Source organism: Peromyscus eremicus, chromosome 1 (genome assembly GCF_949786415.1).
Source record: "Peromyscus eremicus chromosome 1, PerEre_H2_v1, whole genome shotgun sequence".
In the NCBI taxonomy this organism is placed as follows: Eukaryota; Metazoa; Chordata; class Mammalia; order Rodentia; family Cricetidae; genus Peromyscus; species Peromyscus eremicus.
Genome location: NC_081416.1, coordinates 162,843,463 through 162,984,534, shown reverse-complemented (window position 1 = coordinate 162,984,534; position 141,072 = coordinate 162,843,463). Strand labels below are relative to the sequence as shown.

The 141,072-nt window shown below is 51.3% G+C and overlaps 4 protein-coding genes across 5 annotated transcripts; 2 read left to right on the top strand and 2 right to left on the bottom strand.

The window, feature by feature from the left end:
* Positions 1-15,424: 15,424 nt before the first annotated feature.
* Syt3 (synaptotagmin 3) lies at positions 15,425-29,709 on the bottom strand. The gene is made up of 10 exons (XM_059253424.1): positions 29,568-29,709; positions 28,397-28,562; positions 24,152-24,680; positions 22,149-22,524; positions 21,677-21,895; positions 19,705-19,825; positions 19,415-19,586; positions 19,190-19,322; positions 16,564-16,651; positions 15,425-15,889 (listed from the first exon to the last, which is right to left on the bottom strand). The coding sequence occupies exons 2-9, from the start codon at positions 28,545-28,547 to the stop codon at positions 16,586-16,588; spliced, it is 1,767 nt and encodes a 588-aa protein (XP_059109407.1). The 5' UTR covers positions 28,548-28,562; positions 29,568-29,709; the 3' UTR covers positions 15,425-15,889; positions 16,564-16,585.
* An 8,255-nt stretch (positions 29,710-37,964) lies between these two features.
* C1H19orf81 (chromosome 1 C19orf81 homolog) lies at positions 37,965-61,015 on the top strand. 2 transcript variants are annotated; one of them, XM_059278051.1, is made up of 6 exons: positions 37,965-38,015; positions 38,533-38,734; positions 58,718-58,790; positions 58,899-59,019; positions 60,075-60,208; positions 60,677-61,015. In XM_059278051.1, the coding sequence occupies exons 2-6, from the start codon at positions 38,668-38,670 to the stop codon at positions 60,870-60,872; spliced, it is 591 nt and encodes a 196-aa protein (XP_059134034.1). In that variant the 5' UTR covers positions 37,965-38,015; positions 38,533-38,667; the 3' UTR covers positions 60,873-61,015. The 2 variants fall into 2 exon arrangements, with proteins under 2 accessions (XP_059134034.1, XP_059134025.1); XM_059278042.1 differs by lacking the exon at positions 37,965-38,015 and having other exon boundaries at positions 38,254-38,734.
* Positions 61,016-62,542: 1,527 nt separating this feature from the next.
* Positions 62,543-109,212, bottom strand: Shank1 (SH3 and multiple ankyrin repeat domains 1). The gene is made up of 22 exons (XM_059278033.1): positions 108,921-109,212; positions 108,560-108,763; positions 108,057-108,128; positions 105,667-105,775; positions 105,321-105,472; positions 102,331-102,498; positions 101,820-101,936; positions 96,397-96,474; positions 96,088-96,154; positions 95,481-95,811; positions 94,529-94,722; positions 88,819-88,932; positions 88,606-88,681; positions 79,238-79,320; positions 78,867-78,991; positions 78,223-78,358; positions 77,694-77,774; positions 76,905-76,973; positions 76,472-76,590; positions 70,004-70,100; positions 66,399-69,486; positions 62,543-64,203 (listed from the first exon to the last, which is right to left on the bottom strand). The coding sequence occupies exons 1-22, from the start codon at positions 109,173-109,175 to the stop codon at positions 63,486-63,488; spliced, it is 6,453 nt and encodes a 2,150-aa protein (XP_059134016.1). The 5' UTR covers positions 109,176-109,212; the 3' UTR covers positions 62,543-63,485.
* A 6,023-nt stretch (positions 109,213-115,235) lies between these two features.
* On the top strand, positions 115,236-118,708 carry Clec11a (C-type lectin domain containing 11A). The gene is made up of 4 exons (XM_059253423.1): positions 115,236-115,587; positions 115,736-115,937; positions 116,176-116,367; positions 117,196-118,708. Exons 1-4 carry the CDS (start codon positions 115,441-115,443, stop codon positions 117,642-117,644), a joined length of 990 nt encoding a protein of 329 aa, XP_059109406.1. The 5' UTR covers positions 115,236-115,440; the 3' UTR covers positions 117,645-118,708.
* Positions 118,709-141,072: the final 22,364 nt, after the last annotated feature.

Genomic DNA, 141,072 nt, shown 5'->3' with positions numbered 1-141,072 from the left:
AGAGAGAGAGAGAGAGAGAGAGAGAGAGAGAGAGAGAGAGTGTGTGTGCAGGCAAGAGGACAGATGAGTCAGGAAAGAATATAGAGGGAACTTTTCCCCTAGCAGTTGGGGCTTGTTTGTTTTTCCAGATCTGTGGATTTGGTTTTCTGTGTATTGAAGTAGCAAGAAGTTTCTGCATCCCAAAAACATCCAGCTTTCCTCCAAGGTCCTGGCTGTGGCAGTTGGACCCCTCTTTAACAAAGTGAGCTGTGACAGATCCAAGCACAACTTTCTCATTAATACGCTTAGAAAAGACAACATGGGCCGGGCGGTGGCACACGCCTTTGATCCCAGCACTTGGGAGGCAGAGGCAGGTGGATCTCTGTGAGTTCAAGGCCAGCCTGGTCTACAGAGTGAGTTCCAGGACAGCCAGGGCTATACAGAGAAACCCTGTCTCCAAAAACCAAAAACAAAAAAGCAAAACAAAACAAAACAACAACAACAAAAAGACAATGTGTTACTGGTATATTGGTTTTGGGGGATAGAGTTTTTATAATCTGAAGTTTTCTTTTTGTTTTTCTTCTATTTAAAACAATATCAAATCCTTCTGTTAAGGAGTTATTTAATATTTAAACTGTATTGCCATACGTAAAATAAGGTACTTTTTAAAAATATATTCTTCTTTCATACAATATATCCCAACTGCAGTCTTTTCTTAAAGTATGGTTTTTAAAGTTTTTTTTTTTATTTCTTATGTTTTTGTTTTTAGAGAAAGGGTTTCTCTGTGTAGCCCCGCTGTCCTGGAACTCTCTCTGTAGACCAGGCTGGCCTGGAACTCACAGAGATCTGCCTGCCTCTGCCTCCCAATGCTGGGATTAAAGGCGTGTGCCACTACAGCCTGGCAAAATATTTTTTCTTAAATAAAAAGGTGTATTTTTTTTCTTTTTCTTTTCTTTCTTTCTTTTTTTGGCTAGGGCTGGGATAAGTTCTTGTTTATCATCTGTAAGGCAGAGGCAGGATGATCAGGAATGTGAGAGGTTAGCCTGGGCGACTTGTCTCAAAAAAACAAAATTAAAAAAAAGTTTAGCTTTTAAGAGAGTAGTTGCAGAGACGGCTAAGCCATTAGAAACACTTGTTTTTGCGAGGACTTGGGGTTCAGTTTCCAGCACCCACCCCAGACTGCTCACAACCACCAGGAATTCCAGTTCTGGGGGATCCAGCACCTTCTTCTGGCTTTCATGAGAACTGCACCCAAGTGTGCTCTCACACACATTTTAAAGAACAGGGCTGGGAGTGGTGGTGTACGTCCCAGCACATTCCCTCAGTGGCTCATCACCTTGGTTTTGAGGCAGGGTCTCTCACTGAATCTGGAACTCACTCGATAGGCTGGCTGGGCTCCCCAGCACTAGGTTAAAGATGCATACTGCCACAGCCAATGTTTCCATGGGTGCTGGGGATCCGAATGTGGGTCCTCATGCTGGTGAGGCAAGCATATTGCCCACTGAACCATCTCCTTGGCACCATGGTGCTCACACATGTTATAAAGCACTTCTCTCTACCTGTACCCTTGGGCCTGCCTAACTTGAATATCCATGCTGATACATCCTTCAAAATTTCACTTTAATGCCATGTGACCAGAGCGGCCCAGATAATTACGTTGTCCCCTCTGGGGGTGATGCCAGTCATTTCATTTTGGAAGACCGTTGTAAGCACTGTAATGTTGGCTGTCTTTATATACGGGCTTCTGACTTGCATGTAGACTCCCAGGGATGGAGTTCGGTGCATTTAAGGATGTGAGCATTTTTCCTTTGTGTGACATGGACTGCCATATTGCTCTCTGAAAGGACAGTAACCTCCCAGTGCTGGGATCACAATCTCGTGCACTACATCGGCATGTGTGGCTGTCTTTGCCTCCCAGTGCTGGGATGAAAAGTGCTGCTACTGTGCCTACGTTTTTTAGGCGGGTTCGGGAGTTTGAACTTAGGTCCCATCCTTGCAAGGTGAACACTTTGTAAAGAAGCCATCTCTTTGGCCCCCACTTTAGCTTTCTTAGAAAACTTCTGTTCATACATGAAGGAAATAGTCACAGAAGAGAGGCAGGCAGATCTTGGTGAGTTTTGAGGTCAACCTAGTCTACATGGTGATTTCTAGGCCACCCAGAGCTACCCTATCTCAGAAACAAACAAGCAAAATGAACAAAACAAAACAAAACAAACAAAAACAATGAAATCAAATTTGAGAATCAGAGAAGCCCTTGGGAGCCCAACTGCTGGGCTTCTAGGGAGTGGCAGGTCACTGAGCTCTGGCCGGGCATCTCTGCAGCATCAACAGCTACACCCGCCTTTTGTCCACACACCTGCCCCTGCTCTTGCACAAGGCTTCTCCTCTAGTAGCTGCCCCCTCCCCACCAGTTATGCTTCCCCTCTCCTACTGGGTAATAGCTGAGGAGGGGCATGTGCAGGGCCCAGGTCTGGACTGGTCCTCAGAGCCCTTCCTGGTTACCAGGGAAGGGCTTTGGTCCTGGGGTTGCTATGTGGGAAGGAGGTGACCTGGAGGTGGCAGTGGCCATTTACTGTGCTCATGGCAGGTGCACACACTCCATCAAGTTGTGGGCAAATTCAGCCCATATCCTCTCATCAAATCTCAGTCCTGGGAGCAAGACTAACTAGCAGAATAAGAGGAATGCTCTCTTGAATTTACCCATTTGACTTAGAGGCTTTTGACACTGTAAAACCCAGGTTATGTACATCTTTGTTTATTGTAATTTGTAAGTCAGCTGACATTCTGGCCTGAGAGTGAGGAACACAGCATGTGTGGTGGTGTGAGGGATGGGACCCAGAGCCTCTCCCGGGTTAGACAGGCTCTCTCACACTAAGCCACCTCTAGCCCTTCAGTGGGAAGATCTAGGGGGACTCTACCACTGAGGCAAACCTAAGCTCCTCACTGGAGGAGCATGTGCTCTAAATTGTTGATCCATCTCTCTCAACCCAGACCTTGAACTTTCAATCCTTTCCCTCATCTTTAGTCACTGAGATGACAGACCTGTGCCACCAGACCTGGTGAGGGACATATTCATGATCATAACACTCAGCTGCCTGCCTGATGCTGCCATTCCTGAAGCTGATCATAGTCTAGAGATTTTCAGTTACTTGAGCCGAGAAATATGCACTGTCTCTAACCTACAGCAGTGAGCACTGGGGTTCTGTGGCTCACAGTGTGACAGAAGGGAATGCTGTTATAGGACACACACACACACACTCACCTGTCTACCCATGCTGCACACCACCCTCTTGCTCCCCCTCCCTCTGTGTCAGTTGGCACAGAGTCCCACAGTGAAAGGCCTATGACAGCAGCATTGTGCATTTGAATGGAGACTGCATATACATGAATTTAGAGGATCTTGCTCCATGAAGTGGAGAAGGAAGGAAGGATTTTATTATTTATTTATTTAAAGTCAGTTCGTGACAGCGCATCACCATGTAGTCTAGACTGCCTCTGATTTATGATGTTCTTCCTCCGCCTCCCGAGTGCTGGGATGGCAGCAATGATTGACCCTAGCCGAAGCAGGTGTGGCTGGTGACTACTTCTTCTGACCCTGAGCAGACAGACATGTCCTCAGGGAAATCTGAGCAGTGATGCTCACAGCCGCATTATTCATCATTGGTAGGAAACCTGACGATGTCCAGCAAGAGAAGATGAAGAAAAACAAATCCAAACACACAGGGTTTCTGGGATACCACTGCCACTTCTTACAAGGTAGAGGACAATAATCTTTAATTCATCTGGTTGCGTTTCTTTTCTTCTTTCTCTTCCTCCTCCTCCTCCTCCTCTTCCTCCTCTTCTTCTCTTTTCAAGACAGGGTTTCTCTGTGTAGCTCTGGCTGTCCTGGAACTTGCTCTGTAGCCCAGGCTGGCCTCAAACTCACAGTGATCCGCCTGCCTCTGCCTCCAAAGTGCTGGAATTATAGGCATGTGCCACCACATCCGGCTTCACCTGGATGCATTTCTAAAACAAAATGTAGAGCTAAAAATACAAGCTGCAGAACAATGTGTACAGTGAGACTCTGTTCACATTAAACACTCACAAGCTGGCCCAAACAATAGTAGTCATTTACTCTATGATACTAGGCATTGGAGATATAGGTATATAGATATGGATATATATCACCTAATATACACACACGAGGACAATCCATTATTACTTGAACACATTCTGTATGGAAATATATGTATAAAACATAATGTAGGCTTTTCCCCTGTAGACATTGACCCCTGGCCTCCACGGTTCACCCACCCACCCACACACTCATACGCCACACATACAATTTAGAGACTAATAGTTAGAAAGATATACTTGCAAAGCCACTTACCAAAGTCTAGATCCAGCCAACACCTCTACCAGCCTTTGGAAGAATGGAGGACTTTACTAAGGGAGGGTCTTTCACCCAGAGGTCGGCTGTTCTAGCGAGCCAGCTTGGCCCAGGTATCCCCTCTCCCTGCCTCCTGAGTATGGGGACTACAAGCAGCCATTAAGTCTTCCTAGCTGTTTTGTGGATTCTGGGGCTCCAAACTCTGGTCCTCATACTTGCACAACAAGTACTTGGTCCACTGAGCCATTGCTACATGCCAGGTTTTGAGGCCACAAACAATCACCAACTGAAGGTATAGCCATTGCTCCCCCAGTTGAGTGTGAACTCTGCCTTGGGTGGCAACAGAACCCTTGGCTTTATCCCCCATCCTCTAAGATTCCATTGAAAATGAACATTCAAATTGTTAAGGATTGTATAATGCCCATAGGGTAGACCTACTCTGATTTCTCCTCAGTTACACTGGTAAGTCTTGTGAGAACTTCAGTGCTCTTAAGGTAAAGGAAAAAAATTCCCTGGCATTTTTAATTACTGAATGGCAACTATGGTCTAAATCACCCAGCCAGCCGTTATCAGCAAACATCAGTTCCCCTTCTTTTTTTTTTTTTTTTTCTTTTTTTCAAGACAGGGTTTCTCCGTGTAGCTTTGCGCCTTTCCTGGAACTCACTTGGTAGTCCAGGCTGGCCTCGAACTCACAGAGATCCGCCTGGCTCTGCCTCCCGAGTGCTGGGATTAAAGGCGTGCGCCACCACCGCCCGGCTATCAGTTCCCCTTCTTAACCCTAGTTGACATTATATATGCTCATTTGTCCCCAGCAAGGTTGAAAGTGGCATGGCTACACGGGTTTTATTCCTACTCTCTCCCCAGCTCCTAGAATGTCTGACACATCATTGTATACATGGTCAATATTTGTTGAATGAATCAAACAAGAAAACAACCCCCACGTGCTTCTGACACCCTGTGTGGGCCACAGAAAAAAGACCAGAGGATCAGAAATAGTGTCACAAATCTAGAAGCTGGGGGAGAGCTTTCACATCACAGCAGCACATTAAGGTGACAACCTACCCAAGTGACTCAAAGAAGAGTCTCGGGTTTTCCTGGTTCTCGGTCCTTTTGGGGATCCGCCATCGGGCTGAGTGGGGGGTCTTGTTGGGGACCCAGCCTTTCATTCTCCCGGGGTCTCCACTGTCTTTGCCTGCGTTTGTCACACCCACCTGACTTCTCTGATTGCCCTCCCCTCTGACTTGTCTCTTGGTGTCCGTGTCTTTTCTGGCGAACCTCAGCCACGCTCTCCCTGATGATGTCGTCCACCTCTTTGACCCAGTGCCACCTGTTACTCACTGCCTACACCCTGCTTTCCTCTCCTCCTCTCTTTTTCTCAACGTCTCTTCTTTCTCCAAACTCACCGCCCCATGTACCGCCCCACTCCTTAGCTAGCATCCTGGCTCTCCAGCCTTGTCCCGTCCTTCCCCGCCCTCTCCGCTTGCTCTCTTTGCCTCCAGCACCGTCGCTGTTGCCTCCGTTGTTACCACCGCCACCTTCTCTGTTTTTGCCGCTCTTTTCTGTGTTCTTTCTGCCCCTCATCTCTCTGTTCTCGGTCTCTACGTCGTGGTTGCCTCTGGGACTGTCTTCTCTGTCTCTGGGACTTGCACCTTCCCTCTGTCTGGCCCCCTCTATCCCTGTCCCCTCTATCTGGCCCCCTCTACCCCTGTCCCCTCTATCTGGCCCCCTTTATCCCTGTCCCCTCTATCTGGTCCCCTCTATCCCTGTCCCCTCTATCTGGCCCCCTCTATCCCCGTCCCCTCTATCCCTGTCCCCTCTATCCCTGTCCCCTCTATCTGGTCCCCTCTATCCCTGTCCCCTCTATCTGGTCCCCTCTATCCCTGTCCCCTCTATCCCTGTCCCCTCTATCCCTGTCCCCTCTATCTGGTCCCCTCTATCCCTGTCCCCTCTATCTGGTCCCCTCTATCCCTGTCCCCTCTATCTGGCCCCCTCTATCTGGTCCCCTCTATCCCTGTCCCCTCTATCCCTGTCCCCTCTATCTGGTCCCCTCTATCCCTGTCCCCTCTATCTGGTCCCCTCTATCCCTGTCCCCTCTATCTGGCCCCCTCTATCCCTGTCCCCTCTATCCCTGTCCCCTCTATCTGGTCCCCTCTATCCCTGTCCCCTCTATCTGGTCCCCTCTATCCCTGTCCCCTCTATCTGGCCCCCTCTATCCCTGTCCCCTCTATCTGGTCCCCTCTATCCCCGTCCCCTCTATCCCTGTCCCCTCTATCTGGTCCCCTCTATCCCTGTCCCCTCTATCTGGTCCCCTCTATCCCTGTCCCCTCTATCTGGCCCCCTCTATCCCTGTCCCCTCTATCTGGTCCCCTCTATCCCTGTCCCCTCTATCTGGTCCCCTCTATCTGGTCCCCTCTATCCCTGTCCCCTCTATCTGGTCCCCTCTATCCCTGTCCCCTCTATCTGGTCCCCTCTATCCCTGTCCCCTCTATCTGGTCCCCTCTATCCCTGTCCCCTCTATCCCTGTCCCCTCTGTCTGGTCCCCTCTATCCCTGTCCCCTCTATCTGGTCCCCTCTATCCCTGTCCCCTCTATCTGGTCCCCTCTATCCCTGTCCCCTCTGTCTGGTCCCCTCTATCCCCGTCCCCTCTGTCTGGTCCCCTCTATCCCTGTCCCCTCTATCTGGTCCCCTCTATCTGGCCCCCTCTATCTGGTCCCCTCTGTCTGGTCCCCTCTATCCCTGTCCCCTCTGTCTGGTCCCCTCTATCCCTGTCCCCTCTATCTGGTCCCCTCTATCCCTGTCCCCTCTATCTGGTCCCCTCTATCCCTGTCCCCTCTATCTGGTCCCCTCTATCCCTGTCCCCTCTATCTGGTCCCCTCTATCCCTGTCCCCTCTATCTGGTCCCCTCTATCCCTGTCCCCTCTGTCTGGTCCCCTCTATCCCTGTCCCCTCTATCTGGTCCCCTCTATCCCTGTCCCCTCTATCTGGTCCCCTCTATCCCCGTCCCCTCTGTCTGGTCCCCTCTATCCCTGTCCCCTCTATCTGGTCCCCTCTATCCCCGTCCCCTCTGTCTGGTCCCCTCTATCCCTGTCCCCTCTATCTGGCCCCCTCTATCCCTGTCCCCTCTATCTGGCCCCCTCTATCCCCGTCCCCTCTATCCCTGTCCCCTCTATCCCTGTCCCCTCTATTTGGTCCCCTCTATCTGGTCCCCTCTATCCCTGTCCCCTCTATCTGGTCCCCTCTATCCCTGTCCCCTCTATCCCTGTCCCCTCTGTCTGGTCCCCTCTATCCCTGTCCCCTCTATCTGGGTCCCCTCTATCCCTGTCCCCTCTATCTGGCCCCCTCTATCTGGTCCCCTCTATCCCTGTCCCCTCTATCCCTGTCCCCTCTATCTGGTCCCCTCTATCCCTGTCCCCTCTATCTGGTCCCCTCTATCCCTGTCCCCTCTGTCTGGTCCCCTCTATCCCCGTCCCCTCTGTCTGGTCCCCTCTATCCCTGTCCCCTCTATCTGGTCCCCTCTATCTGGCCCCCTCTATCTGGTCCCCTCTATCTGGTCCCCTCTATCCCTGTCCCCTCTGTCTGGTCCCCTCTATCCCTGTCCCCTCTATCTGGTCCCCTCTATCCCTGTCCCCTCTATCTGGTCCCCTCTATCCCTGTCCCCTCTATCTGGTCCCCTCTATCCCTGTCCCCTCTATCCCTGTCCCCTCTGTCTGGTCCCCTCTATCCCTGTCCCCTCTATCTGGTCCCCTCTATCCCCGTCCCCTCTGTCTGGTCCCCTCTATCCCTGTCCCCTCTATCTGGTCCCCTCTATCCCCGTCCCCTCTGTCTGGCCCCCTCTATCCCCGTCCCCTCTATCCCTGTCCCCTCTATCCCTGTCCCCTCTATCTGGTCCCCTCTATCCCTGTCCCCTCTATCTGGTCCCCTCTATCCCCGTCCCCTCTGTCTGGTCCCCTCTATCCCTGTCCCCTCTATCTGGCCCCCTCTATCCCCGTCCCCTCTATCCCTGTCCCCTCTATCCCTGTCCCCTCTATCTGGTCCCCTCTATCCCTGTCCCCTCTGTCTGGTCCCCTCTACCCCTGTCCCCTCTATCTGGTCCCCTCTATCTGGCCCCCTCTACCCCTGTCCCCTCTATCTGGTCCCCTTTATCTCTGTCCCCTCTATCTGGTCCCCTCTATCTGGTCCCCTCTATCTCTGTCCCCTCTATCTGGTCCCCTCTGTCTGGTCCCCTCTATCCCCGTCCCCTCTGTCTGGTCCCCTCTATCCCCGTCCCCTCTATCTGGCCCCCTCTATCCCTGTCCCCTCTATCTGGCCCCCTCTATCCCTGTCTCTTGTGTCGTTGTCCCCTCTCTCGCCCCATGACACTGGTCTACTTTGTGGTACTTGTGCTCCCCGACACTATTCTTAGACCTCGTCGTCTCTGTCTCGGCCTGGGAACTCTTGTCTCCGCTGCCCCGAGTGTGGTTCCAATGGGTCCACTGTTGTTCCCGTTTCCTCTCCTTGTCAGCACCACGTCGGACTCCATCCTCTCTGTCCTGACCTGTTCTCTGACCCTGCCTCTGTGCCCTCCATCTGTGCCCTCCATCTTCCTAACCACTCCCTCCGTCCTCCCTCCTTACAGCCCTTACCTCCCGGCCTCTGGCGCTTCCCTGTCATTGTCTCCCTATCACCTCCTGCTTCTCCTTGGTTTACTTATGCTTCGAGTTCCTGTGAGCAGCTGCTTCTCTCAGTCTGTCTCGTGGTCTCTCTGTACTTCTGTCCCGCAACGGGACTGTTGAAAGGCCATCTGCTTTCCTGGGCCTTCTCTTGGAGTGCCACCCATCAGTCAGGCAGTTGGTCTGGCTGTCCTTATCTCGCCTCACTCCTCGTCTCACATACTTTCCCGCCTTTTGTCTCCAACAAGCACATGGGAGCATGGGCGCATGCGCGACAGCCCTGTTGTCTGGGGAGAGGGGGGAAAGCTCAGGTGTTTCTGCTGGCGGCCTTGGCAACTACTGACGTCACGGAAGGCGGGCCCCGCTTATTAGCTGTCCTTCACTAGGGAGGTGGCGTGCGTTGCCAAGAGCCAGGCGCTTGCGGAGAACTTTAGACACGTGTGTCGTCATGGCAACTCTCACTAGCCAATCGAAGCCTCGCGCTATTTCCGCTAATCTGATTGGACAACTCTTACCTCCATGCCTGTTTCTGATTGGATGTCGAAGAACTCGGGCGCTTCCTTTCATTTTCCCCTCTCTCCTGCCCGCCCGGGAGTGTGAGGAGCGCCGGCCATGACACCGGAATCGGCCCGAGTCAGCTGACCGGCCGGCTTTCTCACGTTCCCGTGCCTCCCGCCAGAGGACACCACAGAACGCCCGGCTCTGATGGGCTCCCTCTGTCCTGCCCAGCACGGCAGGAAGAAACCCGTGTCGGGGAAGTCTGTTCTCAAGTCCTTAAGCATGCGAAGGAAGTCGTTATCATTGTCTCTTCTAGCCACGTGACCCAGTGTGTTCACTCAGAGTAGACACATCAACTTGGACCTAGGCCTAGGTCTGTCGTTCTGGCCTAACAGCTGTTATCTATGATTTTCTTTTCCATTAACTGATTTTTAAAATTACCCGTTGTAGGCTTTTAGGGGGGAAAAAAATCTAGCGAAAATACAGAAAGTTTAATTCACCCCTCACCACCTCCCTCCCCAGCTATTAATCTGCTGTTAGTAATATCTTCGCAGCAGTATGAGACATTTGTTTCAACTGGTAAGGCCATATTAACAGTGATGTGTTGGGCAGTCTCAGTCAGTTTGACAGGATCTGGAATCACCATGGAAACAAGACCCTAGCCACGCCTGTGAGGGGTTATCCAGGTTAGGTTAGGCCCTGGCCACGCCCTGATTGGGTTATTTGAGGTGAGAAGACCCACCCTAACTGTGGGCAGTACTATCCCGTGAGCTGGGTCCCGGACTGAAGAGAAAGGAATCAGCATAGTCTTTCATCCCTCTGCTGTTTCAAGTTGCCATCACCATGGTTTCCCTGCCGGGATGGCTGTGCCCTCACACTGGGATAAAATGAACCCTTCCTTCCTTAGGCTGCTTTGGTTGGTAATTTTGTCCCAGCGGTGAATAGAGTAGCTAATACATTTTTTGTTGTTGTTGCCTCCAAGCGCTGGTGATCATGAAGAGGGCTGCTACAAACATTCTAACATGTTTTAACTCTTCTGGGTTAATGCCGAGGAGCGCAACTGAGGCTCCAGGTACTGAGTGCACTTTGTTCTTGTGAGAAAAAGGCCAAAGTATCCTCAAAAACAGCTGTGTGACTTGGCATTCCCACCTGCAAAAAGGAGCATTTGTGGTACTTCATATCCTTACAAGCATTTGGTGATATTGATGTTTTGGATTTGGGACTATAGTGGTTTGAAAGAGAATGGCCCCATAGGCTCATGTATTTGCATGCTTAGTCCCAGTTGTTAAAGTGCCTGGGAAATATTAAGAGGTGTGGCCTTGCTGGAGAAGGGTATGGCCTTGCTGGAGGAGGGTGTGGCCTTGTTGGGGGAGGGTGTGGCCTTACTGGAGGAGGGTGTGGCCTTGCTGGAGGAGGGTGTGGCCTTGCTGGAGGAGGGTGTGGCCTTGTTGGGGGAGGCATAGCCTTGTTGAAGAAGGTGTGACCTTGTTGGAGGAGGTGGAGCCTTGTTGGTGGAGGTGTGGCCTTGTTGGAGGAGGTACTGTGACTGGGCTTTGAGGCCAGTCTCTCTCACCCTCGCTTCCTCCCTCCCTCTCTGTCTGCTCTCTGTGGATTAGGATTTAAAGCTCTCAGCTACTGCTTCAGCGCTATGTCTGTCTGCTTGCCTCCATGATGATCATGGACTAGCCCTCAAAAACTGTAAGCAAGCCCCCAATTAAATGCTTTCCTTTACAAGAGTTGCCTTGGGCATTACATTCTCCTGGGTGGCAGGAGGGTTTTATTGTTTTAATTTGCAATTTGCTGATGACATACAGTATTGAACATATTTCTATGTACTTAATATGTTTAATATTGTGTGTGTGTACATGTGTGAGTGTGTTCATGCCACAGCACACATGTGGAGGTCAGAGGACAATTTGCAGGAGTCAGTTCTCTCCTTTCACTATGTAGATTCTGGAGATCAAATTCGGGTCATCAGGCTGACCTTGAACTCACAGATATCTGCCTGCCTCTGCCATCGGAGTGCTGGAATTAAGGTGTGTAGCACCATCACACCTGGATCTCCACCTTGGCTTTTTTTTGGGGGGGGGCAGGGTTTCTTACTGAATCTTGAGCCCCACATTTTAGCTAGACTGGCTGGCAGGTGAGGTTGTGGGGTCCTCCTGTCTCTCCCTCCCCAGCCATGTGAGGCTGCAGGTGCATGTAGGAGTTGGGGATCTGAACTCTGATCCTCACGCTTGCCCAGCATGCGCTTTGTGCACTGAGCTGTTTCCCAGTCACAATGATTTACGATTTTGATTGTCAACTTGATTGGATTCAGACACACCTAGGGAATTCATAAAACACACCTTTGATTGTCTGTGAGGATGTCTTCAGAAAGGATTAATTAAAGGTAAAGATCCATGCCCCTTGGTGTGAGTGGCACTGTCACTATGAGCTGTGGGTTTGGATGGAGCATCGTATGTACATAAGCATGCTCTCTCTGCGTCCTGGCTTCTGTGATAGAGCAGATTTGCCCCACCAAGATGGGCTGAAACCTTTGTAACCATGAGCCCACCCAAACCTTCCTTCCCTTGTCTGATCACGTTTTGTCATAGGCACAAAAAGTGTACCTGACATTTGTTTGACATGTGTGTATCATCTTTAGTGAAGGTTGAGACCTTTTGTTCATTTGTAAATTGAGTTATCTAGGTTTTTATTTTTGTTTGGTTTTTTGAGTCTGGTCTCATGTGGCCGAGGCTGACTTTGGACTTGCTATACAGCTGAAGTTGGCCCTGCCCTCCTGTTCCTCTGCCCTCCAACACCTGACTGCTATGACAACAAGTATGGGCCTGGCTGGGTTGTCAGAGTTCTTGCTTTCTTTGGAGTTTTCAGAGTTTTTTTTTTATATATTTTGGCAGGAATCCTTTACCTGCTGTGTTTTGCAAAGATTTCTTCACAATTTCGATTCTCTTTGTAAAAATTACACTTATTTGCTTGGTATGCATGTGCCATAGCACATGTGGGGAGGTCAGAGGATTTGTTGTTGCGAGGACTGGCTCTCTCCTTCCACCATGTGGGTCCCTGGTCACACTCAGGTCATCAAGCTTGGCAGCAAGTACCTTTATTCACTGAACCATCTCCCTGGCCCTTTTTTAATTCATGATTTTCATATCATCCCTTCTCATCCCAAATCCACATGCTTTGGGTATGCTCTACCAGAGATGCATGTGTCAGGCCTATTCAATCAGAGTTTTTGATCACACTTAGCTTCAGGGCGTAGCCTAGAAATGGATCTCAGTGTTCAGTACAGGGATGCCTTCTGTTAGGTGGCTAAATTTGGGGAGCCAGAGATATTTTTTGAAGATTTATGAATGTGCATATGAATGCAGATGCCCACAGAGTCCAGAAGAGGGCATCAGGTCCCCTGGAGCTGGAGTTGCAGGTGGTTGTGGGCTGCCTGACAGAGATACTGGAAACCAAAGTCAGACCCTCTGTGAGAGCAGCAAGCACTTTTAACCAGTGACCCGTCTCTCCAGCACCATAAGTTTGTTAGTTTTCAGACAACCTTCATGAGGTTAGGCCTAAGTATAATAAAATATATAGGTTGTTTTTTCTGAGACAGCATCTCGTGTACTTCATGCTGGCTTCAACTTATTATGTAGCCCAGGCTCTTCCTGCCTCAGCCTCCCCAAGTACTGGGATACAGTGTGCACCACCATGTCCAACTCTGATTTTTTTCAGAGATACTTCTGCACCCATGTTCCATTATTCACAGAAGCTAAAAGGTGAGAGGAAGTAATTTAAGAGTCTTTCAACTGATGAGTGAGCAGCACTGAGGATATGGAGGGCTTTGCTAGCATGCACAGAGCCCACAGAGCCCTGGGTTCAGTCTCCAGCTGCAAAAGTGCAACACAACAAAGTATTAGATGACTAGATGAACAAAAGGTTGTACATTAGCAGATAATGGAATGCTGGTTCATCTTCAAAAGGTCTCTGGCCTGGATATGGTAGCTCATGGCTACGATGTCAGTACTTGGGAAGCTAAGGCAGGAGAATCACCATGAGTTCAAGGTCAGCCTGGGAGAGAGAGGAGGGGAGGGGAGGAGAGGAGAGGAGAAGAGAAGGGAGGGGAGGGGAGGGGAGGAGAGGAGAGGGGACCCCTGGAGAGAGGAGTGGGAAGGAAGAAAGAAGAGAAAGGGAGAAGAAAGGAGAAGGGAGGGGAGGGCAGGGGAGGATGAAATGAGTTGATGGGTAAAAGCACTTGCTCCCAAGCCTGATGACCTGATGGGTTTGATTCCCTGAGACCCATATGGCGGAAGGAGACAATCAACTGCTGAAGTCTGTCCTCTGGCCCCCTCACACAGGCACCTGCACACATGTACATAAAACAATAAAGTTTTAAAAATAAACTGAGTCTCCAAGGGAGGAGTCGTGTCATGGTAGTACTCAAAAGATGGTCATGTCCTCAGCATTAGAACCAAGACCAGGGCCTTGGCAGATGCAGTTAAGGATCTCCAAGTAAGATCATCCTGGCTTTAGACTGGTCCCCACATCTAATAGCAGGTGTTCTTCTAACAGACAAGCAGAGAGGCTAAGGGTTAATAGTTCAGTAGGAGGGCTAGCTCAGCATGCAGGAGGCTCTGGGTTCCATTCCAGCTTCACAAAAACTGGGCATGGTGATGCATACCTGTCACCCCAGCACTTAGGAGGTAGAGGCTAAAGAATCAGGCACTCAAGGTTGTCCTGAGCTGTGTGAGATCCTGTCTCAAACAAAACAAACCCAGACGGAGGACAAAGGGCAGTGCTGTGAGGAGACAGCTGGACTGGAGTGGTGGATGCTCGCTATGCAAGGTGGGCTTGCCCACCTCCATCAGTTGCCACGGGACAAGCATGGGTTGGACTCTCCCTCAGCATCATGGGAGGAAGCAACCGAACACATCTTGACTTCTGACTTCTGGTCCTGGAAGATAGTTTCCCTGTGTGCTCAGTCCACCATTTTGAAGTCCCGGCTGTCAGACCAAGAGAGCAGCTGCTCCACAGATTCCCACAGTGGGAGAATTCATGGACGAGTGAGAGAAGGCAGTTGTGAATAAGGGGCAAATGGGGGGCCACGTCAGACATACGGAGCCCCCCCCCTCGATGTACAGTTCTTGCAGGAACATCCATCCATGGCCCCTCTGTTCCTGATAAAGAATTATAAATTTGAGATGCACTTGCCATAGGGACAAAAAAGGGCTGAGGTCTCCAGAGTGTCTGGACCAACGGTGGTGAAGGGAGGAGATAGGGAGTGTCCTACAGCACACTTACCAGACTTAAAGTCACATGACTTAAGGTGGCCATCCAGCCTAAGCAGGACCAATCGCAAACTCTTTCCCAAATATGAGGGTGCCTAAGAAGGCATGGTCCTCGTTTCATCTTCTCAGAAGTCATCTTCTCTCAGGTGGTTTGGTGGGTCCTGGGCGAGTCCTGTTAACGCCCCCCCCCCCTTCTTCCCCCCTCATGGAGGAGAACCCACATGACAAGAGGTCACTTTCCCAGAATGCTCTGCAACCCAGAGTTAGTTACAGCTAGATTTGGGCAGTTCTAGAATTCTCTAGAGGGACAAGATGATTGCATGTGGAGGCCCCTGTCCGAGGTACCTGCCTGCATGTCATTGCAGGATATCCGGTAGACAGCCTGCATGCAAGAGAGGAAGGCCACCTATTCAGTGCCTGACATTACCTGGGATGGAAGGTTCGTGAGAAGTGCACAGGAAATCTCTGTCACTTCATCTCTTATAGTTCAAAATTCTGTTTTGGACTTCATCTGAAAATATCATTTAGAGGCTAAGGCTCAAAGAAATCACTTAGTGGCCTAGCCACACACAGTCCCATGCTCCAGCACACCTCCTGGTCCCAGGGAGACAGAAGCCCAGGTGGAAGGACACCCACAGAGTGTGTTTATTTCTGGTGATGATAGCAGCAGCAGAGGGGGATCGGCCAGACGCAGGTGGGGGACACAAGGGGTGGACGCTGGAGGGTGTGTCTGCTCAGGGGACATCAAAGATTGGTCTGTTGACATTCACGGTGAGGTCACAGGCCAGAACAGCAAGACTTAGACAACAGCAAAGGGACAGACAGACAGTCAGACAGAGGGATGCGGGCAGGGGTCCCCAGACATGCACAACCCTTGCCTCTCGGGGGAACTCTGGGGAGAAGAGACAGACAATGGAGGCTGAGAACCTCCCACCCTGAAACAGGGAGGTGGACCTGCGGCCTCCTAGCCTCACACCTCCAGGATAAGGAGGGGCAGGCCCAGGCCGCCCCGCACCAGCAGCTCGGACATTATGGCTTCGAGGAGATGAGTTCACAGTCCGGGCAGGAAGGGATGGGGTCCTGAGGCTACCTGGTCTGATCCCAGGCCTAGACCAGACCTAGAAACAGGAGTGGAAGGGACAGAAGAGGCTGAGAGGTTAGGGAGTAACCACCGCAGCTGTACCAACTCCAAGGAGGGAGAGGTTAGAAGGCCGGCCTCCTCCCTCAGACCCAGAGTCCGGGCCCGGCCTCCTCCCTCAGACCCAGGGTCCAGGCCCAGCCTCCTCCCTCAGACCCAGAGTCCGGGCCGGCCTCCTCCCTCAGACCCAGAGTCCGGGCCCGGCCTCCTCCCTCAGACCCAGGGTCCAGGCCCAGCCTCCTCCCTCAGACCCAGAGTCCGGGCCCGGCCTCCTCCCTCAGACCCAGAGTCCAGGCCCGGCCTCCTCCCTCAGACCCAGGGTCCGGGCCCAGCCTCCTCCCTCAGACCCAGGGTCCAGGCCCAGCCTCCTCCCTCAGACCCAGGGTCCGGGCCCGGCCTCCTCCCTCAGACCCAGGGTCCGGGCCCGGCCTCCTCCCTCAGACCCAGGGTCCAGGCCCAGCCTCCTCCCTCAGACCCAGAGTCCAGGCCCAGCCTCCTCCCTCAGACCCAGGGTCCAGGCCCAGCCCTCCTCCCTCAGACCCAGGGTCCAGGCCCAGCCTCCTCCCTCAGACCCAGAGTCCAGGCCCAGCCCTCCTCCCTTAGACCCAGGGTCCAGGCCCGGCCTCCTCCCTCAGCCAGAGCTCAGAGGCACACCTGCCTTCTCTGGATCTTGCCCTCACTCTGAGTTCTCTTTCTCTGAGAGTCCTTTGCCGCCTTTCGTGAAGCTGGTTAGCGTCTTCTCCTGGAGTTGGGGATGAAAGAGAACAACCACCTTACCCAGCAGGAAGCTTCTGTCCCACTCCTTATCTACATGCTGTCTTCCTTAGTTCCCAGGGGATGTGGGAAGTGATATCACCATCATTCTACCAGTGTGGAAACTCAGGCACAAAAGATAAATCCCTAAAAATACAAGAAAAGCAAGGTTATGCAAAGGGGCTACAAGACAGGTGCGGGGCTCAGAAGGCTGAAACTTTGTCCTGGGGTACTGCGGAGCCACAGAGAGCTGACAAGCAGGCCATGGGCAGGGTAGTCTAGGTGGAGGCCATCAGTTTGTGGCCACACACAGCACTATGGGCTGAGTCTCAGGGGCTGCGCCTGCCACCAGCAAAGGGCACCCTGAGCCTTCTAACACTGGCAGTGTGGCTTCCTGGAAGTTTCCAGAGAAGTGGAGTGAGCAAGACCATTGGAAAAGTGAATACCCAGGAGTTCACAGCCTCTGTCCTCACAGTGGGGCATCTCTCAAGATCTCAGTCAACCCTGAGCTCTGGGCCTGGCTGTTCAACCTACTGGAAAAGGGGCTTGTGTGTGTGTGTTCGGAGAAAGGAACTGACTCAGGGTTAGGGTTAACCTTAGACTCAGCCTCACTCCACAGCCCAATCAGACCTGGAACTGACTCTGTACTCCAGGCTGGCTTGGAACCCAAGACGAACTCTTTGTCTTGTCTTCCCAAGGTGTGTCTTACAGATGTAAGCATGGCACCCAGTTTATACACTGATTCAGGGTAAATCTTTCCTTAGAATACCCAAGTAATGGAAAACTACCAAGAAACAAAATTAAAGCCCTGAAATCTACATCACTCTAAACATAATTTACCGTAGTTTTACTTTCTTGACTTCAATGAAAGCAAATTTGTCAATATTTTCAAATTGGACATCTTTGCAGAGAAAATGGTCACATTTGACAGTTTCTGTGGACCCACAGGTGAGTGTGAATGTGTGTTTGTGTTTGTGTGTGTGTGTGTGTGTGTGTGTGTGTGTGTGTATGTGTGGTGTATACATGTGTTGCTGCTGTGTGGTGGTGTATATGTGCATGACTTGTGTGTGCTGTATGTGTGATGTGTTTATGTGTGTGCATGTGCCCACACCTGTTACATGTCTGTGCACATAAATACAGGGGCCAGAGCAGGACGTGGGTCCTCTATAGGCTCTCTCTCCATCTCGCCTTGAGATGGGGCTCTCCCTGAAGCAGAAGCTCCCCACTTCAGCTAGGCTGGCTGGAAGTGAGCTCCAGGACCCGGCTGCCTCTGCCCTCAGCACTGTGGTTCCAGTCCTCATGCTTACAGAGCAAGGGCTCTTAGCCACTGCACCGTCTCCCCAGCCTCACTTTGTGTTTTGAGACAAAGTCTTTCACTGAGGCCTGGGGCTCATCAACTAGGCTGTGCCGGCTGGCCAGTGAGCCCCAGGCTCCTGTCTCTGCCTCCTCACCGCTGGGGTTTCGGCATGACTCCAGGCCCGACTTTTACCTGCATTCGGGGATTTAAACACAGTCCTCTCACACAGCAAGCGCTTTACTAACTGAACCGCCTCTCCAGCCCAAGAGACTACTTTAATCAGCTTCTGCAAGACTGAGAGGTGGTTGCACAGCTTCTAATACAAAAGCGGCCACTGGTGGGGATTGGAGAGGTGGCCTGAGGGTTAAGAGCGCGGGCTGCTCTTCCAGAGGACCTGAGTTCTGTTCCCAGCACCCACATGGCCGTTCACAACAGTAAGTCCTATTCCAGGGGATCTGATGCCCTCTTCCGGCTCCCACAAGCACCGCGCACACATGGTGTGCAGCTGTACAAGCAGGCAGAGCACTAATACACATAAAATACACTTTTAAAGACGTGGCCACTGCTGCCCAGTCTCCTCAGCCTGTGTCACCTTCCACTTTGCCCACATGAACCTCCTTGTAAGCCCCCCCCCCCCCAGTGCCCTCTATTCCACGAAGTTCTCCCAGGGCCTGTGCAGAAGGCCTCCTACCTCAGAAGACTCAGACCACAGCCCCTGGGCAAGACACGGACACACAGTGCTCTTTACAATAGACACTGCCCTGTGACATTTTGTTGTGTTGTGTTTGGGATTTATTGTTTTTATTGTGTGGTTTGTGTTTCTGCACATGGCAAGAAAGTGCTCTGTTGCCGAGCTACGCCCTCCCGCCTGATATTTTCTTATTCATTAAAAAATTGTTCTCACCCGCTACACCACCATCTACTAATATTCACACCTTGCTCTGAGGGAGAGAAAAAAAAAAGAGGTTTTATCACTCAGTTTCTTCCTCTATTTTGTGTTTGGCGTATGTGGGAAAGAAGAGCAGCTGGCCACTGCACAGCACTCAGAGAACTGAATCCTCACGGCAGCCCTCACCCGTCACTCTTAGTCACAGGCTGGTGTCCCCCGAAGGAAGCAGGAAGGAAGAGGTTGAGCAACTTGCCTCCAGCCCACGGGCAGTCAGACACGGGCAGTGGGGGGCCTCACTGAGCCCCCAGTGCCCATGCATGACAGCGGCAGCCTCAACTCACCTCCACTAGCTGGTGCCAGTGCTCCACAGGCTTGCGAGGGTTAGCCAGCATCTCTGCCCAGTGCTCTCTGCCATGTGGGTCCGCAGCCTCTGGACCCACGCGACACACACCGATCACCTCGTTGTGGCCGATGCTGGGGATTGGGGAAGTGATTACCGCAAAGGTCAGAGGAGGGAGCCGGCCACGTCCCACCCCAGCTTGCCCCGCCTCACTGGTGCCTCTCACCAGTCATAGTCCACCACTGCGATGCTGAGTCCCACACTCTCCACACTCTCAGGAGCCACGTCGAACACCAGGGCCTCATTATATGTGGGGTTCAGCGTGTTCTTCTTAATGGAGGTCTTCCGTTTCTTCAGACGTCGCCCCTCACTGATCAGAGAGGCCTTCACATAGGGGTCTGCGCAGAGAAGCCAGGAGACTGAGCAGAGGCCTCTGCCCTCAGGCCCAGGGGTCCGGGCCTGAGCCCTCTGGTCTCAGACCCTATCCTTCTTCCTCGGGCCTCAACCCGGACACACCTGAGAAACCAGTGAGGTCCATTGCTTTGAGGTTAGAGGCTTTGATGATGGTCACGGTGAGGCGCCCAGCCGTGGGGAGGTAGCAGAGTGAGAAGTTGAGCTCCCCAAGATCTGCCTTTTCCTGCAGTGGGGACAGAGGGCGGCCTGTGACTCTCTCTCCTCGCGGCTCTCTCCATCCTGACTCCTCTTTCACCCACTGTTAGGTTCCCATGCACTGAACAGTCTGACTCTGGGCCAAGGCCCCACAGCTTCCCTGCCACAGCTGTTCACTCCCATCAAAGCCTGTTTTGTTCTGTAGAGAAGAGGGCGGGACACAGAGACCAGGGAAAGGGGGAGAGGGAATTGACAAGAGAGAGACAGAAACTGAGAGACAGAGAGAGAGACAGACAGACAGACACTCAGACCGGCCAACCTGGGGGTGGTGGCAGGAGAGACAAAGACCAAAATAGAGAGGCAGTTGGAGACTGAGATAGAGACCTAGAGAGAAGAGGGGCAATCATGGCAGGTATAAGTCACCAGAGGACCAGGGCCCAGTGTCAGGGGACCACAGGGGCTGGTGAGACAAGATGACAGCGCTAAGGCTTTGAAGGGTCGGGGATGAAACCAAGCGGGGAGGGAAGGGTTTCACGGGCAGAAAGAAGAGCCTGGGCAAAAGCCTTGACAGCAGTGAGAGCCTGAGCAGGGCCTGAGTCAGTGTGGGTCAGAGGCTGGAGGCCCTGGGCACGGGTCCACGGTGCTCCGGCCACCGCTTCATTGCGAAGTGTCCTGAAAGGAGCAACTGGCCTCCCCAGAAGCTTCCTTCTGCTCTTCGGGTGTCTCCTGTGCTCTGCAGGAATCTTCCCGTCCTTGAGCAATACAGGCCAGGAGGCTCTGTGTGGGGCTCTGTCTTTTCTCCTTATGGCCTCCAGCTACCAACCCTGTCCCCTCTGACTGATCATCTGCTCCCAGCTTGGCACTTGGTTCTCTCTAGAGCTCTGTCCCCTTCTCCCTCCCCATTCTGGTGAGTGGAGGAGTGAAGCCCTCGGGTGATGATGGGTAAGAAGCAGGAGGTTGGGCCAGACACGGTGGAGGCAGAGTGAGGCCCTCCCTCATGTGAGGCACCTCAGCTGGCAGCAGGGTGAACGTGAGTTCCCAGGTCCTGGAGACGGGGCCTGAAGACAAGCAAGCTGACCATGGAGAGCTCCCTATGGAAGAGCTGCCAGCACCTGCTTCAACCACATCCCTGACAGCTGAGGACACTGGGTCTCAGAACTGCCCTTTTCCTCATAGGAGGATATTCTTCTCTCACCCCTCAGCCCCTAGCTTCCCCAAACTTGTAGGAATTGTGGCTAGGAATTGGGGTTGGGTGTGAGGTCTGAGGACCCAAGGGCCAGAACACTCAGCCAGGCCTGGGCATGGCATTGGGGCTGCAGAGGAGCGAACGGCCTCACAGCAGAAGTCATAAAATCAGGGGATCAGGGCTGTGGACTCTTGGATCTGATGCTGGGAAAAGTGGAAGGAACCCACTACATAAGATGTCAGAAGACCCAGGTGGCAGGATTCCCAAGGAACCCCAAAAAGACAGAAGGGAAGAATATGAAAGGGTTTGAAGAATTAAGACCCTCAGAGAGGGTCTGAGTACCTGGAAGTCTGGAAATGAACAAGAGGATGTTGGGATGAGTTGACATCTGGGCCAGAGGGCAGAAAGTCACAGGGATGCATTGAGAAGTCCTGAGATATTCAGGTGGGAATCTAGGCCCAGGGCCTGACAATAGTATTTCATAAAGTTGGGGAGGGCAGAGACATCCCCCCCAAGTCCCTCTACCATCTAGCTTCTGTGTCTGCAATATTCCCTGCAAAATAATGCCTATAACACTCAGGTTTGGAAGTGAGGAGGCAGTGAGTCCCAGGGTGAGGAGAGTGACAGCGGGGGGCCTGAGGGTACAGAGGGGAAGAGTCAGTGCAGGGGCCCACTGTGGATGCAGCCACTGACCGAGCCACCCTCCAGGATGTCCCTCCAGAGCGGGCGGTCCGGCGGCTGCTCAGCCAGTTCCAGCAGGTTGTCCAAAACCACCTGGCCAATGAGATCGTGCCGCGAGAAGCGGTCAAAGTCATAGACGCTGAAATGCAGCTTGCGCTGGGCCAGCTCAGCCAGGGGAACCGAGAACTGAAACGTCTCGTTGAAGACAGGGTTCAGCGTCTTCCTGTGCACCTGGGGATGGAGGCAGAGACAGGCAGGATGTACACTGGCCTTGTTCCTAGAATCATGTGCTCCATGTCTACCCCAAGCATCCTGTCCCAGCCTCCTCCCTCAGACCCAGGGGTCCAGGCCCTTACCCTCCTCCTGCAGACCCAGGGATCCTGACCTCAGCCCTCCTCCCTCAGACCCAGGGGTCCTCCCTAGCTCCCTTCCTCAAATCTGGTGGATCCCCCACACACTGTGAACCCTTCCTCCTTGCCCTGACCTTGGTCTGGAATTTCTTTTTGCGATCAGGCAGCAGGTAGATCTTGACATAGGGGTCTGAGAACCCATTGGAGTCCTTCGCTGGGAGGTCCAGGGCCTGCAGGATCCGCACCACAAGCTGGTCAGAACCATAGAGATACCGCAGGGCAAAACTGATGCGGCCACAGGGTGCCCCTGCCTCCCCAGAGCCCCCGCCGCCTCGCCGGCCACCAGGTCCGGTGCCCTGGTACAGCTCTGGCTTGATCTGACCGATGAGCTTGGCTTTCTCTTCACCGCCCGGCAAGGGTAAGGGCAGGGCGGGGGGTCGCTCCTCGCTGCTCGGGTCTGCTTGGGTGGTCAGAGTCTGCTGGGTGAGGGGCCGGGGCAGGGCTGGGTACCTGTGTGCCAGGAGGAGATGAAGGTGAGGTTCAGATCTGATTCCAGCTGATTCCCAGCCAAGGGTAATCCTGTCCTCAACTGGATAAGACACTTGTGCTTCCTGGGGCTCAGTTTCCCCATCTACAGCAGGGGGTTACCACATTTCTAAACTAGCTCCGGCCAGAGCTGAAGGTCATCAGGACTCCAGTTGGTGGCCAGAATGACTTCTTCATTCCGATACCCCACCCAGATCCTCAAAGTCACCTTCCGCTGACCTCCCACCTCCCTAGCCTGGCACTGCTCTCTGTCGCCATGGCTTGTTCTTAGCTGAACCTGTCCTCTGCCTGCCTGGGCTGCTGGCCTGCATTTCTCCCCGCCCCGTAGATGGCTCAAGAGTTGGCACCTTTCCCCCTTGGCTCACATCCCTTCTGTGGCTCTTCAGTGCCCTCAGGACACAGCCTTACACCTGCCACTTCTAGCCTTGAATGGGCTGGTGTCTGCAGCTTCACATCCCAGGCTTTGCCCGCGGAGAACTTGGTCTCTTCTGTTCCCGCTTTCTCCTGCCTGAAATGACTGCGTACACACCCACCTGCACATCTGTCTTAGCTCCCCGACCGTGTGAATGTCTGTCAAGGTACCTCCACCTCCAGGAAACTCTCAGCTTCCTCCAAGCATGGGCTGGGATCTCCTTGGGGCTCTTGGCAGTGCCCAGAGCTGCTTTCCTGTCTTCCTAGCTTGTACCCCTTGGACTGTCAGAGCCCTGAGGGTGGAGGCCTGGGCCACAGCATGCATCTCAGGCCCAGCTCCTACCAGACCCTAAGCTTACATGCACAGAATGAGGAAGAATGAGAATGGTCAGGTGAACACTGGGTCCAGGTTACTAATCACAGCTTACACTGAATGGGATCAATAATTGCCTACACCTCAGAAACGACACCCCCCTGTCCCCCAGAGACTGAACCTAGGGCTTTCTGTAAGCTAGGCCAGAGCTCTTCTGCAGAACCACACCATTGCACCTCACTGAGGGATCACTCAGCCACACCCCAACTCCTTTACTGGGGAATTCTAGGCAGGTGCTCTCCCACTGAGATACATCCTAGCTTTCATTTTTCTTTTTTTAATTTTAAAACTAGGTTTCGCCGGGCAGTGGTGGCGCATGTCTTTAGTCCCAGCACACGGGAGGCAGAGCCAGGTGGATCTCTGTGAGTTTGAGGCCAGCCTGGGCTACAGAGTGAGATCCAGGACAGGCACCAAAACTACACAGAGAAACCTTGTCTCGAAAAAACAAAAACAAAAACAAAACAAAACAAAACAAAACAGGTTTCGCTAAGTGCCCAGGCTAACCTCAAATTTTAGATCCTTCTGTCTCAGCCCATGAAATGGCTGGGATAACACGTAGCTAGCTTCTAAACCTGGATTCTTGTCTCCAGGCTGCTTCTGTATCTGGGCCCAGGAATCCAAGGCCAGGCCTGCTCCTTTCCTCTTAGTCCAGGAGTCTAGACCTCAGTCGCATCCTCCCTAGGACTCAGGAGTCAATACCCCACTACCTGTCCTGACCCTGATCTCAGGAGAGCCAAGGATACGAACAAGACAGAGAAGAGAAGCAAAGTCTCACGCTGAAGGCCCCAGCCCAACACCATTTCTCACCTGGTGGTAGGTGCGAGACTTGTGACCTGCTGATGAGACTGGGCACTGGGCAAGCCCCCACCACTGGGAGGCAGCAGGAGCAGCCCAGAGCCCGTCCCACCCTCAGAAGGCAGCTCTGGGGATGTCTGGCTTGGTTTGACCCCAGCGGCTACCACAGAGGCCACAGCAGCCTCTGGATATGAGTCCATGTCCAGGTAGGAAGGTTCTGGAGGCTCGGCACCCCCGAGACCACCTGGCTCCAGCAGCTCGGCAAAGGGTGGGTGGTGGGCTGTGTGTGCATGATGGTGTGGGCCACCCAGCAGGGGATGGCCACCTAGGCTGGCTCCCAGGTGGTGCCCACCACCTCCTACTAGGCCTGCCAGCCCAACCCCAGGGGCTAGGTCTTTGCGCAGGGGGCCACCACCCACTGCTGAGCCCCCTTTGTCCCTCCAGGGCACCCAGCACAACTTCCAGGACACGAAGAGAGAGACACCCAAGAGGACGATGCCACAGAACGTCACGATGACTGACAGCAGGCTCACAGAAATGTCTGGAAAGAGTGAAGAGAGAGGTCAGGGGTCATGAGGGGTCAGTGCTGTCCCAAGAATATCTGGCATGTACTATCCTGAGTATCTTCCCAGTGTGACTGAGTTTGAACTCTATGCTTCATCTGTGGTCACACAGCTATACAGTGGTTGCTTTACAGAGGCATTCTGTAAAATTCTGTAGGCAGCAGGTGACAGATTGGAGATGAAAATCCCAGAGACTGTCTCCAGGGTTTGTTCTCTCCACCAATAGCTCATGTTGCTTCTCTGCATAGCAAACTTCTGAAGGACAAGACCCCAAAAAGTTTGGAGACCATCTAGGAAAAACTTTGCTGTCTGTCCCTGGAAATGAGTCGACGCTGCCCTTTGCTGCAGTGGACAGTAATGAAGGCAAACGACAGAGTACAACAGCAATATTTGTTGAGATGTGACAATAGAACTGACACCCCAGGGCACCCTGGGAGACCGACGACATAATCAGTCCAGTTTTGACAACAGGAAGTGGAGGTCCAGACAGGATGTGATCCATGGGGACTGGGGAGATACTCAGTGAGTGAAGTCCTTGCTGCACAAGTGTGACAGCTGAGTTTGATTCCCAGTGCCTGCCCAGAAAGGCCGGGCAGGGTGGCATGTGCTTGTGATCCCAGCACGGGGGAGGCAGGGTAAGGTGCATCTTTAGGAGCTTGCTGGCCAGTCAGCCTAGCCTGCTTGGTGAATGAGTGAGTCTGTTTCAAAAGACAAGGTGGACAGTGCCTGAGAAATAACATCTGTGATTGACCTCTGGCCTACTGTGCAAGTGGGCACACACACATACACACACACATACACACACACACACACACACACACACACACACACACACACATGCCATACTTCAAAACCTATGTTCTTACTATCACATCTCAGTACTGCTTGATGAACAGCGGCCCTAGAGAGACTTCCTTATTCAAATAATCAGTCTCATGACTGCTGTCACATGATATACACACTAATTGATACCTTCTGAATGCCCTTAACACGCTGCCATGTTTTGCTGAGAAAGCCCAGCATGGCCCATTTCTTACAGCCAATGTTTTGTGGCACTCTCAGTAATTAGTACTAGGAGTGAGGTTTTGTGGATCCTTTAGTAATTGATACCAGGAGTGGGGTTTCAGGGATGTAACTCTCCAGGCTGTGAGGATTTATTTTGGAGGTGACTCCTGGGGTTGGAGGTAGAATAAGGACGAGACTTTGCTCTATCTATATGGAGAACCATGGTGGGTGGGGGCAGGTAGCTCAGCCATTGCCACCTGGATTAAATTAAATTAAAAACAGTAATTGCTGTGTTTAAGGAACACTCCAGAAAAAGGAAACACCTCCTAGTTCTAGATCACTTGGCGAAGCAAAAGCAGGGTGTAACATTAATCCTCATGCTACTGTGTAACCTACATGTGATATATTCCATCTCCCAGCCGAGAAGACCGAGGCTGTGAGAAAGAGGGGAGTCTCAGGAACATGTGCCAGGCATTGGTGTCCTGCCACCTCCCTTAGGGTGCTCCTGTCCAAGTGGTCACCCCACCCCACTGAGAGTCCTAAATACTACTGGAAACCAGAGTCCAGGATTTTAGCAACTTTTGTACATGGAAGGCATCAGGCCATCAGGGTCATAGAGGAAACTAGCCAGATGCTTCTAACATTGCCAGTACAGGATCCTCATCCCAGAGAACTCTGGATCCTTCAGGCCTCTCCAGCTCCCCATGCCTGTCTGCTCAGCACAGGGAGTGGAAGGCCAAGGCAGCTATGTACCTAGAACAGACAACACACTCTGCCCAAGCCTGATCAGCCCCTAGAGAGCTCTAAACTCTTGAGATGTCCTCCTTGCTGTCTTGAGCCATGCTGGGCAGTTGATGGCAGTGCTAAATTATGTTGGGAGCTATGGGCCGTCAGCTCACACTCTGGAAAGGCTAAAGATGAAGGGTTGCTGGCCACACAGACAGCCCACCACATCTACCTGGGATGGTGGCTCTTCACTGTCAAGTTGGCTAGGTTTAGAATCACCTAGGAGCTAGGTGTGGGTGGCCCATGTCTGTCATCTCAGCACCTAGGGGGCTGAGATAGGAGGATTGCTCTGAGTTTAAGGCCAGCCTGGGCTACATAGTGAGTTCCAGGCCAGTCTGGGTTACAGAGTGAGACGCTCTATCAACATGCAGAACAACAAGGTGCTGGGGAGGTGACTCAGTCAGCGAAGTGTCTGTCCTACAGGCACAAGGGCCTCAGTTCGCTCTCCAGAGCCCATGTAACACCAGCCAGGCATGGTGGTGCACACCTGTCATCCCAGCGCCCACAGACACAGACACGCAGATCTCTGGGGCTCACTGGCCACTCAGCCTAGCCTGCTCGGTGAGTTCAAGGCTGATGAGAGACGCTGTCTCAAAAAATTAAAAGGTATGTTTCAGCAGTTAAGAACACTTGCTAATCTTGCAGAAGACCTGGGTTTAATTCCTAGTACCAACATGGTACTCACGACCATCTGTAACTCCAGTTTCAGGGGATCTGACAGGCTCTTTTGGCCTCTGTGGGCACCAGTAGGTGTGTGGTGCACAGACATACATGCAAGTAAAGTATATAGACACATAAAATAGAAATTAAAAAAGTGGAAGGCTCCTAAAGAGTTCTCTGACTTCCAAATGCACTCGTGTACATGTACGATCACACACACACACACACACACACACACACACACACACACACACACCAGCAGCAAAAGCCTAAGAGCCTGAAGCACACCTCTGCATATGTGAGGGCATTTCCAGAGAGGATTCTTGGAGGGGGAAGACCCACCCTAACGTAGCCAGCACTGGCTTGTGGGCTAGAGGTCCAAATGCAATAAAAGAAAAAACTAGCACCAGCATCCCCGGGATCCTCTGCTTCCTGCCAGCCATGATGCCCGTGCTGTGCCCCACTGCCTTCTCCACTCGGTGGAGTTACACCTCCAAACCCATGAGCTAAGCAAATCTTTCCTTCTTCGTTTCCACCAGGAAGTTGGCCACAGCGACGCAAAAATTAATGAATATATCACATGACCAAACAAACTCAAACAAAACCCCTAAGTACTAAGGTTTTGGGGAGCTTCTCTGGTGGGTAATGTGTCACATACAATGGGAGAATTAAAAGTGACCTGTGACCTCAAAGGGAGGGAACACTGGACAGTCATTCCTGATGTCTCCTGAACTCTGCACCCCTCCCCGCCCCCTCACCAGCCCCCCTGCTTTTGGCTGGTTTAGTCTGTAGCTTTTGGGCATGATTAATTCTCTCAGAGCTGGGTATGGTGGTTCACATCTGGAATCCCAGCACCTGGGAGACTGAGGCAGGAGGACTGTTTGAAGTTTAAGACCAACCTGGACTCCATAAGGCCCTATCTGATATCATCTCAACCCTCTCCTCACCTAAAAAAACAGAGGGAAATAAAAAGATTCATGATTTCTGAAGGAGATATTTGGTGGCCATAGTTAGGAAGGAGGAAGTCTCCAACTCCAAGGTCAGGAGTTAGATGGACCAAACACACAGCTATTTCTCCCAGTTCAGTGGTTTAGACAAAGCAGCATCAGCAGGCAAGACTCTCGGTGGGGCTATCCATAGGCCATGGAAAGTTGAACAGCCCCTGCTCTGACCTTCCCAGAGTCTTTGCTGCTGTGGAGCTCGGTAGAAAGCAGTGGCCGGTTGGGACAGCTGGGGTTCTGACCTGCATCCGGACCCCGGGGATAGCCTCTGATTCGCAGTTCGTTGAACTCCTGGCACCTGTCGTTGGTATCAGCATCTCGGATCCGGGCACAGAGGTCTGAGACCAGGATGAGGGCCCGCCGACAGAGGTCATCTTCATAGTCCCCAGACATAATGGCCACGTGGTCCTACACTTAAGAGTGGGGTGGGAGAGGTGCAGATGGGGGCAGGAACAGTCGCAGGGATAAGGAAAGAAAGCTATTGGGAGAAGGACCGGTAAAGGGCAGAGGTCAGACGGGGGCAGCTCAGGGCCAGGATTAGAGGATGAAAACGACACATAGGTGCTAAGGACACTTCTTGGGATCATCATCCAATGAGAAGCATCAAGGAGCAAACAGATCAACAGAGCCTCAGCAAAAGGTGGGTACTGTCAGACTAAAGGAACATGCCCCCGGGGACCACAAGGAAGGAAGTCAGGGCAGGCACTCTGACCCAAAGTGGAAGGTGGAGGCAGCCATCCACAGTGGACAGCTTGGCTGGGGCAGGTAAAAGCACTGGGGGCAGGTGGAACAGCTTTGGTGGGAGGCTCAGGGTGGGAAGCTGCTGGAGGGTTGGAGGAAAGAGAAAGAGTGAGAGAAACGGGGGGGGGGGGGCAGAAACCTCAACTTGAGGGAAGGGAAGATAAGAGAGAGGGCTAAGTGAATGAAGTCCAGTAGCCAGGGAATGATGCACACAGAACGTGGAGCACGTTCAGGTTGGGAATGGCATGTACTTCATTATATCCAAGACATGGTGCAGAGAGGGAGGGGGGGGGAGAGAGAGAGAGAGAGAGAGAGAGAGAGAGAGAGAGAGAGAGCGAGCAGGAGTGTGGGCAGAAATACCTTCCAAAGAGAGACAGGTAGCTCAGAAGAGAGAGAAGATGCTGGATCCCTGGTCCAACTGCCAGACAATGGCTGGAGACCTCAGACACAAGGCGAGAGAAGAGAGTTGGGCGCATAGACAGACAGACACATGGTCAGAAAAAAGAGAACAGGATCGAGAGATGGAGGTGGGAGAGGAGAGAAGACAACAAGGTTTGGGGCTAGACATCAGACATGGGAAAGGGGGCCCGGAAGGAAAGACCAAGAGCCAGACAGAGTCAGGTGAAGGGGGGCTGCTGAGGAAGACTCCCATTCGGCCAGGGTCAGACTCACCTGTGCTTAACCCTGCCTTGTCCTGGGTGGCAGCCGAGGTGGCGGAGGGCGGTAGCCCATGGGGGTTGCAGGGTGGACGAGTCTAGCCGCTGCGGACCGGTCCCCACGCTTGCCAGGTGGAAAGAAGGGTGTCTAATCTGGGGACCCAAGCCAGGAAGAGAAAAAAATCAGCCCAAGCTTTGCATCTTGCCCTACTTGAAGTAGCTGCGCGACCCCAGGTGACCCCAGAGAGGTCCAGCCGCCCCCTCCCACCTCCTGGCCCCCAGTAGCGTGTTAAACGCCTAGGGACTACAACTCCCATTAGGTCTTGCTGCTAGTGCTACTGCGGCTTCATCGCACCGGAGCTGCATGGGCTGCTGGGAGTTGAAGTCTTTAATGTATCTCTGGGCTGCAGAAGATGAGTTTTTTTTTTTTGTTTTTTGTTTTTTTTTTTTTTTTTTTGAGAGGAGGGTGTTGGAAGGGTTAAAATGTCAGAGTCCCGAGACGCTGCAGGAGAGGTGAACGGGGTCCAGGACCTCGAGGGGTCACGTGGCTCTAATCCTTAGGGGCCATGGGATGGGTCACTGATCCCAAGGCCATGGGGATGGGTGGGCGAGGGGTGGAGTGCACCCAGGTATTTGGGTTCAGGATCACCTTTTTTCCAGGGCCACGTGCCCCTCCCCCGGGGCGTCCAGCTGGCACTGCAGACTCCAACTCCCCAGTCCCAGATGCGCCCCTTTTTGCACCGACCTCTTCGGGGCCGCCCCCTTGGGATGAGGCTAGGGCGGGGGCGGGGGAGGGGGAGGGGCGGACTCACCGGAGCCGCGGTTGCTGCAGCCCAGCGCGCGCGCCCGCCCGCCGCGGTGCCGCCTGGCTCCTCCCCGCCCCTGTCGCAGCTCCTCGGCTCCTCCCCCCGCCGCTCTCCCCCTCCCTGCCAACCCAAAAGCCAAAATCGCTATGCCCGCGGTGTGCACCTCCCTGGACTCTGGCTGCACGGTTCCACCCAATTCGAGGCCACCTGAGGGACCCAGAAGGCTAGGACTCACAAGTCCCAGGCCACAAATACTCCGTCCTCCAGAGAACAGGGCATCAGGGTTTGCAGCTGAGCAGGCAAGAAGGAAAAGCTGGCCACAGGAGGTCTCAGGTCTGAAGTAGAGTCACAGGCACTAGATTCGAATCCTGCCCTAGTTCCCTTGAGACTTGAAGCATCCCAAATCCTGATGTCCAGCAAAATACAATGGAATTACCTCCTCAGGGATGTAGTCTGAGAAACCAGAAAATGTGCATCAAGCCCTGGCACCAGGTAGGTGCTAACAACTACTTATGGGCAGGAAGCATCGGGTTTTGCAATGTTAACAGCAGCTAATGATAATCGCTGCTCACCATTACCAATGTAATGAGTTAAGAGCTTTGAAGACATCTTCTCGTGGAATCCTCACTTTGGCATAGGGATGAGTGCAATCATGTTATTCCCATTTCACAGAACAACTGAGGCCAATGGAGATTCAATCCCTCGGATGGGGTCCTGATCTACAGACGGCTGGCTTGGAGGTCTCACCCATTGCTATTGTCCTCCTTTCCCCCCAACCAGTTACACAAAATAAACACAGCCTCCAACGGAAAGACCGACTGCTGCCAGGCCTGAGGGCAGAGGTCTCTCATCCCAGTCACTCTGGATGGTGAGGGAGGAGAACAAGTTTTAGGCCAGCCTGGGCTATGAATGAGTTCAAGGCCAGTCTCTGTAGATTAGTGAGACCCTGTCTCAAAATAAAAAGAGGGCTGGGTGTGTAGCTCAGCAGTACAGCAACTGCCTAGAATCCTCCAGTGAGGACCTGGGGACGTTGCTCAGAAGTAAAGCCCCTACCTAGAATCCTGTCCTGTGAGCAGCTGGGGGTGTTGCTCAAGAGTAGAGCCCTTGTTTAGTAGAATCTCCCAGTGAGGAGCTTGGACTATAGCCCAGTGGAAGAGTGTTTGCTTAGTATGTCTGAGACCTTGGGTTCAATGTAACCCTTCTAACTAGATTGCCTGCCTCCATTGTAACCTATGCATGCATTCAGCAGTCATCAGAAGCCTCCAAAAACATTCCTGGCTCCATCCAGGGCCCCATGCTTATGTTTCTAGCATCCGCTTACAGTCTGAGCAGGCATGCATGGGTGTCTGCCCACCAAAGGTGTGACTGGCCTTAGTGGCTAGTCTCACAAGCAACCCATCCCAGCCATGCAGCTCAGCCTGACCAGGGTTCAGGAGAAATCCATCCTGTGGGGAGACACAGGCGGTGACATACACACTCTGAAATGTGCACACAGATGGGCTTGCTAGCTTCGCATGACACATTTCCAAAGAAACACTGTGAGTCTTCCGAGGCAGCTGCAGCAAGAACTAGCCTTCTGTGCAACTCGGGAAAACGCATTTGTGTTCAAACGCCAGCTCAGCACAGGACACAACCCTGGGTGGGTTTATTTCTAACTGCCTTAGTTTCCCTCTTTATAAATGAGGAAGATTTTTTAAATTAAAAACACTTTTTGGATACCAGGTTTTACTATGGAGCCCAGACCAGATGAGAACTAGCAATCCTGTTGCCTCAGCTGAGTGCTAGAATTACTAGCCTGTGTTCCTACACCCCCACCCCAAAGATGATAATTGGTTCACGTGTGTGCATGTATGTGTGTGAATGCATGCACATGTATGTGCAGATGTCAGGGTGCCATCAATCTTTTTATATTCTTGGTTGTGAGCTTAACCTTTAATGGAGGAGCCACCTCTCCAGCCCCTATCTTGTTTTCTGGGATAGGGACTCACCAAGTAGGCTAGGCTGGCCGGCCTGTGAGTCCCACGGATCCACCTGCTTCTACCACCCAGAGCTGAGATTAAAGGTGGGCGCAACCACAGCTGGACTTGTTAATGAGGGTTCTGGGGCTCAAATGTAACACATTTGCACAGGAAGCACTTTACTAACAGTTTTATTCCAGCCCTGATGATTACAAAATCAGATACTACATCATTTTGAAGATTAAATTAATTTATCCTGAGTCCTGCCTGCCTAGTTACCCAGTGAGGGCAGGGGATGTAGCTCAGTAGCAGAGTACCTGTCTAGTAACCCTCAGGTAAGGGGCTGAGGGTGTGCTCGGTGGTAGTGCTCCTGCCTAGAACTCCCCGGTGAGGGGCTGGGGCTCAGTGGTAGAGCTGAGATGCTTTCACGGTTAGTATTTAGTGTTGTCTAACTAGTGGTTACACTTGTTGGTTTAATCCTTAGCTGCATTTGACAAGTGAGAAAATGGAGGGTCCTAGAAGGTAAGTACCAGACCCACCCTCACACAGACGGGAAGTGGCTGGGTTAATCTCAAAGTTACTTGGGGTCTCCATCTGGAGCCTTGATTTTATACGCATCTGGGATATTAGAGGACCTTGGGTGTTACTGCCACTGGGTGTGAGGAATGGGAACCAGGAAATAGAGAGTGAGCTGGCCACCTTCATCCTACTCGACTTAGTAGAAAAGTAAGTAATACAGTTCATCAGTTCATCAGTTCTTTCCAGGAAGACAAGCCGGCTTAGTGGGTGACGGTGCTGGCCACCAAGCCTGATGTTCTGAGTTTGATCTGACATCCCCAAGTTATCCTCTGGTCTACACATGCATGCCATGGCATGCACGTGTCCACACGCACAAAAGATACCATGAGTGAACTATTTTTTAAAAATTTGAAAAAGCTAACATTGAGAGCACTGGCCGGGGAGACAGCTGAGAGCCTCCTTGGGACTGTGAAGAGAAGTCCAGGGTGTCGAGTGCTGAGAAAGACATCAAGGAAGGCTTCTGGACACACGAGCTGACCTCAGAGGAGTGGTGGGGTCTGAGCAGGAACAGGTGGAGGGAGGAGGGTGTGCTGGTTGGAATGAGAACGGTCTCCACAGCTCGTATGTTTGAATGCTTCGTTCCCCGTCAGAGAAACTGTTTGAGAAGGATGGGAAGTGGCCTTGCTGGAGTAGGCGTGGCCTCACTGGATGCAGTGTGCCACTGAGGGTGGGCTGTAAGCTTTCAGAAGCCCACAGCAGGCTCAGTCTCCTTCTCTCTGCCTGCGACTTGTGGATAAGATGTGAGTCCGCAGCCACTCCCCCAGCCATGCCCACCTGACTGCTGCCGTGCTCCCACCATGATGGTGCTTCCCCATCACAACAGAACTAAGCACCTAAGACAGAGGGGATGCTTGGGGGAGGGAGAGCCTGAGTGAGGCCTGGGCACGAGGAGGCTGGGCCCAGTGAGGATGCCATCAGGCTGCCCTTTCACTCTCTGATGTCCTCACTGTCTTGGACAGTGCCGGACACATTGCAGACACTCACCAAACTGAATGAATAAATGAATGAATGAAGGTAAATAAAGGAACGAGTGGGCGGATGGATGGATGGTGACTGGTGCCATGGTTTGAGTGAGAATTGTCCTCATTAGTGTCACGTGTCTGAACACTTGGTCCTAGCTGGTGGTGCTCTGCTTAGGGAGGTTGCAGGATCTTTTGGAGGCAGAGCCTTGCTGTAGGAAGTGATTACTCACTCGAGCTGGGCTTTGAGTGTTCAAGGTCTCATCCCACTTCCAGTTCCCTCTTTCTGCTTCCTCTTTGTGGTTGAAGATGTGATCTCTCAGCTTCCTGCTCTGGCTGTCTTCTGTCATGTCTCCTCAGCCGTTATGGACTCCCCCTCCAGAACCAAAAGCTCAAATAAATTTTTCTCTAAGTTGCCTTTGGTCATGGTGTTTTATCACAACATTAGAAAAGTAGCTAATACAGATGGAGGAGTGGAGAGAGGGATGATATTTGGATGGAGGAAGGTCTGATGGATGACTGAAAGGTTGAACACTAGAGTGATGGATGGATGATGGTGTTTATGGTTGGACATTTGAAGAATAAATGATAGGGTAGTGGGTGAACAAATGAACAAGTTTGCACAAATCCCTTCACTTTCCTCCCCCACCCCCCACCGAGGTATCCCCTCCACCCACCCATTCCTACCTACCTGCCGGGAATCCCTCATGGTGCCACCTAACGCCACCTGAAAAACAGTGCTTGAGGTGGGCCAGGCTAGGCCCTGGGATTCAAAGAGAAGCCATACAGATTGGCACACAGCCCTGTCCAGGGATAAATGCCCATGTCTGCATGAACAGTGGTTCCCTCCCGGTGCTCAGTAGCAAGAGCTAACCCCGAGAGAGAGGTCAGCCAAGCTGCCAGGGTTTGTGTAGAGGCAAGTGGGCAAGGAAAGTCTCCAAACAGGGCTGTGGCCAGCGTCGCTGCGGTACTGACATCACTGTGGAGCTAGAGGAAAATGCTGATGTGGGAACATGGGTCCTGGGCTGGTGGCCAAGGGCTGCTGATGGCCTAACAGGGGTGGCAGAGTGGCAGAGGGACCAGCCCGGGAACAGCGACAGAGAAATGAAGAATCGGAGACACAGCAATAGAGACGAAGAGAGGGAGGAGGAGAGAGGGAGATACAGGGAGAGGTGCGTTAGACAGAGGTGTACAGGACACACAGAAAGGTAGGAACACAGAGCATGATGAAGACACAGAAGGCTGGTGGAAGTCTGGTGATTCCAACTCAGAAAGAGATGAATGTGGGGGGCAAGGAAGTGGGAGAGGCTCAGGGGACCTCTCCCCTCACTGAGGGGCTGTTGGCCAATGGTTATTGGTTGAGGGGAAGCCATTTTTCTTCAGTAGTGTAGCTACTGGCAGACTGTTGTGCTCCGGTAAATAACCACACCCATGTTCATACAAGCAATTCTAATTAAATACGGGGTTATTAAAAAACAAAAACAAAACACGAAAGTAGGAGGGGGAGGTGTTGGGGAAAAGACTTCCAGGATTGGGAGGGAAATAAGAGGGTGACAATGTTGGAGAGAGGTTCCAATGTAAGAAGAGACAGCAGACTGGGGCCTGAGGAGGTGCAGAGAGCCTGAGTTTTATCAGAATACATTCTATACATACATGAAATTGCCAAAGAATAAATAAAACACATGTATGCATGTGTGTATCTGATTTTACTTACTTTTTTTTTTTTTTTTAAAGGTTTATTTATCTATTATGTATACAGTGTTCTGCCTGCATGTGCCCTTGCAGGCCAGAAGAGGGCACCAGATCTAATTGCAAGTGGCTGTGAGCCACTATGTGGTTGCTGGGAATTGAACTCAGGACCTCTGGAAGAGCAGTCAGTGCTCTTAACCACTGAGCCATCTCTCCAGCCCCTACTTACTTATTTTTGAGAGAGAGAGAGAGAGAAGTGAGAACAGGATTTGGAGATTGATAGTTGTTCTTGTTAGCGTTCAGACCCGCCCCTGGCCCACCCAGTGCCCTGACGTCGTCATCTTAAAGTCCTCTTTAAGAGAAAACCCTCCCCTTCCTTCTCTCCCTTCCTTCCTCTCTATTGCCATGAGGTAGCACGCATCTCCTCCTTCCTTTTCTTTCTCTTCTTCCTCTCCTCTCCTCAGACCCTGCCTGTTTTCTTCCCCCCCCCCAATAAAACTTTCCACATGGATGCCATGTCTGCATGGTGCGCCTCCCTCACCCACCGTGAGGCTCCCTGGCTCCACCCGCCAAGGCCTGTCTCCTGTTTTACAAAAGCTCTAGTTATTTTTTTTGTTGCTGTGATAAAATGCTCTGACCAAAAGGAACTTAGGGGAGGAAAGGGCTTTTTTCACTCACACTTGCAGGGCACAGTTCATCACAGAGGGAAGCCAAGGCAAGTCCTGAAGGCGGGGACCATGTTGGAAAATTGCTTCCTAGCATGCCTGCCATCCATGCCTCTGCTTGGCTATCTTCCTTATAAATTCCAGGCCCACCGCCTAAGGAATGGTGCCACCCACAGTGGGCTGGGTCCTGCAGCAGCCACTAAAAATCCAGAAAGCCCACAGGCCAATCTGGGCTAGGAAATTCCTCAGATGAGGCTTCTCTCACGCGACTCTAAGCTGTGTGGAGTTGACAGTTAACACTAACCAGGACAGAGGACCTTCAGGGAGCCACTGTCACTTAGCAAGAGATGAGAGAAATGATCCAAGAGAACATCAGGTTTGAATGAGATGGTTTCCCCAAGGCATTTAATTAACTTGATGCCCAGTTGTGGCGTTTGTTTGGGCAGTTTAGGTGTGGCCTTGCTGAAGGAAGTGTGTCTCTCGGGGCAGGCTTTGAGTGTAGCTAGAGAGTTTTCTCTCCGGGTCCTGCCAAGCCCGGCAGTCTGACAGCCCACTTATAAAATAAACACACAGACGCTTATATTATTTAAACTGTTTGGCCTAATGGCTCAGGCTTCTTGCTAAATGTTCTTGTATCTTAAATTAACCCATTTCTATTAATCTGTACTTTGCCAGTTGGCTCTTGGCTTACCGGCATCTTCACATGCTGCTTGTCACGGTGGAGGCTGGCAGTGTCTCTCCGCCTCAGCTTTCCACTTCCCCCAATTCTCTTCTCTTTGTCCCGCCTATACTTCCTGCCTGGCCACTGGCCAATCAGTGTTTTATTTATTACCCAATCAGAACAACACATGTAACATACAGAACATCCCACCACACTCATAGGTGGGCATGGCAGTTACTAGAAGCCTCACTAAGGGTAGTTTCCAGGTCAAAGCTGAAACATCTACCCACTACAATGGCCACAGAAGATTGACTGAGACCATTGAAGTATGGACTTTTTAAATTGCCAATAACAGCCAGTCATAGTGGGGCACGACTTTAATCCCAGCACTCAGCAGGCAGAAGCAGGCCAACAACCGTGAGTTCAAGGCCAGCCTGGTCTACATAGTAAGTTCCAGGGCTACATGGTGAGCCCTGTCTTGAAAAAAAAACAAACCCCCCCCAAGAAAAAAGCCAGTTAAACTGATCGAAGTTTAAGTTTCTCAACTCCTAACAGAATTTTGAACTTCAGGCACAGCTGGACCCAGCCATGACAATCACTGGAAAGCTGGCTGCCTTCCCCACCATTTGTCTTTGCTCTCAAGCAAGTTCTGTATCTGCAGGGTGACACACTGGCCACCACCACCCTTAGAGAAAGAGAACGAGACTCCTTAGCTTTGGTTGCAGAATCTGGATGGATCTGTAAACTCAGGAAGCAGTCAGGAGTGACGGCGGGGGAAGGAGAGTAAGGATTCCAGTCCCGGGCGGGTGTGGTGACACATCACTATCATTTCTTCAGCTGGAAGGCAAGGGCCAGACAGAGGCAGACCGTCTCAAGGTGTGTGGGGGGGGGGTAATTAAGAGGGAGATACCAGACACAAAGAGGGGGCCTGGGGGCACATAGACGAAACTTACATACTCACAAAGGATGGCCTCTCCAGGCACCTGCCTGCATAAAGCCTCCAGTCCTGGCCTCAGTTCCACTTTCCCCACATTCAGGAATAATCGCCCCAGCCCTGCTCCCCACCCGCCTCACGGCACCATGGTAACCAGGCCCAGCCTACCGTCCCCTCCCCCTCCCAGAGAACCCAGTTTCTGTTTGTCTCCAGGTATCTAGTCGGGGATGAGCAGAGGGCAAGTGGACACAGAGCAGGGATGAGAGAGGGGCGGGGTGGGGCGGCGGGGATGGGGGCAGAAGCAGCTATGGAAGGGAGACTGAGGAATCGCCCTGGGAGAAGGGGAAGGGGAAGCAGGGGGGCTCAGAGAGGGTGACAGGGTTGGGGAGAGACTCCAAAGAATGAAGAGGGGGCAATTCGGGGGGCTGGGGAGGTGCTGGGGAGGCTGATGGAGAAGGGTGGGGAGATGGAGGGAGAGACCAGTGAGGGGGGGAATAGGGGTGAGACTTCTGGGAAAAGTTCAGAGGACAACTGGGGCCTGGGGTTGGGAGGGAGGCAGGCAGAGAAGTCGGGGGAGAACCGAGGACAAGGATGGGGCAGGAGGGGTGGAGAAAGAGAGGACAGGAGACAGGGAGAGACGGGGAAGGAAGCAGAGAAGAAGGGGCGCAGGAACTGGGGCGCACACCGAGTCCCCGAGGTTAGGGGAACGCGCGTGTCCTTGTGGTCTCAGCCTTCCAGTTCCGGGTTTATCCCACGTGGTTTCAAAGAGCAAGAAGCAGAAGCCGAGGAAAAGAGCTGGGGTGTGTGGCCCAGTGTGAGCACCTCACCCCTTCTTCCTGGACCTCCTCCGACCCGCCTCTCCAGGATGCAGCCAGAAGTGGAGCCGCTCTGCTCCTCTAACCTGGGCGCCTCCGGCTTGCACAGGGAGGCAGGTGAGCAGGCCTGGGAGCAGGCGAACCGGCTTTCCGGTACAGTTGGCCCTCGAGCCTCGAACTACATTTCCCAGGAGCCCCTGCCCTTCCCTGGTTGAGACTGGGTACAGAACTACATTGCCCTTGGGACTCTGAAAGTCTCTGGCCAGTGTGGAAAACCCCAAACTATGTCTCTCAGAGGACGTTACAGTTCCCCACGGCGCTCATAACTACGTTTCCCAGGAGGCTCCCTTGCTAATATTCTGGAATCAAACTACATTTCCCAGGAGGCCTTGCAGATCCCTAGCCAAGACTCTGGTGTACGAACTACATTTATCATAGGACTCTGCAGGTCCCTGGCCAGTATTCTGGGTCCAGAATTACATTTTCCACCAGCCTCTGCAGTTGTCGGGCTAATTAATAACCCTTTACACGAAGTTCTGCCCCCCCCGCCCCCCCCCTGAACGCACTTCTGGGCCTAAAACTACATTTCCCATGACACACTGCGGTTCCCTAGCTAATGCGCTGCGTTTAGAACCCCATTTCCTATCACCCTCTGCAGTTCCCTGGCAAATACCCTCGGTTTACAAAGAATTTACCATGAAATGCTGCAGTGTCCTAGCTAATATTTCTGGGCCCAGAACTACAGTTCCCATGAGCTTCCCGGACTTCAACAATGCCTCTGAGTCCATTTTGCCCCTGGATACCTTCACTCCTTGGTTTTGCACAATAGTTCAACGTCTTCCCGTTCTCCTAAGTCCCTGGTTCTTATTTTCGGATGGATACTGAACCAGACCCCAGGTGCCTATCTTCCACCTCAGCCCTACCCAGTTCCTCTGTGCCCTCCACAGCCCATCATCCTTGTCTTACCTCTGGCTGTCTCCGGGTCTTTTCTCTGTCCACAGTCTCTGTTCCACCGGGGCCCAGCCTGGTTCCTGGGAGTCTTCCTAACATGCAGCCAGACCACGGCTGCCTCCTGCTCATGTCAGTCCCAGGCTTGCAGCCTTTCAGCACAGTTCACCCACTTCCCAAATGCTGAGTGACATCCCAGTAAGATTCTGCATGGCTATAAATAGTAGAAACTTACTCTGTAAAGAGTAGAAATGACATTGTCCTGCACAAAAAGCAGAGAGAGGTTAAATTTAGTGACACCATTAGGGACCCAGTTTCTTTCATCTCTCAGAGTTTTGATTTGAGATACATTTCATGCCTACCTCATGGTCACAAGGTAGCTGCCATAATTTCAACCATCATTTCCAGAAGTCTTCATTCTCAGAGCTCCCCAGATGTTCTCTCGTCTCAACTGCAAGCACTCAGTTATCCACCTTGTTTTACCTAACAAGAGGAACCTTGTTATGACTTCCAGCTCTAGCTGCACCCACGGCTCACTTAACAAAACTCTCTCCCACTGGGACTCAAGCAGTCCTAGGTTTGTGAATGTTTGTCAGGTGGTGCTGACAAACTGGAGTTGGGATATTTTGGTTTAAGCATAATGAATATTTCTGAGAACCTGGGAGCAGAACTATAAACCTCAAGACCTGCCCCCCATGTGGCCCACTTCCTCCAGCTAACCCCCCACTTCTAAAAGATCCCATTGCCTGCAAAATAGCACCCCCAATTGGGTATCATGTGTTCAAACTGTGAGCCAGTAGGGACACTTCACATCTAAACTATAAAACTTAACATATTCCTACAGTCTTTAAGTCCCACTATGGACCACACCTCCTTAAGGAAGCATTCTGTCTTGCCCTGGGGAAAGATTTTCTCTCCACTTCTGCTAGAGTAGAAATTCTCAGGGAAAGAGTGGGTATCAGTCATTTGGGTAATACTGTTTCAAGTTTTCTGGTGTATGGGTGCTTTCCATTGTTCTCCAGGATACATAGAAAACCATAGAGATGCTGTTAAATGTAGCACGAATTCTAATTGGTCCTAATCAGGTAAATGCTGAAAGATCAGAGAAGAAAATGAGCTAGCCACTAGAAAGACTTCTACTGAATCCTCAGACTTATTACTTCCTCTCCCCAACCAGCCATATCACTTCCTGTGTGCTCCTCCCAAGTGCTGGGATTTAAGGCCTGTGCCTCCCAAGTACTGGGATCAAAGGCATGAGATTTCAAGTGCTGAGATTAAAGGTGTGTGCCACCACTGCCTGGCTCTAGTGGCTAGCTCTGCACTCTGATCTCCAAGTTAGCTTTATTTGTTAGAGCACAAACAAAAATATCACCACACTTCCCCCTTTTTGTCTAAAACAAAACAAAACAAAAACAAAACAAAAAAGTTATAACTAATATAAGAAAAATTACAGGGCTGGAGAGATGGCTCAGAGGTTAAGAGCACTGACTGCTCTTCCAGAGGTCCTGAGTTCAATTCCCAGTAACCACATGGTAGTTCGCAACCATCTATAATGAGATCTGGTGCCCTCTTCTGGCCTGCAGTTATACATGCTGTATACATAAATAAATAAATCTTAAAAAAAAAAAGAAAAGGAAAACTACATACAATAAGTACAATGTATACAGGCAATAAATACATCAATAATGTCTAGTCCATTAGCATTTGAAAAATTCAGAGAAAATACTCCATTATCTATCCTATCTTGGTGAGTCCAAAGTGTTGTACCTAATTCATTTTCTATTCTAATTTGTATTACCAACCAAAACTATCTTTTGATGTCTCTCAACCTTATATAGTTTACACCTCTTTAGTGAATTTCTTTTCTGAATCTGGTAACAAGGAAAACTATAACTGTAAAGTCTTCAACTCCATCAGAGACCAGAGAAGGAAATAATATTATCTGAGTAAGCAGGAAGTGCAAACAAGTGACTTCCAAAAAAAAATGTGAGAAATGACAGAAACAGCTGACTGCTTGGACAGTCACCCAAAGTTCCTCTGTAATGTTGGGACATCCATCTTCGGCCTACAGGCCTAGCATGTCTGACAGACTTTTCTGTGAAGCAGGGTATTCTAAAGGGCTGTCCTGCCTTGTCTTGGCAAAGTTCAGCAGTCACTTTCTTTTTTGTCCTGCTTGTCCAATTTGGACAGCATACTGTCAGCAGTTGAGGCAAGGGCATTTTCTTGCCCAGTGGCTAATTTTTGCCACAAAGAAAGTAAACTCCATATGGAGTTTCTTTGATGCTCATAATCTTCTCTGAAATAGATTGGTGCTACCAGTAGCAGACATGTCTCATTGTCACACACACACAAAAAGAACATATGTTATTAAAACAGCTTAAATGTCATGTTCTGTAGATTTCTGAAGTGTTTGAAGATGACCTATCTAAAATATATCTCTTTTTGACCTTGAAAACATACCTAATATGACTACAAGTTTGATTATAATAGGTGACTAATTACTAACCTACATTTCTTTATTATCCTGAATAGTTTGTAATAATAACTTTCAAGGACTAGCAATTTGCATTACATTACTAAATAAGATGTATAGGTACAATACATTGAACAAGATTAGAAATGTATGTACAGTTTGTTCTAACAAAAATAATTTCAACTTTATATCAATATACAAAGATCCATATCAATATAAAAATATTTAAAATAAATAGTTGCTCTTTAAAAGTAGATTTAATAATCTACCCTTTTATCCTATCTATATCCTCCTTTTTTCTTTTCAGAGTAGATTCAATAAGCAACCCTTTATCCTATCATTTCTGTGTCCCCTTTTTTCCTTAGAACCCTGAATCTCCTTTCTTCAGTTTTTTTAAAACCATTACCAATAACAACTTGTAACCAACCACCCTAAACAATGACAAATATTCATAACCCATTGAGTGACCAAAAAACACCCACCCTACCTCTTGGGAATGTGGGCATCCTGTTCTTAAATTTACTTCCTGCTGTTGAGGGGTGACAGCATCTTTAGGGGATCCTGAAAAGAAAAATTTTGGTTAATTGTCAAGTCCTGGGAGAGGTAGCTGTATTATTTGTTGTCCAGTCTCTGCAAAATGGGAAAGTGCAGGGCTTATCTCAAATCCTGGCTAGAGTAGTCTGTGAGGCTGGATCATCTCAGCTAGCCAGCTTGAAATTGTCATGAGCAATTTGTAATCCAAAGCTGATTTTTAGATGGTGTTTTTCAGCTTAGTGGTGTTATCATAGCCCTGATGGAATCATCATTATGGGGCCACATCATCCTTTTGGAGACTTCAAAGGTCGCTGTTAAGCATGGTCATGGTTCATTGCAGAAAACTTAAACATTTTAAATGTCATGTGTAGGAGATCTCAAAGAGGTTAAAGGATAAATATTTGCTATGTACATCCAAAGTACAAAAACTTAATTCCTAGTTTCCTGATAGAGACTCAAACCTGAAGTCATACACAGGAATATAGATGAAGCCTTTTTGTAGAATTAGTTAGCACTCTCTATGACCATTAAAATCATGACAAAAAGTTTAAAATATATATTAATCTTATAAATTTTGAGATAATATTTATACCTTAAGAAAAGCTTTAAAGCTGGGCGGTGATGGTGAACGCCTTTAATCCCAGCACTTGGGAGGCAGAGGCAGGAGGATCTTTGACATAAGACAGAGATTTGGATTTTCCTTTTAACAAGCATGCTTGGTTTTAGAGAAGGAGAGAGCCACACTCCAACTCCAAAGCCAGCTTTAATTTTTAATTGGACTGGGGCTACAAAAAGACCATATGAATTATGTGTCTGTAGAGAACAGCAGAAACAAACATTTGGAAAAATTTATAAAATTTTATCCTGTTGGAGATATGATATAGCAATAGGCCAATTTACTCTTCTTGGGACCTTTTTTCTGGATGATTTATCCTTTTTCTTCATAAGTCTCATTTGTCAGGTGGTCTTCAGATTCCTTACCTGTTTGCCTTCATTTTCCTGAAAAGACAAAAACAAAACCTGCCCCAACCCTTTTCGCAAGTTATGTCTGATCAAATGAGAAGCATTTGTTAGTTGTACAAGTTAGTTTAGATTGAACGGTCATGCTGTTTGATGAACTATTGTCTCTTCTAATCAAGAGGTCTCTCTTGATCAAATCTCATTTTTATAATATTTGCTTTATGATTTCTTCTGAATTTTTTTGTTCTCTCTTTTATAGCTGTTCTATCATCCAGAGCAGTGTGGTTTCTTACAATAGGCATTAGGTTCTTTGATTGCTCTGGGAAGGAGTTTCCTCCAATGGTGACAGGAAACAATTGAACCAAATTTGACATGGCATTTTCCAATGGCAAAGAGTTACCTTGACTGTCCCTTGTTGATCTACATTCATTAGTCCAATGTCTGCCTTTGCCACACCATCTGCATAATCCAGAAGGGAGGGGTGTTCTGTTGGGATTATTCTTAGAAAAAAACATTGTTTCTAGGAATGCCCTGTTTACAATCCCTTTTTAGGTGACCTTGCTTACCACAGTTGAAACACTTGACATTTCAATTTTTCTTCATATCTCTGGAAATCACCTCTCTTATCCAAGCATCATCATGATTATGAGATTCAATATTGACTGTATCTTTGATCCATCCCTCTAAGGGGGTGGATCTTGCCTTTAAAGGCCTAATTACTCTTTGGCATTGTGCATTAGCATTCAAAAGCCAAAGATTCAATTATTATTTGTCTAGCTTCTGAATTTGGTATCATTCTATTTACTGCTGGAGTCAATCTTTGTAAGAAATCAGCGAAAGTTTGTTTTGGGCCCTGTATAACGTTAGCAAATGACTCAGGTTTCTCTCCTACTTTTTCAATTCTGTCCCAAGCATTCAAGGCTACCATGCAGCATAAAGCCAAGATGTGGTCATCATATAGAGATTGCCTTTATACATTAGCATAATCTCCCTCTCCAAAAAGTTGGTCTTGGGAGATTTCTATGCCTCTAGTCCCACTTTGTTGTTCAGTGGTCTTAGCCTCATCTTTCCACAAGATCCTCCACTGTAACTAAGGACCAGGCTCCAAGACTGCTGTAACCAAGTCTCTCCAGTCTTGAAGGGTAAGTCTATTACAATTTGACCATGAGTTTAACATCTGTTTCACAAAAGGTGAATGCATGCCATATGAGAATATCACTTCCTTGAATTGCTTCAAATCTAACATTTGCCCAGGAGTCCATTCAGCTCTTACACAGCCTCAGGACATCTATCATTTGGCAGTTCCTATAAGGTTACTGGATAGAATAAGGTTGGCTGTTTGAAAACCTTAGGCTGTTCCTCTGTAACCTTATAATGCAATGCTGAGGTTGGTTCTCCTTTAAATTCCTCTGTCTGGGTTTGAATATCTCTATGATCTGTTTTAATAAGTTTTTCTAAAACTTTTATCTTTGCACTCATATTAACTTTCTTTTTTAGTGATATAACAAAAATGATCAAACAGATAATATTTATAATTGACAATACATAAATCCTATCCAAATTAATTATCCTCTCATTTAGTTGCTCCATCTTCAAACTGTCCAGCGTATTATCATACAGAGACCTAACTCCCTCCGTTGTAATAGTGTTTCCCATTTTTTAATGTGGAAAAAAACCTCTGTCTTTTAACTAATTCCTCCCTTTAAGAATTCTCAATTGTCTCACCAAATCTGCTGACAATGATGATAAAGATGTGAGGCTGATTGCTTCTGCATAGAACAGTAGAATCCTGAGCGGGTTTCAAGGTAGCTACCTAGTGTGGCAGCAGGCTGAGGAGGGGGTCCTGGGAAAGCCTACAACCCATCAGAAGAAAAGAAGCCAAAGAGCCAGCCATCTGCCTGGGAGAATGTGAGAAAGCAGCTAACTCCTGCGGTCTTTAGAGCCCAAATGCCTATGGAGTTTGCTGCAGAGAGGCTGCAACAGAAAATCCCAACTCGCTCAGAGGCTTGAGGAGAAGAAAGGAAAACCTTAGTTGGCAGGGTAGAGACTCAGTCTGAGTGCAGTTCCAGTCTGTGCTGGTGGCTGCAAAGCCACAGGCAAGCGACTTTTTTGTGAATTCGTGCCCCATGTTGGGCATCAGATATAGCACAAATTCTAATTGGTCTTAATAAAAATAAGAGTCAGATATCGGGGTAAATGCTGAAAGATCAGAGAAGTATAGAAGCCAGCCACTAGAGAGACTTCTTACCTCTCCCAAATCCTCAGCTCCTGTCTCCACCTCACCTCATCACTTCCTCTCCCCACCCAGCCATATCACTTCCTGTCTCTTCCTCCCAAGTGCTGGGATTAAAGGCCTGTGCCTCCCAAGTACTGGGATTAAAGGCATGAGATCTCATGTGCTGGGATTAAAGGTGTGTGCTACCACCACCTGGCCTCTAGTGGCTTAGCTCTGCACTCTGATCTCCAGGCAAGCTTCATTTGTTAGAGCACAAACAAAATATCACTACTGTTAAGGAGTAAAATTCTTGCATCTAACAAATTAGTAAACACTTTTTTTTTTCAGTGTTTGGAATCAAACCTCAGGATTTGTGAGCGCTAGGCAGGGGCTCCAAAACTGAGCCATGCTCTCATTCCTACACTGGGTGATCGTAGGCAGGTGCTCTACCACTGAGCCATGTCCCCAGCTCCTCACTAGATGAGGTGGTTTGAATAAGAATGGCTCTCATAGGTTCATATATTTGAATGCTTAGTCACCAAGGAGTGGAGCTGTTTGAAGGTATTAGTAGGTGTGGCCTTGTTGGAGAACCTGTGTTTCTGGAGTTGGGATTTGAGGTTTCAAAGGCCCTTGCTAGCCCAGCCCTCTCTCCGCCTATGAATCAGGATGTAGCTCTCAGCTACTGCTCTGGGGCCATGTGTGCTGCCGTGATCCCTGACATGATGGGAATGGACCAAGCCTCTGAAACTTTGAGCAAGACCCCGATTAAAGTCACCTTGGTCATGGTGTCTCTTCGAAGCAATAGAACACTGACTAGGACAGGGGTTGGTGCCAGGGAGCAGGGTGTTTCCGTGACAAGCCTGACCAGGCTGCTGGATGGAGGAATGTGGACTTTTGGAGTTTGGATTAGAAAAGCAGCTGAGTGCTTTAAGTGAGGCTCAATGGGCCATTCTAGTAGGAGCATTACGTTGCGGAATATTACTTTAACTATGTAAAGGTGTGGTACATTTGTTTATGCTGCGTTTGTTTAATTATGTAAAGATGTGTTGCTGTTTTACCTTGCCTGCCTAAGGCACCTGATTGGTCTAATAAAAAATTGGGCCGGGCGGTGGTGGCGCACGCCTTTAATCCCAGCACTCGGGAGGCAGAGCCAGGCGGATCTCTGTGAGTTCGAGGCCAGCCTGGGCTACCAAGTGAGTTCCAGGAAAGGCGCAAAGCTACACAGAGAAACCCTGTCTCGAAAAACCAAAAAATAAAAAATAAAAAAAAATTGGAGGGCTAATAGCTAGGCAGTAGAGGGATAGGCAGGGCTAGTGGGCAGAGAAAATAAGTAGGAGTAGGAATCTAGGCTGCAGAGATAAGGGAGAGAGAAAGGGGGAGATGTCTGGAGCCAGCCAGACATGGATGAAGCAGGAAAGTAGGACATACAGAATGAAAGAAAGGTAAAAGGGGCTGAGGCAAAACGTAGATGAAGAGAAACAGGTTAAAATAAGTTATAAGAGCTAGTGGGACAAGAATAAGATAAGGCCAAGCATTCATAACTAATAAGAAGTCTCCGTGTTATGATTTGGGAGCTGGTTGGTGGCCAAAAGAAAATATGTTACATTTAGCATTCCAACATGGGGCTCAAATTTCTACATAGGGCCTGTGAAAGCTGAAACAAACAAACAAACAAACAAACAAACAAACAACCCAGACACTGTTCCCTTAAGAGGCTCTGCTGTACGGTATGCTAAGTAGAAACAGCAAGCTAAGTAGGAATGCCTGCCACCGTGCAGGCACCAACATCCCAGAGCTGGGGCGGTTGAATGCAGCTCCCAGGTGAACACTTCTGTCAGCCAGGCTTCATGGCCATAAAGCTCAGCTCTCACGGGCTTGAGCGGCGTGGAGTCAGCCACCAGTGCAAAGCTGCTTAGCAGTTTAAGGTTTGGCTCAGGTGGTCAAAAAAGGCTAGAGATACACAGTAAAGATATCCTGAAAATCTTGGTTACAGATATAAAGAATGAAACCAAGAAAAACTATAAGATGGGGCATGTATATACTGATCCCTCTGCATGGGAACAGTTCTGAGCCGGGACAACAAATGTTACAGCTAGTTTTCCCAGAACTTACTTAACCATTATCTCAATTTTCTCAGGGTCTCGTAGAGATATCATCATCCTCAAACAACAGGAAATAATTTTAAGAACATGACACCCACATTCGCAAGAGGTGGGATGGGTGGTTTGGTCATTCAGTGGGTTATGGATGCTTGTCATCATGTGGGGGGCGTTGGTTGCAAATTGTTATTGGTTATGGTAAGGGAAGAAACTAAGCAAAGGAGGCTAGATTCAAGGATCTTTTTCTGAAAAGAAATGGGGGGATATAGGAATGATAGGATAAAAGGGTAGATTGTTGAATCTACTTTATTTTTTTAAAGATACATTTATGGATTATGTATACAGTGTTCTGCCTGCATGCCAGAAGAGGGAACTGGATCTCATTATAGCTGGTTGTGAGCCACCATGTGAGTGATGGGAATTGAACTCAGGACCTCTGGAAGAGCAGCCAGTGCTCTTAACCTCTGCACCATCTCTCTAGCCCCAAGAGAAACTGTTAGTCTCAAATATTTTACATTGGTATGGATTTGTATATTGATGCAAATTTAAGGTTATTTTTTATTATAACATACTGTATATATGTTTCTACTTTTGTTTAAGGCATTGTACCTATGCAGTTCATTTGAAAACATAAGGTAAAGTTCTAGTCCGTGAAAGCTGTTATTATAAACTATTTAGGATAATTAAGAACTGCAGGTTAGTAGTTAGTCACCTATAATGATCAAACTTGTAGTCATGTTAGGTATGTTTTCAAGATCATACGGAGCTGTATTTTAGATAGGTAGTCTTCAAACACTTCAAAAACCTACAGGATATGGCATTTAAAATGTTTTGTTAACACAGGGCTTTTCATGACAGTGAGACACGTCTGCTCCTGGCAGCACCAATCTACTTCAAAAAAGGATATGTGCGTCAAAGAACCTCCATATTGAGTCTGCTTTCATTGTGACAGAGCTAGCCATTTGGACAAGAAACTGCCCTTTCCCCAACTGCTGACCATCCAAACTGGACAAAGGAGAGCAACTGCCGAGCTTTGCCAAAACAAGGCGGCACAGTCCTTCAAAATTTTTGCTTCATAGAAAAGTCTGCCAGGTCTTCTAGGCCTGTAGGATGAAGATGGATACCCCAATGTTGCAGAGGAACCTTGGGTGACTGTCCAGGCAGCCTGATGCTCCCTGTCATTTCTATAGTTTTGGGAGTTGCTTGCTCTGCACTTCCTGTTTAACTAAGGTAATATTATATCCTTCTGGGGTCTTTGATGGAGTTGAAGACTAGATAGTTACAATTTTCCTTAGTTATGATAGAAGGTAAATTAGGTACAGATAATAGAGTGATTACTCTGAATTTGTCAAATGCAAAGGACTGGATATTGTAAATGTAATTCTTACTTGATAATTGTTCTTATTGTATATAGTGTGACTATGTTAAACTTTAACAAAAAGAAGAAATGTTGCAGAATATTACTTTTACTATGTAAATGTTTGTTACATTGTTTATACCGCATTTGTTTAATGGTGTAAAGATGTGTTGCTGTTTCACCTTGCCTGCCTAAGGTATCTGATTGGTCTAATAAAAAGCTGAATGGCCAATAGCCAGGCAGTAGAGGGATAGGTGGGGCTGAGGGGCAGAGAGAAGAAAGGAAGAGGAATCTAGGTTCAGAGGAGAATGAGAAGACAGAACATGGAGAAAGAGAGGGAGATGCCTAGGGCCAGCCAGGCAGGCAGCCACCAGCCAGCTAGACATAGACAAAGCAGGAAAAGCAAGACATACAGAATGAAAGAAAGGTAAAAAGCCCTGAGGCAAAATAAACAGGTTAAAATAAGTTATAAGAGCTGGTGGGACAAGCATAAGATAAGGTCAAACATTCATAACTAATAAGAAGTCTCCATGTCATGATTTGGGAGTTGGTTGGTGGCCAGAAGAAAGTATGTTACACATGGAAGACATTGTTGAGGGTGATTTGAACCATGGGGGCCCAGCTCAAGAAGTTTCAGAGGGAACAAAATGGCCTAGAGAGCATTTGTGGTGGTTTGAATAAGAATTGCCCCCATTGATTCATATATTTGAATGCTTAGTCATCAAGGAGTGGCACTACTTAGAAGGATTAGGAGGTGTGGCCTTGTTGGAGGAAGTGTGCCACTAGGGGTGGGCTTTGAGGTTCCAGAAGCCCAAGCCAGGCCCAGAGGTTTTTTTCTCTGCCTGCTGCCTACAGATCCATACATAGAACTATCTGCTCCTTCTCTAGCACCATGTCTGCCTGCATGCTTCCCTGTCCCCTGCCATGATGACAATGGACTAAACCTCTGAACTGAAAGGCAGCCCCAATTAAATGCTTTCCTTTATAAGAGTTGCTGTGGTCATGGTCATGGTGTCTATTCACAGCATTAGAACACCATTCTTGAGATATTTTGGAAAAGAATGTGGTCTTTTTTTGCCCTTGTTCGAAATACCTGCCTGAGACTAAATTGAAGAGCTTTTGGATTAATAATGGCAGTGGCAGAGGAGATGTCAAGATAGCCTAGTATTGACTGTGTCATGTGGTTATTAGTAATTACTCTCTCTCTGTCTCTGTTTCTGTCTCTCCTTGTCTCTCTCTTTTGGTTTTTTGAGACAGGGTTTCTCTGTGTGGCGCTGGCTGTCCTGGAACTCGTTCTGTAGACCAGGCTGGCCTTGAACTCAGAGATCCGCCTGCCTCTCCTGAGTACTGGGATTAAAGCGTGTGCCACCACTACCTGGGTAGTGATCACTCTTCTGCAGATGTACAATGAAAAGGAAGGAGCTGGACAAAGAAAAATACAAAATGTACAGTTAGAGAAGAAAAGGAGAACCATTGCCTTAGGGTTTCTATTGCTGTAAAGAGACACCATGACCATGGTAATTCTCATAAAGGAAAACACTTAAGTGGGGTGGCTTACAGTTCAGAGGTTCAGGCCATTATCATCATGATGGGACGTGGTGGTGTGCAGGCAGACATGGTGCTGGGGAGGTACCTGAGAATCCTACATCTTGCAGGCAATAAGAAGTGGTCTAAGGCACTGGGTGTTATCTTGAGCATATAGGAGACCTCAAAGTCGGCCTCCACAGTGACACACTTCCTCCAGCAAGACCACACGTACTCTAACAAGGCCACACCTCCTAATAGTGCCACTCCTTTTGGGGAGCATTTTCTTTCAAAACACCACAACAAGGAAGTATAATGGAGCTAAGTCCAATGCCCAAAGAGATAGCTTGATGCTAAATGGAATAAAGGGAGTAGTGACCTCAGGACAAGACCACATCCACTTTGTGAAACAGAATTAAAGGAAATCTTAAGCAGTGAAGGAAAACATCAATAACAGAAAGCCAATGTAAATGTAATTGAACAAGGGAGCCAAGTGCCAATCCCAGGAAGCAGCAGAACTTTGCAGGTTTGGCCATGTGGTTTTGGCTTTAGAGTCAAGGATACAAGAGAGGGGTTGTGAAATCTTCGTCTGCAGCTAAGGAAAACCACTGAGGTCTGGTGTGTGTAGGGGTGGCCCTGCATGGAGGCTCAAAGAGGCCATTGCATGAAGCTGTGAAGGTGAAGCCTGGATTGTGTTAGAGACCCCAAGATGTTGGAGATGCTATAGTTGTGGGGAAATCTGCTCACAGGGAATGGAACCAGCCCAAGAGAAGGAAATGTGTTGCAGTCAATAAAGCTGAAAGGAGTTGGAGATCTGTTTTTTGTTTGTATTTTATTTTATTTATTTTTTGAGACAGGGCTTCTTTTTGTAGCCTTGGCTGTCCTAGAAATAGCTCTCTAGACTGGGCTGGTCTCAAACTCAGAGATCCACCTGCCTCTGTCTCCCAAGTGCTGGGGTTAAAGGCGTGCACCACCACCCCCTGGAAGGAGTTGGAGATCTGAAGAGTGCAAGCTTCATGTCCAATCTTTGACATTTGAATTTGAATTTGGAGTTTGCCCTACTGGTTTTTGGTCTTGCTTTTGTCCAGTATTTCCTTACTATGCTCCTTTTCCTCCCTTTTGGAACAATAATGTATATTCTATATTATGTATGTTAGAAGTATATAGTCTGATTTTTGATTTTGATTTTACAGAGGTTACAGTTTAAGAGATTGCCATGAGTCTCAGAAGAGACTTTGAACGTTGGACTTTTAAACCGTGTTCAGATTGTGGTAGATTATGGGGACTTTTGAAGTTGGACTGAATACATTTCTACATTATGTTACAAGCCTATGGGGCCAGGGAGTGGAATGTGATGGTTTGAGTAGGAATGGCCCCTTAGGCTCATATATTTGAAAGCTTAGTCAATAGGGAGTGGAACCATTTGAAAGGATTAGAAGGATTAGGAGGTGTGACCTTGTTGGAGGAAGAGTGTACTGGGCTAGGCTTTGAGGTTTCAAAAGTCCATGTCAGCTTGTGGATCATGATACAGCTCTCAGCTACTTCTCCAGCACCATGACTGTCTGTCTGCCACCATGCTCCTTGCCATGATGATAATGAACTAAGCTTCTGAAACTGTAAGCCAGCCCCAGTTAAATGCTTTTTCTAATAAGAGTTGCCTTGATCACGGTGTCTCTTCACAGCAATAGAACAGTGACTAAGGCACTGCGGGGTTCTAGGCAGGGCTGTGCCACTGATCCACATGCCCAGACTTTTGTTATTTGAGGCAGGGTCACTTTGTAGCTCAGGCTAGCCTTGAATTTTTGATGTCCTTGTGCAGCCTTCTGAATAACTGGGATGACAGACCCTGGCCACCATGCCTGATTGTGTGTGTGTGTATGTGTGGTGATGGGCAAGCTATGAAAGTGTTCTACCACTGAATAAACATACTTATTTAGTAATCAACTGCATAGTTATGGGCATTAGAAATGCTGTCACAGTTTAGAAAAATCTGGTATGTATTTAACATCACCTTTCCTGAGAAATCATTCTCATTCTTCACAGATGTCTCTGTGGTTGCCATGCCACATCTTCCAAGTGGCCACACATTTCCAGGGCATATCAATTTCCTTCTAAGTTATCAGGATAGAAATGCAGAGTTTTAATATGGAGAGTTTCACCCTATGGCAAAATCAAGACAATAGTTTAGTGAACTCACTGTCCCAGCAACACTTAGCTGCAATGTGAGCAATATTTTCCTAATTGTGTTTCACACAGGCACCCCACTACATTTGTGTGGACATTATACAGACCACAAATTGTAGACACAATATCATTTTTACCAATTTTGGTTTCAGCTGTGTCTTCATATTGGTGTGTGTGTGTGTGTGTGTGTGTGAGTGTGAGTTGGTGTGAGTGTGTGAATGTGAGTGTGTGTGAGTGTATGTGAGTGTGAGTGTGTGAGTCTGTGTGTGTATGTGAGTATGTGTGTGAGTGTTTGTATGTGAGTGTGTGAGTCTGTGTGTGTGTGTGTGTGTGAGTGTGAGTGTGTGTGTGTGTGTGTGTGTGTGTGTGTGTGTGTAGTTTAGAGGTTGACATATTCAATCACAGGCCACTTTTTTTTTTTTTTTTTTTGAGACACGCTCTCTCACTGGCCTGGAGCTCACTGATTCAGTTGGACTGTCTGATGAACGAGCACAGCGTCCTTCTGCATCCACAGCCCCAGCACCGGGATCGACAGGCATATACTGACATGAGTTCTGGGGGCCACACTTAAGTGTTTATGCTTGCTTGGTCTCTTACTTTGTTTCCTGTTGCAGTAACAAAACACCCCGACCCCCAAAAAAATTAAGGGAGAAAAAGATTATTTGGCTCACAGTCCCAGGTCTATGACATCAGGGAAGTCAAGGCATCAGGAACTTGAGGCTGCTCATGTGAGTCAGGTCACATGCAGTGGCAAGAGCAGAGGGCAGTGAGCCCATGCACACATGCATGCTGGTGCTCTCCTTGCTGTCTCCACTCTTGTCCACACAATCTAGGGCCCCATGCCCAGAGAATGACACTGTGCCCAGAGAGCAAATGCTGCCCACAGTGGGTGTGCACTCACTTCTGTTAACACAATCATCCTACAGACACGCCCACAGAACACCCTGATCCGGACAGCCCCTCACTGGGACTCTTCAGAGACGATTCCAGATTGTGTCAAGTAGACAATTAAAAGCAAACCTAACACAAGGCGAGCACATTACTGACTGAGCCATCCCATAGTCCCATTCCAACTGCTAGGAATTTTTAAGGACGCATATCCACCATGTCATAGTGACAGCTGACAAAATCCACAATTCTTCCAGGAGATTCTCTTGTGTAGTACATATTTAGATTCTTATGTCTAAATCTGGACCTAAATCCCCAACCTCCGTCCAGATCTATTTGCTTGTTTTTGTAAGTTTCCAGTTGCTTTGCTGAGTTGGGACTCAAGCAGTTCACACAAGGGCTGCAGCTCATGTCTCCTGGGACGTTCCCAGTCAGCACTCATCTGGGGCCATCTCTGCACTGGCCCTTTGCTGGATGCTAGGGCAAGAACACCGAGTCTGAGGCTGGAAAGATGTGCTGCTCTTGACAAGGACCCAAGTGCAGTTTCCATCACTCATGCTGGGGGCCTCACAACCACCTCCACCTCTAGCTCCAGAGGATCTGACGCCCTCTTCTGGCCTCCATGGGTATATCACACAAAATTAAAAATAAATATTAAAAAACAACAACAATAAAACACATTGAGGCTGTGGACTGACTGGGTATGGTGTTGCACACCTACCATCCTAGCACTCAAGAGGTGGAGGCAGGAGGATTGCCATGAGTTCAAGGCCAGCCGGAGCTACATAATTATCGGGGACTATTGGGGTCCAGCCCCTAATAGTCTCCTTTCCAGGGTCCGGGGAAGAATCTATCAACCAGCTGAGAATCTATTCTTTAAGGTCGGCAAATCAATCTACAAACGCAGAGTTCTTTGGTCCATTCACTTTAATCCTTCCCTCGTCCCTGGCTTTACAGTTATATATCCCCCCAAAATCACAATCCTCCCCTCCACCCAGGACACCCAGCCTGAACTTCCTCAGGCAGTGATTGTCCCTATCAGGATCAAATGGAGGGGTGATAAGAATCGCAAAGAGATGGCTCAGAGGTTAAGAGCACTGACTGCTCTTCCAGAGGTCCTGAGTTCAATTCCCAGCACCCACATGGTGGCTCACAACCATCTGTAATGAGATCAGGCACCCTCTTCTGTACACATAATAAATAAATAAATCTTTAAAAAAAAAAAGAATCACAAAGAGGGGCAATAGTTGTTAATTACCATTTGTGACACAAAGGGGAAGTGACTAATGAATCGACTAAAGGCTAAATTCGGGTAATGTCTAAGAGGGATCTTATAGTCTAAAATGTGTTTGGTAAAGAATGTTAAAAGTCTAAATATTCCTAGAAGTGGTTAGGTAAGGAGTTAGAGGTCTAAAGTTAGTAAGGCTGTAAGAAAGGAGGGCCTGAGCTAAATTGTATAAAGCTATTACTTAATGTCCACCTGACCTAGGCGGTGTCCCCTTGTGGAATTTACTTTAAGTCAGGAAACTTGTACGTGGGCGCCCACCTGGGCGGTGTCTCCTTGTGGAATTTAAGTCAGGAGACTTGCAGGTGGGCTGTTATTGTTATCCTCGGAAGTTGGGCGCCCACCTGGGTGGTGTTTCCTGTAGTCCTGGAAAGTGGCTAAGGGAGATAACTGATTCCAGAGAAAGCCTTTCCTGAGGCTGTTCTCCAAATTCCTGGAATGTGTATGTCCAGAGAGTGATCAGTCCACACTGTTAGCCCTTCTTAGGGAAAAGTCAACTGGGAAAACTATGAAGGCACACATGATTTTCATAACAGAATACAGCTAATCTATAACAAGCCAAGTAACACCAAAAACTCCTTGGGATATGGTTTCCTCTGGAGGAATTCCCTGATTCCTCCAGGTAGTGACTTTGCCATAACCAGCTGAGTTCTTAGGATATATTCCTGCAGCCCGCAGCACATAATGAGTTCAAGACAGCCTGGGCTGTAGATTGAGGCCCTTCCTTTAAACACCATTGAAAGGGCTGTCGATGGCTCAGTCAGCAAAATGCTTGTTGTGCTAGCATAAAGGGCCTGAATCCAATCCCCAGAACCCACGAGACAAAACTGATGGGCAGGAGAGATAGCTTAGCAGTTCTTGCAGAGGACCCGAGTTTGGTTCCCAGGACTCACAGCAGGCAGCTAGCAACCACTTATTATTCCAGCTCCAGAAGATCTGATGCCCTCCTCCAGCCTCTGCAGGCACTCACACACATGTGGGATACACAGAGAGACACAAATAAAAATGAAAATAAATCTTTCGAGGTTGGGGATTTAGCTCAGTGGTAGAGCGCTTCCTAGCAAGTACAAGGCCCTGGGTTTGGTCCTCAGCTCCGGAAAAAAGAGAAAATAACATAACTCTTCCAAAAACAAAGCAGGTGTGTTGGTGCACACTTGTAATCCCAGCACTGCACAGGCAGAGACAGGCAGGTCCCTGGGGCTCGTGGACTGGCCAGCCTAGTCAACTTGGCGAGCTCCTGTCCTGTGAGCGATTCTGTCTCAAAACAAAAGTGGACACAGTGCCTTAGGAATAGTACCTGATGTTCACCTCTGACCTCCACACACACAGTTGACGGGCGGTGGTGGCCCACGCCTTTAATCCCAGCACTCGGGAGGCAGAGGCAGGCGGATCTCTGTGAGTTCGAGGCCAGCCTGGACTACAGAGTGAGTTCCAGGAAAGGCGCAAAGCTACACAGAGAAACCCTGTCTCGAAAAACTAAAAAAAAAAAAAAAACAAAAAAAAAAACCAAAAAAAACAAAAAACACACAGTTGAGTAAATGGCCCTTACACTGTTCAGAAATATGTTGACAACCAATTGTATATGTGGAATTAGTTAAGTAATTGTGCCTTACGGAGAATGAAGCAGAGTGTGTGTACATTGGAGACTTTCTGCAGCATTCTCAGGGAATTCAGTCAGCTCATTGTCACAGGAAGCAACATGTGACAAGGTGGCATGACATGATCAGACATGTACATTACCAGGAAACCGCTGGCCTAGAAACCCCAGTGAGGGTCTGGGGTCTTGTCTTAGTAGTAGAGCATCTGCCTAGCATTTTGAAAGGCCCCAGGTTTGATTCCTAGCACCATCAATGAATCACTTGACACATTACAGTGATACATTCCAGAAAACTTCTGTATTTGAAGTGTGACAGAGCCAGAAGATGGGAAAGAGGCAGTAAGGCAGCTTTCTTCTTAAAAATGCACATTCTAAGCTGGGGTGGTGGTGGAAAGAAAGGAAAGAAAAGATAAAAGTGAACAGAAGTAGCTGGGCGTGCTGGCCCACTCCTTTAATCCCAGCAATCGGGAGGCTGAGGAAGGTGGATCTCTAAGTTCCAGGTCAGCCAGTGAGCGCTATATAGCCCCTGTCTTGAAAAACAATCACAGCAACACAACAACAACAACAACAACAACAACAACAACAAAATGCTGGTTCTAATCTTGGCCTGGGCATTAGAACGCTGCCTTTAAACAAGGTCCTCACACTACATTTGGGAGAGTACATGTGCACAAAGTGTTTTATTTCAAATTTAAGATGGAGCATGTGGGGTCTTCAAGCACAGGGTGCTGAGGTGAGATACAGCCATCAGCTCTGAGCCAGGAGGGGCTGTTCTATCATTTATGTAGTTTCTATGTTTTTTGTTTTGTTTTGTTTTTGAAGATAGGGTTTCTCTAGGTAGTCCTGGCTGTGCTGGAACTCCCTCTGTAGACCAGGGTGGCCATGAACTCAGAGATCTGCCTGCCTCTGCTTCCCAAGTGCTGGGATTAAAGGTGCATGCCACCACCACCTAGCAGTTTCTATGTTTCTATGTGTCTGGTCCCTGCTATGACATAATCTCACAGTGCTCTCATCTCAGTGGGTCTTACCCTAGTGGCCCTGTCTGGAGTTGCTGTCAAGGGTAATTGTTTCTTCCAAGAAGAGCATCCTACAGCCTTGTCAGGGGCAACTCTTCTCTCTTCTGCATTGAAACACAATAACATAAAGGAGGCAGACCTAAATTTGTCTCAGAGTGTGTTGTGGGATGCTTGAACTCTGCAAGACAGCTCATAGGCCCAGGATCCTTCTATATTGTTGCTCAGCATATCCCAGTATGGTTGAAACTGGGTTACTACTCCATTCACATTCCAGCCCATCTGAAGGAAGGAGCCAAACATCAGAAAGTTTCCTTCCTTCCTTCCTTCCTTCTCTCTCTGCCTTCTTCTCTCTTCTTCCTTCTCCTCCTCTCCTTCCTCCATCCCCCCCCCTTTTCCTATGAAGCCCAGGTTGACCCCACAGTCACTGTGTAGACCGAACTGCCTTTAGCTTATGGCAAACCTCTGCCACAGCCTTCCTAGTGCTGCAGTGACAGGTGTGTATGCTACCACACCTGGTAGACAATCTCTTATGTAGATGGCTCACTCCTGCTCACACCGTTGGTGAGAACTTGATTGCCAGGCCACAAAGGTCGGGGAGGCTAGACACCCTTGTGCCTGTACAACCCCTAGGGTTGAAGTAAAGAGGGAAATTGGTCATGTGTGTCAATCACTAGCCAGGGGAAAAGAGAGGCCCATTAGCTAATGATAAGGTTGACAAGAAGTCACATGTGAGGAACTTATCAGTCAAACTCCAACCAGCAGGCTGGATTTGGGTATTAATTCTGGGCAGAGTGGTATTTCCTCTTGCTGGCTCCTTCAGGCTGAGCCTAATGAGGAATCTGGAATCTCAGAGCCAGAGTGGAAGGGTGGATTTTGTAGCTTCCAGATGGTATCTCAGGGACCGGCCTCTGAGATCTAGCTTTCGGAGGCGGTGTGCACACTGCTGGGTGACTCTCTTCTGAAGAGAGTCATGACTGCCAAGGGCCCTTGGCCGGTGACACTGGGTTCTCTTGTCCCTAGGCTCCATCCTTGTGGATCTGGAGGCTATAGAGGAGCCCATGGCTCGGAGCCTGGGCAGACCCATCAAATCCTCGTGAGTACCCCCCAGATCCATGAGCTCTGACTTCACCTCTTGCAGAGGTGACACCAGCAGCCCCTGACCTCAGAGGTCCCTTGCCTTGCCTTGCTCCCCCTCCCCCAGAAAGCAGTACCTTCGGCAGGTCATCTCAGAATACGAGGCACTGGATCGGGAGCTCCCATGCATCCGAAAGTTTTCAGCACCGCCCTCTGCCCAGCCCCTCTGCCTCTGCATGGAGACTTCGGTGAGAGGCCATCAGCTCTTTGCACAGTTTGGTTTGGGTAGTGAGAGGATCAACTGGTCAGAACTGAGGTGGCCAGTGTTAAAGTTCAGGTTAAAGGCCAGGCATGGTCTAGTATCCCAGCACTCTAGAGGCCAAGTTGGGAGGAGCAGGAGTTCGAGGTCAGCCTCAGTTACACAGTGAGTTCAAGGCTAGCCTGGGCTACCTGAGCTCTGTTTCAAACAGAGCAAATGTGCACACACGCGCGCGCACACACACACACACACACACACACACGACCATATCTGTTTGTGTCTGACAGTAAGAGGCACCTACTGTGTCCTAGGCACCTCTTTGGGTGTCTATGTGACTTTACTCTGTTATGGGGGTTGCTGTCCTCATTTCTTGGGGACAGGCCCCCACCCCGTTTCTCCTTTCCTTTGTGCCTTTGAGGGAGGCACCCCAGTGTACCACCATACCACCCTGGGCACAGCAGATCTCTTTTGAGCTCAGAAGCTAAGCAGGCCTGGTTAGTACATGGGTAGGAGGCGGCGGCCATTTGGCCTTTCCTGCAGACACACCTGTCTGACAGGTGGAGGTCAGAGGGCAGTTCTCTCTCCCCACCTTTATGTGGGTTATGGGGACTGAACTCAAGACATCAGGCTTGCACAGCAAGCGCCTTTACCACTGAACTGTACCGCCAGCCCATCCTCATGGGTTTCATATGCTTGGACAACTGTGATCAACACATCTCCTGAAACGACTTCCTCTGATCCTTCTGATAACTGCACCACCTTAACATGAGATCATAGGTCCAAATTCTGGCAAGAATCTTCCAGAACGTTAAGGCATCATCTTAAACCATGGCTGGTTTCTGGGAGAATTTTCCTGTAGGGTGGTGAAATTGTAATCATTCTGGTTTTTGAGAATGACCTTGAGTGGCAGATGCCTTCTCACCCGAGAGACACCTGTGGTGTCCCCTTTGACAAGAGTGACAGAACCTAGTGTTCTGCAGGTGGAGTCTGGGCCAGGCTCCAACCGGGGAGAAAAGAGCTGAAGCTGTATGCACCCACACGCAGGAGGATTTCACGCACCTAGAGGTGCTGGAGGCTCTGGAGGCCGAGCTACCCGGGGCCCTGGAGAGTGGGCGCTTGAGCAGCATCCGGTATGAGAACATGAATGTCATCTGCGGGACCGCGGGCCGCAGGGACAGGTGAGTCCATGCATGGGCGTGCTCGAGGGTGAGCGTATGACGGATAGAATTGGGAGGGGTGAAGTCCGGCAGCGGGTCTTAGCAAATGGAACTGGGAGGCGGAGTCCGCGCGAGTGAGGTGGGGAAGCGAGGGGCGGGGCCTAGAGTAGGAGGCTGGTGGGTAGGGTTAGAGTAAGGAGGAGAGTGAGGGGTGGAGCTGAGAGCAACTGAAAGACTGAAGCCTAGAGAAGGTGAAGTCAAGGTGAGGGGGTCAGTGAAGTATGAGGCCCAGAGCCACCCAGAGGGGCGGGTCCTGGCCTGAGTGGCATCTCTGGCTGAGTCCGATAAGGACAGCAGCGAGGCCGGGTCTGGCGCATCCTTGGTGAGGTGAAAGAGATACAGAGCAGCAGAGACCGCAGCGGCGTCCGCGAGCGAAGGCGGACAGGGCGAAATCCTAGCGACGTCCCTCGGTATTCGCCTCGCCCGCAGGTGGCTCATCACGGTCACAGACTTCCAGACGCGCTCGCGCCTGCTGCGCTCGGGACTCAGCCTCCGCGGAACCGCGCACCCACTCGTGCGCCACGACGATCTGCTGCTGGGCGACTACCGCCTTCACCTGCGCCGATCCCTGGTTCGACGGCGAATGCTCGAGGCTCTGGGGGCGGAGCCGTCCGAGGAAGATTGACGCGGGGCGGGGGCGGGTCCCATCTGCGCCCCGCCCCCAGACCCGGCGAATCCAAGGGGCGTGGCCTCCCTAGGAAGGAGGCGGGGCCGGCTCGAGGGGGTGGATACTGTGAGTTTAATTATAAAGAATGACCTGATACAAAAGCCATTTCTCTCAGCAAAGTCCTGTTGGGCGTGGGGGGCGGGGCGGACCTCCACTGTCTTCTGCCTCCAGGTCACACCCCATCCCTGCGATCCTGCAGGAGGAACCCAACTCCTTTCTCGTCCCCTCCCGCCCCCTTGGAAGACAGTTCTAGGGCTTTTATTTCAGGATTTTTTTTTCCCCGTTAGGATTTGTGTGTGTTCTAGGGTTTTTTATTTTTATTTTGATTTGTATAGTTTTTTTCTTTTGCTATTGTTTCTTTTTGCTTCGTCTCTCCTCTCCACCCCGCTCCCCCATTCAGGCCCTCCCCCTTCCCTCTCCCCACTCCTTCCACCCCCGATCCCACCCCCTACTCCCTCCCCAACCCCGCGGCACCCATCCGGAATTAACAAGCCCTTGATAGACAGGCGCCGCGTAGGCCCCCTGCGGACGGGGGGCATCCGACTAGGGGGAGGGGGCGGGTAGGGGCCCAGCGCCACCTCCACTCCAGTCCTTGCCACCCCTCCCCCCTCCCGCGACCCTCCCACAAGGTTCCCTGCGTTTCCCTGACGTGGTGAGGGGAGGGGGCTGGCCCTCCCCTCGTGGACGGAGCGCCCCTGGCGGGCCTGGGGGCAGCTTTAGGGAATGGGCTGGGGGGAGGGGAGCTCCCTTCTTTGGCAGCTGAACATGGTGGGGAACCTGAGGGCGATGCCCTTCCCCCTTTACCCACAGCAGGGGAGGGGGCTACCTAGGGGAGGAGAGGTGGCTTTAAATTCCTAAGCCCCAGAAGCAGGGAAGGGGGAACGTGCGGGGAGGGAGGAGCCATGCTAGAAGGTTGGAGGAGAGTAATCTGGGAGAGAAAGAAGGGTTGGGGGAAGAGGGGATCTTCGTGCAAAATGGACAGACAGACGGATGGATGGTCTGAGTGACAGCCTAGTGAGCAGGGAGCCAGCGTGCACGCGCAGGGTCTCCTCTCTCTAGGAACAGCAGGAGGTGAGCAAAGACCTAGGGTAGGTGCAGGAAAAGAGGAGGAGAGGACTGGCTAAGAGTGCGTAAGAGAGAGGCGAGTATGCAAACTGAAAAGAGGCCGGGCTCTGCAGGGCAACTGGGCAAAGTTACCTAGAAAGACCAGAACAGCGCAGCAAGCACATTCCGCACCTGAGCACCATTAAAAAAAAAAAAAAAAAGTTCCTGGGGAGAAGCAAAGGGGCTGGGGAGGGTAAGTGCACAAGAGGAAGTGTGCAAGAGGGCACAGAAAAGAAAGGATAAAAGTGAACAGAAGTAGCCAGGGGGTAGTGGCCCACGCCTTTAATCCCAACACTCAGGAGGCAGAGGCAAGTGGATCTCTGAGTTTGAGGCCAGCCTGGTCTACAGAGAGAGTTCCAGAGACAGCCAGGGCTACACAGAGAAACCCTGTCTCAAATAACCAGAGAGGGAGGGAGGGAGGGAGAGAGAGAGAGAGAGAGAGAGAGAGAGAGAGAGAGAGAGAGAGAGAGAGAGAGAGAGCGCGAGCTGGGCTGTGAATGTGCCAGGGATGTGCGAGAAAAATGTGTCAGAGAAAACGGAGAAGGCAGGGGACAGGAGTGCCATCATGAGAGGGAGAGAAAGGGCTTGGGGGTGCCAGGACAGGAAAGTGTCCCCAAGTATGAAATGGAGGTAAATGTGTTCAGAGTGTGCAAGGACAGAGCAGAAAAAAAAGGGTGACCAGGGGCTACGGGAGTATGCCTGGGTCTGTGAGAAGGAGAGGAAGGGAAGTCCCATGTGTGTCTGCAGCATGGGTCCAGGGTGATCAGAGAAATAAAGGGTGTAACCCCCCACCCCCCGTCCCAAGAAGAAAGAACGCAGAGAGCAAGCTAGCAAAGGCCGTGGCGCTTGAGAGAAGAAAGAACACAGCGTGTTAGGGAGCTGAGAGGGCCTTGCAGGCCAGCGGTGTGCAAGACAGCCAGGGGGGCAAGCTTGTGCAAAACTGCAGCCAGGGAGGGAAGCCGGCGTGCAAGAGGCAGGGGGCGGGGCAGCTGAGAGTGCCAGGGAGAAGGGGAGGCTGAGGGGCCTGGAGAGGTGGAAAGGGTTATTAGAGGGGCGCAGGTGATGGAATCGGAGGGCACACCTTCCCCTGCGGTCTGGGGGGCAGCTCCCCCCATCCGGACAGGCTCTGGGCTGACCCTCTATGGCTCTGTCTGTTCCCCCTCCCGGTCAACCTTTCCCTCCTTCTCAGCACCCCTGTGTCGTTTTCTAACCTCCCCCCACCCTCTATTCCACTCGCACGCAGTCTAGTATCAGCTGCCCACCTCTTGTGAGGTGCCAGTGTCTGGCCTGTATCCGGTCCACTTGGGGACTTCAGTCAGGCCTGGGGAGACGGGGCAGGGCACAGTTTTAGCAGAATCCCTGGCCCCCTGAGGGGGTGGGGAGAGAATGATGGTCAGAGGGGTCAGAGGTCAAGAGGTCAGAGGGCTCAAGGGTCCTATGGACGGGTTGGTCCGTCCAGGCCAGCCATCACCTCTCCAGGAAAAATTTGAGAGCCCGGTCAATGTTCATACGGTGGCCCACCCTGGTCACGCCCAGGTCCACATAGTCCTCCTTGGTCAAGGCGGGCAGGTGGGAGCCATCAATCTCGTGGTCCAGGAACTGGGCTCGGTGCTCGGATAAGCCCAGCCACTCCAGCCAGTCGGCGACGTCAAACTTGGTCCAGAACCCCAGAGGCTTGGCGCCGAACGGCTTGTCGGGGGGTAGCGAGAGCAGGCGGGTGGGTGATAGGGAGCGAGAGGCCCCCGACAAGGCTCCTCCGAGACCCCCAGATATCCCGGGGTGTGGCGGCACAAAGACTGGAGCAAAGGGGTCAGCCGAGCCTCCTGCCCCTCCGGTCGGGGAGCTACGGATGTCGAAGAGGCCCGGGTAGAGGGGTCCTGAAGGCAGGATGGGCAAAGAAGAGGGCCTGGGCGCTGGGCTGACCTTGTGATCCGAGGCAGGCAACAGCGAGGGGCTGGGCGCCCGGCGGAGCAACGGAGGCCGCATCTCAAATTCCACGCCCTGCAGGTGTCGGGTGGAAGCTGAGGCGGATGAGGCTGAAGGGGATATAGCTCCTGGGGCTGCAGCTGTTGAAGGGGAGACCCCAGATCCGGTGGGGAGTGGAGGCAGAGGGGGTTTAGGCCAGTTCTGAAAGATGCTGCTGCTGGGTTTGGAGAGGAGAGAGGTCTGGGAGTCTTCGGAGAGCCTGGAATGTGACAAGGGGTGGGGGTAGGGGGCCAAGGGTGGGGGAGAAGGGTTTGGGGGGAAGTGTTGAGGGCAAGGGTGAAAAAGAGGCAGAAGTCATGATTCAGAGGGAGAGACACAAGGGTAGGGGCAGAAATGGAGAAGATGGGGTGGTGGTGAGGAAGGGTCAGATGAATGTCAGGAGAGAAGTACAGGGCAAGAAATAGGACAGGGAGAGGGTGATAGCCAAGAGAGGTGGAAGAAAAAGAAGCATTAAGTGATAGCAATAACACCCGCCACCACTTGCTGCAGCTCGTGTGTGTCAGGCATTGTTCTAAAGGCTTTCTGAATCACATCTCAATTTCATCCCCACAACAGCCCTGGTGGAAGGTTACTATTATCATCAAGAGCACAGAGAGCTTAAGAAACTTGCCTAAGGACACACAGCCAGGGAGTGGCAGAGCCCAGTTAGAAGTCACCAAAGTCTGAGCTCTTAACCACTACTCTATACTGCCTTTTTTGGTTATGGTCAGTCGTAGCAGAGTGGAAGACAGGGAGACAGAAACAAAACAAAACCAACAAACGAAAAAGAGGGTGGGTATTCAGGGGGGAGAGAGATGGAAGGGGATGGGGACAGAGAACAGAGAGAGAGAGGTGAAGAGAGGGAGATGAAAGAGAGAAGAAACAAGGGGAGAAAAAGGTTCCCCTCATCCCTTGAGCTCCCTTCAGCACGGCCACACCGCAGGCCCTGAACTGCCTATTCCCACTGGGAGACCACTCCTCTCCCACACAGTCTGGTGACCTTTTCTGAGAGAAGAACTGTAACCAACTAATTCTTGGGTCGTTTGGGGAGGGTAGCTGTAATTATTGTGCCTACTGTTTAGCTGGAGGTGTTGCTCAGTGGTAGAGCCCTTCCCTGCCTAGAATCCCCCAGTGAGGGGCTGGGGGTGTTGCTCAGTGGTAGAGCCCTTCCCTGCCTAGAATCCCCCAGTGAGGGGCTGGGGGTGTGGCTCAGTGGTAGAGCCCCTGCCTAGAATCCCCCAGTGAGGGGCTGGGGTATGGCTCAGTGGTAGAGTACCTGCCTAGAATCCCCCAGTGAGGGACTGGGGGTGTGGCATCGGAGCCTTAATAAACTAGGAGCAAGATGGACTCTGGACCTGTCTTGAACTGTCTACTGTGGCCCCTCACCTTATCCAGGAGGGCACACTACTGTGCTAAACATCTAATCCAAGCATATGATGACTAATGCAGCATCCTCCATCCACCCATGAAGAGTAATGAGTGAACTGTTCGTATCTCCAAAGCCTGCTAAATCCACACTGGAATGTTAAGTGGGGAACAGAATTACAGTGCACTACAGAGTTTCAAACTCCCCCCACTGCACCTGAGTAAAAGTGCATTCCCCGTGACTAGCCATTGCATGCGTGGGTCACAGCCTCAAAGAGACCACAACTAAGAAGTATTTGGGGAACGACAGCACGGGCCCCTATCTTCCCATCTAGTGGGTGCTAGGTTCTTCAAAGATGCCCAGCCCTCCTCCATCATGTTGATAGCAATGGCTGAAGTTAAATTCTGTCCCAGTCCCTTTCCAGTAGGCACTGTGCCCCTCCTACGGGGAGGTGTCAGCCACCTGGTGCCGTGAAGAGCCACACAGACACTTTCACTTAATGCATTTTTGTTGGTGTTAGTATTTTGTATCTTAGGTTTGGTGGTGTAGGTCTGTCATTCCAGTTACTGGGGAGGTTGAGGCAGGAGGATTACAAGTCTAAACTTGGTTCTAGAACTCTAAACAGAGTTCAAGGCCAGACAAAGCAACTTCATTAGGTCCTGACTCAAAACATAATACGAAGGTTGGGGGTGTTGCTCAGTGGTTGGGACCCTGCCTACAGCCCCCCAGTAAGAGGCTGGGGTGTGAGCCCCCGACTAGACTCCCCCAGTGAGGGGCTGTGGCTGTGGCTCAGTAGTGAGCACTTGTTTAGCATGCCTGAAGCCCTAGGTTTGATCCCCAGGACCATCAAAAACAAAATAAAAACATGTAGCCATTCATCTTGGGCCATGGGTTATGGTGACCATGGAGCTGAAAGTGTGCTTCTTAGAGGTCCGTTCCCTGCAAAACAGCCCAGTTTGTTTTCTGTAACTCCGAGGCTCTTGGGGGACCTTGGGCTCCAGCACCTGCCATAGCCACCCGCCACCCGCCAGCCACAGGCCTCTGCTCACCTCTGGCGCTGCAGGGAGGAGGTCCTCTCTGGGATGTAACTGGCTCCTCCGTGGTGGCTGTCTGTGCTGCCCCCGCTGCCTCCCCGAGCCCAAGGCAGAGCTCCTCCCGCGGCAGAGGACCCACCAAACTGCTGGAGCTTGGAGCTGAGTTCGCTGATGATGCTGGCTTTGACCGTGGCCAAGGCAGAGGCCTGAGGCTGGGACAGGGGCCCTGGCAGGGGTGGTGGTGGGGGTCCCGGACCCTCCTCCCACGGTAGCAGCTTCCGAGGCAAGGACGAGGCAGTGGGCAAAGGTACAGGCGGGACTTCTGGCTCAACCGCCACGGGACCCCCTGCCACACCTGCCGTTGAGGGTCCGGAGCAAGCACTCAAGGCCAGTAGCCCATCTGTTCCAGCTCCGGTCACAGAGACAGTAGGGCTGGTGGGGGTGACAGGATCTCGGAGTCCCCCACTGGGACCAGGTCTCAAATTTCCACCAGCCCCAAGCGCCCGGCCCCGGAGCTTGGAGGGAGTCATGAGCTGTGGGGGGTATGGTGGGCCAGGAGTCCCACTGCCCCCGAAGGCCTGGCCATCCAGGTAGGCAACGTAGGTGTCCAGGAGCTCAGTCCCACTGGCCACCCCGGCCCCGCCCCCAGCCCCGCCCCCTGTGTTGCCTCCTCCTTCGGCCGACAAACTGCTGAGTGTGGACGCGCTGCTGATGGTCTCCAGCGGGTGATCGCTGCTGCTCCGACTGTCCACCTCCTCAATTCCAGAATCCGTGCCAGGTGGAGGATCAGGGCCTGGCTGCGGGGCTGGGGGAGCTGGGGCTGCTGGAGCCGGCGGGCCTGGAGCAGGAGTATCCCCAGGAGCCGTAGGAGCCCCCTGGGTCAGCGTGGCCACTTCGCTGTCGTAAGAGGTCAGGCTAGATGCGGTGGAATCCAGGGTGGGAGGGGCTGCGGCCACAGCCGGGGGTGGGGCTGCAGGTAGAGGGGTACCCGGGGAGGGAGGGTCCGGCAGCGGGTGGGGAGGCCCGGGCGTGAGAGGCGACTCTGGCTTTTCGAAGCTATTGGAAAACTCCAGGGGTGGAGGCAGCGGCTCCGCAAAAAGAAACTCGCCGTCGTCCACATCCACCGAAGGGGCTGGCGGCGGCAGGACCAGCAGCGGAAGGCCGTTCTCCTCACTGACCCGCGGGGAGGTCGGAGAGGCTGGCAAGACCCTGCGAGGGCTGGGCGGTGGAACCCCAGGCCCATCTTCAGTGGAGGACCCTCTCGCTCCCGCTGTGGGAGGCCGGGCCTGGCAATTCTCAAGGAACCGCACATGCAGAGGCAGCCGCTCAGGCTCCTCAGGGGCGGCAGTGCGCCAGGCCTTGCTCACCCCAGGAAGGGGCGTTGGGGGTTCCGGCCCCAGCTGCAGCAGGAGCGGCCCGACCCCAGGAGCCGTCGGGGGTAGACGGTGCAGTAGAGAGCGGCGAGCTGCAGGTGGACTGGCGGGAAGAGCCTTCTCCTGACTTCCTAGGCCTGCCCGGTACCCCAGCTCCCGGCGCGCCGGGTCTCCCCAGAGGCGCAACACTGGCTCGTGACGCGCATGTGGCGAATGGGGTGAGTGGGGTGAGTGGTGGTGGAGGGTGGGCGGCGGGGCGTCGTAGCGTGGCGATGGAGGTCTCGGAGGCGGCTGGGGGGCGCCCCCACCGTCCGAGGATTCCTTCAAGGCCCGCTCCCGGGCGGCCAAGGCCAGCCCCAGCGGAGAGGCGGGATCCAAGGCCTTGCCAGTCAGCGGATGCACCAGGGGCCTCGGGGGTAGGAAGCTAGTGAAGGCGCTGCTGCTCCCGCTGCCCCTGTAGGCTCGGCTGCCGGCTGCATAGGCCCCGTACCCCCCGCTGCTGCCCCCCGACTCTAGTCGGAGGTACGGCTCGGCGGAGAACATGCCTTCATCAATGGATTTGGAATGGCGCAGCCGGGGACCTGGGGGCGCCCCCGGGCCCAGCCCGCTGTCGCCTCCATCCTCATCTCCCGCATCGGTGGACAGGAACAGCGTGGACCGCCGCCGGGCTTCGTTCTGCCAGCCTCCCTCCCTCCGCGCCGCGCCCACCAGGGCCGCTCCAAACTGGCTGGTGAAGTCTAGGGTGGCTGGGCCGCTGGGCGACCCAGGGGTGGGCACGGGCGACGGGGACGGCGGCACTGGGGACGTGGCAGGCGCAGGGCTAGGCGAGGATCCGCCACCGCCCGCGCCGTCGGGCTGGGTGGGGGGCTCGGCCTCTGTGCTGCTCCCCTGGCTGCTGCGGCCGCTGCTACTGGTGGATGGGGCTTTGATGATAATGGTAGGGATGGGGATGGAATTTTTCTCCGACGGCCCAGCCGGAGGTGGTTCAGGCCGTGGCAACGCCGGGGATGTTGGGGAGGACGCAGGAGGGAGGCTGCCCTTCTGGGGCTCGCCTTCCACTTTGGTCTGCTTGACCAGTGGGCCCTTGCGACCTCGGCCCGAGCGAGCAGGCACATACATAGCTGCACTGGCCGCCCTCGGGGGCAGCTGGAAGTAGCGCAGGGCGGTAGCCTGAGTGGGGCCGCTGCTGCCTCCGCTGCTACTGTGGTGGGAAGGTGATGGGGCCCCTGAGGTTGGGCTGGGTCCTCCGCCCCGCCAGCCTCGAAGGCTAGGCTGGGGTCCCAGGGCCAATCGAGGTGGGGGATCGTCGGGGGAACCTCCTGTCTCCATCTCCGGTGGGTGAGGAGGGTGTGCATGGTGATGGTGGGGCTGTGGAGGTGGGGCGTGATGATGGTGATGATGAGGGGGATGATGATGGGCAGGGGGTAGGGCTCCACCGTGATACAGGCTCTTCTCTCTGCCCCCACCACGGGTGTCAGGAGGAGATGGCCCGTCGAAAGATGAAGGGGAGGAGGCAGAGAGGGGACCCCCAGAACCGGGGTTGAAGGGGCCTCCCCGAGGGGAGGGAGTGAGGCGGCCAGAAGAGGAGGGGGCCGGAGGTGTGCTGTAGGGAGGTTCTGGTGGGGATGTAGTGGGTGGTGGGGGTATGTCCTCTGAACCGGGGACTGACAGACTACGGCTGAATTTCATGGCTGGGGGTGCTAGGTAGGGTCTGTCATCTTCCGCAGCCCCTGTTGAGACACACAAGACCGAGGGAGGCATTGGAAACTGGCCCAGCTCTTCCTAGATACAAGCTGCGCACTGCACGACAGCAATCATCAGCAGGGCTCAAGGGAAAAGGCTCAATTAAATGGAATTTCATCATCCGGCCATGAGGGGGCGCCGTTTACTAATTGTTCAAAGGTCTGCGCACATGATAATGGTGACTTGGAGTGAGTTTAAAGCAGGCTTGAGAAGAAAACGCTATCTATCATTTTACACAGAGCCGCGCAGGAAGCAGCCGGCTTCTCCTTCAACAAGTATCTGCCTCCACTTACTACCTGCCTGCTGCCAATGCTCCATCCTCTGAACACAAGATCCCGGTTTTCTAGACCCACCCCAAGTCACACAGCTGGGAAGAAGCAAACCTGGGGTTCATCCAGACTCGACCTCATCTACCCAGGGTCAAATGTGGTGCTGGAACACATCACCAAACCCTGACAGTCCTCTCTTGTGCTCCCGGGCCACATCCCATTCTTGGAGACATACCAATAGACTTCTGCCGGAGCATAAGGCCAGGTCCAGGGGGCAGGAAGGAAGGCCGGTCGTAACTTGGCTGGGAGCGGTGGTGGGGATCAAAGCTTGACTTCAGTGCAGCAGTTAGAGAGAGAGAGAGAGAGAGAGAGGAGAGCAGAGGAGGATCAGTCAGAGTTCTCCACACCCTGAGGGTTGCTTTCTCCTCTGAGTTCCTGCATGGCAGAAACACGGCGTGGAGAAGCTAGAAAGCAGCTCCTGTGAGAACGTTCTCTGGGGTGGCAGTCCGGGGAAGAAAAGAAAAGCAAGCAGGTGAGCTGTCCCACCAAACCAAGCGCCACCTGTAGTCATGGCCTGTACCCAGTGACACCCTTCTGGCCTGCAGCAGCTGCCTCTTCTCTTGTTCATGCCTTTCTGGTCTCTTTTCCAGACTTGGCAGAACCTTTCAAAAGAAATCAGGGCTGGGGAGACTGCTCAGCCGTACTTTGCCACACACACACAAGCATGAGGACCTCAGTTCTGATCCCAGTAGCTGCGGCCCATGTCAGACCCACAGAAACACCGAGGTAGGAAGCCAAACTGGCACACAGCCACTGCTGTCACCTCAGAGACCCACATGAGCTCCTGCAGCCCAAGAGCTGCTCTTCAATTTCAATCCATCGGTATCTTAAGGATGTGTGTGTGTGTGTGTGTGTGTGTGTGTGTGTGTGTGTGTGTGTGCAGGTGCTCACAGATGCCAGATGGGCACCAGAGCTAGAGTTGCAGATTTGGGGGATGCTGGGCTATGTGAGCCTGGGATCCAAACTCCCACCCTCACGATGACACAACAAAGCCTCTGAACCATCTTTCCAGCCCCATTTATCTCATTAAAGAAAAATTTCTGTCTGTCCGACCAGCTAGCCGTTGTTTTGTGCATTCATCATTTCTACCTACCCATCTGTCTGATCTTGTGTCCATCATTCCACCCATCCATCATGGCATGCATCCATCTGTCTGACCATCCACCCATCATTTCATCTATTCATCATTCCATCCATCTATCTTCCACCCACCGTTCTATCTATTATTCCAACTATCCATAATTTTTTTCTGTCCCTGACTTTCCATCCATTCATCACACTGGCTGTGTTTGAATCCATACAAGGCATGTGCACTATTTCCACCCTCCTGGAGAGCTCTGGAGGGCAGTGATGACCTGAGAGATTCAAGGCTTTCCTGGGTCTTGAGTGCGCCATCCCTGTACGGGCCTACCTGCGTCTCATTCATTCCATTAACAAGGGCTGTTTTAGAAGCCACAGATGTCCTGGCTATATCTATATGAAAGGCAGGCCACAAATAAATTAGAGAATTGAACACAGAGTCCAGTGTGGTGATTTACACTTGTCATCCCAGAACTGGAAAGGCTGAAGCAGGAGGATTACCATGAGTTCCAGACTAACCTGGTCTACAAGTGAGTTCCAGGCAGAGTCGGCTATAGCACAGGAGACCCTGTCTCCGGAAAATAACAAATACTCAAGAAAAAAGAAAAAAAATAGCCCAAACCTGGAAAGACAGATGCCCTGTGGAGGTGCTGTTTCCACGGGTCCCCAGGCAACCCAGAAACAGCTTGGGTGCCCGTTACCCCATTAGACCAGCAAAGAATCCGAGAGTCTAGAAAAGGCTCCTCACAGGGATCAGGGATCAGGAGGACAGTCAGGATGATGGGGAAGGGGCTGTGGTGATGGGGGAGGGGACAGGTGGACAGGGAAGGGGCATGGGGATGAGGGAGGGGTCAAGGTGATGGGGGAGTGGTCAGGGTGACCCGAGGGGGAGGTGGTAAAAAGGAAGGGGTGAGAGTCACAAGTATCAGTGTGAAAGAAGTGGCATTAGGGTGCCTGGAACAGAACGAGGAGCCCTGAGGTAATAAGAGCAGCAGGGAGGCTCCCCCCCCCCAGAAGAGCAGGTTCTGAAGGGAGCCCAGCCTGAGCAAAGAACACCTTTGGAAAAGCTCAGGTCAAAACAGTGGGTGAGGGGCTGGGGAGATGTCTCAGTGTGTAAGAGCACTTGTTCTGCAAGTGTGAGGTCCTGAGTTTGAATCTCCAGTACCTACCTAAAAATCTGGGCCTGGCTGCCCATGCCTGGAATACCAGCATCGAGGTGCATGTGTGGTGAGGGGAAAAGGTGGATCCCTAGATCTTGACAGATTGCCAATTTAGACAAAACTGTGAGCTTCTGGTTCAGTGAGACTCTGTCTCAAAGGCACAAGATAGAGAGTGATGGAGGAAGATATCTGCCCTGCTCTGGTCTTGGAATGTGTCACGCTTGCACACCACACACACACAAACACATACCATACACCCTACCCACCACCACCACCACATGTATACCACCCTCACCCCTCACATCATACACACACCGCACACTGTACACTGTATACCACACACCCCACACCATACACACATACACACACCATATACTCATAAACATACCACATATATCATACACATATATACATACCATGTACACTCACCATAAATACACCACACTATACACATAGACCATACATACACATGCCACACACCACATGCCTACAGCACATACACACGCCCAATATATACCGTCCCCCTACAAACACACTTAAAAAAATAATTATTTGGAAAAAAACACCCCACCTGCTTGGGTTAGCTAACAGTGGGGCCAGTCTCAGCAGACCTCCGTTTTAATTAGATATCATTTTCCAAGAGTCCTGAGCAAGTGAGTTCAATTCCCTAACACCCATTTGTCTTCTATAAAATTGAGGTGATCCTTCCTCTCCAAGGAAACTGGTTGGAGAAGACCATGATGAAAAGGTAGAAGTTCAGAGAAGGTAAATTTGGGGTCCATGTAAGGAAGAACTTTCTAGAAGTCTGTCCATATATAGAATAACTACAATAAGAGGTTGTGAGCTCCTGTCTTTAAATTTGTTCAAGCATCTGCTAGATGATTAGCAAGAAAGAAACAGAAGTATCAAAATTTAAGCGCTAAGGCGGGGGGATGGCTCAGTTGGTAAAGTGCCTACCATGCAAGCACAAGGAAGGACCCGAGTTCAATTCCCAGACCCCACGGGAAAAGCCTAGTGTGGGGGCATGTGTACGTAATCATCGTGCTGGGTGGAGAAGACAGGTGACTCTCTGGAGCCTGCTGACAAGCCAGTCTAGCCTAACTGGTGACCTCCAGGTGCAGCAAGAGACCCTGTTTTTGAGATACCTCAAAAAACAGTACGAGTGGCACCTGAGGATGGACACCGAAGGCTGTCCTCTGGTTTCCACAGGCACGTGTGCACACACACTTGCACACACACAAGTAAGAGATGGGCTGGGTGCGGGCTGAGGCTGTCTGATGGCAGTTAGGGATCCGTGCAGCTCAGAAGTGGACGTGAGGGCTCAGGCTCCAGGGAGTGCTGGAGTGAGATCGGAGGGTGATTGCCCCCAGGTGCAGAGGAAGCCTGCTGCTGTTGAGAGCCCTGCGTGACAGGAGTTGACCTCATTGGACCCTCCTGAGTGCAGCCGGGCTTCAACCAATTTTACAGAGCAGGAAACAAATGCTGGGGATGAGGTAGCATGGTTCAAAGCCACAGAGGGAGAGGATATGTCCAGGATATGAATGCACAGCCAGGCTGTAAGACCTGTGCCCTTCTGATTCCTCTCTCTGCCTGCCTCCTGTCTCCATCCTTTCCCCTTCATTTCTCTCACCCCACACTCTCTTCCTGCCTCCCTCCTCTCTTTCCTCCATGCTTCATTCCTTTCCTTCTCTTCCCCTCCACTTTCTGCCTCCCTTCTTCCTTTCTACCCCTCCCCCCTTTTATTGGTGCTGCAGATTGAACACAGGGCCTTTCACCTGCTGGGCATGCGCTCTTCCACGGGATGCACCTCCAGCTCTCATTTTTTTTTTTCTTACTCTGAACTTGTGTGGCAGGATGGTGCAGCAGATAACCCACCCTAACAACTGCAGACATTTCAGACATCTTAAGAAGCCAAGGATGGGCATGAAGGGAGGGCTGGGGGCTGCAGGACACTCTACTAGCCAGAGAAGTAGCCTCCAGACTGGAAATTCCAGGAATCTGGCTGCAAAACCTGCTCCCTGCCTCTGCATAAAAGCACAGGCTCTCTGGAGTTGGAGTGTGTGGTCTTGAGGGAATAAATGACACCCGTGTCTTCACACCATCCCGTGGAAAACTCAGCCCTTTTCTCCCCTCAAGCTACAGGCAGTGTGCTCTGCTAGTCTCAGCAAGATGGGCGGCTGCACCCCTGCTTCCCAAGAGATCACAGAGATCTCCCTCCCTCCTCGCTGCAGCATCTCTACGAACAATGTTATGCTGCTGCAGACTTCGCAGCTTCAGCACTTGGGCACCACAGCCCAGCCTCCCTGGGTAACATGCTGGCCCAAAGACGCTGATATCACTGGAGCAACAAATCTGTTTTACCCTTTGGTTTTCTGAATCAGTCACACTCTGTAGCCTAGGCTGGTCCTTAAAACTCATGGCAATCCTCCTGCCTCAGCCCCTGGAATGCTTAGATTATAGGTGTGAGTCACTACTTCTGACTTCAAAATTCACTTAAAAATTATTTTGAAGGGCTGGGTGGTGGTGGTGGCGCACGCCTTTGATCCCAGCACTTGGGAGGCAGAGCCAGCCAGATCTCTGTGAGTTCGAGGCCAGCCTGGTCTACAGAGTGAGTTCCAGGACAGGTTCCAAAGCTACACAGAGAAACCCTGTCTTGAAAAACAAAACAAAACAAAACAAAAACTATTTTGAAGGTTGGAGATGTAGCCACTTACAGCACTTACATAACACCCACCAGTGAGGGGCTGGGGGTGGGGCTCAGTAGAGTCACTGCCTAGAATCCTTTAGGGAGGGGATAGGGGTGTAGCTGAGTGATAGAGCTTCTCAACATTCTTAACACTGCCTCCCTTGAATACAGTTCCTCATGCTGTGGTGACTCCCAACCTTAAAATTATTTCATTGCTTCTTCATAACTGTAATTTTGCTACTGGTATGAACTGTTCTGTAAATATCTGATATGCAGGGTATCTGATATGTGACCCCTGTAAAAGGGGTCCTAACCCACACATTGAAAACTGCTGGCCTAGAATCTCCTCAGTGAGGGCCTGGGGGGCATAGTCCAGTGGTAAAGCCCCTTTTTAGGATCCCCCAGTGAAGGAGCTGGAGGTATGTCTCAGTGGTAAAATGCGTGAGACCCTATGTTCAACCCCCCACAGAACAGTTATTTAGTGTCCACATCACAGGTTGTCTCTGCACACATCACTCTGCACTTGATCTAAGACCAGATGCAGTGAGCGCAGCTGAGAAAGTCCACACCAACCTGCCAAGCAGATCCTGGGCTCACCTTAGAGCAAATGCCTCTGGGCCACCAGGCTGTGAGTGTGGCCTGAGGACAGAGCCTTGGCAGGCAGAGGGCACAGGCTAAGGGAGATGCCAGGCAGTGGGTTACCTCCAGAAGTGACAGCTGGAGGGCAGAATGGCACACACAGGTCTCATGTGCGTGTGTTGGTGTCAAAGGGCCAAACCCGTGGGGGCAGAGCCAGAAGAGCCCAGGCAGGGTTTGGGTCTTTTCTGAGTTTCATTTCCACATCTGTAAGTGAGCTAACCACTGCTGCATACCTCACAAGAAGATTCTAAGGCAGGAGTGAGGTAATCTGTATGGAATTCAATATCTGAAATGTGTTGAACTTGACAGAGATCAGCCTTTGCCTGTGGGAAAAGGCAGGTGGAGAGGGCGCACAATCCATTGTTCACAGTGCGTGTGCACATGCGCGTGCACACACATGTATGTGTGTGGGGGCCAGAGGTCGGTATTAGGTGTCTTCCTTCAATTACTTTCAACTCTATTTTTAAAAAAAAAAAATCATGTGTGTGTCCACATGTCTACGGTCTGCGTGTGGGACCGTGCACGTGCTGTGCCCTAGGAGGACAAGAAGAGGGCATCAGAACTTCTGGAGCTGGAGTTGTAGGCAACTGTCAGTCTTCTGCAAGAACAGTAAATACTCTTAACCCCTGAGCTGTCTCTCCAGTCCCAGCATCAATATTTTAATAGCTATCCAGGATCATGCTAAGGATATATAACTATGACTCCCCCCCTCGCACCCCCACCCCGGGTCTGGAGAAAAGGTCTCCCTATGTAGCTCAGGCTGATCTCAAACTCACAGCAACCCTCCTGACTCAGCTTCCCAGGATCTGGGATGATAGGCCTGAACCCACATCTCTATAGCATCCCTTTGTCTTACATGAGATCCCTAAGGTGGGAAGGAAAGAGGGGAGATGAGATGGGAGAGGAGGAAGACAGTGTGGTACTTCTCAAGACTAGTGTAGAGCTTAGATGTAGAAGACATTTGGGAGAAAGTGTGGTACTTCTCTGGACTAGCGTAGAGCTCAGATATAGAAGACATTTGGGAGTCTTCACATCAGCGCATGATCCCCTCAGTTTCCTTCTACACCAGGTTACCTACCTCAGTGGCAAAGAATCCTTTGGGCCGGTGCTTGCCCAGGGAGGCGAGGCCACCAGGCCCAGGACCCTCACTTGCACTGATGGTCTGCTGAGCAGCCGCCAAGATCTCATCCAGTTTGTCTTTGGGGAAGTAAAGACAGTCAAAGAGACAGTGAAAGCGAAAGTTACCTTCCGCCGCAGAGACCTGGCTGCCCCGGGGTATGATATAGAGCTCACGTGGTCCTATTTCTGTCTCTGGGGACACCTCCCAGCCCAGCAGGCAGGGCCCGGTGATGACAAAGCACAGGAGAGTGGGTGGTACAAGGATGGTGTGAAGTAACCGGGGTTCCAGGGCCCCAGTGCTGAGCTCACAGGAAGTAAGAGGCAAGGAGTGCATGCGGCATCCCCAGAGGCTGTAGGGTGGGGATTTGGGGAGCCATGCTGTGACATCTTACTGAGTGCCATCTGATACACAGTCCGCTTTTTCTCCATGCTGGGCACTGGCGCAGGCTGTTGTTCATATTCTGTGGGCAAAGGAGAAGGATGAAGATCAAGGGTGCCCTGCAGAGGGCATGGCCGGCAGGTGTGGACCAGCGGGTGTGGCCAGCGCGAGGTGGGGCAGTGAGGGGCTGGGGTCAGGGGAAGGGTAAATCCGCCGGTGGGGTCGGGAGACTGGGACCCTCCCACCAGACCTGAGCCCACTCACCAATTTTCTTCTTCCAGGGGGAGACTAGCCCAGGGGTAGACAGCAGAGGAGCCAAGAGTTAGGACATCAAGGGGAGGTGAGGGACCCCTCTTTGGAATGCCCACCTCCCTAGGGACCCGAGTGGTGGAACAGTCAGTCATCTGCCCAACTGGCCCCAGGTCAGGGGGAAACGAGACCCGCCCCAGGTCATGAGATTCTGCCTGCAAGGAGCTGCTAACCTTCCTCTGTCGGTTGAGGGAGCCGGTAGAAGGGGGAGGGGACAAAAGGAGAGCGACCCATGGTGGGGGGGACACATACAGACCCCCAGAGACCCGGGACAGAGAAACAGAGATACAAGAGGGCAGAGGGGAGACTCTGAAAAACTCCCCAGTGACACACAGGCAGGCCACAGAACCTGGCCCAAGGACATGGAGGGGGGGCGGGACAGGAGGAGGACAAGGACCCCTCGTGACTAACAACACTGACAAAGTCAAGGGTGGTCCAGCCCCTGGCCCCTGGCCGCCCCTGGCCCTCGGCCCCGGCAGCCCCGCAGGCTCACCCATTTCCTCCAGCTCTGAGGTCATAGACTTGGAACGCAGGGAGATGGCTGGGGGCGGGAGCCGCTTAGCCTGCTGGGATGCTGGAAAGGTGGGGATGGGTGGGAGGTGTCAGTGTTGCAGGGAGAAGACCCCTTGACACCCATTCCTTTCACTGTGCTTCCAGAACTCTGAGAACAGCACCCCAGCACGCTGAGCCTTCTCTGCCTCAGTTTCTCCCCAGAAAGTTATGAACAGGCAGGCCTTGAAGGGGAAGGAGGGCCTTGTGGGGGGGTTGAGGAGTGGCCCTAAGAGTCTTAATTTGGTGGCTGGAGAAGCCCCTTTATTTTGATACAAAGTCTCATGTAGCCTAGGCTAGCTCAAACTCACTAAGTAGCCCAGGATGACCCCGGACTTCTGATCCTCCTGCCTCCACCGCCCGAGTGCTAGGATTTGAGGTGTGCATCATGATGCCTCTTCCTGCAGCTTTGGGGCTGGAGCCCAGGGCTCTGTGTGCCAGGCCAGCTCTCTACCACAGCGGTGAAGAAGTACCTTTCTTGTGGACGGCCTCGTCCATGTCTGGGTGTCTGGTCACCATCACCACCTTGACCATCAGCGTGTTGCCTCCCTGGCGGATCATGTTGACCACCTGACGGTGGCCAACCTTTACTACATTCTGTCCATTCACCTGTGTCATGAAGGAAGGGTAGAAGACTTTCAGTGCTGGAGTCCCTGACAGAGGACCTCCTATGCCAACCTTTCTCATCCCTATGACCCTCCCATGGCTCCCTATAATTCCCATGTCCCCAGGAATGGGCTGACCTGCACCTTTCATGTCTCTGTATTGCATATATTGGGGGACAATTCTGTGATGCTTTCTTATTTTTATTTTCAGGCACGTTTATACTCTGTGGCCCAGGCTGGCCTGGAACTCATGAGGTAGCCCAGGCTGGCCTGGAACTCATGAGGTAGCCCAGGCTGGCCCGGAACTAGTGGTAGTGGCAGTTTTCCAGGACCGACTAGATGGAATGACAGGTGTGAGCCATCACACTAGTGTGGGCACCTTTCAAGAGTCCAGGAAGAGTTGCTGGACGGGGTGATTCCACAGACTCAGTCTGATGACCAGAGCAGCGCACAGTTTGTGGGCTTAGGGCTTGTCCCCAGGGACCCAGGGGGACAGTGTGTCTGGGGCTCACCTCGATGAGGAAGTCTCCCATTCGTAGTCCAGCCCGCCATGCCACGCCACCCTCGTCCACAGACTCGAGGTACTGCAGCGCCGGGAAGGCCGGGGTGGGGGTGAATTCCTCGATGGGGGTCTGCGCTGCAGACGGGGAGGAGCCGGCGGGGTCGGAGAGGAGGGGGTGGAGAGGCCGAGCAGGGGATGGGGCTCAGACCCAAGTCACAGAGGACTCATTGGAGCTGAGGGACCAGCACCCCAGGGTGGGGCAATGGGTGGGCTTAAGGGTGTGTGTATAGGGGGGTCCCTTCTCTTTTTCCATCCTCCCTATCCAGGCCCTGCTTCTTGGGTCAGAGAGGATCTCCCATCCCCTCCCCGGCCAGCACTCACCCTTGGCCCCCCGTAGCACGAACCCGAACCCCTCACTGTCCTTCTTCTGCAGCAAGACTGTCTTCTCCTTGATGATGTAATCACTGGCAGGAGGCAGGAGGAAGGGATGGGGGGTGGGGTGGAGAAGGGCTCATGAGGCACAGAGTCGGTGCCCCACCCAGTCACAGGGTGCCCCAGCCCCTGCATGGAGACCATTCACTGCAGTTCCCACCCCCATCCAGTCTGTACTTATGCTCAAGACACCCCCGCAAAGCCCAGGGTGCTCTCGTTGCCACCCACTCTTTCCTCATTCATCCTTCCGTGAAGCCATCCACCCATCCATTCAGCAGAGCTGTTACTGAGCCCACAGTGCACCAGGCACCCAGTGGGGTGGGCAGAAGAGGCTCTGAATTTTCACAGCCCTGCCTGGGTCCTGGCTGGCAGCTTCCTGTCTGTGACCTTGAACCTATGACTTTAACCTTTTGTGCTTCAGTTTCCAAGTCTATCGGGGAACCTGCCTGACGAGACTGTGAGAGTTTAGAAGTTGTACTACACACACGGTGTAGCACAAAGCCCACACCATGTCCTCAGGCCAAAGTGTTAAGTCAAGAGAGTGAACGCACTAACATATCCCATCTCCTTTACTACAAGAATACCTCCAGAGGACCAATCAAAACAATGTTTACATTACCCTGTCCGGTATGGTAGCTAGCTGCACATGACTATTTTTTTTTATCAACATTAATCAAAATTAAATGTAAAGTGTCAGTTCCTCAGTGGCCACGTGATGTTCCTGATGACAGTGCTGACACAGGACATTCCTGTCAGTTATTAGAAGTTCCGGTGGACAGTGCTGACTGCTGCATCCCTTGTTAAGTTTCAAGTGTGTCAATACACACACACACAGGCTGTCAGTACACTCTGGTCACACACCAATTACCAGTCCTGGTGATGCAGGCCTGTCATCCCAGCTACTGGAGGGGGTTGCTGAGAAAGAGGATCAAAAGCTCAAGATCAGCTGAGCAACTTAGTGAGGCTCTGTCTGAAGATAAAATGTGAAAAGAGAGCTGGGGATATAGCTTAGCAGTAAAGCTCTTGCCTAGAATCCCCCAGTGAGGGGCTGGGGTGTGGCTCAGTGGTAGAGCCCCTGCCTAGAATCCCCCAATGAGGGGCTGGGGGTATGGCTCAGTGGTAGAGCCCCTGCCTAGAATCCCCCAGTGAGGGACTGGGGGTGTGGCTCAGTGGTAGAGCCCCTGCCTAGAATCCCCCAATGAGGGGCTGGGGGTATGGCTCAGTGGTAGAGCCCCTGCCTAGAATCCCCCAGTGAGGGACTGGGGGTGTGGCTCAGTGGTAGAGCCCCTGCCTAGAATCCCCCAGTGAGGGACTGGGGGTGTGGCTCAGTGGTAGAGCCCCTGCCTAGAATCCCCTAGTGAGGGGCTGGAGGCTTATTGCTAGAGCATCTGCCTAGAATCCCCCAGTGAGGGGCTGGGGTATAGATCAGTGGTAGAGCCCCTGCCTAGAATCCCCCAGTGAGGGGCTGGGGTATAGATCAGTGGTAGAGCCTCTGCCTAGAACCTCCCAGTGAGGGGCTGGGGGTGTGGCTCAGTGGTAGAGCCCCTGCCTAGAATCCCCCAGTGAGGGGCTGGGGTGTGGCTCAGTGGTAGAGCCCCTGCCTAGAGTCCCCCAGTGAAGGGCTGGGGTGTGGCTCAGTGGTAGAGCCCCTGCCTAGAATCCCCCAATGAGGGGCTGGGGGTATGGCTCAGTGGTAGAGCCCCTGCCTAGAATCCCCCAGTGAGGGGCTGGGGTGTGGCTCAGTGGTAGAGCCCCTGCCTAGAATCCCCCAGTGAGGGGCTGGGGTGTGGCTCAGTGGTAGAGCACCAGCTTAGCATGCACAAAGGCTCCGGGTTCCATTACTAGCACTGGAAAAAATAAACACCAATTCTCCCTGAGTATGGTGTCAGCTCTAGAGCCATATATCTCACCAGTACATCTTAGTAGGATATAAACACAGAGGAAACAGATAAAATTCCAATCATGGCACTCATTTCTATGCTTGCTCAGGTTGGTTGCAACACAGCCTCAGATCCCGGATTACCACTCTACCGCCTCAGCGAGCTACAGCCATTCTCTGTTCACCCAGTATACGGGCAGGGACACTTGAACCGCTCTCTCTCAAGCCACTTCCTTTCAGAATACCCCGTAACACATGTACCACTAGAACACACGCACCGCAGTGTCTCTGCAGCAGCAGTCTTTGTTAGCATCTAGAACCCAGGGCCAGTGCCATGCACACTCTCTGTGTTGCAGCAATGCTCAGACATCCCCCTATACACACACACACACACACACACACACACACACACACACACACACACACGCATACGCACACAACAAATCTCAGTTAGATCTGTGTGGCTCTAAGCCACTCCAATAATATCCACGCGGGCTCCCCAATTACCCACCCCCACATATTCAGCTAACAGCCCTCCACAAGTACTCCAGTATATTTCAGTGACACCCCCACATATCCCAGTATGCCCTGATTCTGACTCCCCTCACTTTGATATCAGTGTATTCCCATCACACGCCCTCTGAGTACCTCCCAGCACACGGGGATAACACCTAATTGTGTGCCTACTGTATTCTAATGCCTCCTCCCCCCACCAGTGCCTCTGTAAGTTCCCATGACCCCCACAGCTTCCACGGTAAAAACCTGTGCACTCATACATCAGTGGGTATTGTGCACATGCCTGTGTGCTGCCTCTGTCCTTGCCGTGCTGAATGGGCACCACATCATGCATGCACACAGAGGCATACCCCAGCCATTGCGCTTACCCAGAGGCCAACAAACCTGTCCATAGGTTCTCACCTCCTCCCCCACAGCCCTCCCCAGTTCCCCCCAGCAGTCTTTGCAGCTGCATGGAGCAGGTGCTGGGAGAAGACTGAAGGGCTGAAGAAAGGGGAGGGGTCGGGGGGATGGGAGAAATGGGTCTAAGGAGGCTGGAAGGTGAATGGACAGTCTGGGAGATTATTCAGAGGTCAGGGCAGTTTGGCTCTGACTGTGTTTTGTGACGGTTTCATCCCCATCCCGACACACGGTGATGACCTCTTCTAAGTCCTATGTCTTTACTACTCTGTCACCCTCTCCACACCCACAAGAACCTCCTCATGAGGCAGCAATGCCCTTCAGGCTCCCCCTTACACCTCACCAAGCAAAGTCACCTTCAGTCATTCATGCATGCCTGCTACCCTCACCTTTCCCCATACTCTGAAGTCCCTCTCTCTCCCCCTCCTCTCTCTCTCCTCTCTCTCTCCCCCTCTCCTCTCTCTCCTCTCTCTCTCTCTCTCTCTCTCTCTCTCTCTCTCTCTCTCTCTCTCCTCTCTCTCTTCTCTCTCTCCTCTCTCTCCCTCCCCTCTCCCCCCCCTACAACCCAGGCTGGTCTACAACTCACATCAATCCTCTTGTTTCAGCCTCCTAGTGTTGGGGTGATGGGTGTTAGCCACCACACCCAACTCTGCAATCTCTTTCAGCCCCAGCTCTACATATCAGCCCTCTCCCACGTACCCTGTCCTCAGACACAAGACTCTTGATCCTATGCCAAGGCTCGCTGCAGGTCTGGCAGCGCTGAAAGCCCTTGACAACAGACCCACCGGCTTAGCTCCTCTTAGCCAGTCCAGGAAGAAGACTTAATACCACTAACTTCCATTTTATGGGTGAGGAAGTAAGACACAAAAAGGTTAAGAAACTCTGCAGAGACACACAGTAACATTGTGTATTTGTTTTCCAGTCAGGCTCTCACTATGCAGCTCTGGCTGTCCTGGAACTTACTCTGTAAATCAGGTTGCCCTCAAACTCAGAGATCCGCCTGCCTCAGCCTCCTGAGTGCTAGGATTCAAGGCGTGTACCACTATACCTAGCTGATAAGTAACATTCTTTCATACCTAAGAAAATAGTTGAGTAACTGCAGTTACAGTTCCTTTCATGTCACACCACCCATACCTCAGACACATACGTTTACCCCAAAGTTCAGCAGAAGACCTCTACGCTGGCTGGTCTTATGTCAACTTGACACACAAACTAGAGTTATCTGAAAGGAGGGACCCTTGATTGGGAAATGCCTCCGGAGCATTCTGCTGTAGGGCATTTTCTTAACCAGTGACTGACTGGGAAGGGCCCAGCCCATTGTGGGTGGTACCATATCTGGGCTGGAAGTCCTGGGTTCTATAAGAAAGCAGGCTGAGCAAGCCATGGGAAGCAAGCCAGTAAGCATCACATCTCCATGGCCTCTGCATCAGCTCTTGTCTCCAGGATTCTTCCCTGTTTGAGTTCCTGTCTAGACTTCCTTCAGTGAACAGTGTTAGGGAAGTGTAAACCAAATAAACCCTTTTCTCCCCAACTTGCTTTCATGGTGTTTTGTTTCAGCAATAGAAACCCTTGACTAAGACAAACCCCAAATGCCCCTCCAGCCTCTGGGGTTTATCCTAACTTCGGCTAGTGACACAAATACATCAAGAATCATGCAATGCCAACCACTTTTGGGTCATTTAATATTTAAGTCATTACAGCATTCCCGGGTGGGGTTGATTGTGAGTGTTCCCATCTTTAAAGCTATGTAAACTAAGGCACAGAGCAAGGGCCTGCTCAAGATCACAACAGCTAGAACTGTCAAGACCACAGCTAGGTTTCCAGAAAGCCACACACTCTGGTAACACCCAAGCCCTTCCATTACCATAGCCCCCACGTCTGTCCCTCCCTGCTATGGACCCCAGCATGCTGCAGGAGTGTCTCTATTTCTACAGCTCTTTGTGTGCCCTCTGCCAGATGCGGTACTCCCATCCCCAAACCTCCGCCTTGCTTTCCTGCTTCTCAGCTTCTTGCAGTTGACTCCATCCTTCCTCCCTGGGATCCCCCTCCCACTTCTACACCTCACTCCATACCACCCTGTATCCCCATGTTTCCCCAAACTACCCCTTCAGCCAGCCAGTCTGGGGGTGTCCTTAGGATATACAGGGAGACCACCCCTGCACTCTGCTTATCCCTTCTTCCAAGGGTCCTTTTCGTATTTCTCCCACCTCCTAACCCCTGCCTGCCTCCTCTCCAAAATTCTTGGGCCTCAGCCCTCCACATTCTCTTGCCTCCTATACACAGAAGTTCACGGTGTCCCCCAGTAGCCCTCACATTCCTTTCACACTGCCATGGGAAGCTCTTTCTCCTTTGGGTATCTGCAGCTTGCCCTGCTGACCGGGCTGGTTTTCCCAGCAGCCTCTTTCCCTGCAAACTCCAGGCTCTGGTGCCCCATTCGTGCTCCCAAATCCTCCTCTTACTGCTTGCCTTCTATCCTCATCCCATCTCCTTTCTTGGCACTCAGCACCCCCAAATTCCAGTACCTAACCCCTCTCCACACATCCCATTGCCCCTCTATCCAGCACCCACCCCCCAGCACCACCGTATGTGGTGCGGACTACCTGCTCATCAGGAGCTGGCACCATGTCCTTCCCCAGGCCATCCCTCGGTGTCCCAGAGAAGGTCTCCAGGGCTTGCTGCTTCCCTCTTGGAGACTGCGGCGCGACTGCTCCCCACCCCCACCCAGGTCCCTCTTGCCCACTCAGGATGCCACAGCCTGGAGCCGGCTGCCATCCACAGTGCTCCCTCCGGCCCTCAGTTCCCTCCCTGTGTTCCCATCTCGGCAGGCCTCCCCACGGCCTGCACAGGGCCCCCGCATGCAAGGAAGCCAGTCTCTGTCCCCATGCTGAGAACAGCACACAGGCAGGTGCCGGAGCCCCATGCAGACGCTTGACGAGGTTCAGCCCACGTGCCCCCATCCCCGCAGAGGGCAGAACCTCAGGTCCTTCGTCCCCATGCACAGACTCCTGGGGGCACAGAGCAGGGCACATGGGGACAGAAACACAAGAGCAAACTGGTGGGGGGGGGGAGCAGGGGGGAAGGGGGCAGGCCAGGCGTAGGAGGTTGGGTGTTGGGAAACACAGCCGCAGTCTCTGGGACAGATGCACTCTATCACACACACACACACACACACACACACACACACACACACACACACACGTGTGCGCGCACGCACACAGACACACAGGCGCACATACGCACACAGTCCCCAGACAGCCTCGTTATGGCTCCAAGTCACACAGAGACAGACACCCCCACGCAGGGACACACAGATGGACACGGGGTGGGGTGGGCTTGGAGCCCACAGCCTCTCATCTCTGTCTGTCCCTCACACACGCAGGCGGTCACAGGCACACACATCATTGACACACGCACAGCCGCACAGTGACACACGCAGCGGAAAAAGAGGAGGGGAGGGAAGGCTGGGGGCGGGATGCCTGTGTGATGGAGGTGTGTGTGTGGGGGACCGACTGTGAATGGGAGACAGGGGTATGAATGGGGGGACTTGCTGACTCTAGGAAGAGGGGCGGGGATGCGGAGGATTGGAGGGATGGGGGCCTGGGGTATCTGGGGAGGGACCCTGGGGAAGGGCTCCTTAGAGTAGAGGAGTTAGGGGTGCCAGAAAGGGCAAGAGTGGGTTGCAGAGTCTAGCTGTAGTGGGGTCTTTTCGTTGGGGGGTGGGCAAAAAGTCCTGGTGGAGAGCAGAGGAGGCCCTGGAGCCGCATCTGAGGCACAGGAAGGAGGGAGGTGGAAGAGAGGCGGGTGTTGAGCTGCTGAGAGAGGGTCTGGGAGGGTTCAGGCCTAGAGAAGGGAGGCTGCGAAGAGGAAAGTGGACAGGTCTGGGGGCCCTGAACGCACGGAGGGGCGCGCCGTTACCTGTAAATGTACCAGACGCTGCGCCGCCGGGGCCCCAGCGCCGGCCAGCTGGAGGAGAGCGCAGGGGGCGGCTGGGGTAGGGCGCCCCCGCCGGGGCCACCCCCGACTGCAGACAAAGCCATCGCCACCGCGGCCCTGGCCCCGGCCCGGGTCCCGATCCGGGCCGCCCCCGCCACCACCGCGGCCGCCGTCGCCGCCGCCGCCGCGTCCCCGTCCCCGCTCGGCTGAACCCCCGTGTCCGGGCCCCCAGGCCCCGCCTCATGCTGACCCGCGCCGGGAGGGGGGAGGGGCCGGGGGAGGGGGCGCGCACCCCCCTTCGGGAAGGCGGGCAGCCCCGGGGGGCTCACATGCCGCGGGGGGCGCGTGGGGGACAGCGCATGGCTGAGGCTCCAGCACCGCGGACAGCTCCGGAGGCAGCAGCGGCCCAGCGTTAACCCCTTGGCGTCCTGCGCCGGGCAGCCGGGCGGAGGGGGGGCGGGCGGGGGAGGGTAACGCGGGGGCCCCTTTGGCGGGAGGAGGGGGAGGGGCAAGGCTCGGGGAGGGGGAGGGAGTCACTTCCGGTCTGTCCCCCCCCCCAGCTATACCCCCCCCTTCCAGAGTCCTCTCGCGCAGGTGCAGAGAGAGTGAGCCAGAGAGCGGGAGCGCGGGGAGAAGGACGCAGCGCCACACATCATATAAGATGCCTCGCCACCGCGTGCAGGGACGAGCAGACAGACAGAACCACACTTTCAAGGCAAGGGACACCCAAGGGTTAGAGAGGCAGACACGTCCCCAAGAGAGGGCAAGCAGCCCACCCTCAGCGTAGACACACACACACACACACACACACACACACACACACAGCTCATCCCCAACATAGTAAGGAAAGGGGAAAGGCAGGGTGCGGGGGTGGCGTGGGGTGAAGGACCCAAGACACTCAACTGGGACCCAGAACACCGAAACAGAGCGTAGTGAGGGGACACACACCACAACTCACCAGAGCCGGGGACCCCCACCGCCCCGCCCCCCCAAGGCAGGAGGAGAGAGGGTGGTACACCGAACCAGGGTAGGTACACAGGCAAGCGCGGCCCAGCTCTAGCTGGGATGCTGGGGACCAACAGTAAGATGCAGAGTGTGAGCACACAAGCCAGGTCACTGCAGACTGGGTCAGGTAGAGCAGAGGGAAGGCATTATTGAAGGGACACTTGGATCTCAGCCCCAGGAGAGGCGGAGAAGGGACAGAAACGGCAAGGCTTCAGGACAGGATAGTTTTAACAAAGGGAAGATGGAGACTGGGGTTGAAAGAGACCCCTCCCATCACCCCAAGACCCAGGCCCAGGAGACACCTCCCCTCCAGACAGGCTGACTTGGGGAGCCTCCATACTCACCCAGTGCCCAGAGCCAGAGACGTACCAGGTGAACAGGCACAAGATGATCCGCCTCAGACCCTGGGGCGCAGGGTGGCTGGTACCCCAGCCCCACCCTGTCCCCACCCATGATATCATTCCTTTCTCCTCCCCCACCCAGACCTTTCCCCCACTCGCCAGAACACAGACACAGGTTTGGACACATTTAATGGAGGGATACTGTGAACAGGGAGACCCTTCCTTGGATTGGGGTGGGATGGGGTGGCAGAGGAGGGTGTCGTCTTTCAGACCCTGGATTATGGCATCTCCTCCCCGCAGCAGAGCCCTGTGCCCCTGGAGTCTGTCCTTCCTCTGCCCTTCCCTCCCACAGCATTCCAGGTTCTGAATTCCAGACCAATCAGAGAAGAAAAGACAGACACAACACTGGGCTAACAAAGCACACACAGCGACACAGGGTGTGTAGAGATCTGTCACCTGGTCACATGTGAGCAGACACGTGGACAGCTCTGGCAGTGCTTGCCCACAGTCAGAGAAGCACACATGTGCAAAGCCAGCCCCACAGTCAACACTGACACAAATGCACCCATGTGCACTGAGGACTGCCGCACACAGCCTTGGCTAGGGTATATTTACAGTGATATCCAACTAAGGGCCTTCTGCCTGTACATGCACGCGGATGCGTCATGCACACTGGCAGAGACGATGTCCACACGCTGGGACTCCTCAACTCTGGTCATGCACACATACACATTCTCGTCCCCCATATACAAGCACCCCATCCTGGCCCAATCCCCACCCTACCCCGCCCCTCTCACCTCCCTGAGTCAATCCCATTGATCAGACTTCAGAAGCAAGTCAGCCAGCAGCCAAGGAGGGGACAGGTGTCAGTGTGCCCCTCTCCCTGTTCCCACCCATTGGGTCCTGCTGGTTCCACCCCCCCACACTGTATGACACACAGGATGTACATATGTCCACAGTATGGGACTGCACACAGATGGGGGAACAGGAAGGAGAGCAGGGCTGTTAACTAGCCCCCACACAAGAACCGGGGGCCCCAAGATACCCTAACCCATGTTTTGGGTATCCCTAAACTAGATGGTCTCAGTGGCTGCCAGGGGCAGATTTGGGATTGGGCTGTTCATTAACAGAATTCTGCCTTCTCCCAACTTTCAAGTAGATCAACGGGAGAGAGAGGCCTTAAAGTGTGGTGTGTGAAGGGAGCTGGGAACGGGGGGGACACCTGAGAGTGTGAGGACATTTACCTTGGGGCATCGAAGCTGTCGTAGGAGCCCACTGTATAATGCCTGAAGAGTCTCTTTGCCTTGTCGCTTCGGCTTTCTGTGGGGACAAAAAGCCTTGGTCCCTCACTTTGTAAACAGCAAGCTCAAGCCTACCCCCAGACTCCTGCACCCCCATGCGGTGGGTCAGGAGAGACAGGAAGATTGCAGGGTGTGATGGAGACCATTCCTTGTTACCTTGTCTTCCTTCCTGGGAGCGGTTTGCCACCTCTTCTAGGCAGTCAGAGGGGAACCAGCCAACTCGACCTTTGACCTGGCCTTCCCAGAAGCCTCCTTCCCCGATGCTGAGCACTGGATAGGACAGTGGGGACAGGGAAATGTTTTGAGCTTTCCTTCCTTTATTTCCCCCGCCTCTTTCTTCTCTTCTCCCCACCCTCTCCTCCTCCTCTTCCTCCTCCTCCCTTGCCTCACTATATTTTTGAGACGAGTTATCATGTATTCTAGGCCAGCCTCAAAGTCACTGTATAGCTGATTATGACCTTGAACTCCCGATTCACCTGCCTTCACATCTTCAGTGCTGGGATGACAGGTGTGCACCACCAAATCCAGTTTATGTGGTGCTGGGGGTAGAACCCAGAATTTTGTGCACGCCAGCTAAGCCCTCTAACAGTTGGAAGCCAGCCCCTTCTTGAGGTGTCGAGGCTTCTCTTTTGCTCCCAACATACTTGGTACACACCATCCTGTTATCCCAACACCCAAAGATGTCCTTAAGATGTATTTGAGGCATGAGGGCTGGAGAGATTGCTTAGCAGTTAAGGGTACTGACTGCAGGCTGGAGAGATGGCTCAGAGGTTGAGAGCACTGGCTGCTCTTCCAGAGGACTTGGGTTCAATTCCCAGCACCCACATGGCATCTCACAACCATATGTAACTCAGTTCCAGGAGCACACAAGTAGTGTACACACAGGCAAAGTGATCATATACATAAAGTGAAATAAAAATTATTTTAAAAAAGAAAGAACTGATACAGGATTTGTGTGAATTCGAGGCTAGCCTGGGCTATATCACAAGATTTTAACAAAAACTTAGGGATAGGGGGTGATGAGATGACTCAGTGGGTAAGAATGCTTATTGGTCAACCCTAAGGACCAGAGTTTGAATGCCAGCAGCTGTGTTAAAACAAAAGCTGAGTGTGGCCACACACAGACCTTTAACACTGCTGTTAGGAAACAGGAGGACCATTGGGCTTGCTTGCCACTAGCCTAGCTCCAAGTCTAGTGAGAGACCCTGTCTTAAGGGAATAAGGCAGAGAGTGACTCAGCAGGACACCCAGAGCCCTCCTCTGGCCTCTGCATATGTGCACCTGTAAACAAGTGTGCACACACCACACTCACACTCAAACCCCCAAACAAAGCAAAACTGTTGTGGTGGTACACATCTATAACCCCAGCAGTGGAGGCAGATGGATGAGGACTTTAACGTCATTCTCAGTACCTAGAGAGCTCAAGGTCAGCCTGGGCTACAAGAGACCCTGCCTCGAAACCAAAAACAGAAGGTCTGAGGAAGGGGAGAGAGCACAGTGGAGAGCCAAGTTGGGACACTCTTGCATGTGAGCTTCCTGAACCTGAGGAGCACATCAGGTAGGCTTGGGGAGCAGAGTGGATTCTGTGGCACAGTCCCCCTGATTAGGGGCAGGTCCACACCTGGTCCTTGTCCCTTCTAGTTACCATCCACAGCCTAGTTGGGTGTTCCCTTCCAAAGTGCTATGGCTCAGATGGCTACTCTGGAGACAGCTATCCCCACTCCTACCCCCGATGCTCCTGGAGTCTCTGCCTGTCTCATCCTCCCTCCCCACCCACAGCTGTAGGCAGCGGCAACGCTCCGCCCTTTGAGCAGACCTGTCCTGCCACATGTCACCATCCTGTCCCTTGTCTGGTTGAAGCAGAGAGAGATGGCAAGGAGCCTGGGCTCTGATTCCAGGCTAGAACTCGAGAGGGGATACTTTTACTACCCCCATGTTAGTGACAAAGAAACTGAAGCTCGACTCAAAGAGCCACCTGCCACCTGCCCCAGGTCACAAGGCTAGTTACCGGCATGTCAGAATTCGAACACAAGCCTGTGTGGTTCCAGGAATACAGCTTTGAGTGGCTACTGTGTGCCTGAATTCCCATCCAAGGACCTAAACACTGTTGCTAATAGCAACAGACACACTGTCTTTTCTGTATCTCCAGTATTTTCCCCAACTCTGTCTGGACTTGGTCCTTCACCTATTTTCTCTCCTCACTCAGTCCTCAACTCTTTCTAGGTTAAAAATTTGAAGGTGGGGGCTAGAGAGATGGCTCAGTGGCTAAGAACACTGACTGCTCTTCCCGAGGACTTGGATTCTATTCCCAGCATTCACATGGTAGCTCACAACTGTCTGTAACTCCAAGATCTGACACCCTCACACAGACACACATGCAGGCAAAACATCAATGCATATAAAATAAAAATAAATTGTTTTAAAAAAATCTGAAGGCAAGCTGGGGCTGGTAGCACAGGCTTGTTATTCTAGCTGCTCAGAAGGCTAAGGCAAGAAGATTGCACATTCAAGATGTTTCTGGATTCAGAGTGAGTTTAAAGCCAACCTATGCAACTTAGTGAGACCCTGTCTCAGAAAGAAAAAGTGAAAGAAGGGCTATGAGTGTGGCTTAGTGGTAGGGTCCCTGCCTAGGATCCCTCAGTGAAGAACTGAGGTGTTGCTCAGTGGTAGAGCCCCTGCCTAGAATCCCCTAGTGTGGTGCTGGGGTGCTTAACTTAATGATGGAATGCTTGTCTCCTGAACTCAATTCCAACTACTGAAAAAAAATTAAAGAACTGGAATATGGCTTGGCAGATGAAGTGCCTGCCTCACAAGTGTGAGGACCTGAATTCAGTCCTCCAGAACCCATGGAGAAAGCCGGATACAGTGGCACATACTGTAATCTCATTGTGGGAAGGTACAGACAGGTAGACCTCTGGGCCTTGCTGGCCAGCCTAGCCTACTTGACAAGTTCCAGTGTAGTGAGAGTCCCTGTCTCAAAAAGCAAGGAGGACTGGTCCTGAGGATCAAGCGTACACATAGCTACACACACACACAAACACACACACACACACACACACACACACACACACACACACACAAAGATGCTGAGGATCACACTTGAAAAGTCTCCCTAGAGCTCAGATGACAGTAGGAGTCGCCATGAGGTTCCTGGATACTTCTCCCTACACACCGCCCCCTCTCCCAAGGATCTGGGGCAATGCCATGAGAGGAAGCCCTGGGTCACGGCTGCAAGTTATCAATAGGGCATTCAGGGAGTTCTGCCAGTCTCTCAGTGCTCTCAGTCTGTTCTGCCAGACTTTCATAGCACTGGGCATGCACATGGTACACATACATTCATGCAGGCAAAGCAAACATACATATAAACCAAAAATAAATAATGATTTTTAAAAAATAGTGAGGGTGGATGTGAAGGGAAGCCAGCTGTGACATCTCTCACCCTACTGATTTCCAGGGTGGATTTGGATGATCTGGCTGGCTTGGCTGGCTACCCAGGTGTCCCCTTCCTCCTTACCATTCCATGTGCGTCCCCCATAACATGTGCACTCAGTCTAAGAGAATGGCTTTCTCTTACAGAGGAAAACCATTCTTCAATCAAGGGTATGTGAGTATTTGCACCCCCCTGCTAGGACCTCTAAACAAGCTCTCAGAAATGGAAGTAGGGCTGGAGAGATGGCTCAGTGATTAAGAACATTTGTGTGCAATCGTTAGGACTAGAGTTCAGGACCCAGCACCTATGTAACAAGCTGGGTGTCCATTGGATGCCTATAGTCCCAGTTCTAAGGTGGGTGGAGACAAAAGGATTGCTGGGACTTGCTGGCTTTCAGCCTAGACTCTGCCTCAAAGAAATAGGCAGATGGTGGTCTCCATATTCACACAGGCACAGGCACCATATATATTCCCATAGTATATACGCATATAAACGAATAAAATACCTTTTTAAATGGGGGGTGGTGGTGGACAGAAAATGGTGTCTGGAGAGAGGCCAGATGACAGTATGTGAAATGAAAATTGAACAAGACATCCAAATATCCCTAAAACTTGAGGCACCCTAGTAGCTGAGGACACAAGGAGACCATGGAAGCGTTTTCTACATAAATGCTACAGAATGTTAGAAACCAAAATGTGCTGGTTCATGTATGCCATCCCAGCATTCAGGGGGCTGAGGCAAGAAGACTGCTGACAGTTAAGGCAAGTCTTGGCTACAGAATCAGTTCAAGGCTATGCTGGGCTACAGCATGACCCCCTACCTCAAGATTGATAGATACACAGATTGCTAGATAAATAGATTGATAGATAAACAGATGATAGATAAGTAGACAGATACATGATGGATTGTTAGGTACATAACATAGATACAGCTAATAGATTGTAGGCTAGATTCAAAGTTACATGTTTATGTACACATGATAGGTAACAGATACAGGCACATACACACACACACACACACACACACACACACACACACACACGCACACTGACCTCCCTATCCTTGCTTGCTATGGGAAAACAGACCACTAAGTTCATAAAAGATTCAACTTGCTGGATGAGGACCTCTGAACACCCTTCAAGGCCTTCCTCATATCTATGTCCCCTGGAAGGACCCTCCTGCTTGGGCAGCCATCACTGGTCTTTCCTTAAGTGCTTATGAGAAGGAAGGCTGGTTCTTATCTATTACAGCATATGTTCTATCTGTTACAGCATTTACAGCATCCAAAGACTGGATCTAAGAGACTTAGTGACTTTCATGATTCTCCCGAGAGTCTTGTTTTAAAGCAGTGAGACCAGGGCTCAGAGAAGTTGGTTTCTAGAACTCTTTCCTCTAAGAGGTGGTGGGGCCAAGACAGGCTCAGACAGCCTGCTGCTCAGCTGCTACACTGCAGGGCTCCTGGACAGATAAGAATCTGGCAGAAAATTACCCTCTGTTTGATATGAATTATATTGCCTTCAACATGGTTCCCTGTGTCCAAGGCATCCAGTTGTCCAGGAACACACACTGTCCATACTGTGAAGGCTGCAAGTTGTGGGCTAGTCCCTGCCCTCTGGAGAGATGGCCAGGCATGGTCACTTGTAATTCCAGCACTCAGGAGGTGGAGGCAGGATGACCAGAAGCTCAAGGTGAACCTGTGTTACTAAGTGAACTTGAGACAAGCTTGGGAAGCATGAGACCCCCGCCTCAAGAAGAAAGGCTCTAGGAGCGAGAGAAAATGGCCCAGTAGGTACACTGCCTGCTGTGCAAGCACAAAGACCTGAGTTTGGATCCCCAGAACCCACACAAAAGGCCAGGTGCAGCTGTGGGTGTCTGTAACACCCAGCACAGGAAGCAGAGATAGGTGGGTAGCCAGCCTGGCTGAGTTCAGTGAGAGACCCTGTTGCAAAAATCAATATGGATAGAGACTGAGGAAGACACCCCATGTCCGCCTCTGGCCTCCACATACATACTACACACATGCACCAATACCTGTACACACATGTGCTCACACACATTCAAACACATTTGCACACATGCACCTATACCATAAACATACATACACACAATAAGAAAGGAAAAAAAAAAGCTCCCATCCAGCCCACCACATGTCAATCAATGGTCTCCCTCCACTGATCAGTTTCCCTCTTCCTCCTGACACTGTTCCATACAGTGTCTCCCTCTCCTCCGAGTCAGAGGAGCCTCTCAGGGCTCTCAGGTCCCCAGAGTGAGATTCCCCTCACCCTGCACCCTCTCCTCCGAGTCACAGGAGCCTCTCAGGGCACTGAGGTCCCCTCACCCTGCACCCTCTCCTCCGAGTCAGAGGAGCCTCTCAGGGCTCTCGGGTCCCCAGACTGAGGTCCCCGCCCTTGCACCCACCCAGCCCCATCCTGTCACCTTTGATCTTCTCGCCTTTACTCAGAGAGATCTCCCCCTCGCCTTGCGCCTGGTATGACTTCACGGCCATGAAGGAGCGTCCGGGTACCGCTGAATAGAGCTTCCTACGTCTGCCTCTGCTGCCCAGGGAGCCCCCAGGGCCCCCTGAGCCCCCAGTTCCCCCAGCCGGCCCTTCTCGGGGTGTCCCGCTGGAGCTGCATACACAGAAGTTGTGAGAGGCAGGGGGGAGTGGAGGGACAGGGTACTTCTGGGGGGACAAGGGTCCTTGGATGGAAGGGAGGCAGAGAATTAGGGTGGGGACAGGGATTGAGTGCTTTTCCAAGCTCTGGTACCCTTGGGAGACTAGCTGCACCCCTGTCTCCTGTCTTCAGGCTCCCAATTCTACCCCTCCCATGGTATGCACAACACAGCCTGATTCAGCTTCTTGGACCTGTGCTGGTACATCCCCAGCTCATGAGCCTTCAGTGACTCCTAGCTTCCTCTTAGGGCAGGTCCAGGGCCACAGCCAACTGTTCCCAGTCTTCTCCACCTTCTTGGGGCCTGGGGTACACCTTGTGAGCCTCCCTCTCTCCCTGGCATCCTTACCATAGAACGGTCCCTTCTGCTCCCTCAGCTCTCAGCGTCCCCTCCCTGAACTCCTGAACAGCCTTGGACATTGTTCCCAAAGTCCCTGCCCACCTCAATTCTCTCTTCCTGCTCTCTTTCCTCTCTCTTTACCCTGACACCTGTCTGTGCTCATAGGTTGCAGGCTTTTTCTTTTAGTGTCCTATCTCACCTCATGCCAGGAGTGAGACCAAGCATCCCTAACACACCCTCATTTTACCCATAAGACTATTAGAGATGTAGGTGGGCAGAGGACCCACCACTCTTGGGACAGGAGGCGGGTAGCTGGGCTGGCTGTGTGGGTGCTAAAATGGCTGGGCTGGGGACAGGGGGCCTGAGTCCTGCCTACCTGGGCCGGCCTCGAGGCTGTCTCTTGGCATCTTCAGGATGTCTCCCTCGGGATGGGGAGCGTGCCCGGGCACCTCGGGGGCTGCTGGCACTTCGGAGGGTCCCACTACTGAGCTTAGTGCTGGGGGCTGAGGGCTGTGACTGGCCCTGGGGTCCTGAGGTAGGGCCAGGGGTCCCAGATGATGAGGCCCCTGGGGCCGAAAACACCATCCAATCAGGCAGAGCCATGCTTGTGTCACTGTTAGCTCGCAGCAGCGCTGGAGGTACAGTCAGCCCTGCACCTGGGGTTCCCCGACGCCGGGCTGCATACTTGGGGGACTCCTGGAAGGGTACTGAGAGTGAACAGTGGTGATCGGGGCAGGCAGGTGGGATGGGGAAACAGAGGCAGGTAGGGACCATGAGGGCGAGAGGTGGTGGGAGAGAGAGAAAGGTGGAGATGAGAAAGTGGGGGTAGGAGCAGTGCTGAGTCACTCCCCCCGACACCTCAGACCTCTCTGGAACTTTGAGGAGTCTGTGTCCCACCCTGGCACCTTCCAATCGGGCCACCAACTCTGTAATCCCCAACATGAACCTCAGTTCCTCCTTCACCCCAACTCCTTTTCACTCACCCACATCCTGTTCTCGATGGTTACGGATCAGTTCCCCCAGCTCAAAATTCCCAGCAATCACAGCCACCTGGAGGAGGGGTGCAGGGAGGCAGATGCTCAGTAGAGAGCAAGGTCAGGAAACATCTTGAATTCCTCCAAGTCAGCCTTCCACTCTATCGACCCGCCTTCCGCTCCGCTGACCTGACCCTCTCCCTCTCCCAGACCATGCTCCCCTTGCAGCATTCCCCACCGCCATTCCTCTGGTCCCCTTGGTCCTCTGTGTCCCCTCACTCAGTCCCTGCAGCCGCCTATTAACCCTGAACCCCAGACCTGGAAGGGTGTCTGTCCGTTATTATTTTTCACATCCTTGTTTGCTCCACGATAAAGGAGGATCCTGGCACAGGTCTCCTGAGAGTGGCAGCCAGTGGTCCAGGAGGAAAGAAAAAGAATGTTAGTAAGTTAGCGTGAGTAACAGAGCTGCTACGCCAGGGCCTTCAGAAATACTCTCACCCAAACCAGCTCTACCCAGGACAGCAGCCTCTGGACAATGTGACTCACTCCTTATATGTGGCTATTCGGAGGGAGAGATGGACTATGTGTATACAATACGCTGGGAAGCTAGGCCTGGTGGCTCACATCCACCATCCTAGTTTATTTGGGAGGCTAAGACAGAAGGATTACAAGGTCAAGACGAGCTTGGTCAACTTAGCAAAATGCTGTCTTGAGATAAAAAGTAAAAAGTGAGCTTAGGATGTAGACCAGTGGGAAAGGCCCTGCCTAGAATTCCCCACTGTGGGGCTGTGGTGTGGCTTAGTTGTAGGTTGCCTGCCTAACACGTGCAAAGTCCTGGGTTCAATCTCCAGCACTACAATGTATAAATAAATAAGGAGTTACATGGACTTAGGATGCAAAAATATATCTCTAGTAATTTTATGTTGATTCATACTGAAGTAATAATACTTCTCTGGTTTCTACCACCAGATTCCAGTAGCTGTCTCCTGCTAAGGGGGTTGGGTTCCAGATGTGGCTAAAGACAGAAGCACCGCTGGGCTCTGTGAAGGGCTCCTTGTCTTGTGTTCCAGGAACTGAGCTTCAGAAGGGAGCTCACTGAGTTGCCTGACAGCAATCACTGTGCTTATCTCAACAGATGAGGAAACTAAGATCTCTGCATTGTTCAAGGTCACGTGGCTGGTGACTGATTGACCTCAGATTCCATTCCAGGTCTGTATTTGTGCATGCATGTCTGTGTGTGTGAACGATACGTGTATGTGTGTATGTGTGCCTGTGGGTGACTATGCCCATGTGGAGGTCAGAAGACAATGCTGCTTTCCGCTTTGTTTGAGACAAGGTCTCTCGTTTGATGCTGCCTATGTTAGGCTAGCTGGTCCATGAGTTTGGGAGGCTTTCCCTGTCTCTACTTCCCATCTTCCTGTAAGAGCAGTGGGATTACACATTCATGCTACCACACCTGTTTTTACATGGGTTCTTGGAATTTGAACCCGGGTCCTCATGCTTGCCTACAAGTGCTTTTAAGCTCCGACATCCCCCCAGTCCCCTAAGTCCGTCTTAATTGCACTCTCTGCCAGACTCAGAAGGAATAGTACACAGAGCATAAAGCGTAGAGGTCAGGTGGGAGACAGTGGGGGACATACACACCCCATCAGTCACTTAGCACTCCCATCACTCCCTGAGCTAAACTAGGTCTCTGAAATGACCCAAGAGGCCTCACCCAAACAACCCACTTGGCTATCCTACCCCAACCTCAATACCTCTCACATTCCCTTGCTCCAACCATGCTGGACACTTCCTCCCCAGAGCAGACACGCTTCTGCTCAAGGACCTTTGCACTCTAAAGAGCTGCTTGGAATTCTCCATCCATCGATTTCTACACAGCAACTCTCATTTCATTTTATAAAGCACCATTTTTCCAGAGAGTCCTTCCCTCGTTGTCCTATCTTTTGTTGTCTGCCTGAGGCAGGGTTTCAGGATAGCCTGGCACTAGCTGTGTAGCCCAGGCTGGCCTCAAATGCATGGCAATCTTCTTGTTCCACCTCCTGAGTGCTAACAGGAACTTGTTCACGTATCCCTCCCTCCTTATCTCTCTCTGACTCTCTCGCATGCATCAGTATTCTATGCCAGTATTAACCCATTTCCTTCAAAACACTGAATGCCAGCATCCCGTATTCTATGTTACTGTCTTCTATGGTAAGTCACACAGAGGCATGGTTCTGTCTGTGACACCAACCTCGTACAGCAATGTCCAGCCCACAGGGACTGCCCAGGAACATTCACTCAATGGGGGAATGTCATCTGGCCTTTGTCCACATTGGCCTGCAGTTCCACTCCACTCTGGCTCCCTTGAATGTGAATTCATAAGTGCCTCTTTACCACACCTTCTACATAGGAACCCCCTTAAGTGTATACTTTACACTCAATACAAGCCTGTTCTACAGGATGGGATCAGAGCAGGTGACATTTGTGCCTAAACCCTTGCAGCCTGTTACTGGAGTAGGCGGGGTGTGAACTTGGCCTTCAGATCTTAGTGTTTGTCTGTCTGGGTCTGACTGCTAACATCACTTCCTGGATAGCAAAGCAAGTCCAGTTTATGTTCTGATTGTGTTGTGTGTAAGCATGTATAGCCATATATTCCCATGCCATCATATATGTATGTTTTGCATGCTTTCACGCCTCCCCCACCTTGAGGGGCATGGGCTACAGTGTAGTTCACAAGTTCCATAGTTTATCCCCTGTCTGACCAAGTTTAAATGTCCCATTTTAGTGAGTAGCTCCCTCCACTGGGCGCCTGGAGAATCTTGTGTTTATTTACAAACTAGCACCTATCTCAAGGGATTGCAATTATTTGTTTAAACATCCACAAAACTGAGAGCTTCTTCTACCTTTCCTGAGGTTGTCACCATCTCTGACTCATCTCCCATCCCCAGAACCTGGCACCAAACACACAGTAGGTGCTCAAGAAATGCACTTGGAAGAGATGAAGATGGAGGATGTGGAGCTATCAATCAAAACTCATTTGCTCAAGTCACTTAATTATTCATTCATTTGTTGAGTCATTCAATCTGTCAAAAACAGCAGCCACCTGTCAAGAGTGCTGAGCCCAGAGCTGTGCACAGTTCTGGTGGGGATCCACAGCTCCATCATTCATTCAATCAGTCATGCATTCATTCATCTGCTCACTGCACACAGAGGCATCAAGGATCACTGTTTTCTGGGAGCTTGGGATAGAGCAGTCTATGAGATTCTGTCCCCATTTTGAGAGAGACTCACAGTCTAGGACCAGACCACCAGCAGGGGCTACATGTGCATGCCACAGGGCTAAGGTGACAGATAGAAAAAGGTGACGGTCAGACCCGGCCCAGATACGTGAATGGGTGAACAGATGGATATATAAATAGATGGATGGATGGGTGCAGGGATGGATGCTTGGATGCAAAAGAATCACTATGTTTTGGGGGCTTGGAACAGAACCAGAATCTACCAGATTCTGTCCCCACCCTTGAGAGGCTCACAGCCTAGGGAATCTGACCTTTGCTAGCAGGATGGATGGGTCAATAAACGGATGGGTGGACAGACAGATGGACAGGTAGGTGAATGGATGAGTAGATGGATGGGTAGGTGAGTGGATGGTTAGATGGTATATGAATAGAGAGATGGATGGATGGATGGATAAGTCAGTGTGTAGATGGATGGTTGGATGGATGGATGGATGAATTGGTGGTAGATGGGTGGATAGATGGATAAGTGGGTGTGTGGATGAATGGATGGATGCATTGGTTGTATATGAATGGGTGAGTAGATGAATGAAGGGGATGGATGGTGAGTAGGTGGATGGATGGATGGATGGGTTGTTAGGTGGATGAGTGGGTGTGTGGATAAATGTGTAGATGGGTGGGTGGCAGATGGGTGTACTGATGTGTCCATGGGTGGCTGGCTAGGATGAGCAGAAAGAAGACAGGGGTGAAAAGTAGAAGATGAACTCACATTTGCTAAGCATCTACTTGATCTGATAGCAAGCAGAGTGTTCACCTGCTTGATCCTTTGAAGGATATTCATGACTGACCCATTTCACAGATGGCGGGAAGTGGGGGAGCTGAAGAAGGCAAAACAATATGCTCATCTGGCCCTCTTTGGGGGAATAGTGGCTGCTGTATAATTCTCTGTACTCAATTTTCCCTGCTCAGATGAATGCCAGCCTTCTGACCGCATCCTGGCAATTGACACTGGCGATGATACTAATAATAACAATTATTATCACGGCTGTCTTCTAGGGATGAATACTTAATGTACACAATCACTCATGTCTTTCAATCAGCTGACATGATTCTCATTTGGGGGAGGACAAAGCCTCAGAAAGTAGAAGGCGCTTGTTCAGGGTCTTCCTGGGTGTGTGGGGCTGGGGCTTTTGCTCTCTCCATCAAGTACCTGCCTCAGTCAGAGGTCTTGGCCCAGAGGCCTGCATAAGGAGCAGTAGAGAAAGCAGTAGCAAGCGAGAAGGAAATGCCAGAACCATGTTGCTGGGTTTGAGGAACACCAGTCCTCCCTTGGCGTTGAGCATTCTGCTCACTGCCACAAGGCGGCACTTGGATACCCGCCATATCCCCAGCACTGAGAGTTCTCAGGAGGCAGAAGGGGCTGGGGCTGTTTTGGAAGACTTCCTGGAGGAAGGGAAGGCAGATCAGCAGCATCCCAGCAGGTGCTGCCCTCCCTACCCTGAAGTCCTCCAAGCAGTTCTTCAAGGGCAAGGATCTCGGAGAACCTGAGGACAGAAGGAGACTGGAGCTCCAAGGGGCCTGGCTCACCGGGGGTCTCTAGGTACTCAGGTGGCAAAGGGGTCTTAGCTCTTGCTGGCAGTAGTCCCATTTGATGGGATCCTTGCCTCCTTTTTACAGTCCACCTCTCCCCAAAATTCCTGGAGAGGGGACCCTCCGCAAAACATTGAATTGCTGAATGTACAACATTCTCATCCCCAGGCTGTACTTTTCTCATCCCTCTGTCCCCACTTGCTCAGCCGCTTGGCTGTTACACAGCTTGTGCTCCCCTCCTGGAGCACTCTTTTTCCCCTCATCTGCCCCTGCTGCCTTGACATCATTCAGAAAGCCACCTCCACCCAAGTCCAGACACAGCTCCCAAGGGAACATGATTCTCCATAACTTTACTGAGCACCTAGGATTAGATCAGCAGCTCAGTATAAAGCTTGGAGCTAGACACAGGGGAGAAGCTCATTAAACATGATGGGTAGATGGGCGGATGATGGCTGGAGGGATGAAGGGTATGTAGGTGGATGGATGGATGGATGGATGGATGGATAGATGGATGGATGGATGATGGGTAGGTGGATGGATAAGTTAGTGGATAGGTAGGTGGGTGATGATTGGATGATGGATGGATGAGAGAGTGGGTAGGTGGATGGATGGATAAGTAAATAGGTTTATAGATGGGTGGGTGGATGGGTGGATGAATGAGTGGGTGTGTGGATGGATGGATGAATGGATAAGTGGTGGATGAGTGAGTGGATGGATGAATGGGTAGGTAGATGGATAAGTGAGTGGACAGATAGGTGAATGGATAGATGGATGAATGGGTAGATAGATGAATGGGTAGATGGATGAATGGGTAGATGGATGGATAGGTGGTGGAAATGGTGAAGGAACAGAGGTTGCAGAGGTAAGAGGCTTGAGTGAACTGGTGTGAAGCATGTGTCTTTGAAGGGGCAAATGGATGTTGCTTGGGCTGACCTTGTTGTAGAGAGCACAGATGTGCAGGGCTGTGTTTCCTGAGGCATTCTGGGCTCCAGGCTCAGCCCCATAGAAGAGCAGGTGTTCCAGGTGCTGGGAGTGGCCCCGTTGGCAGGCCTGGGGGTACAGGGAGTGCATAGGCCTGATTAGACCTCATCTGAATCCTTCCAAGGCCCTCTCTCTTCCTCGAGGTTAGAAGTCTACATCCACACCCTTTCTATTTTTGCCCTTATTCCTGTTCAGGGACTCAGGACATTAGCTTCCTGACTCTAAGCATTCAGTTACTCCAATGTATAAACACTCAGGCTAGCCCTTCAGGTGAGTCAAGCAACCAGCCTCATCTATGTATCTATTGTCTGAGTCCTTTTACCTTTTCCTCTGGGCGGACTATGTTAATTTCACTCTCCTCTCTGTAAGCAACCCTGCCGTCTCTTTCGCATCCCAGCCCCTTGGATGCTGCAGAGCCCAGGTATCCAAGCTCTCCCCAACGCTCGGGACTGCATCTGGATACCTGGTGGATTTCCTGCCAGCCGTTCTCATCCGCAATGCCCAGCTGGGCCCTGTTGTACAGAAGCAGCTCGCAGCAGCGGGGGTCGCCCCCCACCATAGCTGTGTGGAACAGGGGGGTCAGCCCTCGGCGGTCCTTGTAGTTGGGGGAGCCCCCAAGGTCCAGAAGTGCCTACAGAGGGACAGACAACTCAGGAAGAAAGGACAGATGGCAATCCTAGTTCCAAGGGGCTGGTAGGGAGATGAGCCTTGAGTGACCCATACAGGCTCATACCTGTCTCATTTCTGTTGCAATGCCTGTGTGTGTGTGTGTGTGTGTGTGTGTGTGTGTGCACATAGAGGAGGCGGGGTTAATGCTAATTAACTTCCTCAATTGCTCTCCATTTTGTTTTTTTGAGACAGAGTCTCTCACTGACTCTTAAGCTCACCAATTCAGACAGAACAGCTGACCAACAAGGCCCGGGAATCCTCCTGTCTCTCTCCCCAGCACTGAAATGACAGGTATGTGCCGCCACGCTCGGCTTTTCTGCTTGTGTGCGGAGACTGAACCCAGCTCCTCACGCTTGCACAGCAAGTACTCTGCGGACACAGCCGCCCCTCCACCCCCTCCCACAGTCTTCCAGACTGAGCCAGACTCTCTCCCCAGTCTGTATGAGTCCCAGCCCTTAAGAAGACAAGGTGGACACCTCCACAGGACCCTCTCTCTCACCCTGACATGCAGCTCAACCTTTCTCTAGTGAGTGACTTTTGATGAGCCACTGGAGGGTGTCCACGACCATGGACCCTTAATACATGGCATGGTTGTAGGGAAGACAGATAGAAGGATGGGATCTAAGTTTAAGAACGCCCCTGATCGAGTGTGGGAGCACTACACAGTCTCCCACAAAAGGTAGCCTGGGAAAGGCAAGCCTGGGGTGAACTCAAATATTGAGCCAGTCTCCTTGAGAGTGGGAGTTCTAGGGGAAACAGAGAAAGGGTGAAAAAGAAGGAGGAGTTTAAACCTGTGTAAGAACAAGTGCTGACAGCTGCCCCTGGGTAGACAGCCCCATAGCAGCCCTGTCAGACACTACAATGACCTGTCTCCAGTGATGTCATCCAATATGGTGGCCACGGAGGAGCGATGAGTACCTGACTGGGGATGGTGAGTCCATGGAAGTGCCGTTTTAATTTTATTCCATTTAAATCTAAACAGCCTGGAGTGGCCAGTGGTTAGGTAGCAAAGATTTAGAAACACACACACACACACACACACACACACACACACACACACACTCACAGGTACATAAGGAGTATCCCTTGGTTCTGGCAATAAACAACAATTCTTCATGCCAAGTGTTTGGCTGCACCAAGGGCTCTTGGGGAAAGAGTGTGATAAGAAGGGTGTATCATTGAACTGGGACATCTGTGAATATGGGTGTGCCTCAATCTTTGGAAGCAGCCTATCCTGACCTATACCTAAAGAGGGATCAGGTGACCTGGTAGAGGCAGAAGAGTAAGAATATTTTAAAATAAGACTGCAAGCAAGGGCTGGGGGAGGGGTGGGAGGCTCATGGTAAGGGCTGGGGGAGGGGGGGGAGGCTCATGGTAAGGTGTGGGGAAGGGGGGGGAGGCTCATGGTAAGGTGTGGGGGAGGGGGGGGAGGCTCATGGTAAGGGGTGGGGGAGGGGGGGAGGCTCATGGTAAGGGGTGGGGGAGGGGTGGGAGGCTCATGGTAAGGGGTGGGGGAGGGGGGGAGGCTCATGGTAAGGGGTGGGGGAGGGGGGGAGGCTCATGGTAAGGGGTGGGGGAGGGGGGGAGGCTCATGGTAAGGGGTGGGGGAGGGGGGGAGGCTCATGGTAAGGGGTGGGGGAGGGGGGGAGGCTCATGGTAAGGGGTGGGGGAGGGGGGGGAGGCTCATGGTAAAGCGTCTGCCATGCAAACACAGAGACCTGAGCTTGATCTCAATAATCCATGTGTAAAAAAGTATACGGTTGCAATATCAACACTGGAGAGGCAGAGCCAGGATTCCTGGGGCTCACTGGCCAGCCAGACTAGCCTAATTAGGGAGCTCCATTTGGAGAAATATGGTGGCTAGTTCCTGAGGACCGATAGCTGAAGTTGTTCTCCGGCTGCCACATTTGTACATGCTTGCCCATGGGACACACACACACACACACACACACACACACACTCACACACTCACACACGAAAACTGCACATAAATTTGTTCTGTGCATTTTATGGGCACACAGGGCTTATTTGTTTGGGAAACCACATTTTGTTTCTTTGTTGAGAGAGTCCCGCGATGCCCAGGCTAGCCTCAAACTCATTATGTAGTCAAGATTGACCTTACACTCCTCATCCTCCTTCCTCTACCTCCCAAGTGCTGAGATACCAGGCTTGTGCCTCCACACCTGGTTTCGGGGAGGTGTATTTTGTGTCTTAGGTATGAGAAGAAGGATCTGGATGGCCTGTGAAAATGAGTGTTCTGGGAGGTGGTGCTGAGCTAGCAAGGATGAACAGAGGAGCAAATCCAGGGCGTGCATGGAGATGGACTTCCTGAATAGCAGGGACTCATTTTCTGTGTTCTAAGGCCTTTAAGGGTAGGTACTTTGGGGAGGCAGAGGTAGGGTGCACACCGGATGGGCAGAGGGAAGGGGGCCATTCTGAGTGCCCAGGGAGGAAGCTTATGTGGACCTGCCCGGCTGAGTCACAACCAGCTTCTAGACTAAGCTGGGGCACCTGGAAGACTGACAGCAGGAACTGTGTATTTGCCAGAGTGCAGAAACAGATTTTGTGGTGCGGACACAGAGGTACTGTTTGGGTTGGAGGGCAGTGAGACAGGGTCTCATGGAACCTAGGCCAGCCTTGAACCCCTGAATGCTAGGATTGCAGGCATGTACATCGGACCTGGCTGAAGAGGGATTCTTTTGAACAGAAATGAAGGAAACAGGGTTGGAGAAATAAAGGGGAAGGAGATCGGGTCCCACCATCTGGGGATTACAGCAGCCTCACCGTGAGTGCCAGGCAGTGCCGAGCACATGCAGCCTTGTGCAGCGCTGTCATGCCATCCCGGGCCCTGAAGTCTATGTGAGCCCCACCCAGGCACAGCGTTCGAATCACCTCTACTGAGCCTTCAGTCTGGGCCGCCAGGGTCAAAGGTGTCTCTGAAGGACAAGAGAAGACCTTCAGAGGCAGGACTTTTGGCCCTTGCCTCTTAGACTCCACCCTGGTCTCCTAGCTCAGCCCTCTACAACCTTTGGTCACTCAGCCTCACCCTCTGGGGTTGAGGAGGTGCCCTGTCCTCTCTACCCAGCCCTGCTCCTCACCCCAGTCCTTCCCGGCCCATGCCTCTTCCTACCTCCTGAATCTGAGTCATGGTAATTGGGGTCCAGCCCCTTGTCCAGCAGCCTTGCCACCTTGTCGGACGTCCCGAGCTGCACATATTCCAGGAACTTCTTCAACCCCGTCTGGATCACATACAAAGAAAGGCAGGGGAATCAGAGAGATCAAGGGGTCAAGCGAAGAGAGCAGCAATCAGAGACAGCACCACCCAGTGGGTACACAGCCAGCCCCTTCCTAGGGAAAAAGGAAGTCTGGTGTGGTGGGTCACGCCAGGCATCTCAGCACTTGGGGGCAGAGACAGGAGGGTGATGAGTTCTAGGCCTGCCTGAGCTGTACAGTGAGACCCTGTCTTAAAAGGAATATTCTGAAATAGAAGGGTGTGGGAGTTTGAATGAAGATGGCCGCTATAGGCTCATAAGGAGTGGTATTATTGAAGTAGGTGTGGTCTTATTGGAAGAAGTGTGTCATTGGGGGCAGGCTTTGAGGTTTCAGAACTCGCTCTTCCTTCTGCCTGCTAATTGGGATGTAGAACTCTCTGCTACCTCTCCAGCACCAGGTCTGCCTGTGTGCTGCCATGTTTCCACACATGACAATAATGGACCAAAACCTCTGAAACTGTAAACTGGCCCCAGTTAAATGTTTCCCTTTATAAGAGTAGCCATAAGGGTCATGGCGTCTCTTCACAGCAATAAAAACCCCAAGACAAAGGGGAACTGTGAACTGTGTTGAAAAGCATCCTGATGACACATGTTCTTAAAGGAATATATTCCTCATGGTACTGTTTTGATACACAAAGATCCACAAGAAAATAATTAAAATATCATGGTTTGGGGGTGATGAGATAGCTCAGCCATAAAGGTGTTTGCAGCCAAGCCTGCCAACCTGAATTTGATCCCCAGAACATACGTGAGGGGAGAAAAATGAGCTCTAGAAATTACCCTCTGACCTCCACATGTGAGCCGTAACAGGAACATGCCATCTCCACCCCACCACCAGACACACACGAAAATAAATAAATAAATAAATAAATAAATAAATAAATAAATAAATAAATAAATAAGTGTAATTAAAAAAAATATCATGGGGGCTAGAGAGAAGCCTTAGCTTTTCAGAGAGCTTGCTACTCTTACAGAGGACCTGAGTTCAGTTCCCAGCACCAACCAATGGCAGGTAACTCCAGCTCCAGGGGGATCTGGTGTTTCTAGCTTCCTTGGGCACCTGCATTTACATGCACATACCCACACACAGACACATACACATACATAATTAAAAATAAAATAAATCTTTAAAAAAAATAAAATGGGATTTTTGTACTGTTTCTGCAGTGTGACTCAATTCACACCTGTCACATGTACAAAGGAGTTGAACATGGTCACTGGTTCCCAAAGTGAATGGCACAGGTAGGGAGGGAGAAAAGAAGTGAGTGGATGGTGTGGGACAGAGAAGCTTTGGGGGGAAAAGGGGAGACTTTCTTTCCATTAAACATCAAGAATTGTTTCCCTCTGGCCACATCAGCCTCCTAACTTCCTCCTAGTTCCTAGGGGACTAGGGCAGACACAGGGGGGATATCACCCAAGGTCTGGAGGGAAAGGACCCAGAAGAATAAATGTGGCTGAAGAGGAAAGGCAGTCTGTGGTTGATGGAAATACAGGCTATAGGACTGGGGAATTGTGGGTGTCTGTGAAATACTCCCTAGGCAGGAAATTGACTGAGGCAGGGTAAGGAAAGGGCCCTAAGTGCTCTGAGCAGAGAAGGCAGAGTTAAAAGAATGGGCTGGAGGGCTAGAAGGGAAGTCTTGTCATGCAAAGACCCTAGTTTGATTCCCTAGAACCTACATGAGAGAGCCAGGGGTGATGGTGTGCACTTGTAGTCCCAGGGCTGGGGAGGTGGAGTCGGCCACATCCCCGGGGCTTCCTGGTCAGCTAGTCTCCCAACATGGTGAGCCTCAGACCAGTGACAGACTAATAAGGTGGGGCCAGTGAGATGGCTCATCAGGTAAAGGTGCTTGCCACCAAGCCGGACCCTATGAGTTCCATCCCCAAGATCCATATGGTGGAAAGAAAAAACTGACTCCCCCCAAACTGTCCTCTGGCCTCCACATGTGCTCCCATCCACTCATACCACCGCCGCCGCCGCCACCACCACCATCACCACCACCCCTGCAAATGCACACACCAGGCACAGATGGCATCGGTTTGGGCAAGTGAGGTCATAGAGGGAAGTGCGAAGGGGTCATGATGGAGATAGATAGGTGTCTCCAAACAGGATTCAAAGTTAAATGGAGGACTTGGCATAACTGGCAGAGAGGAGAGCTGCTGGGGAAAGACTGGAAAAGAAGGTGATGGACAGGGTGCTCTGGGTGCAGGGGGGCACACCCAGGGGAGGCCTATGCCAGGGCACTCTTACCTTCGTGTGCAATTTGGCCAGCTGTTTCTCATCCAAGTTGGTCTGTTTGTAGACTCGGGTCTTGTAGCGGAACTGAGACCGGGGTGGGGTTTGAAGAGACACAGATTTGTAATCGGACTCTTTGTTGGAGAATGTCTGAAACTTCTCCCTTCCTCCCATGAGTTCAGGGTTAGCATGGAAATGGCCCTAGGTAGAGTCACCTTCCCAAGAGCACCAGGTCATCAAGGTCTACTGCACTATAACCCCTACCTTATAAGTGTAACACACACACACACACACACACACACAATGTTCTAGAGTAACTACTGTAGTTGGGATTCCCTCACCAGCTGATGGCATAGGGAGCTTAGGGAAGGGAAAGAGCCAACTCAGCTGGCGATTTGGACTCAGGATCTCTCTCCTGTGAGTTCTCGGGAAGTCTTGAAGTGCCCACTGGGGTTCTCTTGGAGTCAGAGTGGATGTGTTCCAAGGTATGACTTCTGTTAAGAGTTCTGTAGTCTCACCTCCAGGTAGGGTACCCCCTTTTCAAAGGACTGGGGGTACTCTCTCAGCAGCCTCTCTTCTTCCAGGAAGTTGGCATCCCGGCCTGAGGTGGCCGGCTGGAACAGTCCATAGTTAAGCACATCCTGTAGGCTCTCACTCAGGGCACAGAGTACTTGCTGTTTGGCTGTCCAGATGGTGGCATCAGGGTTGAAGCGCAGGCATTTCTGGTGGGAGACAGGATGGCCAGGACTAGGTTGGGTCGAGTGTCTGAGGGCCAAGGGTAGGTTGAAAAGGAGTAGCGTCCAGCTGGAGCTGGGAGTGGGGGTGGGGAAACAGACTTGGTCAATGTGTCTGTCAGCTGACTGGTGAGTAGCCACTCACCGTCTGGTGCAAGTCAGGGATGCCAATCCTGAAAACCATCATGCTGAAGTGGGCGTCGTCGGGGACAGACATGGAGCGTCCCTGGAGGCCTCGGGTAGAGGCCAGGTTACCAGGTGTTCCGCTGCCCGGGCCCCGAGTCCCCTGGGGGCCTCTCCCTGGCCCGTCTGGGGAGCTGTCGGATTCTGAGCCCCCCTCGGGACACTCGCTGGCACTGTGGCGTTCCTCGTCCTCGCTTGTCGCGGGGCTGTGGGTCATCGTGGGGCCACGGGGCGGCGGGGGACAGCAGCATCACAGGCAGCTGGGTAAGGCAAGGGTGTCCCTCAGTGGAGAGCCGTTCAGAGGCTACCAGTACCACCCAGTGACAGACACAGTGGCAGCCTGTTCCCTCTGCCCTGGCAGGCAAGGGAGATTAGGCACACCCTCAGACCTCTGCACAGACAAACTCACACCACCTCAGCAGCCTTCCTGGCACCTTCTCCTCCCTGTCCTTGGCCCTGCATGCAGCCCCCACCCCCCCCTGCGCTCCACTTTGTGGCTGACCCAGTATGTCCCAGAAATCACAGAATCACCGCGGGAGCTACTGGCCCACTTTGTCAAGCCACAGAAAATGAAGCTAAAATTAGCTAAGGACAGACAGGTGGACCAATCCACTCCAGCATCCTGCCCTCCTGGCCAGAGCCTGGCCTCTTCACCCCAGGCTGAGACTGGCTTTTCTAGTAAGGGAGAGGTGGAGGTGTGAGTTTTGAGCCTGGGGCAGCAGGAGGTGCCCAAGAGCTGGTGACTTCACTCAAGTGTGGCTGACCACATGTTTGGAGGGCTGCTGCTGGGGAATGAGCTGTCCCTGGAGGGGATCGAGGGATACAAATGTGGGTGGATGTACAGAAAAGAGAAGTTCCCCTGAGCTGTGCCCAGGGGACCTATGAGAGGTTACTGGGGCATGTGAAGAGGATGTGTGGGTGGATAGGGAGGCTGGCCCTGGCTGGACGGTCCAGGTGACAAGCTGTGGTGGCCTAGGTGGGTGTGGGCAGCTGCAGGTGACCTGTGGGTGTGTTTCAGGACTGGCACAGCAGGGTGGGTGGGTTGGCACTGTTTGGTACTCGTGGCTCCACCGAAGAGAACTTGGATTGGGTGGGGTGGCTGGGGAGGAGGCTAAGAAGTGGGCTGCAGCAATATGGGGGACCAGGAGGTGGGAGGGTCGTCCCTCTCAAAGTGGTCTACTGAGGGGTGGCTCCTTTCCAAATGCGGTTCTCTTCTCTCCTGTTCACTACCCCCCCACTCCCCACTCTAGAACCGGAAAGCAGAATGTCTGGTCTGGTCCCTCCCACCCCACACCAGGCCCGGCTCCTGCACCGTTGCCATGGAGATGGGAAGCAGTGGAGGGTACTGCTGACTTTGGGGGAGTGGGGATGGGCTGGGGGGAGGAGGGTTGGGGAAGGAAAGACGAAATGTTTAAGGAAGAGAGTTCCAAGAACTGTAGGCGAGCAGGCGTCTAACCGCGGGCTGAGGACCCCTCCCCCTCGTGGGGACCAAGCTCCGAAGCCCCTCCGGCCCTCGCCCAGGTACCTGGCCTGGTTGCCCAACCCGCCGGGCTTGGGAGGAGACTCCGGGTCTCCAGCTCAGTCCAATGACCGCCCTACACCACATCCCGCCTGGCAGTGTGACCTCAGCCACTCCCCCTAGGCTGACCCTGGCTGACATCCCCTCTGTAGCCTCAGCTCTACAGGAACGGGGTGGCAGGTGGGATGAAAGGTCAGCATGGGCCGGGCACCCACAGCGCGGGCACTACTGCCCCAACACCCAGGACAGCTCGGGCCCCTCCCCCTCCGGCCTCGAGGGAGGGAGCGGGCACACTCCGCCGGGGCGGCATGAATCAAAAGCTCGGCGGCTAAGAATAGCTGGCACGCAGCTGGTACCGAGACGGGCTGAGGAATCGGCAAAGGGGGGGTTGGCGATGGGGAGAGAGGGGGTGCCCTGCGAGGCTGCGGGGGGACAGGGGACTGCTGGCGTGGCCAAGAGCGGGGCCCTGGGAGAATGAATGGAGGTGGAGGAAGGCGGGAGTTGGGGCTGAGGCAGGAAGACTGGTGAGGGGACAGCCCCAGGCCAGAGAGGGAGCTGGGACTGGGGGCGGGAGCAGAGGGGGCGCGCCGGCCCGCGGAGAAGGGACCGGAGGTGCGATGGGCAAAGGAGGCGCGAGTGGGAAGGAACTGGAGATGCCTGGAAGGGGCGGCGGGTCTAGGCGGCGTAGGACGCTCTGGCCCCGACCCTGGGCTTGGAGGGGTTCGGGACCAGGGTGACCTAGGGGAGGGGCCCAGGTGCGCCAGAGTGGGCGAGACGGGGGAGTGGCCGGCAGGGTTGGGAGGCGGGGACCGGGACCCAGCGGTGGCCCTGAAGAGCCTAAGAGACCAGCATAGCTTAGGGGGCGCAGCACGTGGGGGATGGGTCACACCCTCCCAGCAAGGATGCGATCTGGGACGGGGCACCCGGGACTGGGTCGCAACCCAATTTGATGTCACCCGTAGGGGCCACGCTCCCTTCCACACCCGCACCCCCCTACACACACACCCTAAATGCACACCCAGGCTGGAGCCGGCGCCAGGCCAAGGACATCCGGGGCGCCCCCGCCCTCTCCCGCAACCCCAGCTCTCGCAGCTGCACCCTACCCCAGAACCCACCTGGGGTGCCCGGTGCCCTTACCTGCCTGGCGGGGCTGCTGAGTCCCGGTCGGCGGCGCCCGCGGCCCCTCCCCCCTCCCCCCACCCCCCACCCCCCCGTTCACGGGGGACCCTCAGGCCATGCCCCACCGCCCCGGAGGGCGAGCGGGCCGGGGAGGGGGCGGGCGAGGGCTGGGGGGAGGGCGGGGGGGCCGCGGACCTCACCCCCCCCGCGGGCCGGGCCCGGCCATCCGCAGCGCGCCCCCCTTTCTGCCGCGCCCGCGCGCCCCTCCTCGCCCGCCCCGGGGCTGGGGTCCGGCCGGGCTACGGGCGCCGCGGCTCCCGCCGGCTCTGCCTCCTCCTCCTCTGCCTGGGGCCGCCGCGCCGCCGCCTGCTCCCCGCTCGGCGCCTCCACTGCCACCCGGCTCGCTCTCTCGCACTAGCTGTCTCTCCCTCACCCGGTCTCTCTCTCTCTCTCTCTCTCTCTCTAGCTCTCCTCTCTCTCCCTCCCTCCCCTCCCTCCGCCCTCTCCCCTCCCTCCAGGAGCCCGCAGAGAGACATCGCCCCTCCCCGCGCCCCCAAACCTCGCCCATCCTCCCCCAAACGCAGCTCCGCCCCTCTCCCCTCGCCCTCCTCCACCCTTCATCTCCACGGCCCCATCCCCAAACCCAGATTCCACCCCTGCTTACCCCCATGTATCCCAAATGGGGTCCTGCTCCTCCCAGAGGAGCCCCTCTCCCAGAGTGCTCCCCACTCTTTCTACACATGGTGGGGTGCTGTTTGTATTTGTAGAGAGTCTGTATATTCCCAAATTGAATGCTGAGGGTTATAGATTACACACACGCGTGCACATACACTCACACACACACACACACACACACACACTCACCCCTTTCCACATGAGCCCCCACATATGGAAGTACCTGAGATAGGCATATATCCCTTCCCCCAGCTGGTCCTGTAAAAGAAGCATACCCACAGCTGCCTACTCCTTAGGGCATGCCTGCCCAGTACTCATGACCAGAGACACACACCGGCTTCATGGACAATGTCACACCCCAGTGTCACAGCATACCGACAGCACCCTGCAAGATTTACCCACACCATACTCCAGTTGCCTGCTCAGATCTGCCCACAGAAGCACACAGTAGACAGACATGCATGCTGTCTGAGGGAGCTCACCCACCCGCTGTCCATCACAGGTGTGTACTCCTGTTTGACTGCACACCCTGCTCATAGCGCCCCCTGCACGACTATCCCTGAGTACAGGTGCCAGGTTTAGGGACTTCTTTCCTGTTCAAGCACAGAGAGGCTAAGTAACTTAATAGCAGGTCACCCAGCTATAAAGAGGTGGTGTCAAGGATGATGAACATAGAAGCTGTCTCCATAGTCTCCACTAGCCTGGTAGTGTTCCAAAGAACATGCCTGAGGTTGTGTGTCTTCATGATATATCACCCCTGATTTCACACACACACACACACACACACACACACACACACACACACACACGAGCACACAAAGCTAAGGATGTGCAGGTAGTTAGCGCTCTCCTGCCTGGTACATTCACAGTGGCAAGGCAGATTCATTCATCATCCTTCATCTTCAGTCCTGATTTCCACTTTGCCCCAGCTTCAGCAGCATCCCCAGAGCCACTAGGGAACACCAGCACTGACAAAGGGCAGTTCTAGGTAGCTTCTGGGTTCATCTGCAGCTGCAGGCTCTCGGGAACATCCTGGGATAAGCTGGAGTCGGTACCATCTCAGAGAGGCCCTCATCTTGCTGCACCCACCCAGGTGCTGAGCAGCTGAGCCCGTGGAGAACAGCTGTCGGTGTTGGCACAGGCACTGAGTGGCTATGAAGAACTCTACAGTTTACAAGGCTGTTATGCATTATATGGAGGTCTCCAGCCTCTGATGAGGGACCTCTGTGCTACTAACGACGACCAGCATCTGAGAGGCTCTGAGGGAGCCAGTAGGCTGCCCAAGGTCACTCTGCCCTCCATGTACCAGGCTTTCTTGAAAACTGGTGTGTTCCTTTCCAAGGCCCCTCATGGGGCTCTCAGCAGCCGAGAGCAGATGTGAGGCACCTGCTTGGAGCCAGCAGCCTTGGCTAGATGCCACCACACCCATGACCTCCACAGGGCTGCCATGTCCCCTCTCTGAGCCTCTTTGCTTTCTCCCTGCAGAGCTTGGGCCCCCAGATCTCTGGCTCATGAATTGGCAAGACTTGCTGGACTGTAGTGGGAAAAGCCCTGCAGGAGTCATGGTCCTGGCATGGAGTGGGCATGGCACAGCCTTCCACTCCCTGGCATTGGATCCTCCCACAGCCTTCAGCACCTCTACCCAGGCAGACATCTTGAGAACTCAGGTGCCACCTAAACACTGAAGTCTGTCTTGGAGGCCTTGGACCAAGCTGCTGTTATTCTGCCAGGAACGGTGGTCTTCTTACTCAGCAGCTTAACTTAGCACTCACTTACTAGGTACTAGGAAGCCCTGCTTTGACTCGGGGATACAGAACTAACCAACAGTCCAATCCTTGGTCTGCAAGAGACAGATGTAAATAAACAAAGCCATACTGGTTGGACCATACCTCGAAGAAAAGGGGGCGTTTCATAGGGTGGTCAGGGCTGAAACTCCAGTGATGAGAAGGAGCTGAGGGAAGTGTCTCCAGGAGGAAAGGGATAGGAGGACAGGGCCAAGGTAGAGGGTGAGGGGAAATGGGGTAAGACTGCAGAAAATGGCTCTCTCCAGGCCCTAGCCCTGCAGGCTGCACTGAGGACTGAGGCCCAGGTTTGGCTTCTCTCCTGCTTCTGATGGGAAAGTGAGGAAGCAGGGGCGTGGGGAGTAATGTGATCTGATTTATAGTTTGGAAGGATTGCTCTGGCTGCGGCAGGCAAGCAGCCCAGATCGGAGGGGCTTGGAGGAAGGAGGGGGAGAGCAGGGGGAGGTGACTGCAGTGGTCTAGGCTGGGGTGAGGCAGCTTGCAGAATGTTCTCTGCTCAGAGTCCAGTGCTTGGTTAGCTCACTTCCTGGAGATACCTGCTCTGACTGTCTACCCCTTCCTTTCCTTGGTGGGGGAACCACTGGGCCCACCACCACCACCTCCCACCCCAGCATTAACCTGCTCAGGGCCTGACCTGCAGGAGAATCTTGGAGTTACACCTTGCAAGCTGTACACATGATGCTGTTCACACATGTCCCCACAAGCAGGCATACACAAGGGCTGGGAGGGCTGGGATAGACCATCTGGGTGGGGATTGGGAGAGCCTGGAGCCTGAGAATAGTAGAAGGAGTCCCCTTCATTAGGCTGTGTGGTCGATGGTGACCACAGGATAATAACAACCTTAGTATACCCTGCAGTCTGCTCCCTCCTTAGGAATGGCCAGGAGGGGGAGAAGGGAACAGAGGCAAAAGCCAGTATCCTATCATGGCCTGCTTTGTTCTGAGAAGGCTCATGGACCAAGGCTGAGGCCTACCAGTATTAAGGATACCCTACAGAACTTTCTCCATCTTTCTTCTGTCCATCTAAGTGCTTGTACTTGCAAAAGGGAGGAAAAGGGGGGGGGGGGCAGAAGCAGAAGTCTGGAAAGCAGCAAGGGGTGGGTGTGGAGAAACCTAAGGCGGGATTAGGCCTTGGAACGTTGGAGGTTTCTGGCCACGGAGGCAGAGCCTCCTGGAAGCCAAGAGGGGCGGGGAGACACACCAAGAGAAGCTGAAGAGACCAAAAGTTGAGACAGACCAGATCAGGAGGGGAGGCAGAAGAGAAAGCCTAGCAGAAGGAGGACTGAGAGGCACTTGCCAGTCCGAGACCCCAGTCCTATCCCACTCATCCTGACCTTTATTAGTTTGAGTGCTGGGAAGCCCAGCTGGATGCAGGCAGCCTGGCTCTTGGGGGCCCTAGTGGTCCCTCAGGTTTTGGGTTTGGGCCATGGAGCCCGGGGTCCTGGGAGGGGGTGGGAGGGAGGTTGGGGAGGGGCCTTGGAGGAGGAGCGAAAGCGGGAGTCCCTGATGTTGAAGGTGGGTGTCGGAGGGGCACTGTGGGCTTGGGATGAAGGGTTGTAGAGACCGGCAAAGAAAAATAATGGGGCTTAGATGGGGCAATGGGTTCAGAGAAAGAGCTGAGAGGGTAGGTGGGAAGGAGATTAACATGTGTTCTCTGCCCCAGAATCTACAGGAGGCCCTGGGGCTGCCCACTGGGCTGGGAAATAAGGATAGTGTTGCTGGAAATCCTGAAGGCAAAGGGGTCTGGGGGACCAAGGAGACTCAAGGAGAAGAAGAGGAAGAGGAAATCACCACAGCACCTACTTCCAGTTCCAATCCTTTCCCCAGCCCTTCTCCTACACCAGAGGACACCATCACTTACATCTGTGAGTATCCAGAAGCCAGCATGGCCTGTATGTCAATCACTGACCCACCTGGAGGGCAGACACATCAGGGGAGCCCCAGGTCCCCAGACATGCCTGTCAAGAGCCCAAACCACTGAACCTCATCTACATAGTCCAGATTACCTCTTCCATCCCATCTTTGGGAGTCCGAGGGCCATGCCCTCCCTTTTCCTTAGGGCCCCTGATTGTGCCTCCAGTTGCGTATTCTGTCCCTTCACAGTGGGCCGCTTGGCTGGCCTGGATGCAGGCCTACACCAATTGCACATTCGTCTGCACGCTTTGGACACCCGTGTGGTCCAGCTGACCCAGGGACTGCGGCAGCTGCGGGATGCTACAAGTGACACCCGCGACTCCGTGCAAGCCCTGAAGGAGGCACAGGTCCGTGCTGAGCAGGAGCACGGCCGCTTGGAGGGTGAGTTTCAGCAGCACCAAGAGGGCTTAGGTGGGAGTAGGCGACCCAGGGAAGTCTGAAGACCTGGGGACCAAGGGTGTCAGGTCCACATAGAACTGGGATGTGTCGGCACATCTGTAACTGGATTGTGAGGCGGGTGAGACAGTCCTCGCTTCAACCTGTGCCACACCCTGGAAGCCCCACCCACTGCCTGGTACCGCCCACACCCTGGCCACGCCCCCTAAGGCCCTGGCTCCACCTCATTAGACACTGCTGCTCTAAGGCTTCCCTCTGGCCCCACCCTTTTTATACCCGCAAATGTGTCGGCCCTGCCCCTGACAGCCTGGCTAGGCCTTATTGGTCACTGAAGCTCTAATCCCGCCCATTACCCACGCCCTCCCTGTCCTCAATGCTCTGGCTCCCACTAATAAGTTTCGACCACAGAAGGACCGTCTTCTTTTAGCCTCGCCCCCAACAGCCCTGTCTTGGCCTCACTGGTCACAGCCGCTCTATCTCTGACTCCGCCCTCTTCCTGCCCCTAAAGCTCTGACCCCGCCCCCTGCAGCCCTGGCTCTGCTTCATTGGTCTCGCCCGCCCCGAGCTTTGGCCACGCCCCCAGTAGGCCTGCCTCTACCTCATTGGCCATCGCAAGTTCTAACCCTCCTTTATCTGGCTCCGCCCTCTACCCTCATGCACCGCTCAACGGCTCTGGCTTCCCCTTTACCTACGGACCCCGCCCTCTCCCGCCTCTTGAAACCTTGGCTCCGCCTCTTTGATCAACCCGAAGCCCTCGCTCTGGCCCCGCCCCCTCTTGCTCCGTGTTCTGACTCCGCCTCACCACGCACACAGGCTGCCTGAAGGGCCTGCGCCTGGGCCACAAGTGCTTCCTGCTATCGCGGGACTTCGAGACACAGGCGGCGGCGCAGGCGCGGTGCAAGGCGCGGGGCGGGAGTCTAGCGCAGCCGGCAGACCGCCAGCAGATGGATGCGGTGGGCCGGTACTTGCGCTCTGCCCTCGCCCCCTACAACTGGCCCGTGTGGCTGGGCGTGAACGACCGGCGCTCGGAAGGGCTCTACCTTTTCGAGAACGGCCAGCGTGTGTCCTTCTTCGCCTGGCACCGCGCACCCAGCCCGGAGCCCGGCGCCCAGCCCAGCGCGGCATCATCACATCCACTCAGCCCGAATCAGCCCAATGGCGGCGTCCTGGAGAACTGCGTGGCGCAGGCCTCGGACGACGGTTCCTGGTGGGACCATGACTGTGAGCGGCGCCTCTACTTCATCTGCGAGTTCCCCCTTTAGAGAGCCGGTCCTTGCCCCAGAGCTCGAGCACACGTTCTGCTCAGTGCACCCTACGGTCTGGGGTCGCTCAGAGGTTGACAGTAACCATGAATAAATTTTAATAATTAGAGGCTTTTTATTTTAGATACTGGCACCCAGACTGATTGCGGCCGGGTCTGCACCTGAGAGAACTTCAAAGATGCAGCCCCTAGCCATATCAGCCCAGAGCTGATACGCTTGTGGGCAAACCCCCGCAAGATTACATGTAGTCTGCCTGCGTGTAGGCAGGGGCTTATTTTAACGTGAATGTCCTGCAGTTGTCCTAGTCATCTTTTGAGTAGAGGAAGCAAGTTTGATTACAAAAGCAGAAATAGCATTCTTACTATCTTGCTAGAACAGCAGACTTTACAAGATCAGTCACTTTAAGAAGAGTCTTTAACGTCGTGGGTGGGGGTGGACGGTACAGTCCGTACAAGACCCTGAGGCAGTTTTTGATTTTGGTCTCTCAAGCATAGTAAGTCTAAACGTTTAAGTGTAATGTTCACCATCACACCTACAAATTTGCACTCTGCACACTTCAATACATCGTGCACCCTGAGCCTCACACTGTATGCCTTGCCTTGCACTTTGCACCCTGAATCCAGAACCCTCTTTGGATCCGAAGTGCCACCAGTCCCGGCCGATTGGGCTCCCCCGAGAGATACCCTATGCAACTTCTCCATGTCCCCATGTGTCCTTGAAGCTTCAAGCTCCCAGCTAAGCTCAGTGCCAATAAACCCTGTAAGATAATTTGAGGGCCTGTGGAGACACCTGGCCTTTATCTTGCCTGGGGAAAGTCAGGAAGAACCAGACCCTGACTTTGGATACTTGCACCTGTCTTTTTAAAATACAGAATGTTGGAGAGCATTTGTGCATAGAGCACATGGTTGTGCACAGATGTCTGGCATATTCTTGCACCTATGTGGATGCCAACATTCCTAGCATGCTTCCTCATGGAACCTTTAGGACCTGAGCCCTGTCATTGTTTTACACGTTGGCTTTGCTCCTGAGCAGAGAAACCAAGGAAACATCAAGGTTTGCTCCAGGTACTGACATTTAATCTTGTTTTGCGTTGACCAGTGTCTCAGACCTGCTTTCCCGAGTGGGGGGCGGGGCTCCATTTTATCACCCATACCAGAGAAGAGAGACAGAGACACCCACTGCAACTTTATGTCTCACAACCTCCAGGACATGTGGTCAGACACAAAACTTTCCTCATGGGAGCACTCAGGTTCCTTCAGTTATTTCCTGTCTGAGAAGCCAGGTCAGTCTTCCCATCCCTGAGCCCAGGTCTCGTGCAGGTCCTCTAGCAAGCCCCACCTTCTCCTTCCACGTGGTGTTGGCCCACATTTCCCAGTATGCCTGAGGATCACGCCCTTGGCAGTGACGTGAGAGATCAGCTGTCTCCAATGAAAACTGAGTTCTCTCCTCCCACTGGCCTTGCCCGGTGCACCTAGGGAAGTGTAGTCCCGTCCCTGGACTGTTACACAGTAACGCCTTTCCAACAAGAGTTGAAACAACGAAACAACGCCCCCTGGAAAAAAACCTGTGAATTTTCATTGGCAGATGGTAACAATTTTTTAAAAGTGAAATTGCTTCATGTAAAATACATACATATGTGTAGGAAATGGTTAGAAAAGTTGGGTGTTGACTGTTAATCCCAAAGATTTGAGGAGAAAGACCATCATCCTAAATCATTATAGCCAAATTAATCAAAGTAAGCATGTAATTAATTAAAGCAAGCTGTTTTATCTGTGTACACCAGCTGCCTCCCCCTAAGGTGGGGTTCGAGAGGGAGGTCAGGCATTGACTGTGAGGAAGGACAAGGTTTTTATAGCTCGGGTAGGAAACTTTCAAATGTGGGATTTGGTGGGCAAAAGAGATGGGGTTACAGGAGCAGAACATAGCATAACAAGTTAGTCATAACGACCTACTAAAACAAAGACAGGATTGAAAGGTGCAAGGTGATTGTAACAAGGTAGTTATAGCAGCCTTCTGAAACAAAAGACATGGCTGCCGTTTCCTGAACAAGCAGTGCAGAACCATTTGTAGTTAAGGTTACAGGTAGGGCATAGCCCAATTCTTGAGAAACAGAGGTTTAATCATAAACAGGACAAGCCCAGTTTGCCTTTACTATAAAATGGATTTTAAGTCTAAGATGGAGGCAGGCTGGTTCTTCACAACATTTACTGAATAGAATATTAAAAACACACATGAAGCCAAGTGGTGGTGGCGCACACCTTTGATCCCAGCACTCAGGAGGCAGAGCCAGGTGGATCTCTGTGAGTTCGAGGCCAGCCTGGTCTACAGAGGGAGATCCAGGACAGGCACCAAAACTACACAGAGAAACTCTGTCTCAAAAAACAAACAAACAAAAACAAACAAACAAACCACACATGAAAATTCTCTGCAGCCAGAAGTAGAGGCTGACGCCTGCAATCCCAGCATTTAGGAAGACGAGGCAGAGACTAAAGTTTTAGGCCAGCCTGGATTACAGAGTGAACCCGTCTGAACAGACAATCAAACACCACAAAACCAAAAAACAAACAGACTCAAGAGGGCTAGGGAGATGGCTCAGTCAGTACAATGCTTGTTCTGGAGGTGTGAGGACCGGAGCTTTTATCCCCAGCACCATGAAAAGGCCAGGCCCTTCAAGAGGCCCTACTGTTTAGCTGAGCACTTGAGCAGGTAGTGTGCTACTCGGCACTAGATAAAAAAAAAAAAAAAAATTCCCAGAGCTGGGTAAACATGGCTCCAGGCTGGGACCCACAGGCATGGCTCTCAGCTCTCATAGATCCAAAGTGGGCAGAGCCCGCCACCAGCACCATGTGCTAAGCAGAGACACAGAGTGGGTAGCCCAGCTGGTTAAGGTTTGGCTCATGTGGTCAGGGAAACACTGCAGATGTGCAACAAACAAATAAACAACAGGTCTAGGCCGAGAAAACCTCTGGACAGGTACAGTATGCTTGAAAATGTGCTTAGGCGTTGACAAAAGAAGATAAGATGGGTGTAGACAGTCATAAAAAATAAATGGTTTAAAAATAATAAAGTCTTTAAAGAGAGTAAAGTAGGGTAAGGAGGATAAGCCACGCAAGGATGAAAGCATAACTGAATGTCTGGATCTTATATAGTGCTTCGTTAACTTTGAAGTATTTAAATGCTAGTGAACAAAAAACAACAGCTGTAGAGAGACATTGGATTAAGGAATTAACTACGAAATCAAACCAGCCTATATATTTTAAGAATGTCTTAACTTCAGAATGGAAGGAAGGAAATGTGTTGCGTTGTGGGAGAGAGGTTATGCCTTTGTTTCCACAGGAAACAAAAAGCTATGGATTCCTTCAAAATTAATAAAGATCAGATTTGATAGGGGGAGATCTCCTGAAAATCATAGCTTCAGACATGAAGGAAAAAACCAAGAAAAAAATAACAAGACAGGTGATGTATGTGCTGATCTTTTTAACATGGGAACAGCTCTGAGACTAGATGAGACATGATAAATCTTGTTGGCTACAGAGTCCTCATGACTTATTATTGCATGCCATCCTTTCATATGGCATGGATGGAGATTTATATTACAGTTTGGTTATGCAGTCCAAATGGACTTATGAAGTTGACAGATGCCATTACCTGCTCAAACATAGAACAGAAAATCATTAGCGGATTTATGCATACTGCACATTCCATACTTGTGTTAGTGCAGATATGTATTTTACCTTTGAATGTTTGTGTGTTTTCAGAACAAAAGAACCAGATACTAATAAAGACAAGTAGCCCAGGTGATCCAGCCTCTCAGAATACCTCTATTGAAGTTTCCTCAAAAAATTGCTCAAGACAACTTTAAAGCTGCTAGCTGAGATGGTCCAGCCTCACAGACTACTCTAGCCAGGTCTTCAGATAAGCCCTGAACTTTCCCATCACACAGAGACTGGACAACAAATGTTATAGCTAACTCTCCGAGGACTTGACCATCATCTCAAATTTCTCAGGGTCCCCTAAAGATGCCATCACCCCCAGACAACAGAAAGTAATTTTAAGAATGCCCATATTCCCAAGAGGTGGGGTGGGTGGTTTTTGGTCACTCAGTGGGTTATAGATATCTGTCATTGTTCAGGTAGGTTAGTTGCAAGTTGTTACATGGTCAGGGAGGAAACTAAGCAAAGGAAGTTAAATTAAGGGATCTCTTTCTGAAAAGAAAAAAGGGGGTATAGGAATGATATGATAAAAAGGTAGATTGTTTAATCTACTTTTAAACTAAAAAGCAACTACTAGTCTCAAACATTGCACATTGGTATGGATTTTTTGTATATTGAGACAAATTAAAGGTTATTTTTATACTGTATATATGTTTCTACTCTTCTTTAAGTATTTTTGTATATTGATACAAATTTAAGGATTTTTTTGTCATAACATCCTATATATATATATGTTTCTACTTTCATTTAAGGTATTGAACCTATAGAGCTCATTTAAAAATGTAAAGTTCTACTCCTTGAAAGCTATTATTACAAATTATTTAGGATAGTTAAGAAATGCAGGTTAGTAGTCACCTATTACAATCAAACTTATAGTCATGTTAGGTATGTTTTCAAGGTAAAACAGATATATTTTAGAAAGATAAGTGGTCTTCAAACACCTCAGAGAGCTACAAAATATGGCATTTAAGATGTTTTACTAACATAAGGCTTTTCATGACAGTAAGATATGTCTGTTCCTGGCATCACCGATCTATTTCAGAGAAGATGATGGGTATCAAAGAACCCCCCATATGGAGTTTGCTTTCTATATGGCAAAGCTAGCCATTTTGGCTAGGAACTGCCCTTGCCTCAACTGCAGACAGTATGCTGTTCAAACTGGACAAGCAGGACACAAAGGAAGTGACTGCTGAACTTGGACAAGACAAAGTAGAACAGCCCTTCAAAAATTCATGCTTCACAGAAAAGTCTGTCAGATATTCTAGGCCTGTAGACTTGAGATGGATGCCCCAACATTGCAGAGGAATCTTGGGTAACTGTCCAGGCAGCCAGCTGTCTCTGTCATTTCTATAGTTTGAGAAGTTGTTTGCTTTGCACTTCCTGCTTACTTAGGTAATATTTTATCCTTTTTGGATCTCTGATGGGGCTGAAGACTAGATAGTTATGCCATTTTCTTTGTTACCAAATTCAGAAAAACAAACTTAAAAGGAGATTTAAAGTTTATAAAGGATGAGAGACATAAAAGCTTAAGTTATCTATCTAAGAAAATGTCTAAAAAGATATTTTTAAGATGGTAATACAATTATGATAGAAAGTGGTTTAGGTATAAAACTTTGGACTCATCAAGATAAGATAGATAATAGAATAATTTCTCCAAATTTGCCAAATACAAATGGACTGGACATTGTGAATGTAATCTGTGGGAGGCCTGCTCCCACTTTTACCCCAGGTTACTACTCTTGAGGAGGGAGAAGTGAGAAATATTTAGATAGAAGGATAGAGGGAAAGAGACAGATAGAAACACAGGATAGCTCGGGAGGGCCTGGATCCTTATCCACCAGCTCCTTCTGTCTCTTCTAAAGGGCTTTTTAAAGGAATGCCAAGGGGCAGAGCAAAAGACCTCCTCTTGCTAGGTCAAAGCATACTACACATCCAAGTGCAGCCCCTTCCAAACACCCGGTAACCACACACATGGTCAAGCCATCCTCTAATGCCGCTGTGCTGGGTAAATCAAGCTCAGTTCTCACTAGGAAACCTTTGTGGGCCTCCACAGTAATACTTGATAATTGTTCTTATTGTGTACAGTTTTATTGTGTTAGAGTTAAAAACCTTTCCTTTTATTTAGACAGAAAGGGGGAAATGTTGTGGGATATTTATCACACTGTGTGAACATGTGTTGATGTTTTATTCTGATTGGTTTGATGAAAAGCCAATAGATAAGCAGGAGAGGATAGGCAGGACTTCTTGGCAGAGAGAGGAATTCAGCAGGATGAATCTAGGCATGGGGATTTAGCCAGGGAGATGTGGCACAAGTTGGACATACAGAATGGATGACAGGTAAAAAGCCATGTGTTGAAATGTTAATTAATAGAAACAGAATAATTATAAGAGCTAGTTGGGAACAAGCCTCAGCCAAAGGCCAAGCTTTCATAATTAATAATAATTCTCCATGTCATTATTTGGGAGCTGACAGTCCTAAAAGGAAAGTCAGGACAACATCACCCTTCTCTGCTGTTGATCTAGTCCTCGCTGATTTTTGTAGCATTATGGTGTCCAGTGAGTATATATACCTCTGGATGGTGAGGATGGTCTGAACCACCTGTTAGAAGTCTTGGATGAACTGTGGGGAAAGTTGATGATAGCTTGTTAGAGAAGTAGTTAGTCTCACTGTTCCAGTGGAGATATCAGCAGTTATCTGGACTACAAGAAAGGGTAAGATTTGAACAGCTTGTTTATCATGCCCTGACACTATAAACTCTGTGTTGGGAACCAGTGACGATTCTTCACCAGGTATATCTCTAGTTTTGGGAAAAGGAATACCAGGGAACAAGTTCCAGACCACCAGATGGGAAGGCATTGGTAAATCTGAGTGTCACAAAGGATGAAAATGTCATGAACATTTAGGCACAGGGACTGGGTGGTAGTGCTGAGTTTTAGGGTATCATTATAGTCTGAGGAATCTGTGTGCCCACAAAATGTGTCCCTGAGGAGTTAAGGCAGCCTGCATTATCAAAGAGAAAATGTGGGAAAGAAAAGGGGCCGTAGTGATACTTGGTTCAGAGCAATTGACAAGGGGTGTTGAGGGGAGAGGTGATAAGGTGCTGGATGAAGACACAAGTGTTGAGGGGAGAGGTGATAAGGTGATGGATGAAGACACAAGTGTTGAGGGGAGAGGTGATAAGGTGATGGATGAAGACACAAGTGTTGAGGGGAGAGGTGATAAGGTGATGGATGAAGACACAAGTGTTGAGGGGAGAGGTGATAAGGTGATGGATAAAGACACAAGTGTTGAGGGGAGAGGTGATAAGGTGATGGATGAAGACACAAGTGTTGAGGGGAGAGGTGATAAGGTGATGGATGAAGACACAAGTGTTGAGGGGAGAGGTGATAAGGTGATGGATGAAGACACAAGTGTTGAGGGGAGAGGTGATAAGGTGATGGATAAAGACACAAGTGTTGAGGGGAGAGGTGATAAGGTGATGGATGAAGACACAAGTGGCAGTTGTGAGTTTGTTCTGGGAGGGATACACAATCAGCATTCTCCAAAGCAGCCAGGCAGAGCAATATTTAGTAACTGATATATGGAGATTAAGGTCTGAAAAAAGAGATGGAGTAACCATGAGGACAGCAATTTGGGATTAGTGTCATCTAAGACGGGATACGTTAGGGAGGTAAGAACTTTTGATAAATGTTGGATTACATCTTCCATTTTTTCTGTAATTAGATGCTGGGAGAATGGGGTATATACTCTTTGTATTTTGACTGTGCTCACTGGGCTATTATAGGTCATAATACAGTGACACCCTACTCCCATCTGGTGTCCCATGGGGCTTGAATGTAGAGGTGCAAGGATCCCTTCTGTATGTAAAGATAAGAGGAGGGATTAACAAAGCTTACATTTGTCTTATGGTATTTGCAGGACCACGATGGGAAACCTCAGTAAGTTTCTGGCCACTTCTTACGGTATTCTTTGCTTTGGTCATAGAGAAAACAGGCATGGAGGTAAGCCGTAGGGTTAAAAAGGGCCAGTGAAAGAAAATCCTAGACCTAAGACCAAAGAAATACACCCTGCCCCTATCCAATTCAGGAATTGAAAACCAATCAATCCCAGAGCATGAAAACCAGCCAGTCTCAGATAATGAAACCAACCAATCCCTGAGCACAAAATCCAACTAATTTTGAAATTGACATTGAAACCCTACCAATCATTACCCAGAAAATCTCTACCTTGGAAAGCTTCACCATATAAGCTCTATACCAGTTCAGCTTGGGGCTTCCCTTTTCTACCCTGGCAGAAGCAGCCACTCTCCTGGATTACTCCCTCCCAATAAATCCCTTGAGTGAAGTTTGTTGTAAGGCATGACTTTGTGGTAACCCTTGGCTTCTGACTGCTGGGATACCTTACCCTTCAGAGCTGTAACACTTACGTAAGACCATGAAGGAGAGATGGATAAAGGAGTTCTAGGGAGCTGGATCAGCCTTTGACAGAATGGACTGTTGGTTAGAAGTGAGGGTCTCTTGGATGTTAAACATCCCTATGCAGAGCCACCCCTAGGCAGGTATAGAAAGGAAGAAATAGAGAAGGAGGGAGCAAGGCCCAATGCAGTGGAGTTGAGCATGGTCAACTGTGTGAAGCCAGAGATCAAAGACAGTCTTTGTGTCTTCTGGAGTTTAAGAGAGCAAGGGTCTGTGGGAGTTGAAGTGTAGAATAAAGATTCATCCCGTTGTTTTGAATTTTGGAGTGAAGGGTTTAAGACATGAGATGTATACCCTTTTGGGGGAGGCCCTCAAGTTTAGCAGAAGTGGGAGTGACAAGGATGTCTCTTTCCATTAGGGAGAGAGCGGTAGGGTCACTGGTCCAGGAAAGAGGGAAGACCAGGTCCCCAATATTAAAAGATGATGGGTTGGAGTGGTCAGAAGGCCATGGTAGAGAATGGTTGGTGAATGTCCAGAGAATAGAGTGCAGGTAGGTGAGCAGGGGGCTAAGCAAGTGAGTGGGGAGATGTGAAGGCTGAGATAAGAGAGCAGGAGTTAAGAGCTGTTGCCCATACATAAGCTCAAACAGAGAAATGGAGAGAGGCCATTTGGGGAGGCACCTCAGCCTAGGAGAGCTAGGTGCACAAGCTTTATCCAGTCAAGGTGAAGTTCTGTGAAAGCTTAGTAAGAACGTTTTTGAGGCAATGATTGGTTTGCGCGACCTTCCATGAGGACTAGGGATGATATGGAAATGCCAAGGGATCTCGAGAGCTTTGGATAAAGTTTGAGGGATTTGAGAAGTAAACTCAGGGCCATGATATGATTGAAGGAAGGTTGGGACTCCAATGAAGCATGAATCTAATTAACCTTAGCAATAAAAACCCGGAGTCAGATATTGAGGGTGAAAGCTGAAATATCAGAGAAGCAGAGCAGCAGCCACCAGAGACGTCTTACCTCTATGAAATCTCAGACCGAATGGGGGATCCTGTCTCTACGAATCTCCAGACTGAATGGAGGGAGAGGAGGTCCTGTCTCTATGAATCCTTAGACTGAATGGGCCACTGAGATTCTGTCTCCACCCACCTTATATTCCTGTCTTCATCTCCCTAGTGCTAGGATCAAAGGTGTGCGCCTCCCAAGTGCTGGGATCAAAGGCATGCACCACCTGGCTCTGTATCTGTTTTAGACTGGTTCAGTCTCTTTTAGACTGGTACATAGTAGTACAGTGTGACTTGAACACCTGATCTTCCTGCTTCGTCCTCCCAAGTGCTGGGATTAAAGGTGTGTGCCACCACTGCCTGGTTTCTATGGTTAACTAGTGGCTTAGCTCTGCCCTCTGATGTCCAGGCAAGCTTTATTTGTCAGAACACAAAATATCATACAATACTCCAAAGTAACGAATGATCTCTCAGAAGAGAAGATCTATTTGATCCCCTTGTTGGTGGTGGAGAATGCTACCCTGAAAAAAAGTTCACCAGGACCAGGAGGTATCAGATTCTTCTGACAGTGGGCATGTGGATAAAATTGAGTTGCCAGTCGATTCTTGGATGAGATCCCCTGACAGATCTTACAAGAGGCAGTGATAGTCTTTAAGAAGGACAAATCCCCCCAGGATTGTGCACATCATTAATCTTAGCACTCGGGAGGCAGAGGCAGGCAGATCTCTATGAGTTTGAGGCCAGCTTGGTCTACAAAGTGAGTTCCAGGACAGCCAGGGCTATACAGAGAAACCCAAAACCAACCAACCAATCAACCAACTAACAAACATAAAACAACAACAAAAAAACCCCAAAAAACAAAAAACACAAACAAACAAAACCCCAAAACAACAACAACAACAACAACAACAACAACAAAACACCCCAAATTCTTGTGGGTGAGCAGTAGATGGACCTTAGTGAAGTGAGAAGTGAGACAAAGCCTGGATATTAGGGTGAAAGAGCTGGTGCACATAGTGTAGAATTGAGTGTCTGGGGATGATAGTGAAGATGTGAGCTGTAAAGTAAGGATGTCTTATGAAATGTGAAGGACCCAAGCCTCCAAGAGCTGCAGCTTTAGCTTCTTCATTGGCTCAGTTATTCCCCTGAAGATGACGGAATTGTCCACTTGGTGTGATTGGCAGTGAACAATTCCTATAGCCATGGGAAGATGGGAGACCTTCAACATGGCCGTGGGTTGGTTATTGATCCTCCCATTGTTGTTAGTAGTCCAAACTCCTTCCAGATGGCTGAGTGTGAAAGAAGAGTATGAAAGGCATCCTTGGAGTCTGTGTAGAGTTTTAGAGATTGTCCCTTGCTAGTTCAAGGGCATGAGTAAGAGATAGTAGTTCAGTCTGTTGGTTTGTGGTTGAGCTGGGAGGTCCTGTTCCTCAACCACCTTGGTGTCCAAGATGATGGTGTATCCTGCCTTTTGGACGCCCTGTATAGGTGTAGGTAGTTTGAGGTAGAGGGCCCTTATGTGTGTGTGTGGGATGAGGTAATAGCTCTTCTAGGGTCTCAATGCAAGAATGAGATGGAGAGTATCCCAGGATTGGCCAAGGGAGGAGCTTTGAAATGCTGAGAGGTGAGCATGGATGAAAAGTATGGGTGGCATCCTCTATCAATGCTACCTGAAGAGAGAGAACTCAGGAAAAAGATAGTGTTTGGAAACCCTTGTACATTATGACATAGGATAGATGGTGAGAAGAAAAGACAGTGGTAGGTGACCCAAAGGTTAACGTGTGTGTGTGTGTGTGTGTGTGTGTGTGTGTGTGTGTGTGTGTGTTTGAGATAGGGTTTCACTGTGTAGCCCTTGTCCTGGAACTCACCCTGTAGAACAGGCTGGCCTCAAACTCACAGAGATCTGCCTGCTTCTGCCTCTCAATTACTGGGATTAAAGGTGTGCAACCCTCTCCCTCCAACATAGTTAAGTTTTTGATTCACAAATAAGGAGTTTGGCTGTGGCCAGAGCACATAGGCAAGGTGTCCATCATTGGGCAGTATGGTCTAGTTATTTTGATAAGTATTTGATGGGCACAAAGAAAGGTTCCCAGTTGGTGACCCAGGAACCTGAGGACATATCCTTCCTTCTCTGTAACTCAGAGAGAGATCTGGAATGTGTAGGGTCAGGACCTGGAGCCTGTTGATGCTTACAAAAAGACTTGGCAATGGTTGCAAGGATGGATTCATGTGGGGGCCAAGGGCTACTTCATATAAGGGGTGATCAAAAAGGGAGGAAGAGGGGGGTCAAAGAGCGTAAGAAAACAGCCACTCTAGGAAGGATATAATTCTGTCCTTGGTGGTGGGGACTAAGAGTGACTGGATTCGGTGTTTTCTATCTGCGATGATGGCCTTATGAGTTGGAATATTAGTCCCAGATAAGTAACCTGAGGGGTGATAGCTGGACCTTAGAGGGTGAGACCCTATGTCCCCAGCCAGACAAGAAGTTTAGTAGAGAAGAGGTGTCAGCCTGGCTAATTTGTAGGGTGGACTACAGAGAAGATCATCTGTATTGTATAAGCTTGGGTTTAAGAAGGACAAAAGAGTAAATCAGAAGCCAAAGCCTGGCTGAATAGATGTGAGCTGTCCCGGAACCCCTGGGGTAGGACAGTCCAAGTGAGTTAGGTAGAGATGTGAGTGTCTGAGTCAGTCCAAGTAAAGGAAAAGGTATTTGGTGTCTGGGGTTGAGAGGAATAGAAAAGAAGGCATCCTTGAAGTCTAGGACAGAGAAATGAGAGATCTCTGAGGGGACAGTGGAGAGGAAAGTACAGGGGTTGGGTATGATGGTTTGAAGAGGAACCACTGCAGAATTAATGAGTTGGAGATCCTGAACCAAGTGGTAGATTGGGTTCGTTTTTGTTGTTGTTGTTGTTTTTAATGAGGTTGTTAAAGGGGGAACACATGGCATGCAAAAAGTTTTTTCTTAAGAGGTCAGAGATAAGAGGTTTAAGTCCCTGAGAGTTTGGAGAGAGAGTGAATACTGGGCCTGGATGATGTAATTGGTAGGGTTTTGTAATTAGATGATGAGGGGCAGGTGATGTTTGGCTACAGAGGGGTTTTGGGTGTCACATATTCGGGGATCTCCCTGGAAGTCCAGCAAGGGAGAAGGTGTGTTGGATTGCGTGGTTTGGAGAAGAAGGCGAAGGGAGCAGCTGGCAAGTCTGGGGTCAAGTGGATGGGGGACAAAGGAAACAGAAGCTCCCACTTCGGCTAGGAGATCCCTTCCCAGCAAGGGGACGGGACAGGCTGGCACCGTTAGGAAGGAGTGGGTAAGGGCAACACCCCCAAAGATACAACTGAGTGGTAGAGTTTGGTGAAGCTGATAAGCTGACCTACCCAAGCAATAGGTGAATGAGAAGGAGAGGTGGGCCCTCAAAACTCCATCAGGACCGAGTGTTCAGAAGGAAGGAGATGGGTCACCCTGATACCATAATAACTACCGAATGCTCCTGTTGGGCATGGTGGTGGTCGGGCCAAGGGAGCCCAGGTCCCCTCAGTTGTTCATGGCAAGACCTAGGAGGTTGGCTAAAGGATGATCTGGGTCTGATGTCTCTATACTGTGAGGGACATGGGGACAATCAACAGTCCAATGTCCCTCTTGATGGCACCTTGGACATCATCAGGGTGGTTTTCAAGGGTTTGGACAGGCCAGGGCCCAGTGACCCTCTTGACCACATTTGAAGGAGGGACCCAGAGGTCCTTGGACTGTGGGAGGAAAGGGAGCCTGAGCAGTTGCTATGGCTGGCTGGAAGGCCTTGGCCAGCATTTTGTTGTTGTTGTTTTCAGCCTCTTTCATCTCTCCCATGGTTTTGTCCTGAAGGCCAGTGATGGGACTTCTGCCTGTGGAGTCAGGGACCCCCTTTTGAGAGGTTTAGGTTTGGCCCTAATGTCAGGGAATCTCTGGAAGAAGTAGGTCATGAGGAATTGTCCATCTGGAGTTTGGGGATCCAGATTGGTATATTGTTAAGAGGGCCTTTGTAAGGTGGTCTAGGAATTGAGGTGGGTTTTCATGTTTGTCCTGAATGACCTCTTGGAGTTTTTCATAATTTACTGCTTTGAGGGCAGCCTTATGGAGACCAGTCAGGTGGTGAGTTATAAGTTGATCTTTAGCTAAAATGCCCCCTGGGGCATTGTAATTCCATTTGGGAATCTGGTTGAGGATTTTGTCTGCATGTGACCTAGCCTGGTCCCAGACTTACCTGCACTCCTCAGGAAGAAGGTTGTTGGTGAGAATCACGTAAATGTCTTGGAAAGTGAGTGTGGTGGTTTGAATAGGTACAACCCCCATAGACTCATGTGTTTAAATGCTTGGACCATAGGGAGTGGCACTAATAGGAGGTGTGGCCTTGTTGGAGGAAGTGTGTCACTGTGGAGGTGGGCTTTGAGGTTTCATTTGCTCAGGGTACTCCCAGGGTGGCATACAGTGGCTTCTGCTGCCTGCAGATCAAGATGTAGAACTCTCAGCTCCTTCTCCAGCACTATGTCTGTCTGTACCTGCCATGCCAATACTGGACTAAACCTCTGAAACTGTAAGCCAGCCCCTGTTAAATATTTTCCTTTATAAGAGTTGCCATGGTCGTGGTGTCTCTTCACAGCAATAGGAATCCTAAGACAGTGAGGCTGTAAGATTGGGTGATATATTGGACCTCTTTAATAAAGGTGGGAGAATTAGTAGTATAAGACCCCAGTCTCCTTTATTTGAAAGAATTCACTTAATGAGAAGGGGACATATACCCTGACCAAGCTGTCCACCCCAGCAACTTCCTATAAAGGGAGAACTGGGGAGTCATGGGGGTTGGGACAGGCCAGGGGCAGGGTGATTTTCCATTGGCCTGTTACTCACATTTACTTCCAAAGAATAGAGGCAGGCCTTATGTAATTTGGTTACTCAACTGTAAACCTGATGTTTACACAACATTCTATCTAATCTCTTGATAGTATTCTAATTTGGTCTGTTGACACACATACATACACACTTGCATTTTTCCCCAGAGGTTAAGGTCCAGGGTGTTCCTCAGTCTCTCTCACCTTAATTTCTGATTCAGGGTCATTCACTGATTGGTTAGGATGGCTGACTAGTCAGCCCCTAGATCTTCCTGTCTCTCCCTCCTCAGCACTGGGATTACATGCCACCACACACAGCTTTTAGGTGAGTGTTGGAGATCCAAATTCGGGTCCTCATGCTTGAGTGGCAAGCTTTACTCCCTGAGCCCTTACTCTCCAGTGCCCTCGGTGGGGTCTGTCATAGGACCTTCCCTCGTCAGCTGAGGATGCAGTCTGGGGTCAGCACTGGGTTTTATAGTAACTGCCTTTTTAGCCTCCTTTACAGAATGTCTCTTTGTTTCTTTTTCTAGTTCCTTAAGATCAAGTCTCCCTACACAGATGGGGCTGTCCTGTAACTCCCTGTCTAACCCAGACAGGTCTGTACCTTAGTGTCTTCATTCCTTGGCCTCTCTGGCCCTGGGGTGACAGGCATGCACCCCTGCACCCGCTACTTGGCCTCCTTCAGTCTGAAATGCCTCCATATTTAGGATACGGACATCTTGGAAGAGCATCCCTTCCCCCCTTTAAAAAAGTCAAAGTCCCTCCAGTCAGTCTGAGAGTGCCTCTCGACCAAGGCTGTGCCATACAGTCTCTTGCAGGATGCACAGGTGAGCAATGTCCCTCTGAAGATGCCACATCTGGGCACAGCCAATGTCCAGTCACCTGCTATGCACCATTATGTTGTTTTGAGGGTTTTTGATTGCTTGTGTAAAGAAGGTAAATTTATTTTTTTATTCCCGATGCAAGCACATAAGGGTCCTTTTATTCAGGTTCAACCTGGGCCACCGCATGTCAGATGGAAGGAAGTGTGGTGGCGGCCACAAGCCCAGGTGTAGAGAGTTTTTATAAGGAAAAACCACAAGCCAGGAATTGGCAACTTGGGATGGGGTAGAAAGGATATGGGACAAGGTGATTTTTTGAAACTATTGGTCTAGACTTTGGGCACAAAACCACATTTGAAACCATTGGGTTAGACTTTTGTTGGGGAACCACAACCCACTAAGCAGGATTATCTGGACTGCTTAGCAGGATTATCTAGATATCTTCAAGGGCCATAAACCACAGATAGAATGTCTGTAGGAGGATACTGCTCTGTTGAGTTGTTATGACACATTCCTGAGGTCCTTCCTGGAACCAAGTACAGCAGGTGGTCTGAGATGGTGGCCCTTTCCCTAAGATGGAGCCTGTAAAGTCAAGTCTAGGCCTTCACATTCCCCCCTTCACAAGTACCAATGACAGGACTCAATTGTGAGTCCTACCTGTCCAGAGGTTCAAGGGTATTGGGACCTAAGAACCATGAGCTAAAAGATTTTTCTAGGGCAGTAACATTTGTATCTATTGCCATTCTTAAAGCCCTGTAGTTCTGATCTTTGAGTACAACCAGGTTATAATCTTATATAATACCTCTTTGATTCTGCACAAAGAAGGTTAAGTGTCTTATCTTATTGCAGAACCATTTCAGTTAATAAATTTATCAATTGACAACTCTGAACCTATTTTCCTGTTATGTCAATAATGAGCTTGACCATCTTGCCTCTATGCTAGGGAGTTTCCTTTTTTTTTTTTTTTTTTTTTTTTTTTTTTTTTTTTTTCGAGACAGGGTTTCTCTGTGTAGCTTTGCGCCTTTCCTGGATCTCGCTCTGTAGACCAGGCTGGCCTTGACTCACAGAGATCCACCTGCCTCTGCTTCCCAAGTGCTGGGATTTAAGGTGGGGAGGAGTTTCCTTTTGACCCAGCATTTCAGCCTTTTCTGAACAGGGAACATGGGATGATGTATTCTCTTCTGGAACTACTACAAGCTGGCATTGGGGCACCATTGTCAGGGCCCCAAGAAGGCTGAAAGGCTGGTCAAAGGCTGGGCAATGGGGCATCTGTCAGAAGCATGTGGCTATCTGACCCCATGGAGACAGGGAACAATTACGTTGGCTGGTCTGGTCCACGTCAGCTTTTATCAAGTCCAGAGCTCATATAGTTGTCCAGAGCAGTGGAGTCAGCAACTAAAACTTGGAGGTGTCTGCCAGTCAAGTGGAAACCTGTTGAGACAAACTTAAACTAGGAACAGAAGTTAAAATTTATGAACTTATTTGGAACATTTAGGCACATATCCTTAGTAACTGGGAAGAGCAGGAGTCCCAAAACTAGGAGAGAGAGAGAAAATACCATCCTTAGGAATAAGCTGCACTTATCTGGGGTCCTTCAGACCTCTGTGAAGTGGATCCAAGTTTTATGACTCTTTTAATCCTCTGAGGCCTACATGAGCTACCTTACAAAATGGCATAAAAGCTTTAGATACATCAGCATTACCAGTCTGTACTCAAATTCATATAATAGACAAAGCAGGTAATGGGTATCTGTAAAACAGCAGGAGTGGACTCATACCTTTGAGTCCCACCAAGAACTACAGATTTTGGTTAAAAGCATGTGTATTTTCCTTCCCTTTTTAAACAGAAACTTTTACCAAAGTCTTTCTTGTGATTTCCCTCAGTAATCTAGAATATGTTGTAAAGCTACAATATTTTAAACAAGAACAGAAATACATGCATATATTATAACAAGAATAACTCTAAATTTACATCAGCACTGTGCCACAGACAAGAAACTGTTGGTTAGCCTTATAACACAGCCGTGGTAGCTTAGCAACCATAGGCAGTGACATTCCATTCCACTCTCGGAGCTAAACCTCCTTCAGGTTCAGCCCCAGGGTGTGCCTTGGGAGCCCCACCCATTGGCATGGGAGAGGAAGAGGACCCAGAAGGCGCACACCATGGGGACAGAAGATCACTGTTAAGCTCAGATTTCCAAGTGCACGAGAGTGGCAGACTGGCGGGGCCCACAGACCTGCAGGCCACTTCTCAGCTGTGACCCTGGAGGGGCACTTAGTTCTCCACCAGCTCCGGTCTGGTTCAGGCCCACTCTGAGCTCCTCGAGGCCCCTGCTGGCTCCCTCCAGCTCTGCCCCATAACTCTTCCACTCGTGGCAGGGGGTGGGGGTGGAGGGGGTGGGGGTGGGGGTGGGGGGCGGCGGGCGGGGCAGCCAGAACCGCCACCCTCACCGTGCTGTAAAGCCTCCACCCCATGGCTCCCTGAGTGAGCAGGAACCTGGCCTCAAACCCGTGTCTGGGCCCTGTGGTGCTCACTGCCCGCCTAGCCCACTCAGTGGTCCCTGTAGTAGCCCCTGGGTTGTGCAGCCGCCCTTGGGACTCATTGAAGTGCATTCGCTGCTGAGCTCAGGTCAGAGAGCAAGGAAGCAATGGGGGAATTCTGTTAGTCTGCCCCAGCTCAACCAAAGGGACCCCATCCTTTCCGCTGGCCATCCGGCCCAGAAGTCACAATGCACACACAAGCCCAGGCATAAAACACGCATACATGTGGCCACACTTCTCACACATTTACACACTCATATAGGTAGGACATTTCAACAGAAAGGCAAATAAAACTTTTTACAACATAAGACAACGAAACAGCTCTCCTGCGCCTGGAGACAAAACCAAAAAGACGCCAGCCTCATGCTGGTCCATGGGAGCAACCCATGTCATTTATACTACAGATGTGGGGGGGGGGGTTTCTACTACAGATATGGGGTTCTCCACCCCCACTAAACCCACTAATGGGGTCTGGAAAGTCTTTCAGCCCCTTGTGATCATGGCCTGCGGTGTGTTCACCCATTTACTGGTCCTGATCACAACCATAGACCTAGGCATGCCACAGAGATGAAATTGTATACAGACAGACACTTAGAGACATGCTTACTGGCCAGTCGGGAACCCTTCAGTCTGGAGTCCCCCATGGGGTCATGGGGGTTCCTAGCCAATGCACCAAATGTTGTATCCGTTTCGAGAAACCCCCAGAGACCACCAAGGAGCCGGTTTCTGATGCAAGCACATAAGGGTCCTTTTATTCAGGTTCAAGCTGGGCCACCGAATGGCAGATGGAAGGAAATGTGGCAGCGGCCAGGTAAATTTATTTTAGCTCTTGGCTTCAGAGGCATTGGTCTATGATCAGCTAACTCCATTGATTTGGATCTGAAGTGAATCAAAACATTGTGTGTGTTGGCTGGGTATGTGGCTCAGTTGGTGGAGTGTTTACCCAGCATGCACTAAGCCCTGGATTCTGTCCCCACCACTGCATAAACTGGATGTGATGCTGCTTGCTTTTAACCTCAGCACTCCAGAGGTGGAGGCAGGAGGAGCAGTTCGAACTCATCCTTACAGACATAGGGAGTTCGAGGCTAGCATAGGCTATGAGACTCTGTCCGAAATATAAAGAAAGAAAGGAATAGAAGAGGCTAGAGAGATGGATGGTTCAGCAGTTCAGAGTACTCACTCAACTCAGAGGACTAGAGTTCAGATCCCAGCATCCACACAGTGGCTCAAACTGCCTGTAACTACAGCTTCAGGGGGAAACAATGCCCTTTTGTGGCCTCTTTGGGCACTTCACTCATATGCACACACACACACACACACACACACACACACAGAGCTTGGTGGAGAATGCGCCTTAGGTGTGTGCAGATTCTGGGTTGGGTTTCTAGGACCAAAGACCAGAAGGGAACCAAACAAGCTGTCATTATTTGAATGTAATATAACTCGCTGTCAATCAACCAGAACAAAAACTAGGACAAATACACAGAGATCAGAGAGTCTCCAGTTACGAGAGCAGCATACAAAGTCTGTGTGAGGGGCTGGGGACACAGCGTAGCAGAGGAGCGTGCTTGCTATACACATGTAAACCCCTGTGAAAAGCTAGCATGCCCATGCATGCCTGTAACCCCAGTGCTGACGGAAGTGGACACAGGAGATGTCACAGGCCTTGCTGGCCAGCCAGGCTAGCCCCAAGTCAGCCATCTCCAGTAACAGTAAGAAATCCTGTCTTGATGGAGTAACTGTGGGAAGCATGACCTGACATCTTCCTCTGGGGTCTGCATGCAGCACAGAAACACACACACACACACACACACACACACACACACACACACACACACACACATTAATTAAGAAGATAGTAAAATCATTTCATTTCTTTATGTTCTCAATAAGCAATTACAAAATTGTGGCTGCATTCCTGCTGAGGTACTCCTGGCCTGACTCCAGAGAACAGCACCTAGACCTAATCCATCTTTTGTTTAACTAGACGCTCTATGTGAATCTTGTCTGAGAGTCTCCCAAGGACACAAAGCCTATGCAAAACTTGCTTCAGGAAACCCGGAAAATCATGGTCCCTGACAAATCAGGAGTTTGCACTTGGCGTTGTATCTGTGGGAGCTCCTTTCAGGTTGTTTTGAGCATATAGAAATCAACTGGCTACACTGTAAATACTGAGAAAAATAAAAATGCCCTGGACGAAGGGAAAGTGCTTCAGTCCTTAGGAGGCTGGACCCCCCGGCAACCATGAAAGGCTAGATTCATTCTTAAGGTGCCTCTGAATCTTCTTTCCACAGACCCACGTGAACCCACACACCCATGCCGCAATACTTCATGACATAAAATGTTAAAAATAGCATTCACAATCCCAACAAAAAGCAAGATTTAAAAAGGAAGAAAACACAAGACGCTATGTAGCAAATTTGATCTGTCATAATGAATCTTCAAAAGGCTGGGAATGAGAGCAAACATGCTGTGTGCTGCCCCTCCTTGAGTGAAGGGTGGGCAAGCCAGCCACACCCCAGCCCCTCACTGGGGGATGCTGGGCAGGGGCTCTACCACGGAGCCACACCCCCAGCCCCTCACTGGGGGGTTCTAGGCAGGGGCTCTACCACTGAGCCACACCCCCAGTCCCTCACTGAGGGATTCTAGGCAGGAACTCTACTACTGAGCCACACCCCAGCCCCTCACTGGGGGATTCTAGGCAGGGCTCTCCACTGAGCCACACCCCAGCCCCTCACTGGGGGATTCTAGGCAGGGGCTCTACCACTGAGCCACACTCCAGCCCCTCACTGGGGGATTCTAGGCAGGGCTCTCCACTGAGCCACACCCCAGCCCCTCACTGGGGGATTCTAGGCAGGGGCTCTACCACTGAGCCACACCCCAGCCCCTCACTGGGGGATTCTAGGCAGGGGCTCTACCACTGAGCCACACTCGCAGCCCCTCACTGGGGGATTCTAGGCAGGGGCTCATCACTGAGCCACACCCCAGTCCCTCAGTAGGAGAGTCTAGGCAGGGGCTCACCACTGAGCCACACCCCAGCGCTCACTGGTTGTTCTGCCTGCTTCCTTACCCCAGTGCTGAGTTGTACTTGTGTGCTTGGCTGTGCCTGCTATGACAAGGAGATGTGGATTTGAACTCCAGGACTCTTGATTGCACACCTTGCACTCTTATCCACTGAGGCATCTCCCTAGTTTCTCTTTTTGTGTTTTTGAGACATGTTTCACCACGGAGCTTATGCTGGCTTTAAACTTGTGGTTATTCTGCATCAGCCTCCTGAATGTGGGTGAGGGTGTACCACCCTTCCAGTGGCAATTGATGCATTTTGAGAATATTGTAGTTATACGACTTTCCTAATCCTCAAATTGGAACCCACAGTGTTCAAAACCCAGAGCTTTGTGAGCATTAGTGTGACACAGTGCAAAATTCTTCCCTGTCTTGAGGGGAGGGTGTAGTGGGCAGCTGTTCCAGCTCTGACCTGGAAGTACTACCCCATTGAGGTTTCTAGTACCTGCTCCGCCTACCTATGACGCCACACCCCTGGGGCGGGGCCAAGATGGGAGCCCTTAAGACCCGAGATCCAGATGTGCTGGCTCTCTTGGTTCCTTGTGATCCTGGATGCTGGATGGTAGACCGAGCAGAGTTCTCCAGAGAACCCTGATGGACTGCACCTCACCTCTCCCGGACCCTGTAACCAACCCCTTTACTGACTGTAAGTTACCCCAAAATAAACCTCCTTTTTAACTACGTGGAGTTGCCTTAATAAATCCCCACAATAGGAGGGTCACAGTCTCAACATACCTGTGAAAATTATGAAGTTACCATCAGGCTGCAAGTAGAAGATGTATATGAAACATAAATGTCCTCTGTTTGTCTTGATGAGCCTTCTTTTTTTTTTTTTTTTTTTTAAACACAGTTTCTCTGTGTAGCTCTGTCCTGGAACTTGCTCTGTAGACCAGGCTGGCCTCGAACTCACAGAGATCCTCCTGCCTCTGCCTCCCAAGTGCTGGGATTAAAGGTGTGCACCACACTGCCCAGCTATGATGGGCCTTTTACTTTTAATTATGTATGTGTGTGTGTAAGTCTGTGTCTGTATGTACACATGAGTGCAGTGTCCACAGAGGCCAGAGGAGAGCATTGGGGCCCCTGGAGCTGGAGTTTCAGGTGGTTGTGAACCATGTAACACCACTGCTGGGAACTAAGCTCGCTTCCTTGGCAAGAGCAGCAAGCACTCCTAATCGCCGAGCCATCTCTCCAACCCTCCCCACCTGCCCCGCCAAGTTACTTTTAATAAGGAGAGCCAATTGTATTTAATTGCACATCGGCTTTGTGTTGGGCACTCATCTTTTTTTTTTTTTTTTTTTTTTTTTTTGGTTTTTCGAGACAGGGTTTCTCTGTGTAGCTTTGCGCCTTTCCTGGAACTCACTTGGTAGCCCAGGCTGGCCTCGAACTCACAGAGATCCACCTGGCTCTGCCTCCCGAGTGCTGGGATTAAAGGCGTGCGCCACCACCGCCCGGCTTGGGCACTCATCTTAACTGATTTTATGATTGGAGGAGAAGAGCCCAGACACACATAACATGTCTGGGAGGTGACTCTTTAGACCTCAGGATCCAGGCCTTACATTGAGTGTCGTGTCCCTCAGTCTTGATACTGATCTTTGGGGTCACCATGACACTTGCTCAACATGTTTTCCTGGAACTTAATCTGCTCCCAACTTCATCAGCTGCTTCCAGCTCTATACCACCCCTGCCCTGAGCCTCAGCTTGGGCTGATTGGACAGACAGATATCAGAGTCGGAACCCCTTGGCCCGACTCTGGCCCACTTTTTCAATGCATCATAAGGTATGTGATGGGGTCTAGATGTGCTTGGCAGGCTTGGGGAGTTTGGGGAGTGAGGAGTGGGGAAGGGAAGACAGGTGTGGGCGAGGAAATCACCCAAGGTATGGTGTTATGACATATGCCTGTAACTCTAGTACGCAGGAGGCAGAGATAGAGATGGCCAGTTTGAGCATAGAAGACATAGTCTCAGACCAGGGACTGGGGCCACAGCTTAGTGAGAAAGTGTTCAATTAATGTGTCCAAAGGCCTGGCTTCCCTCCTCTGCATGGTCAGAGCCAGAAGTTGACACTGGCCATTCTTGCTCAGATGCCTGATCGCCACACAGGCTCTCTCACTGTCCTAGGGTTGAGTCAGCTGCAGTGTCTGCCCATGGAGCCCCAGGGATCCTCCTGTCTCTGCCTTCCAATGATGGGATTAGAAACTTGCACTAGCAAGCCAAGGCTTTTGTGTAGGTGCTGGAAACTGAACGCAGGTCCCTGTGACTGTGCAGCAGGTATTTACCAACCGAGCTGTCTCTCCAGGCCCGTTCTGTCTTGTAGCCTTTTCTCCACTTACATGGTGCAGCCTGCAATGACAAATCTGTTCTGTCCCTAGTGCCACACTCTTTTCAGACTGGGAGCTGATACATGTATCTGTAAATCCATCGCTTCCACTCATTTAGTAAATTTGACGTCAGTATTTCTGGAAATGCACCTCCCCTCTGAAGGTTAGCCTCAGATTAGCATGTATCCCACACCTCCCAAATGCTAGGGTCACAGATGTGCTCCACACGTGGAAGCATGTGCTTTTAGAGTAGAGTAGACTCACAGAGCTTCTCCCAATCCTCTTGTTTGGCTTTTGTTTTTGTTCTGGGATTGAATTCAGGGCCTCACACATGCCCTCTATGGCTGAGCCAAACCCCAGCCCCTCACTGGGGGTCCTAGTCAAGGGCTCTACCACTGATCCACACCCCTGCCCTTCAGTGGGGGGTTCTAGGCAGGGGCTCTACCACTGAACCACACCCCCAGCTCCTCACTGGGGGATTCTAGGTAGGGGCTCTACCACTGAGCCACACCCCTGCCCTTCAGTGGGGGATTCTAGGCAGGGGCTTTACTCTTGATCTAGGTTCCCTCTTAATGTGGTGCTCATGTTGAAGTCAGTGCTGCTGACATCTCTGCAGCAACCCTACTCCCCCAAGATGCTGCTCATCTCATGGGCTGCCTTCTCTCTGGGCTGCTTCAACAGCTGCCTCAACCCCTTC

Coding starts and splice junctions, on each gene's coding strand:
- C1H19orf81 (XM_059278042.1), top strand. CDS start 38,269: ATGGAGGGAGAGACCAGTGAGGGGGGGAATAGGGGTGAGACTTCTGGG. Junction 58,791..58,898: donor GGCAGACCCATCAAATCCTC/GTGAGTACCCCC, acceptor CCCCTCCCCCAG/AAAGCAGTACCTTCGGCAGG. Junction 59,020..60,074: donor GCCTCTGCATGGAGACTTCG/GTGAGAGGCCAT, acceptor ACCCACACGCAG/GAGGATTTCACGCACCTAGA.
- Clec11a (XM_059253423.1), top strand. CDS start 115,441: ATGCAGGCAGCCTGGCTCTTGGGGGCCCTAGTGGTCCCTCAGGTTTTG. Junction 115,938..116,175: donor GGACACCATCACTTACATCT/GTGAGTATCCAG, acceptor GTCCCTTCACAG/TGGGCCGCTTGGCTGGCCTG. Junction 116,368..117,195: donor GGAGCACGGCCGCTTGGAGG/GTGAGTTTCAGC, acceptor CCACGCACACAG/GCTGCCTGAAGGGCCTGCGC.
- Syt3 (XM_059253424.1), bottom strand. CDS start 28,547: ATGTCTGGGGACTATGAAGATGACCTCTGTCGGCGGGCCCTCATCCTG. Junction 21,896..22,148: donor AAAAGAAATTCCAGACCAAG/GTCAGGGCAAGG, acceptor CTCCATCCCCAG/GTGCACAGGAAGACGCTGAA. Junction 19,587..19,704: donor GGACCTCACTGGTTTCTCAG/GTGTGTCCGGGT, acceptor TTCTCTGCGCAG/ACCCCTATGTGAAGGCCTCT.
- Shank1 (XM_059278033.1), bottom strand. CDS start 109,175: ATGACCCACAGCCCCGCGACAAGCGAGGACGAGGAACGCCACAGTGCC. Junction 102,499..105,320: donor GGCACTGCCTGGCACTCACG/GTGAGGCTGCTG, acceptor GTCCCTCTGTAG/GCACTTCTGGACCTTGGGGG. Junction 94,723..95,480: donor CAGCCTCGAGGCCGGCCCAG/GTAGGCAGGACT, acceptor CTGTGTATGCAG/CTCCAGCGGGACACCCCGAG.